This window comes from Hyperolius riggenbachi, chromosome 2 (assembly GCF_040937935.1).
Source record: "Hyperolius riggenbachi isolate aHypRig1 chromosome 2, aHypRig1.pri, whole genome shotgun sequence".
Taxonomy (NCBI): Eukaryota; Metazoa; Chordata; class Amphibia; order Anura; family Hyperoliidae; genus Hyperolius; species Hyperolius riggenbachi.
Genome location: NC_090647.1, coordinates 39400329 through 39544507, shown reverse-complemented (window position 1 = coordinate 39544507; position 144179 = coordinate 39400329). Strand labels below are relative to the sequence as shown.

At 46.4% G+C, this 144179-nt stretch overlaps 1 protein-coding gene across 1 annotated transcript; it reads left to right on the top strand.

Moving 5' to 3' along the window:
- The first annotated feature begins 62920 nt into the window (after positions 1-62920).
- Positions 62921-126390, top strand: TSKU (tsukushi, small leucine rich proteoglycan). Its single transcript, XM_068264690.1, has 2 exons — positions 62921-63208; positions 125041-126390. The coding sequence occupies exon 2, from the start codon at positions 125049-125051 to the stop codon at positions 126102-126104; it is 1056 nt and encodes a 351-aa protein (XP_068120791.1). The 5' UTR covers positions 62921-63208; positions 125041-125048; the 3' UTR covers positions 126105-126390.
- Positions 126391-144179: the final 17789 nt, after the last annotated feature.

The window sequence follows — 144179 nt, the reverse complement described above, 5'->3', positions numbered from 1 at the left end:
AGCAAATAATTGACTCAATGGTGGCTGTATAAAATGTTGTCATCAGTTCCCGCGGCATCCCAAATTTCCTCAGCTGCCTCAGGAAGAACAACCTCTGCTGGGCCTTCTTCTGGACCTTGGAGGTGTTCTCAGCCCACTTTAAGTCCTTGGTGATGGTGGCGCCTAGGAAGCGGACACTCGACTCCCTGGAGACGTTGGTGCCTTCAATGGAGACTGGGTCGAGTGTGGGAGGGCGCCTTCTGAAGTCCACTATCAGTTCAACTGTCTTTGCTGTGTTGAGTACCAGCTGGTTGTCCTTACACCATTTGCAGATGCGTTCAATCTCGTTCCGGTATGCAAGTTCACCGTCCCTGCCAATAAGGCCAAGGATGGTGGTGTCATCTGCGAATTTTATAACCTTGACAGAGTTTTCGGTTGATGTGCACCTGTTTGTGTAAAGAGAAAACAGGATTGGGGACAGTACGCACCCCTGCGGGGCACCTGTGTTTGTGGTTCTCTCCTGTGAGGAGCAGCTGCCAAGCTTCACCAGTTGCGTCCTGTTTGTGAGGAAGTCCTTGATCCAGGAGCACAGAGTGAGGTCGAGGCCAAGTTGTACCAGATTGTCGTATAGGATGTTTGGGCAGATTGTATTGAAGGCCGAGCTGAAGTCAAGGAGGAGGATCCTGGCATAGGTGTCGGGACCATCGAGGTGTTCTGTGATGTAAGTCAGAGCAATGTTAATGGCGTCCTCGATTGACCTGTTTGCCCTGTATGCAAATTGAAGTGGGTCCAGGAGGGGGTCAGTGAATCGCTTAAGGTGAGAGAGGACCAGTCTTTCCAGGATCTTCATGATGGTGGGAGTAAGGGCTACGGGCCTGTGGTTGTTAAGATCAGAGATCCCCGGCTTCTTGGGTACCGGGATGATCGTGGATTTTTTAAAGCAGGCAGGTACTTTGCCCTCCGTCAGTGATTTGCTGAAAAGAGAGGAGAGGACAGGAGCGAGCTCGGTTGCGCAGGTTCTCAGGCACATTGATGATACGCCGTCCGGGCCCGAGGCCTTCCTGGGGTTGAGCCGCCGGAGGTGTTTCAGGACGTCAGCTTCCAGGACTGGTACCGGAGCTGAGGTTGGTGACCCCCTGGGTGGGGTTTCTAGTGTTCCGAGTGCGGAGGGTACCTTCTCGAATCTGCAATAGAACTCGTTGAGTTTCTCAGCAAGGTCTGTGCTAGGTGGTGCGTGCTGAGGGGGAGGTTTTAGGTTTGTGGCTGCCCTTAGGCCTCCACAGACTTCGCGTGGATTGTTAGACTGGAGACTCAGGCGCAGCTTGTCCGAGTAGTTCCTCCTCGCTATCTTGAGTTCACGGTTTAGGGCGTTCCTGGCCTCTCTGAACTCCTCAGGGGTGCCGGATTTGTGAGCTACCGCCTTGAGTTTCCGGAGCCGGTGTAGCTTGCCGTTGAACCACGGCTTACTGTTGGGGAAGACTTTGAAGGTCTTCGTCGGGATGCATGACTCCTCGCAGAAGCTGATGTAGGATGTAACGTTGCCGGCCCATTCCTCCAGACAAGGTGACTCCAGGGCTGTCCAGTCGGTACATTCGAAGCAGGCCTGAAGTTGCTGCTTAGCCTCCTCTGTCCATTTTTTCACAGTCCTCAGGGCTGGTTTAGCGGTCGTAAGCTGCCTTCTGTAGGTGGGGAGCAGGTGGATGAGGCAGTGGTCAGAATTGCCGAGGGCAGCCCATGGAGTAGCCTTGTATGCATCCTTAAGCACAGTGTAGCAGTGATCCAGGGTGTTCTCCTGCCTGGTGGGGCACATTATGTGCTGTCTGTAGCGGGGTAGCTCCTGACGGAGGTTGGCTTTGTTGAAGTCCCCCATGATGATGAAGAGGGAGTCTGGGAGGGATGTCTCCCACCGTGTGATGGAGTCACTTAGCTTGCGGAGGGCGGCTGCGGTGTCGGCATTTGGCGGGATGTATACCGCGACAAGGACAAAGGAGGAGAACTCTCTGGGGGAGTACATAGGTCTGCAGTTTGAGATAAGGAGCTCAATGTCTGGAGTGCAGCACTTGAACAGGGTGGTGGTGTTGGAGCACCATGCAGTGTTGATATAGAGGCAGATGCCACCCCCTTTGCTTTTGCCGGATAGGGACAGATCGCGATCCGCTCGGATGAGGCTGTATCCTGGTAGGAGCACAGAGTTGTCCGGGATGTTGTCCTTCAGCCAGGTCTCTGTGAAGCAGAGGATAGGTGTGCACCCTGCAAGCACATGTTTGCTGCCGAGCAGAATAAGCAGTTCGTCCAGCTTGTTTGGGAGGGATCGAACATTTGCTAGTAGAATGGCAGGGAGGGGTGCGCGCAGACCTCTCCTTTTGAGTCTCACGAGTGCGCCTGACCTGCAGCCTCTGTAGCGGCGTTTGTTTGGAGCCCGCTTGGTGGTACTGGTGAGGTGGTTGAGGTGGGCACAGACCATGTTCCACAGGAGCGCAGCTGTCTCTGTATCTCTGGCAGCAAAGACCTCCCATTTTAGGAGTTCCTCCCGCGAGTGGGTGATGGTGTGCTGCCCTGGAAGGGAGTTTGGCCTCTGCAGATCTTGGCTCGTGAGGCCCCACTTTGCCTGGCTAGTGGTGCATGAGAGTGGCTGCTGAGGATTGCGGATAACCGTCGCCATCTTGTACTGCATTTGGGGTTTAGACGAAAGTTCAATGCAGGGGAGGAGGTAGGAGGGCCCCTCGATGGGAAAAGGTGCAATTTGGCGTCAAGCCCGGGGTAGACCCTTCCAAGCGGTATGCGAGAGGAGCAGGAGGGGTGCTTAGTGGGAGCAGGATGCAGGGGGATATGCCCTGAAGCCCTGAGCTGGATGGGCCATGATGAGGGGTCGGGTTGTGTGGCCAGTAGCAGGAGAGGTGAAAAAGGGCCCAAAACACAGCATTATGGTAAGGGAAACAGTCAAATTACAGGTGTTGAGGCACTTACAGGTAGATGCTGGTGTTTTGTAGATGCTGGTGGTCCGAGCTGCTGGTTCCTGTGATGCGGCTGTGTATGCCTTTAAGAAGCCGGAGGGAGGCGGCCACGTGGGCAGCGAGTGGTGGAGATGTACTCGGCCGGGTCTGCTGCCTTGGAGCTGCGTGTGGGGATGTTCGGTGAGGCAGACAGAGGGCACAGCGTGTGGTGTCGTTAGTGAGGGCATCCAGCAGGCACACGGGTCTTTTCAGCAGTCAAGGGCTGAGTCCTCTAGCGGTGAGCTGAGTGGCTTGGGCGGCTGGGCGCAGCGTGTCTGGCAACCCCGATGTGTATATGTGATGTCTACTGTCTTCTACACACACAGATCTGGCAGTGATACAAATACCCGGGGAAATCAAGTCACCTGCCTCCCCAATCCAATCTAACACTGAGCCAGTCAGACCTCAGTCTCTGAGCTTAGCGGTTACACTGCTGCCTCCAGGGAGAGGAAATCACAACAGTCTGAAATGTGGAAGTCATTTTTGCCTCATCAGGTAATTGTTAAGAGGACCTTTATCAAAAGATAGTAGTAAGGAAGGGGGGGGGGGGGGATAATAACATTGCAAAGTGAGAAGCTAAAAATAAAAGATCAAGACAGGACTGATACTTGTTGCCATGTCATTCGTTCATCTTGTTTTGAACTGTTGTGAGCCTGCAGGTCAGCATCTGTTTGTTCTCTGGTTGAACTCGATGGACGCCGGGGGCGTAACAATAGTCCCTGCAACGGTTGCATCCGCGGGTGGGGCCCAGAAGCCACAGGGGGCACCGTCCTGAGAGACTGACAACTAAGGGCAAGGAGAGAAAAAACTTTCTGCTCTCTGCACAATTGTTCTAATGACTGCATCTGCTCAGCCACTGATAAGGAATCATACAAAGTTTTGCAGACAACGATTTGTAGACAGTTTCTATTCAGTGTGCAGCAGACTCTTCTGTACAACGTCCAGCCCCCAACCTCTCTACCCCTCCCAGAGTGCTCTGTCCCGGTGGAAGGGGGCCCCATCCAAAGTTTTGCAGGGGGGGCCCAGTGATTTCTAGTTATGACCCTGGATGGACGTATGTCTTTTTTCAACCCAAATAACTATGTAACAAGGAAAAAACAGACAGCATCAACAGCCGCTATCTATAAACACACCCACTAATAATTTGATAGGCTAAAAAAATTTGCCTAGATAGATAGATAGATAGATAGATAGATAGATAGATAGAGAGAGAGAGATAGATAGATAGATAGATAGATAGATAGATAGATAGATAGATAGATAGAGAGAGAGAGAGAGAGAGAGAGAGAGAGAGAGAGAGAGAGAGAGAGAGATAGATAGATAGATAGATAGATAGATAGATAGATAGATAGATAGATAGATAGATAGATAGATAGACATTGAGGGCGATACTGCATTCTTGGCAGTCGTTTCAAATACAGATGTTTTCTGCAACAATGCAATGAAATTCACAGACAGGAAACTGTCAAGGCCATGGCACTGACATCACACTGTTGGAGAACTTTCACAACAATATCAGCCATACAGATATCGCTAATGTACTTTAGAAAATGTCTTGTTTGAAAGGGGATATCAGCCACTGATTGGGATGAAGATCAATCCTGAGTAAACGTTCCTCTTTAGAGTGGACTCTAGTGTCTATATGTTATGTGATTTTCCCCATTAGATTTGATCACTTTGATTGAATTTGCCAAAGATTGATGTCCCAACATGCTCCCCGATCATAATCCCAATCAATTTCCATCCATAATTTATTGACGTTACAGATCGGACCAGGCGTTAAATTTGGTGTTCGAAGGGAGGTGAGGATCAGGGGTGTAACAATCGGCAATGCAGCCCCTGCACCCGCGAGGGGGGGGGGCTGCTCTGGGGCCCGCCCAGGGCCGTTTTGGGAGGCAGGAAGGGTCGCAGCATGAGGGGAAAGTGTGGCCACACATCGGCGGGGAGGGGGGACAGTCCCCCCCCCTCTCACCTCGGGCTCTCCCCTCAGCGCGCTCCTCCCCTCCTGCATCAATCATCAGTGGCAGCAGTGGCGGCAGACACACATACCTCCATCCACAAGCTAGAGGTTCCGATCTCTAAGTGCCTGATGCTACTTCCTGTTTAAACAGGAAGTAGCATCAGGCACTTAGAGATGGACCTCCGGGGGGGGCCTGGTAATTCCTAGTTACTCCCCTGGTGGGGATGTGACGGTTTTTATGAGGCTCAATGTAAAGGGTGAACATGGACTTCACGTAAAGTTTGCCTTAAATGCAAACGCCAGTCGTTCGTTGTCCACTGGCACACATGTTGTTCGTCACTATACCTAGGTAAATATCTATTTTCTGTTTCAGCTTTCGCCTCAGGTTCACTTTAAGTATAACCAATTGCTAGCCAAAAATATGCATTTTTAGTGAAACCCTCTCTGCGGTACTTAGTGTACAAAGTCGTGACTCTGGCTGGTCCCCTCTTCACTTAGCTCTTATTATGTCAGCTCTGTGAGGCTGCCAGTGTGTCAGGGCGAGCCCCAGCAGGGCACAGGCTGCACCGCCGGTACAAGAGCTGCTGCCGTAATATCCATTAGGCTGTGTTTGTTGTACAGAAGGAGACAGCGGAACCCTCAAGAAAGACAAATATTCCTTTTTCTCGAATAAACAGAAAGTTCTGTACTTTAATATCACTTCAGGAATGAAACACAACTAACATTGATGTCACAGTGGAGCTCGCCATAAAGCTTGTTTCTTTTTAATAGGGCCTAGATCCGGCTTGCCGACTTTATGACCCGGGAACCATAAAGTTCCTGTGATGCATTTTTATTTGGCACGCCATGTCCTTCAGGCTGGGTATGTTGCTGGTGGCCAGGATTTACATTACAGGAGTCTATAGGCACAGAGACGTCCTGGCACCCTAGACTTTGTCCTCCACGATCTTACGAACCCTTGCCAAACCGCACCGCAAGTTGCCCAGCTGCCACTTCTCTATTATCTCCCTCGCCCATCATAGCTACAGGTGTCCCTTAGCATTAGGTAGCCAGAGGTACCCTCATTGTTAAGTAGTTAGTGGTGCCCCCTTCTGAAGGTAGAGCTCATAAGTGGAATGCCGAAAGCTGGGTGAGTAACCTCTGCTCGGGACTCTGCATGGGGAAGGAGGGAGGGAGCAGTGGCATAACTAGGGAATTTGACACCCGGTGCTGGTTATTTACAGACACCCCCCAAAAACAACCAATTTTTTGGATGGGAGTGTTGACGGGTTGGGGCACCAAGTGTGTTACTGCAAATTTTGGAGGATTTTGGGGGAAAAGTAGTCATCAGGATGTGGACGGAGCTAACTGTTATGAAACTCTATACAGTGCTGCAGAGGATGTCAGTGCTATATAAATATACAATAATAATATGGTAGGACATTAGACTAAGGCTATGGTATGAGTCGATCGTGAGCTTGTCTGAGAACAGTCAAAAAAAGGGGACATACGAAAGAGGGGGATGCATAGGAAGAAGGGGGGGGGGATAAAGAGGTAGAGGCACAAGACAGAGAGCCTGGTGGGAGAGAAGAAATGGCAGGAAGACCTCTCACCAGGACTGCAGACATCACCAGTGCTGTTTGGCAGGGACATGCTGTTAAAAGAAGCCACTAAAATCTGAAAAAAGGAAAAGGGCCGGGAGGGAAGAAAACAGGCTGGAAGGGGGAGCTGACAGGCAACTTCTGAAGCACTTAACACATCCTGCCACCTCTCCCTACTAATATGCCAGCTGCAGCACAGCAATCCTTCTCTCCAAAGGAGACACAGTTCCCACAGGACAGGAAGGGAGAGGGGTGCAACATCTAGTGCAGGAAGTAGTACAGTCCCCTGCACTCCCTGCTGCTATTTTTCTGAATGTTGCCCAAACTATGAAAAAAGTCCTAGGTGGAAGAACACAGTGACTGAGAACCACAGCGGCACCCTAGCTATGGGTACACCCGGTGCTGTGAGCACCTGCAACCTTATGGTAGGTACACCAGTGGGAGGGAGTGAGACGCCTTTCCATCATCAGGCGCCTGTAGGCATGTGCCTAAAAGATAGGCTAATAAGTGGTTTACATTATAAACAGAGAGGTAATCTTACCTCTCTTGAAAAATTTGAACTAGTTTATTGAAAAAGGTCTTTTCTTCGAGCACATAAAATTCACAACGTGTTTCGCGGGTGCTTGCCCGCTTCATCAGGTCAGTCAAAAAAAAGTGCCTTAGCTGCTATGGCTGTGTACCAAGCATGAGCACCTTGCTCTGAAGTAAAACTGATAGTTTATAACAAAATGGCCACACCTGTAAGCCATATTACATAGTTACATAGTTATTTGGGTTGAAAAAAGACATATGTCCATCGAGTTCGACCAGAGAACAAAGTACAACACCAGCCTGCTCCCTCACATATCCCTGTTGATCCCTCACATATCCCTGGAAGGCAAAAAACCCTTACAAGGCATGGTCCAATTAGCCCCAAAAGGGAGAAAAAACCCTTCACTACTCCAGATGGCAATCAGATAAAATCCCTGGATCAACATCATTAGGCATTACCTAGTATTTGTAGCCATGGATGTCTTTCAACGCAAGGAAAGCATCTAAGTCCCCTTTAAATGCAGGTATAGAGTTTGCCATAACTACTTCCTGTGGCAATGCATTCCACATCTTAATCACTCTTACTGTAAAGACCCCTTTTCTAAATAAATGGCTAAAACGTTTTTCCTCCATGCGCAGCTCATGTCCTCTAGTCCCTTGAGAAGGCCTAGGGACAAAAAGCTCTTCCGCCAAGCTTTTATATTGCCCTCTGATGTATTTATACATGTTAATTAGATCTCCTCTAAGGCGTCTTTTCTCTAGACTAAATAAAACCAGTTTATTTAACCGTTCTTGATAAGTGAGACCTTCCATCCCACGTATCAATTTTGTAGCTCGTCTCTGCACCTGCTCTAAAACTGCAATATCTTTCCTGTAATGTGATGCCCAGTACTGAATTCCATATTCCAGATGTGGCCTTACTAGAGAGTTAAACAGGGGCAATATTATGCTAGCATCTCAAGTTTTTATTTCCCTTTTAATGCATCCCAAAATGTTGTTAGCTTTAGCTGCAGCGGCTTGGCATTGAGTACGATTATTTAACTTGTTGTCAATGAGTACTCCTAAGTCCTTCTCCAAGTTTGATGTCCCCAACTGTATCCCATTTATTTTGTATAAGGCGCTTTGAGTCTGCAAGGAGAAAAGTGCAATATAAATGTTATTTGTCTTGTCTTGTCTTGTATGGTGCTAGACCATTGGTAAGACCAAAATGCATGACTTTACATTTTTCAACATTGAATTTCATCTGCCATTCATGTGCCCATATAGCCATCCTATCCAGATCCTGTTGGAATATGTCCCTATCTTCCTGAGAATTAAAGATTCTGCACAATTTTGTATCATGTGCAAAAATAGCAACATTGCTCACTACTGCATCTACTAGGTCATTAATAAATACATTGAAGAGCACTGGACACACTTCTTTTATAGCATACATTTATCCTTAGAAATAACAGGTTCTCTTGTTCGCAGTATCACAGAGGCTCCACAGGCCTGTGACATAGGAATGTGCAGCTGTGAGATTTCGGGTTGCTATCTTGCAGATAAGAGACAATGCAGTGTATTCCACAAGCTATAACCTTGAGATACACTGATCCATTGTCCAGTAGCAAATATCTATGAGCCAATTAAATGTTTACAATCTTACCTACTTAGATGATATTCATAAATATTCATGTATTCATTTATGCATTTTGTATCATCCAATAAGTTAGCTAGCTCCTATGTTAGGAAACCAATCAGGGTTTAGATAGGCGGAATAATTATAATCTGTAATTCATTCCAAAGTGTATACCTGTCTGTTCCAAGCTTTCTTTAGACAGACATTGCTATGATTTGGTAATTGTCTCCTGTACAGTAAATAAATCAATACTTTACTTCCAAGAGACTGATCTGTGATATTTCACAACAATTGATGTACCAGTGATTGATTACCTAATGCCTAGTCAGCAATGGTCATTCATTCACCTGTAGTGTACCAGTGGTCACTCAGAGCCTTACAAATGTATTTCCTGGTCAGACTGGTGATATGTTTCTCCAAAAGACTCTTATGCTGAGTACACACGATGCGTTTTTGCGTTCGTTTTTGCGGTCGATTTGCATCGATTCGATTATTTCCAACATGCTCGATTCGGATTTCGATCGTTTTTGCCGTCGATTGTTATGGCATGTTAATGATGCCAAATCGACGATTCGACGGCAAAAACGATCGAAATCCGAATCAAGCATGTTGGAAATAATCGAATCGACGCCAATCGACCGCAAAAACGAACACAAAACGCATCGTGTGTATCCAGCATTAAGGTAGCCATACACTGGTCGATTTGCCATCAGATTCGACCAAAAGATAGATCCCTATTGTGAATCGATTTCAGCCTGAAACCAATTCACCATCGCCTGTTCCCCCCCCCCCCCCCCCCCCATACATTACCTGAAGCCTGGTCCTAGGTATCTTCCCCACATCACCTCACGACTCCCGGCCGGCATCTTCTCCGCATCACCTTCCGCATCACGTCATCCGGCATCCGCGTATAACTTTCTGTCACTCCAGTGACAGCGGAAGTTCAAATAGAGCGCCCTCTATTTGTACTTCCGCTGTCACTGCAGTGACACAGGAAGTTATACACGGATGCCGTGATGCAGAAGGTGATGCGGAGAAAATGCCAGCCGGGAGGTGATGCAGAGAAGATGCCGGGAGCTAGCTTCAGGTAATGTATACCTGCGTTGATCGTACAACGCTAGCGATGCGCTCCCTACCAGCGGGCTATCGACGGTAATTTCCCGCTTCTAGCGTGAACGATGTGACAGCAGATTCGATCTCAGTGATCGAATCTGCTGTCGATCGGCGGGTAATCGGCCTAGTGTATGGCCTGCTTTAATATGAAGGTCAACTAGAATAGGTGCAGGCTCCTCAGCCAAACGGGATTTGGTAATACGCAATGTCCGTAAACATCGGAACCCTCACAGTCACTCAAGAAAAAATGATATCTTAGCCTAAAAGCCTACCTGAAGTGGCATGTGACATGATTAAATAAACATATAGTACATAAATAAATAAATTGTCTAACGTCCCTTTCTGTTTTCCAGTACAGCAAGAGTTAAAAAAAATGCAGCTGTTATGTATGCAAATGAGCTTGTCCAAAAGCTTGTCAATTTAGCACAGTTTCCTGAAAAGTAAGAAGAAGACAACATAATTTTAGCAAGCAGAGAAAGGGTTGCTGTTAACATTTTAAAGCTGAAAAGTTCAAAGGGTTCAAAGGTTTATTACTCCTGTATGTTTTGCAGCTGAAAGAAATAGACTTGTCATCAGACTGTCATGGCTGCTGTTTGGAATTTAGTCTTAAATATGAAGCCATTAAACTGAAGATAAAAAATACGAGACTCAGTTCTATGTTACTAATGTTCTGTTTAAATGTTCTATTTACCTGAGTCCTTCAAGTGCCTTATAGCAAACTCTAGGTGGGCTGCCATGTGCCTTCTACTAAGCAGTGGCTACTGTCTGGCCACTCTACCATACACGCCTGATAGGTGGATTCAGAGCCGGGACAAGGTCCTCCAGCACCCAAGGCTGAGACACCAAAGTGCGCCCCTCCATCCCTGCCACCCCAGCCATCACACACTGATTGCTATTAGACTGAGGCGCCACAGGGCCCACAACCTCCCCAACACCTTAATATCTAGTTATATGGCTTGCAGTCACTGCCATGTATCCCCTTTTCTTATTTCTTTCTGCTTCAAACACAATTAGGAATGACAGCTGAATGAATTCTGTGCCCCCTCCTACACTGCGCCCTGAGGCTGGAGCCTCTCCAGCCTATGCCTCGGCCCGGCTCTGGGTGGATTGCTGCATAGATAATTGTCTTTCTGGAAGGTTCTCTTCTCTTTACAGAAGACCTCTGGAGCTCCCCCTATTGCTCAGTTTAGACGGCCAGCAAGCTCTAGGAAACATCCTGGTGGTTTCAAACCTCTTCCACTTACTGATGATGGAGGCCACTGTGCTCATTGGGACCTGCAAAGCAGCAGAAATGTTTCTGTAACTTTCCCCAGAATTGTGGCTCAAGACAATCCTGTCTCAGAGGTCTACAGACAATTACTTTGACTTAATGCTTGGTTTGTGCTCTGACATGAACTGTCAACTATGGGACCTTATATAGACAAGTGTTTGCCTTTCCAAATCATGTCCAACAAACTGAATTTACCATAGGTGGACTCCAATTTAACTGCAGAAACATCTCAAGGATGATCGGGCTCAATTTTGAGCTTCATGGCAAAGGCTGTGAATACTTATGTTTTTGTATATGTGCTTTCTCAATTTGTTTTATTTATTATGTGAATACTTATGTACATGTGCTTTTTCAATGTTTTTATTTTTAATAACTCTCAAATAAACTCTTTTACATTGTCATTATGGGGGTGTTGGGTGTAGAAGTTTGAGGAAACAAATGAATGTAATTATTTTTGGAATAAGGCTGTAACATAACAAAATGTGGAAAAAGTGATGCGCCGTAAATACTTTCCGGATACACTGTATATTAGGGATGGTCGGAAATGCCCATTTCCGCTTCCGCGAAAAATCTGCTTTCCGCAATTTCGATTACTGCTATCGCTTCTGCTTTCCGCATTCTGATGCGGATTTTCACTGACATTTCTGCCGACTTTAACATTGGTTTTCTCAAAAACTATAAGGTCGTTTTGAAAAATGTTTTTTTTACTCTTGTTCCCACTCTTCTGTTTAACATACCCTGAAAATTTGGTTTTTCTAGGACCTACAGGGGCTTTGCTATTAATGCTAAAGTCGGCAGCCATTGACTGTAATGTGAAATGCGGAAAATCCGCATTACCGATGTGCGGTAATTTTATGACAATCAGAAGACTCAGAATGAATAAACCAATCGGAGAATGGAATTTAAGAGGAAATTGACTGGCTTATTCATGCTGAGTCTTCTGAATGGCTTAAAATTACCGCATGTCGCATGGCTCCCAATTGTTCCTCTGTCCCTCTTTGGGAGCCCTGTCCCTCTGTCCCTCTGTCCCTCCTCATTTGTCCCACTTTCAGGACCTTGTCCCTCTTTCTATGTAAATATATATATTTCTCTACTAACAAAATTTGTTTGACTCTAAACTTTATTTCCATCCTTTAAATTGATATATTTCTAATTTTAAAATGTTAATATGAAGGAAAATTAACCAGCATAGAAAGGACCAGTGTGGTTTAAATTATAAAACAACATATTTTTCTTATGAAATCTTTATTGTATGCGTGACTAGGAGTGTGCGGAGGGCGTGATCAGGGGTGTGGTGGGGGCGTGGCTTAAGTGTCCCTCTTTCTCATCTCAAAAAGTTGGGAGGTATGTATCGGGTAATGCGGACTTTCCGCATTTTACATTACAGTCAATGGCCGCTGATTTTAGCAAAGACCCCGTAGATGCTAGAAACGCCAAATTTGCAGGGCATGTTAAGCAGAAGAATAGGAACGAGATGAAAAAAAACTATGCAACTCGGAAATGCGGAAATTGCATTTCTGCAGAATCCAAATGAGCATCCCTGGGCAGCACGGTGGCGTAGTGGTTAGCTCTCTCGCCTTGCAGCGCTGGGTCCCCGGTTCGAATCCCAGCCAGGGCACCATCTGCAAGGAGTTTGTATGTTCTCCCTGTGTCTGCGTGGGTTTCCTCCGGGTACTCCGGTTTCCTCCCACATACCAAAAACATACAGATAAGTTAATTGGCTCACCCCTAAATTTGCCCTAGACTACAGTACTTACACTACATAATACATACATACACATATGATAATAGTAGGGATTAGATTGTGAGCTCCTTTGAGGGACAATTAGGGACAATACAATATTTATATACTGTACAGCGCTGCGTAAGATGTCGGTGCTATATAAATACTAAATAATAATAATCCCTACTGTATATAAATATTAAACTCCAATAAGCCATAAGAAAATATCTCAAATATCATATGACAGCAATAATTTAGCAATGCTATTGCAGTTGGATCTCAAATAATGGATATAAAATTATAACAATAAACAGCAGCAGCTATGCAGGCATGAATTGATAAAGCAATAAAGTAATGCTTTGAAATAAAAGAGTCATATAACTTTACACAACAAGATGTACAATAGTGCCAGCTCGTCCCATGTTTTCTTCCTCCTCATAAAAAGTTATGGTTGACAAGAAGGTTGGTCATCAACATCATGCACAAGCTGATGTCTGTGTTGTCGAGAGCTCTGAAGCTGTGATATTGAGGAACCTGGTCTTCCTCAAAAGAAAAACGTTATTGAGAGGGTCTAGGGGTAGGCAGTAATACTGAGGGCCGGATGAGGACCAAGTGTGGTCCGTGGTCCTTGTGGCTGAAGGTGGGATGGGCCAATTTGGGAATAATAAGGTACAGGTGTATAAAACAGACAGAAAAAGGCCAGTTTGGGGTAAATTAGATGGACCAGATGGATTGATTATCTACTTACAAACAGGTTTCATTCCAGGAGGTTGTGTGTAAGTCGAGTCATGTATTATGCAAACTGGAATGTATGGATTCATTATTCTTCTTTGGACAGCTCTGCATATGGACATACTGTATAAAAATGATTTAGGTTCTTTTCAGTGTGCTCTAAAGGCTATCCAAGGTGTGTTCTTTGTTTAATGATATGCCTCTCTGTCTTTTCTTTCTCCCCTCCTTTGCCCCGCTCCGATCCCCCCCCCCCCCCCCCCCTCCCCTCCAGCACCGAATTTGCCGACAAGAGCTTGTCAGCAGACTATTAGGGGAAGAGCCTTACCTTGCAGGAGAGCTATTCCTGCAAAATGCACCCTTCCCCACCTCCCTGCGCCTCTCCCCACCTATCCGTGCCTCTTCCTGCCTCCATCTCTCCCTTTCCCCGCCTCTCCACACCTCTATCCCGCCCCTTCCCGGCCTCTCCTCACCTCTATCCCACCCTTTTCCTGTCTCTCCCCGCTTATATCCCACCCTTTCCTTGCCACTCCACACCTCTATCCTGCCTTTTCCTGCCTATATCCCACCCTTTCCTCTATCCTGCCCCTTCCTGCCTATATACCACCCTTTCCCTGCTTCTCCTCACCGCTATTCCACTCCTTCCCTGCCTCTCCTCGCTGCTATCCCACCCTTTCCCTGCTTCTCCCCGCTTCTATCCCACCCTTTGCCCATCTCTCCACGCCTCTCCACACCTCTATCCTGCCTCTTCCCTGCCTCTCCCCACCTATATCCCACCCTTTCCCCGCCTCTATCCCACCCTTTCTCTGCCTCTCCCCGCCTCTATCCCACCCTTTCCCTGCTTCTCCCCGCCTCAATCCCACCCTTTTCCAGCTTCTCCCCGCCTCTATCCCACCCTTCCTGCCTATATCCCACCCTTCCCTCTATCCTGCCCCTTCCTGCCTATATCCCACCCTTCCCTCTATCCTGCCCCTTCCTGCCTATATACCACCCCTTCCCTGCCTCTCCTCGCCGCTATCCCACCCCTTCCCTGCCTCTCCTCGCCGCTATCCCACCCCTTCCCTGCCTCTCCTCGCTGCTATCACACCCTTTCCCTGCTTCTCCCCGCTTCTATCCCACCCTTTCCCCGCCTCTTCGCTTTTCTATCCTCCCCCTTCCATGACTCTCTGTGATTGTGCAGCATCATGACCCTGGGTTTGCCGCAATTTATTTTTTCTACAAAACAAAACTAGAGGAAAACTGGAGATAGGAGCAGTGGGAAGCAGCAGTAATGGACACTACCTGAATCAGGTAGTATGTGGTTTTTAAATTTTTTACCCGGCTCAGGGTCTCTTTGAACTACTTACAATAGCATATAAACTACTGTAACATGGAACAACAAAAATAAGTAAGGACAAAAACAGACAGGACAACTTTTGCTTGTGTGTATAAAACATCTGTAACTCAAGTCGTGTGTAAGTAGGTCACAATCTGTATTTGGAAATAACCTGAATAATTTACATGTGCATGCTGGGATAAAACCTAGGATTCACTTCTTAAAAGTCTTATACATGACCAAAGCTAGCTAAGGTAAGCCCAGAGGTGTTCATACTGGAGTCACATACCTCTGTGCGTCTGCTTCTCTCCTAATTCTCCCCCGGTCCCCACAATCACTCCTTGAAAAATCTGACTTTCAGCTAAAGTCAGATTTTTAGACAAGAGGCAGGCTTACTGTGATGTTCCCTCCTATCCTCCTCCCATCCCCTCCTCTTCCCCGCCTCAATCACTCCTTTTAAAGAGAAACTGTAGCAGGGGCGTAACAATAGACCCTGCAAGGGATGCAGCCGCAGGAGGGCCCAGAAGCCACAGAGGGCCCCATGGGGGAGAAGTTTCTTTTTGCTGTCCTGAGAGACTGACAACTAAGGGGCACAGAGAGAAGAAAAAACTTTCTGCTCTCTGCACAATTGCCCTATTCAGTGTGCAGCAGGCTCTACCCCCAACCTCTCTACCCCTCCCCAAGTGCTGTGTACTGTAGTGATGCTGGAGAAGTCTGCAGAGCCAGTTCTGCTCCATCAGATATGGACAGAGTGAGTGTAATAAGCTGAGGCTGGGAGCACACTTGTCTGTCAATTTTCTGTATGTGTTTTCTGCACACCATGTGTGTCTGTATGTATGAAAACATACACGTTTTATCACAGAAGCTAATGTAATTGATAGAGAAAATGGTTCACTGCTGTCTGTTTATATCTGAATGTGGAAAACACTTAAAGTGGTCACTAGCCAATTTAATAGCATTGGTTCTCAGTTTACCTGTGCAGAAAGGGGGGAGGTAAGGGTGTGTAGGGGGCCCCATCAAACGTTTTTACAGGGGGGCCCAGTGATTTCGAGTTGCGATCCTGAACTGTAGTGGAAATAACAATGAACTAATGAATGAATATTCATTTATAGTGTTTCGTCTCCCTGAACTATATTCTGAAGTTTATCATTGGTGGTGACCTCTTTAGTCCTGACAGCTGAACTGTACGGAATGTTTGTTACTGAGAGTTCTATGCACAGAGGGAGATACTGCTTGCTTGGCAGTTGGAAAAAGCAGTTATTTCCCACAATGCAACGAGGTTCACAGACAGCAGACCATGGTCATGACATCATACTGTGGGAGGGGTTTAAGCACAATATCAGCCATACAGACCCCCTTGATGATCTATTAGAGAAAAAGAAAATATTTCTCATGGGAAAGGGGGTATCAGCTACTGATTGGGATAAAGTTTAATGCTTGGATAAATTTCCTCTTTAAGGAGGCGGGGAAGAGGAAGGAATGGGAGGGTCATAGGAGGAAACATTGTGACAAGCCTGCCTCTTCCTGTTTGAAGATTTTAACTTTAGCCAAAAGCTACATTGTTCAAGCAGTGATTACAGGGACTGGAGGGAAGGAGAAGAAGGACGGACAATGCACAGGGGTATGTGGATGCAGCATGAACACACCTCTGTGCTTACCTTAGATAACTTTATTTCAGTTCAGGTATACTTTAAGAATACACCAATTTATATGCTGGTGTATTCATTTGTTTTCTAAAATCTCTCCCTTTCGCCTCCTATGTCAGACTATGACCAGCATTGGCCTTTTCCTGCATTGGAAAATTGCTGTCACTATGTGGCGCTGTTGGCAGATAAAATCTGGCATTTCCAGCCCCCAGTACCAAGCAGTGTGCCACCTGGTCTTTTCCCCTGCCCCTTTCAAAAAACGCCTCAACAGACTCACCATTAAGCTAGTTACCTCCCAGTGTGGGCCGGTTCTCTCATGAAGCAAAGTGAAGCACTTGCATCAGGCGCAGAGATTACAGGAACAGCATGTTTGTACTGTGTTTACACTAGCAGCATGCAGTCAGAGTAGGAGAAGCGAGAGGAGAGCGAGTGAGGAGAAAAAGGTCATCATTGGGGAAAAGCAGCTTGTTGTGCTGTGTGAGGAGTCTGACAGTGAATCAGGAGGGTGGAGACAGGAGAGCAGCAGTGTTTCTTTTGACTTGCACAGCAGAAGGGAGGAGGTGGCACTGCTGTCCTGACTGAGGAGGAATGGAGGATGGCCAACTGGCTGAGGGTGAGCAGTTTGTTTGCCACAGACTCACAGCCAGCCAGTGTGTTATTGTGTTGAGCTGCACTGCAGCATGTCACGTCTCACGTTGTTGCATATGCCTCCTTGCTGACTGAAGCAGAGTAAATTGTTGGGTGCTGTGCAATCACTCCAAATTGGAGGGGGAGGAGGAGCATCCGCACAAGTTTGCCTCAGGCAACAAAAAGTCTAGAACCACCCCTGTCATTATCATTTTCATCATGACTGATCTAGTGTTGGGAGCTTCATGAAGCTTTAGCAGCCCCCAGCTGGGACTCCTGGATTTCCGGTGTAATGTCTGATTGCGCTGCCCGGAAGCTCCCTTCCACACTGAGTAGCACGCATGCTCAGTGTGAAGTTAATGATGCTGCTAGAGCTAAAATACGAAATATCTCCGCTCTCATATCTCTTACACCCCCCCAATTTTCAGGGTAGGGAGGGGACCCCCCGAACGACCTTTATGCCAAATTGCAGCCCCCGAGACCCGCTGGTTCAGGAGATAGATTAGAGAAACCTATCTCGGAAACCAGCGGGGGCTGCAATTTGGCATAGAGGTCGTTCTGGGGGTTCCCTCCCTACCCTGAAAATTTGGGGAGTATAAGAGGTGTGGGAGCAGAGATATTTCGTATTTTACCTCCAGCAGCATCATTCTATAGGAAATGTGGCCGCACAGTCTACTACTGCGCATGCGGGGCAGCACAAAACCACAGGCAGCGTAATCAGGCACAACACCGGCATTGCTGCCTTACCCCAGCTGGCTGCTTTGATTGCCTGATAGAGTATCCGCTGGTCAGGGAGGGGCAGTCTTTCCATGTGTGTCCATGGCTGACCCCGCCCACCCCCTCTCCTATCTCCCTTTCCCTGCTTAGTGTATAAAAGGAGCATTTACCCTTCCCATAACCTACCCAGCTTCTTTACCGGATTTTATGAACACATTTGAGAGGGGTAGAAAGAGTTGAAGTGAGTCTGAAGCAAGGAGAGGGGAGTCTCTGGGTCCTATAGAGCCCTCCCGTTCCTCTCACGGTATGCTCGTTACAGTGCAGGAGTCCCCATTCAAATTCCCAGCCGCGGGAAGCTTCGGCAGTCTTTGGGAGCCCAAGTGCTTCCCAAGACGGGTGGCTTCGTACTGCACATGCACAAGTGTGCGAGGGAGCGTGCACTTGGACTCCCGAAGACTTCCCAAGCCTCCCTCAGCGGCAGAGAGCAGTCTCCGACCCATCGGTCAGAGACTGCTACACAGGGAGCCAGCACTGGAATAGGGGTACCATAGGAGGAATGGGAAGAGTCTATAGGCGCCAGAGCCTCCCCTTTCCTTAGGTGAGTATCTGTTTTGTTTTATAATTGCTTCAGACTTCCTTTAACCATTTTCACCTTTTGGATGTGAGTTTCATGTCCAAAAGGCTTCTGCATGCGTCTGCGCGCTCCCGTGAGCTGAGAGGAGTTATGAGTAGAGAGGAGTTATGAGTTCAGGTCCACTTTAAACTGAAGAGAAAGCAGTTGTGTCACTCCGTCAGTCCGCGGCGCTCAGGCTTGTGACAGGTTTCGCATTGACGGTACAGCCGTCCTGACAAGCGCGATGGTCTCGCAGGAAGAAGCGTGTCGATATAATGAATTAGCCGTGTAATTAGTAATATAGATCTGGAGACACGACGTCTTGGCAGCACTACATGCAAATTATTCTTCACAGGGCTGGAAACATGTCTGCCATTCTTCCGCTCCAATGCCTGCCAGGATTGCTGGTGTTTCTTCTCTTTCCAGATCCAGCTTGCCTTACTAGGTGCAGCTGCAATATTTCGCGTTTTCCCAGTGGCTCCGGCCAAGCGTCTAACAATGACTTTCTCGAGAGTTCGGGTTCAGCCTCGGGCGTCACATAAGGAAGACGGTGAAAGAAGAATACCGCTGAAAAACAGGTTTGAAGTCTGAGACGTTTATTATTGTGCACACAGTATCAGCATTATAAACAGGAACTGTAACCCAGGATTGACCTTCATCCCAATCGGTAGCTGATACCCCCTTTCCCATGAGAAATCTACTACTTTTCTGGAATAGTTCATCATGGGGGGTCTGTATAGCTGTTAATGTGGTGAAACTCCTCCCACAATGTGATGTCATGACCATGGCCCCTGACAGTTTGCTGTCTGTGAACCACATTGCATTGTGGAAAGTAACAGGTTTTTCCAACTGTCAAGCAATCAGTATCTCCCTCTGTGCATGGAACTCTCGGTAACGAACATTCCGTACAGATCACGTGGCAGAACTAAAGATTTCCACCACTTGTGATACATTTTCAGAGTGTGAGGGCTCTTTCCACTATGAAACGCCTTTTAAATCGCGATGGAAATCGTGTTTCAAACCATTTTCCATTAATGTGATTGGGATTGAGCTACTATACTCAGCATAGTAGCTCAATCACATACAAAACGCGGCAGGACGGCGATTGTGCTCGGGCCAAAATCGCCACCCAATTGGATCGCACTAATGGAAATAGCCACTGTGCCGTTTCCATTAGTTTAGGGCCCGTTTCCACTACAGCGAATCTGCATGCGTTTTCTGCATGCAGATTCCCACAAGCAATAAAAGTGGATGGCCTGTTTCCACTTCTGCATGATTCTGTGCGGTTTGTCGTGCAGATAAAATCTGCATGGCGGACCCATCAAAATTCGCACGCCGCACACCCACACGCGATTCGTCGGTAATGTAACTAAATAGGCAAACCACAAGCGTTTTACTCTTGCGGTTTTCCCGGCGTTTCCGCGTGCGGTTCGTTTAAAAACCCATGTCAATGCATGCCGGCATTGACAAGGTTAAAATCGTGTTGTGAAAACTGCGAGCGATTCCACGTAGAAATCCGCATAGAAACGGCAAAGAAATTGCAACAGCATGCGGATTCCTTGCTGCGATGCTCCCGTCGAAATCGCGCCGCACAAGTGGAAACGGCCCTTACTGTACCCTGCGTTTTGCGATCTGTTAGCAATCGGAATCAAGTATGCCATTTAGGAACCTTAACCAAGGACTGAACTGCATCCCAATCAGTAGCTGATACTCCCTTTCCCATGAGAAACCTTTATCTTTTCTCGAATAGGTCATTAGGGGGAGTCTGTATGGCTGATTTCCTGGTGAAAGCCCTCCCACAGTGTGATGTCATGACCGTGGCCCTGACAAGTCTCCTTTCTGTGAGCCTTGTACTGTACGGAGTATATTGTCTTGTCACTTAACTGTCTCTCAGAGGGGCTCACAATCTAATCCCTACCACAGTCATATGTCTATGTACAGGGGTTGGACAAAATAATGAAAACACCTAACATTTTGGCATCATAATCTTTGAACATGTTTTAAGCAATCAAAACTTCTCATATGTTAATATTTTTTTGTTTATTATTTTTGTAATTTGATATATTTAATTAATATAATTGTTTTTTTTTTTACAGATATTTAAACCAAAGTTAGTCATAATTTATAAAAATGGCAGCTCTCTCAGACTTTCAAAGAGGCCAAATGGTTGGTGCTCGTATGGCAGGCGCTACTGTAACAGAAACTGCCCGAATGCTTGGCATTTCAAGAGGTACTGTCTCAAAAGTAATGACTGCCTTTGAAAGAGAAGGAAAAACGTCCTCAGTAAAGCGCAGTTGTGGCCGCAAGTCAAAGTTGTCTGAGAGAGACCGTCGGACTCTAAATCGAATTGATCGAAAAGTTTACAAGACCACGGCTCGTAAAATCACTGCATAGCTGAATGAACACCTACAGAACCCAGTTTCCACAAAAACTGTTAGTCGGGAGCTGCACAAATCTGGATTCCACGGAAGAACTGCAATTAGAAAACCTCTGCTCTCAAAGACAAATGCTTCAAAGCGTTTAGAGCGGTGTAGAAACCACCAGAATTGGTCCCTCGAGCAGTGGAAAAATGTGATTTTCTCAGACGAATCATCGTTTACCTTATTTCTGACCTCCGGCCAAATGTATGTTTGGAGACAGCCGAAAGTAGCATTTCATTAATTTCATCCCAACCGTAAAACATGGCGGGGGTTCTGTGATGATCTGGGGCGCTATTTCTTGGAAATCCACCGGGCCAATGATTTCCCTTCATGGAAGAATTAACAGCTGAGAATATTTAGGAATTTTGGACAACCAAGTTCATCCTATGGTTCAAGAACTGTTTCCGGAGGGGGATGCCATCTTTCAAGATGATAATGCCCCAATCCATACAGCTAGAATTGGTAAAGAATGGCACGAGGAACATTCTAATGAAGTAGAGCATCACATCTGGCCACCACAATCCCCAGACCTCAACATTATTGAGCATTTATGGTCGTTATTAGAGATTCAAGTAAGAAGTCGATTTCCGCCGCCATCCTCTCTAAAAGAACTGGAGGGTGTTTTAACTGAAGAATGGGCTAAAATTCCTTTGGAAACAATTCACAATTTGTATGAATCAATACCTCGGAGAATTGAGGCTGTAATTGCCACAAAAGGTGGACCTACACCATATTGAAATATATTTTGTTGATTTTTAAGGTGTTTCCGTTATTTTGTTCAACCCCTGTATATATCATGTAGTGTATGTATCCCAGTCTGGAGCAAATTTTATGCATTTATCTATAAAAAAAACCCCAACCTTTTAGCCTATCATGTTGTTAGGGGGTGTGGTTATAGATAACTTGATTCTGTCTAGTTTTCGTCTTGTCTGCCAGTAGTAAAGATGATGACCTGCAGGCTGATTGTGGATCAAACAACATTAACAAATTACATTTTAACTTTTAAAAAGTTTTATTGTTTTCAACTTTATCAAAACAATGAACAGGAGATATGCAATACATAGTATAAGGTACACATGACAGCCTTGGATATACGTTGTTCAGGTAGATATATCTCCAGGGGGGTGACAGAAAGGAAAAAGGGTGTATCAGGCACGGTGATAACCGCCTAAGCGGGTTCAATCCACATAAAGACTTTCGGCCGTTGGCAGCAACGAGGCATCAAATACCAACAGCCTTCATAACCCAAGCCTATAGCTATGACACATTTGCGAAGGCCCGGCTGCAGAGGTTGCGGGCCAGCTCTCAGGGCTACTGGGGCCTGAGGGTGGGAAGGGGTTGGGGGGGGGGGAGAGGGAGATGAGGGCGCAGGAAGAGGGTGTTGAGAAGACAGACTGAGAGAGAGTAAGAAGGTAGAGATCTGTAGAAGGAGAGAAGACTAGTAGGAAGAGTGGAAGAAAGAAGGAAAGAATAGAAGGTCACAACCGGCCTGCTGTTAGGCATGAAAGGGGAGGATTCGCCTGGGGGTCTAAGATATTGGGGAGGGCGCATAATGTCTGCCTCTGGCTAGACTTCGGTGACGTTTTGTGGGATCCAGTGGGTGTAATTTGTGAAATAGGGCTTCCAGACTTTTTCAAATTTAGGCAGGGAGTTGTCCAGTATAGCCTTCATCCTGTCAAAGCACAGGGCGGAGCTTAAATTGGACTTAAAAATGTCAAATGATAATAAGGGGGTTCTCCAGGAACGGGCTATTACCCTTTTAGCTGCTAATAGGATATGTTGTAGTAACTTATATTGGGGGATGGTGAGCCCCTGGGGTTTCATACCGAGAAGGGCTATTTGTGGCGATTTGGGTACCTGTGTTTTGAATATAGTGTATATTACCTGGTAGATCCTGATCCAAAATTTGCGTGTGTACACCAGGTGTGTAAGTATGTTCCCGGTTGGCCACAACCCCGGAAGCAGAGGCCTGAGACACCTGGCTTAAATTTGGCTAAACGGTCTGGCATCCGATACCATCTGAGAAGGACCTTGTATTGCGTTTCCATCAAGGATGCGCTAATAGAGCACCTGGGGGTAAGCTTCCAGATGTCGTTCAGGTCCTCAGCCCCAATGGTCGTGTCCAGTTCCCGTTCCCATTTTAGTATATATTGTGGTTTTGGCAAGGGGGATGGAGAGACCACACATCTGTAAATCATCGAGATTAGGCCTGGGGACATAGGATCAGAGGAACATACGTGTTCAAAGCAAGATCTAGTCAGTAGAGATGTCCTGCGGTTGAGGATACTATTTATAAAATGAGAGATTTGAAGATATCGAAAGCGTTCAGAATCGGGTATTTGCCTATGCTCCTTCAGTGCGGCAAATGTTTTGACCGAGCTGTCAGTGACTAGGCTATAAATTGTGACAAGGTTGTTCTGTTGCCACCATCTGAAGGCTGTTTGATTATGTAATCCTGGGGGAAAGGAAGGGTGGCCTAGAAAGGAGAGGAGAGGTAAGTGAGGAGATATAAGGCTGCCCTTTTCTTTAATTTGGTTCCATATTTTAAGGGAGTGTGAGACAATTGGGTTCTTTATTTTATTACTGTGTTGCCTTTCCAGCCAAAGGAGATTGCGGAGTGCAACAGGGTGGCAAATTGCACTCTCAATGCTGCACCAGAGGGGGGGTTGGGATATGACGAACCAGGCCATCAACTGGGCCACCTGGGCGGCCATGTAGTATGTAGCAATGTTTGGGACCCCTAGTCCTCCATCAGTGCGCAGCCTATAGAGTGTCATCTTCGCTATTCTAGGGCCTGAGCCCTTCCATATGAAAGCGAGTAGGTGTGTTTGGATTTTCTTGAGGAAGGAGGGAGGGACCTGTATCGGGAGTACTCTGAACACATATAGCAGTTTGGGTAGGATCACCATTTTGATGGCGGCAATGCGGCCTATCCAGGAAATAGCATAGCGTTTCCAACATTCAAGAAGCTGTGTGATTTCCTGGAGTAACTTGGGGTAGTTGGCACCGAACATGTCTCTATAGCTACCAGTGAGGTTAACGCCCAGGTATTTTAGCTTTTGCGTTTCCCAAGCAAATTCATAGGAGGATTTCAGGTTAGATACAACCTCTGGGGGGAGGGAGATATTGAGAGCTTTAGACTTGGAGTTGTTGATTTTTAACCCGGAGATATCCTCAAAGTCAAGCAGTATATCAGATAGATTAGCTAGTGAAACTGAGGGGTCTGTGAGAGTAAGAATCACGTCGTCCGCATATAAGCAGAGTTTGTGATGTTGCCCAGCCAGGGATATCCCACCCACCCCCCTGTGGCGGTTGATCATGATTGCCAGGGGTTCCATGGCCAAGGCGAATAGCAAGGGTGAGAGGGGACACCCCTGGCGGGTGCCCCTCTGTATAGGAAACACAGAAGACCTGTAGCCATTATACTGTACGAATGCCGCAGGGGAGTGGTATAGGGCTCTAATCCAGGATAGGACATTAGGTCCAAATCCCCAAGTCTGAAGCAAGGTAAATAGGTAGCCCCATGATACCGTGTCGAATGCCTTCTGTATATTGAGCGATAACAGCATCATGGGGGTATCTGCGTGGGACGCGGAAGAAATCAAATGTAAGACCCTTCTTATACTATCTCCCGCCTGACGGCCCGGCATAAACCCAACCTGGTCCAGCCCAACCAGGTTATTGATCTCTTCGTTCAGCCTAGTCGCCAGAATTTTGGCCAGTAGTTTTATGTCGACATTAAGCAAAGAGATCGGCCTGTAATTGGACCAGGCGGTTGGGTGAGTGCCAGGCTTAGGAATCATGCTTATGCCAGCTAGTAGAGAATCAGGTCCAGGCCCGCTTCCCTTCAGAATGCTGTTGAAAGCTTTTACTAAGGGGGGTGCCAATATTGTAGCAAATTTCTTAAAATATAAGGCTGCAAACCCGTCAGGGCCGGGAGCCTTATTGGCCTTAAGAGTTTTGATGGAGAGGAGGACCTCCTCTTCCGAAATAACACGGTCTAACTTTTGGCGGACAGGTTCAGCGACAGGGGGGAGAGGGAGGGAGTCTAATATGTTGTCTAGCAGGATTCTGTTATCTGCAGATGGTTTCTTATAAACCATCGCGAGTCCTTTCTGAAAGATTTCGGTGATCTTAACAGGGTTACAGGTATAGTTGTTGTTACCTGTGTGTAGTTTGAGAGCCTTAAACTGGGGGTCTAGGTGACGTAGTTTATGAGCAAGCATAGTAGTGGGTTTATTGCAATTGACATAAAATTTATGTTTACTCCATCTTATTTGTTTTTCGGCTGTGCTGGAAAGGAAGAGGTTAAGGGCTTCCTCTGTCCTAAAGCGGGCCTGTTTATTTTTAGGAGAGGGATCTTTATTGTGCTGATCTACTGCCTCGGCGTATGCCTGTTCCAGGGCCAGCTGCTCCTGTCTCTTTTTCTTCTTTTTGCTTGATGCTATACCTATGAGGTGACCACGCATAACTGCTTTGTGCGCCTCCCAGACAGTATAGTCTGATACCTCCATTGTGCCAGAATTGAGAGAGAAGTACTCCTTTAGGTGACTCTCTAGAGTCGTAACAACTGTAGGATCAGACAAAAGTGATTGGTTGAGTTTCCATCTAAACTCTGGCTGCCTGGAGATGATTGAGGAGAGAGTAATAAGGACTGCATTATGGTCTGACCATGGAATAGGAATAATCCTGGCTGCCAACAGGGAGGGGAGCAGAGATAAACCAATGAAGCAGTGGTCAATGCGGGACTGTGAGTTATGTGCATGGGAGTAGAAGGTGTATTCCTTCTTACTGGGGTGTTTTTCTCTCCAACAATCAGCAAGATAAGCCGACCGTAGCAGGATTTCGAACTGTTTGGCGTTACGTACATCTGCCGCGGAAGGTGAAGCCTGGGCTGGGTTATCTTTATCTAGGTGTGGGCGGAGACACAGGTTAGAGTCGCCTGCTAATATAACAGTACCTTTAGCGTGGTTAGACAGTAACTCTATAAAGTTCTTTAAGAAGGGAAGTTGGTTTGTATTGGGGGCGTAGTAGGATGCGATGGTAACCTCACTGTCCTGGATTGTACCCAGGAGTACGAGGTACCTTCCACTAGCGTCTTTTATTTCTTTATGGCACACAAAATTGACTGAACGTCTGAAAGCGATGAGGATTCCCCTCTGTTTAGTAACAGCATTAGCTGTGTAGAATTGCGGGAATGTATTATGCAGATATTTAGGGGCATATGATACCTGAAAATGCGTCTCCTGGAGACAAATAATATCTGCGCGCTTAGCACGGAAAAGGGAGAAGGCCTTGGATCGTTTGTTTGGGGAGTTAAACCCTTGCACATTCAAGGAGACTATATTTACTGCCATGACCCAACAATAGAGGGAGAGCTATAGAGTGATTTCAGGCTACCATCCACATTACCCCTGGTGGAGCAATCGCCATGCAAGCCAGTTGTGACCGAGTAAGGAGGAGAAGGAAGAAGTGGGTAAAGAGAAAGAAAGAGAAAGACGGGGACAACCTCAGAAGAGGGAGTCCTCTGTGTGCAAGTGTGGATGCATAAAAGCATCGGTTTGCTCCCACGGGGCAACAAGTGTATGGTGCCCATTGGGTGCAAGGTGGAGCACATGGTGAAGGGGGAAGGTTAGTTATTACTTGAAAATTTGTGAGCACTGCCACATCTGCTTATGTGATGGCAGGGAGAGGGGGGGGGGGAGAGGAACTGGATGGTTTAGGTAGTTTAGCTGGGCTGTTGTACTGCCCTTGCGTGAAGTGGTGCTAACAATATGTGGTATAAATCAAAATTGCAGAATTGCATCAAGTTGGTTGCACACAGAGGAACTCTCATAGGATAAAATCAGCACGGGTACTAGTGCTCCTATATGACCCCAATGTAGCGACGGCACCAGCCCAAGGTTGAGCAGTACCGTCACCTCCTCGAGGCCATGCCATTACTGCACCGTCAGGATATCCCAAGTTGCCCCAGGGATGCACATATTTGACTATTAAACATAACGGTTGCCATTAAGAAACCCTAGCACTTAAACCACCTGGTTGGGGTAAGGGGTATAGGGAAGGAGAGGAAGGAGGGGGGGGGGGGAGGGAAAAAGTGAGGAGAAGTGGGGAGGCGTTCAAAGAATTCTATGTAGCGGTTGCATTTTAAACAGAACCATATAACGGTACAGGCAACAACAGCTGAAAGGCATACAGTGAGTCAAAAATAAGCTGAACAATTTTAAATTTGATTGTGGTTACCAATCCACCCCAGCCGCACAGCAGTAGTGCTAAGCAGGGATAAGGCCATGAAAAGGCGTTTCTTCTGTTTCTGCAATTGGTGTGCACAGAACTATAGCAGAGAACGGGGAGCTGGGAAAAAAGGGCGCATGCCGCTAGTGGACAAAAAGGGCGCCGCCATTCACTCCCATAATAAATAGCGTTTAATGGGCGCCGGGTAGGAAAAAAGGGCGCCGGAGCTAAATAAAGTTTATAAACGGCGCCAGGAGCTAAATAAAGTTTACAAACGGCGCCCGGAGCTGTTTAATGATTTATAACTGAACTTGTGGTGATTTACGTTTATAAAATGCACCCGTGCCGAATAACGTTTATGAAAATACTAAACATATTTATCTTATTTAAATAATTAAAACATTATTTAAAGTTTTATCCCTTACTGTTTGTAAAACATTATTATTCACAAAATAAAGCGATCAGTACGTAACGTAAATTGCAAAATATTTTTTTAATCCACAATTAGTAAAACATAATTATCCACATAATAAAGGGGGGTCTTAGGTTTAGGCACCAACAGGGGGGTCTTAGGTTTAGGCACCAACAGGGGGGGTCTTAGGTTTAGGCATTAACAGGGGGGTCTTAGGTTTAGGCATTAACAGGGGGGTCTTAGGTTTAGGCACCAAGAGGGGGGTCTAGGGGTTAGGGGTAGGTACAGGGAGGGTTACTTAGGCACCAACAGGGGGGTCTTAGGTTTAGGCACCAACAGGGGGGTCTTAGGTTTAGGCACCAACAGGGGGGTCTTAGGTTTAGGCACCAACAGGGGGGTCTTAGGTTTAGGCACCAACAGGGGGGTCTTAGGTTTAGGCACCAACAGGGGGGTCTTAGGTTTAGGCACCAACAGGGGGGTCTTAGGTTTAGGCACCAACAGGGGGGTCTTAGGTTTAGGCACCAACAGGGGGGTCTTAGGTTTAGGCACCAACAGGGGGGTCTTAGGTTTAGGCACCAACAGGGGGGTCTAGGGGTTAGGGGTAGGTACAGGGAGGGTTACTTAGGCACCAACAGGGGGGGTCTTAGGTTTAGGCACCAACAGGGGGGTCTTAGGTTTAGGCACCAACAGGGGAGTCTAGGGGTTAGGGATAGGTACAGGTAGGGTTCTGTGTAAGAGTAGGCTTAGGTATAGTTTTAGTAAAATTTTAGTAATAATTACTAATGTATTACAACACTTATTACGAACGTAGTTATATTTATATCATCTTTATAAACAATATTTTCAGATTTTATTATAAGAACAAACCATAAATGACTGTTATTCACAATAATATACAATTATAACAATTAAACATATATTATTGGTTTTTTTATAAACGTAATTATAAGTTTAACTTTTGAAACAGGGAAGATTAACGTTTTCACAATTTCCGATTTCATAAACATTATTTAATGATTTATAATTTTGTTAAACATTATTTGTAAACGAAATATAGCACACTATATTTATAAACCCTATTAATGATTAATTATTATTTAGAGTTTACACCCCGCGCCCTTTTTGTCCAGGCGCCCTTTTTGTACGTACGCCATGAAACTGGTATCACTGTGTGGGTCCTGTGAACAGGTTGCGCAGGCGTTACATTGTGTTGTGGCCACCGTTTGCGACTAGGGACGAAACAGCAGGGCATAAAATGTTAGCTGAGGGGCCAGAGGGCAAAACAGTTGTGGGATGCCTCAGGGGGCACCAGCTCGACTGTTTAATAACATCCAGAAAGATGGAAGATTCCTTTAGGCGAATGTTGTGAATTGTCAAATTCCTCCGGAGTTTCAGAGTTTAAGCTCAGGACACCTTCTGGAATACCTCCTGAGAGAGCTGCTGCAAAATTTGTGCTCGATTCGCACGGGTGCGTTGTTCTTTAGGTGAGACTGATTTGGCTGGGCTCTGGCCTGTGGTACGTTCTGGGGGAGTTGCGCCCTTTTCTTTAGCTTCTGGTGGCGGGAGGGGGAGACCAAGTGAGCGGAAACAGTCGCGGATCTCCTCCAGGCTGCGGACTACATGCTGTGTGTCTTGCCAAGTAAAAACAAGCTGCAAGGGAAAGCCCCAGTGATAACGAGCGTCCTTATTCTTGAGAATTTTCAAGAATGGGCGCATTTCCCTTCGTTTTATCAGGGTAGTTGGTGCGAGGTCTGCAAATAGTTGGTAAGGGTAGCTTTGGAAGGACAGTTCGGGCTTACCTCTGGCAGCCTGCATAAGTTTCTCCTTGGTGAGATAATGGTGCAATTTCAATATGATGTCCCTTGGTGGGCCGTTAGGGGTAGGGCGCAAAAGTGCTCTGTGAACCCGATCCATTTTCAGCTGCTCTATGGGGGTATTGGGGAGAAGCTCCTGGAAGAGTGCGGTGACAAACCCCTGCAGATCTTGCACGGTTTCCGGAATACCCCGGATCCTGATGTTTTCTCTGCGTGATCTATTCTCCCAATCTTCCCATTTATCTTGCCAGCCACGTACCTCAGACCGCAGAGTACTAATTTCATCTTCGTGCCCTTCCAGCACAGTTGTGACCTTATCTAGCCGGTTCTCCGTGGAGGCGACTCTCTGGCCTAGTAGCCTGATCTCTTTTAGTAACTCGCATCCGAGCTGCTTTGTGGCGCCTGTCACCTCTTCGCGGATGATGGATCTCAGCTCCACGAGGGTGATCTGCTCAGCGGGTGGGGATGGATTATCTGCGAATAGAGTCTGCGAATTCCTGTCTACCCCGTCTCCAGAGTTAGCATCGGCATCATGCTCCGGGGAGGAAGCGGGCGCCATCTTGGGACCCTCTCCCGCGGCCTTATTCTGCTGTCCTTTGGGCCCAGTTTTGGTTCTGGTGCTCTGCGCCATAGCTCTGGGTGTGCAGGAATCCTTCTCCTTTGTGCTGTTATCGATGGCGGGGAATCAGCGTAAGGGATGCGGCTGTGTCAAGCGAGGATCTTCCCGGAGTCACGCAGCGCTGAGATTAGGCGGCCATCTCAGTTCGCTGCGCGCATGCGCTAACAAATTACATTTTAACGTCTCACTTTGCAATGTCATGCTTTATTTTACATTCAGTAAAGTTCCTCTTTAAAGTGGAAGAAAAGTGCCCCAGGGGGTACTTACCTCGGGAGGGGGAGTCTCTGGATCCTAAAGAAGCTCCCCCCTTCCTCCTCAGCAGAGGGGATCTAACACTGGGAGCCCCAAATAGTCCACTTGTCTGGGAGCCTCGCGCAGGCGCATCCTTTCGGGCTGCAGCGCAAATAGCCAAGCCTACTCGAGTCTGCGGATCTGATTGAGCTCGGCTATTGTCGCCAGAGTCCGAGGGGAAAGCCGCTACTGGATCTGCATACATGGGGTGACTGTGGCTGTTATTGTCATTCTTCGGAGGCTTCCAGCACTGAAATGGTGGCTGCTGAGGAGAATGGGGACAGGGCAGTTTCTAGGCTAAATTACACCCGGGGCAAGGGAGTAAAAATTGCGTCCCCTTCCCCCCCCCCCCCCACCCCCATGGACTAGCAAACCCTTACTCTTTAGGGACAGTCACGCAGCCGCAGGTCACAAGCAGATCTGCCTACTTACCAGTGACCAGCTGCTCATCCAGAAGGAAGCAGGGACCAGGAAAACACACAGCCGTAGAGAGCCCAGAAAGCCGACTCCTCCATGGGCGCCGCAAACTGACAGCCGGCAGTACCGCTACAGGACATCAGGTGTCATCACGCAGTGGTGACGTGATGATGACGTGACGTCTGACGCAGGCAGCCCAGGAGGAGTCAAGGAAGGTGATCACACCGGTAATCTTCTTTCTACTTCCATTTGGCTGCACCACGCATCACTGGATCCCTAGCGGTTATGTCCTTCTGCCTGCACCCCCTTCTTCTACTTGCCGGTCTGCACCCAGGGTGGCCGCCCTTCCCGCCCTGCCCAAGATATGGCCCTGACGGGGGAGCCTCATTAGCATCCCGTGGCTTCCCCCTCTCGGGGTAAGTATCTGATTTTACTCAAAAACAAAAGTTACAGGTTTACTTTAAAATGATAAAATTGCAGTCCCACTGTTAAAGCGGACCTGAACTCAGAACTTCCTCTCGGCTCTAAGAGATAAGCAACATCATAATGACCTTTAAAGAAAAACATTTCTTTGTTACAGCTGCTACAAATCTGCAATGTGTCTACTTCCTGCTTTCATGCAAGCAGACATACAGTATTGTTAACATCCTGTGCTTCCAAATTAGCTGCTTTGCCATGGCAGGGGAGATTCCTGAGCTGAGGCAGCTGAGAGACCAAATTACACCTGTGATTAGTCCCATATGGGGGGAGTTAGACAGTCTAAACTCTCTAAATTCATACAGGGTACATTTCTCTCTGTGTTCCCTCTATCCTGTGAAAGAGTTCAGGTCCACTTTAAGTACAGCTGTGGTATGTCCTTGTATGATATATATTATTTTGCACCCGCTTCTTTAGTTGTTGTTGCTGTCCTTATTTTTTATTTTTTCATAGCTCCTAACTGTCCCTCTTTTCGAGAGACATTCCCTCTTTGAGAACCCCGACCCTCTGTCCCTCATTTGTCTCTTTCAGGATCCATGTACAAATCTATGTAAATATATGTATTTTTCTACTGAAAAATGAGTTTTATTGACTCTAAACTTTATTCCCATTCTTTAAATTGATCTACAGTGGGTTGCAAAAGTATTCGGCCCCCTTGAAGTTTTCCACATTTTGTCATATTACTGCCACAAACATGCATCAATATTATTGGAATTCCACGTGAAAGACCAACACAAAGTGGTGTACATGTGAGAAGTGGAGCGAAAATCATACATGATTCCAAACATTTTTTTACAAATAAATAACTGCAAAGTGGAGTGTGCGTAATTATTCGGCCCCCTGAGTCAATACTTTGTAGAACCACCTTTTGCTGCAATTACAGCTGCCAGTATTTTAGGGTATGTCTCTACCAGCTTTGCACATCCAGAGACTGAAATCCTTGCCCATTCTTCTTTGCAAAACAGCTCCAGCTCAGTCAGATTAGATGGACAGCGTTTGTGAACAGCAATTTTCAGATCTTGCCACAAATTCTCGATTGGATTTAGATCTGGACATTGACTGGGCCATTCTAACACATGGATAGGTTTTGTTTTAAACCATTCCATTGTTGCCCTGGCTTTATGTTTAGGGTCATTGTCCTGCTGGAAGGTGAACCTCCGCCCCAGTCTCAAGTCTTTTGCAGACTCCAAGAGGTTTTCTTCCAAGATTGCCCTGTATTTGGCTCCATCCATCTTCCCATCAACTCTGACCAGCTTCCCTGTCCCTGCTGAAGAGAAGCACCCCCAGAGCATGATGCTGCCACCACCATATTTGACAGAAGAGATGGTGCATTCTGAGTGATGTGCAGTGTTAGTTTTCCGCCACACATAGCGTTTTGCATTTTGGCCAAAAAGTTCCAATTTGGTCTCATCTGACCAGAGCATCTTCTTCCACATGTTAGCTGTGTCCCCCACATGGCTTGTGGCAAACTGCAAACGGGACTTCTTATTCTTTTCTGTTAACAATGGCTTTCTTCTTGCCACTCTTCCATAAAGTCCAACTTTGTGTAGTGCATGACTAATAGTTGTCCTATGGACAGATTCCCCCACCTGAGCTGTAGATCTCTGCAGCTCATCCAGAGTCACCATGGGCCTCTTGACTGCATTTCTGATCAGCGCTCTCCTTGTTCGGCCTGTGAGTTTAGGTGGACGGCCTTGTCTTGGTAGATTTACAGTTGTGCCATACTTTGCAAATCTTTTTGTAGCCTAAGCTTGCTTTAAATTTCTCAATAACTTGATCCCTGACCTGTCTGGTGTGTACTTTGGACTTCATGGTGTTGTTGCTCCCAATGTTCTCTTAGACCAGTGTTTCTCAACATTTTATTGGTATGTACCCCTTTTAAAACCTTGTACTCATCAAGTACCCCCTAGCATAGCAAACATTATCACAAGTGCCCCTTGACAAATATATATTTAATTTTAGTACATGATAATTGCTTCTAAACAATTTCCAAGCATTTACTATTGCTTTTAATTTGCTAAATCACAGATTTGGTGTTGTTTAAATAAGATTTATCATTGTCTAAAACTCTAAATTTGTTATTCTTGGCGAAGTATATCAAGCCTGAGTACCCCCTGGAACCAACAGAAGTACCCCCTGGGGTACACGTTCCACACGTTGAGAACCTAGGTCTTAGACAACCTCTGAGGCCGTCATAGAGCAGCTGTATTTGTACTGACATTAGATTACACACAGGTGCACTGTATTTAGTCACTAGCACTCATCAGGCAATGTCTATAGGCAACTGACTGCACTCAGATCAAAGGGGGCCGAATAATTATGCACACCCCACTTTGCAGTTACTGATTTGTAAAAAATGTTTGGAATCATGTCTGATTTTCGTTTCGCTTCTCATGTGTACACCACTTTGTGTTGGTCTTTCACGTGGAATTCCAATAAAATTGATTCATGTTTGTGGCAGTAATATGACAAAATTTGGAAATCTTCAAGGGGGGGCAAATACTTTTGCAAGCCACTGTATTACTTATTTTTAAATATTAATATGAAGGAAAATGATCCAGGATAAAAAGGAGCAATGTGGTCTGAATTATAAAACATATTTTTCTTATGAAATCTTTATAGAATGCATGCCTAGGGGTGTGTCTGGGGCATGGTTAGAGGTGTGACAGGGGTGTGGCTTAAGTGTCCCTCTTTCTGATCTCAAAATGTTGGGAGGTATGTTTTTTTGTCTCTCTACAGCCGGTAATCTACGCCAAGCTTGCTATTTCTGGTACAGGAAGGGCTATAACCTTCACACTGAAAGGTGAATGCATTTTTGTCTTCATTAATTAACATGATCGTGTTTTTTTTCAGACTTGGTATAAAAAGGTTCGACTTTCAAAACCTGCGGGGAAAACTTTTCTTGTCTTTCAGGAGATAACTGCATCATACCCATTTAAATCCATTAATTCTAATTAAAGTGAGTTTAATGCGCGCCTTTAAATCAGACACGTCAAGTAAAAGTGATGGCGGTGGCAGCGCCGCGCAGGAGAACTCAGTAGGGGCTGCATTAGCTGCGCTCCGCGTCGCGCTCAAACAGCAGGCGATATATTGCAGCACTTTAGCGAGCAGCACGACCATAAAAATATGTTTCCTGTCTAATGAATTTTTCAGAATTTAGAAATTTGTGTATGAAGTTTTTTTGCAGGTTTACAAGGTATGCGTGGAAAAAATACACTTTTGAACAAAGTTAAAATAGGAATATGGTCAGGAAGGGACAGAAAACTGTATACACGCCCCTCTGTCATCGGGCAGGATTTAAAGCGGGATTTTCAGACATAAAATCAAATTTCATTTACCCAATGCTCTGTGTTTATTATGTAGTCTACATCCTGACCCTGCATTGCAAGCATTCTGATATAATCATAAATGTGTCTGCTGTAATGAATCTAATCATAGTCAGCCTGGCTCTATTCTGGTACAGGGAAGCTTGTTATCTCCCCTCCCATATTGCTGCTCCTCACTGATTGCCTGAGGGCAGTTCAGTGTGACAGGCGGCTAAGAAGGGAAATACACCTAAGGCCTGGAACCCACTACAAAACACTATCGCTGATCGCAATTGCTAGCGGTTTTAATGAGTGGTTTGTAAGCGATTTTATGAGCGATTGCTGGCGATTTTGGTAGCGTTTTTAAAAAGTCTCAGCTTTTTGCCAGCGATTGTGTAGCAATTAGCGTTTTTAATTCTCATTGGTCCTTTCAATTAATTTTAATTTTTTTACAGTGTGCAGTAATGTAAAAACGCTAGTAAAATCGCTCTATGTAGGTTTTGACGAGCGATTACGCCAGCGTTTATATACTTTACGTTTCAGAAACGCTAACGCTAATTGCTAAAAATGCTGCATGTCCTGCGTTTGCGATTTTGGTAATCACAACCGCTCCAGTGGAATTTGGCCCATCCATTAACATTAGCTGAGCGTTTAGGGAAATGTCTTTTGAATCGCTCCCTAAATGCTCACAAACGTGGGTTTGAGTCCTCACTCCTCTACAGAAGCTGCTGAAATATGATCTATACTGTTCTCCCATGTGTTTACAAAGCAAGCTAGAAATGACAGTGCACTTTCTAGTACAGAGTTTAGTGGGGAAAAGGGCTGGCAACGCATACACCAATTCAGGCAGGAGAAAAAAAAAAGAGTAAGGGAGGAAATGACATTAGGATTGGCTTTAGTCAGAGGCAGTAAAGATGGAAAATGCATGGAACAGTTTTCTCTTTATTTACTAAATAAAATTCACTGAAATCAAAATGTGGACTGTACAATACATGTGTTATGTAAGTAGAACAAATATTTATCTATTTATATATGTGTTTGTTTCCTGGGATAGTATGGCTGTCCCTGCTGCTTTAAAGTAAACCTCTAACTTTATTTAAAAAAAAAGTTACATACTTCAGTCAGTAGGGGGGAGCCTCTTCCCTAATCCTATGCAATCCCTCCGCTGCTGGCCCGGACCCTCCTCATGTTTGTGGCCACGCCCCCTCCATGTATGAGCGTGGCTGCACTGCGCAAGAGGCAATGGGCTTGCACCTGTGCAGCAGCTTAGAGCCACTCATGCAGGCAGGAAAACTGTTGTGCATGGGGGGCTCAGTGCACGGGCCATACTCTGCACCTCCACAGTGTGGCCACACTCATACACAGAGAGGAGCGCAGCCGTGATGAATCTTAAAAAATTGTTTGTTCAAACCGCCCCCCATACATCATCATGGAGCCAAACTTTGACCCATTACCTCACAGGCAGCAGACACATGGCAGCCAATCAGCTAGCACCCCTTTCTGGACCCCCCACCCCCCTATTAAAAAGCAGTTGCGGTGGCCATATTGGATTCATTCTCTGCTGGCTACTGACAGTTAGTGAGAGCAGGGTCAGACTTGCTGCAGATAAGTAGGGAAAGCATTAGCTAGGCCTGTGTTCTTGTTCCTCACTTGCTGTGAAAGCATTCCAAACAGCCCTTTTGAAGGATAGCACATCGGTCTTCTGTGTTTTTTTTCTTCTCAGCCCACTGACACCTAGAGCTGGGAGCACACTACTGCTGTTGCCTCAATAAGTTACAGGCACAGAACGGTTCTGAACCACTCCAGTGCATTATTATTTCACTGTATTCTGATAGTATTATTGCATTTCTCTGTGTGAGAAACTGCACAGCCCATTGACACCCAGAGCTGTGCATAATGTGATTTCTGCCCATTGGGGATTAAAACCCGACTTTGCATCAACTCCGTAATTTTTGGTGAGACTTTTGTCATGGATCCCCCTTTGGCATGCCCCTGTCCAGGTGTTAGACCCCTTGAAACAACTTTTCCATCACTTTTGTGTTATGTTTGCGACGTCTCTAGTCCCAGCACAGCGCAGGAGAGGCATAAGGAGACCAGGGAAGCTTCTGGATTCAAGATTCGAATAACTGTCTTCTTGACTGATTTCTCATGAAATTCCACAAGGCAGGTGCGGTGTTGTGTGCTGAAGGTGATAATCAGACAAACAAAGCAAGCCTGTAAGGAGAAAATGTGATACTCACCTCTTCCTTACAGTGCGTGTCCGGAGACAAGAGCGATATTGTACAGACCTCAGTACGCACAGGATGAAATTCAGTAACCTATTATTACACATAATCGTTTTCATTCAATCCCAAATATCGTTGTTTGAAAAGACAAACCTCTTCTGTAGTCTAATCTCTGCTGCTGCTTGCTCAGTTTCAGAAAAAGCAGGTCTCTCCCACCTCCACCACCACCACCGCAGGTGGACATTTGTTTACATTTTTTGCTTGAGAGGGAGGAGCCTGACCAAGCTTTACTTTATATCACCAGATCCATGTGCTTCTTCAGTAAAAGAGTTATAATTCAGAAAGTTTATTTTTCAGGCTAGGAACACACTTAGCAGAAACGCTAGCGTTGCCGAAAATGCAGCGTTTTTGCCACTAATGGAAGTCTATGGGCCGCATGAAAAACGCATATAAAAAAAACGCATATGTGTTTTGTGTGCGTTTTGAAACATGCGTTTTTAAAAACGCCGGTTTTGTTGCATACATTCCAAAAAAAGCACATAATGCAATTCAATAGAAGCGCAATGTATTGTATTTTGTATGCGTTTTATATGTTTTTTTTTTTATTCTTTTGTGATGTATTTCCGCTTCCTGTTGTCTTCTTAGTGATTTGCATAAAACACAAGTGAAAAGCGCATGGAAAAGACATGTGGTGGCTGCATGGTGTAATGGTTAAGGGCTCTGCCTCTGACACAGGAGACCTGGGTTCAAATCTCGGCTCTGCCTGTTCAGTAGGCCAGCACCTATTCAGTAGCAAGTCTCCCTAACACCGCTACTGCCTATAGAGCGCCGTAGTGGCTGCAGCTCTGGCCCAGTGGCGTACCTAGGGCATTTGACACCCGGTGCTGGGTATTAAAAAGACACCCCCCCCCCCCCATTAAAAAAAAAAAAAAACAGCAAATGTGGCATGCTAAACGTGACACGGCGGGTAATGCCAGGTGTAGGCTCGCTCCCCCCCCCTAAAGTTGTCCTTAGTATAGTATAGTGGCACCAGTATAGCTAACAAAAAATGGGTGCGGTTATAACATGCGGCGCGCATTGCGCGCCGCGGCGAAAAATGGGCGTGGCCATGACCGGATGAGGGCAGAGCTAACTAATTTAAAGTGAACCCGGGATAAGAGTGATATGGAGGCTGCCATATTCATTTTCTTTTAAACAATAGGCAGCCCTGCTGATCTATTTGGCTGCAGTAGTGAACTGAATTACACCAGAAACAAGCATGCAGCTAATCTTGTCAGTTCTGACAATATTGTCAGAAGCCCCTGACCTGCTGCTTGCTTATTCAGGGTCTATGGTTTAAAGAATTAGATGCAGAGGACCAGCACAGCAGCCAGGCAGCTGGTATTGCTTAAAAGGAGATAAATATTGCAGCCCAATATTATTCTCACCTCGGGTTCCCCTTAAAAGTGCAACACAAAGACAGTGGGCCTTTCCCCAGAAAATTCACATAATTGTTCAGGTTTTCTCAAGAAAATACACGTAATGTGAACAGATTTGACCAGAAAATAGTTCAATCATGTCGGCAGATTTGCCCAAAAAACACGTTCAATCATGTCGGCAGATTTGCCCAAAAAACACGTTCAATCATGTCGGCAGATTTGCCCAGAAAATACATGCAATCATGTCGGCAGATTTGCCCAGAAAATACATGCAATCATGTCGGCAGATTTGCCCAGAAAATACATGCAATCATGTCGGCAGATTTGCCCAGAAAATACATGCAATCATGTCGGCAGATTTGCCCAGAAAATACATGCAATCATGTCGGCAGATTTGCCCAGAAAATATATGCAATCATGTCGGCAGATTTGCCCAAAAAACACGTTCAATCATGTCGGCAGATTTGCCCAAAAAACACGTTCAATCATGTCGGCAGATTTGCCCAGAAAATACATGTAATCATGTCGGCAGATTTGCCCAGAAAATACATGCAATCATGTCGGCAGATTTGCCCAGAAAATACATGCAATCATGTCGGCAGATTTGCCCAGAAAATACATGCAATCATGTCGGCAGATTTGCCCAGAAAATACATGCAATCATGTCGGCAGATTTGCCCAGAAAATACATGCAATCATGTCGGCAGATTTGCCCAGAAAATACATGCAATCATGTCGGCAGATTTGCCCAGAAAATATATGCAATCATGTGGCAACCTGGCCAGAAAACACTTCAATCATGTAGCAGACCTGGCCAGAACAGTCGATACACCTGCTAATATAAATTAAATAAAAATTTACTCACCTGAAGCAGCAGGTGAGAGCAGGGCTACGGGAAAATGGCGCCCGAAGCCCTGCATTGCAGACTCAGTCTCCAGAGCAGGGCTTCGGACGCCATTTTACTGTAGCCCTGCTCTGCCGCTGTTGGAGCTGCGGGCTGCTGCTGTCAGTGAACTGACACAGCGTCTATTAGACGCCGAAAATCAGTTCACGCTGGGGGTGCTTGGACAATATTAGGGGGTGCTTCAGCACCCAAACCACCCCCCTGGCACCGCCACTGCCCCAGTATAGCTAGTATAGTTGCCCCAGTATAGCATAGTGGCCCCAGTATAGTTTAGTGTAGCATAGTGGCCCCCAGTGTAGCATGGTGGCCCCCAGTGTAGCATGGTGGCCCCCAGTGTAGCATAGTGGCCCCCAGTGTAGCATAGTGGCCGCCAGTGTAGCATAGGTGCCCCCAGTGTAGCATAGTGGCCCCCAGTGTAGCATAGTGGCCCCCAGTGTAGCATAGTGGCCCCCAGTGTAGCATAGGTGCCCCCAGTGTAGCATAGTGGCCCCCGGTATGAGGGAAGCTTGGAAGGTGGGGTGGCGGGGTCCCCTCCTTCCGGCGCTTCCCCCTCCTAATTAGCAGCAGCCAGCAGCTTAGCGAAGCGGGCGGGGAGGACTTACTCACCTGCTCCAGGCGATGGCGCATAACGTCATCCTCACGTGACGCTGGTCTCTCTGTCGCTCACTGTGCTTCCGCAAATCAGGAAGCACAGTGGGCGGTGGAGAAGGTGGAGACCAGCGTCAGGTGACGATGACGCTATTTGCCATCGCCTGGAACGCAGGAAGTAGGTGAGTAAGTCTTCTCCGCCCGCTCCTGCCCGCTCATCAAGCTGCTGCTAATTAGGAGGGTGAAGCGCCAGAAGGAGGGGACCCAGGTGAGGGAGGTGGGGGGTCCGGCCCCCCTCCCCGCCGCTTTCCCCGCCACCCCTCCTTTCCGGGTTGCTTTCCCCCTCCTGTCCGGCCGGCACAGGCCTCTGTGGGGGCCTTGATGACACCCCCTGGGGCGCCCGACACCCGGTGCGGGGCGCCCCATGCCGCCCTATGGTAGGAACGCCACTGCTCTGGCCCTTTGAGTCCGCCAGGAGAAACACACAATATAAATGTTATTTGTCTTGTCTACAAACAGCAAACGCATAAAAACGCTTGAAAAATGCATATACGAAAAAAAAACTTGCAAACGCACTAAAAAGCACAACCTCTAAAACTCAACCTGCACCCAGCCGCAGAGTTGTCTGAATTCTTGATTGAATGTGCCCAGAGTTTGGAGAGGTTGCTTTTATCATAGGCTCTACAAAGGTAAATGGGCATTGGGCAAGGGGCTCCGTACTCGCACCAGGAGGAGCTGGCAAATCCCCCTTTGTAAAGTACACCTCCCTCGACATATGGGATTAATGGGAAGAGTGGGGGATTGCGTGTGTGTTTACCTCCATTTCCTAGATCTAAATTATCTTGTTGATCTAGGGAGGGAGACCCCACACAGTCGGGCCCTCTCCCACCTAAGCGGGAATCGTGCGATTCCCGCTAATCGCTAAAGCACTAGCATTTTTAAAAATGCTAGTGCTTTATTAGTCTATGGCAGTGTTCACACTTGAGCGATTAGCGATAATCACGGGTGTTCTGCGATTAGTGCTAATCGCAAACGTGTTGAATGCAGCATTTTTCCGGCGATTTAGGAGCGGTCGCCATTAGCATATATAGAAACGCTAATCGCGATCGCTCCAAAAACGCAAAATTGTGCTGTGATTTTTCTGTGTTAAATCGTGGAAAAATCACCCACAGAAAACGCTACGGCTAATCGCTAGTGGTTAGCGATTTTAGGTGTGAATGGGCCCTTATATAAAGGGAACCTGAAGCGAGTAAAATTATTCAAAATAAACACATGACGTAGCTGCAAAGGAATATTACATACTTACCTCACAGTCAGTTCCTCTCAGAATCTCACCATTTTTCTGAAATATACCAGTTGCTGTCAGTTATTGATCAGCAGCTGTCAATTACAACTGAATGTGCAAGGTAATGTCCATGTATCCCTATGGCACAAGTAGGTGATATTACAGTTTAAGGGCTGGTGCACACCAGAGCGGTTCTGAAGCGTTTTTTAAAATGCTTGCAGAGAGAAAACTGCTTGGCTAATGAAAGTGAATGGGATGGTGCACACCAGAGCGGCTCGTTTTTTCCACAAACGCAAACTCGGGGCCTGCAGCATTTTTTACATTTCTGAGGCATTTCTGCCTCATTGTTAATGAATAGGAATGTGGAAAACCGCTGTGAAAGCGCTAGATCAGAGCGGTTTTCCAGGCGTTTTTGTTACAGAAGCTGTTCACTAACTGCTTTACTGCAACAATATCTGATATCTGCTACACAAAAACTCTCCAAACACCACTAGGCATGTTTAGAAAACCTCTCTACACATGCCTAGAATCGCTCTGAAATCTGCTTCAAAAACCTCCAGCGTTTTGCAGATCTGCTAATGGTTTTTGGTGTGCACTGGGCCTAACAGTGTGCTGCCTACCTACCCACCCACCCACCAGGCTACCTACCTACTGTGCTAGTTACCAACCCATCCACCAGGCTACCTACCCACCCGGCTACCCACCCACCAGCCTGCCTACCTACCTACCTACCCACCCACCCGGCTACCTACCTACCTACCAGGCTAGTTACCAACCCACCCGGCTACCTACCCACCTGGCTACCTACCCACCAGTAGAGGTTAAAGAGGCGCCCCGAATGCGGCATACAGACTGCTAGGGCACTTGTATTTGGCCTGAGGAAGTGGGTATAGTCCCACGAAACGCGTTGCCTGTGCTTAATATCCAATTAAACTTCCTTACTTAAAGTGAGTTTGTCGTCTGTGAGGTAAGCCACCTCAACCTTTTTTTTCTTTTTATTGATTTTAAAGTGTTTTATATACGTTGGGCGCCTCTTTACCCTCTACTGTACCCTACTCCCCCCCCACCCTTTTGGGAGGGGAGCCTTGCGCACCTATCCCAGGGGCGCAGGTTTTTTGCTAAGAGAGCGACCGAGTCCAAGAATGCTGGTAGACCTGAGTGAAGTCAGGTTTAAAACACTCCACCTGCCTGAAGTGGTCGGTTGCACCCGTTGCAACCCACCTTTGTGAGTACCCTTCTATAAAGTACTTTTTTTATACTCAATACTTGTGACATACTGCACCATTTGGGCTCCCGTTTGTCTTTGTTTTTTTCTCTCCAGTACTATACCTACCCACCAGGCTACCCACCCACCAGGCTACCTACCCACCCGGCTACCCACCCACCAGCCTGCCTACCTACCTACCCACCCACCCGGCTACCTACCTACCTACCAGGCTAGTTACCAACCCACCCGGCTACCTACCCACCTGGCTACCTAACCACCCACCAGGCTACCGACCTACCTACCTACCCACCAGGCTACCTACCCACCCGGCTACCCACCCACCAGGCTACCTACCCACCCAGCTACCCAGCCACCCACCCGGCTACCTACCCACCCACCCACCAGGCTACCTACCCACCCGGCTAAGGGCTACCTACCTACCCAGCCACCAGGCTACCTAGACCCACCAGGCTACCTATCCACCCACCCACCAGGCTACCTGTCCACGGATGGAGGCTGGGACAGGAGGTCTGCTGCTGCAGGTGAGTACATTTTTTTTTTAATTTATATTAGCAGGTGTATGTTCTGGGCAGGTCTGTCACATGATTGCATGTATTTTCTGGGCAAATCTGCCGACATGATTGCACGTATTTTCTGGGCATATCTGCTGACATGATTGCACGTATTTTCTGGGCATATCTGCCGACATAATTGCACGTATTTTCTGGGCATATCTGCCGACATGATTGCACGTATTTTCTGGGCATATCTGCCGACATGATTGCATGTATTTTTTGGGCATATATGCCGACATGATTGCACATATTTTCTGGGCATATCTGCCAACATGATTGCATGTATTTTCTGGGCATATCTGCCGACATGATTGCACGTATTTTCTGTGCATATCTGCCGACATGATTGCACGTATTTTCTGGGCATATCTGCCGACATTATGTGTATTTTCTTGAGAAAACCTGCACAATTATGTGAATTTTCTGGGGAAAGGGTCACCAAAACTTGGGCCCACTGTCTTTGCGTTGCACTTTTCAAGGGAACCTGAGATGAGAATAATATTGAGGCTACCATATTTCTCTCCTTTTAAGCAATACCAGTTGCCTGGCTGCCGTGCTGGTCCTCTGCCTCTTATAATATACTCTGTACGGCGCTGCATAATAGGTTGGTGCTATAATATACTCTGTACGGCGCTGAATAATAGGTTGGTGCTATAATATACTCTGTACGGCGCTGAATAATAGGTTGGTGCTATATAAATACATAAATAAAAAATAAATTGCCTGTATGCTATGCTGTATCTACTGTATGCGACGGTAATGCAGTGTTAATGTGCAGCACCACCTTTTTTTTGCGTGGTAAAGCTGCGTTGTGACTTTAACGTCACAACACAACACCCCACTGTGTACCTAGCCTCAATCACAGTATTAAGGTGGCCATTAACGATACAATCCCAGAGACGATTGATTGTTTTGGCCATGCTCCTTAACAGCTGAAAATTTTCAGTAAATGGACAAAAACGATTGTTTTCCGTTAATTACCTCAATTAATGGAAATGATCGATCGTCCGCGCCGCGGGATTGTATCGTTAATAGGCACCTTCCAATGCAGGGCAACGCTACCGCCTATTGATCAACTGATCCAATCGTCTTAGTTTTACTGTCCTGTTTAGGCAATACTGTTGATGGAATTTATTGCTCAAAAATCAACGTCAATTTCGATCGATCGGACATTCTGGGGAAATCAATTCCCAGCAGATGTATTGAATCTGCAGAGAATTGAACAGTAATAATCCCTGAGTGTATGGTGGGTACCTGTATAGATGTAGACTATGGCATCAGGGAATGGAGCACTGTGACTGCTCACAAGTGACACAATTCATTCTTTCTGAAGGTGAGGCACTATTTACTGCACATTCCACCGCGCCCTTCCCAAATTCTAATAAATCAATGCCATGGTCTCTATAACATAACTGCTGACTGGTTACCTTGCCTGGGCACATTCATGCAAAAATGGAGCAGGCAAATTTGGGCGCAGGTAGCTCATCTAACTATACTCCTGCCCTTTTTTATTATCTATTCTCATACTGGCTACCTAATTATTTATCTATTACTAGCTGATGACCCGGCGTTGCCCGGGTATGTATTTGGCTGGTTTTGTCTCCGCCCACTTTCTCTAACCCTAACCCATAGAAATTAAACAAAACAGACTGGCTGTTTGTGGCTCCACCCCTCTCCAGCATTTGAACCCCAGTCACCCAATAACTAACTGTAGCAGGTTTGAGGCATCTGCTATAAACAATGAAAAAATGGCAGCAATTTAAATATTACCCTTGAAAATCAACAGGCAAATTTTGATTGGCTATTATAGGCTCCACCCACTTCCCTTAATATTAATCTCATTCACCCAGTGACCATCTGGGCAAAGTTTGAGAACCCTCTATTAACAGTGTAAGAATGGCTGCAGTTTATATTTTCCCAGTGAAATTTGTATTTGGCTCTGCCCACTTTTTTGTAACCTGGACAAACAGTCACTCAATGACCAAGTTTGTGAGCTTTGGGGTCCTTGGCATCAATAATTTGTATTTTCCCATGAAATGAAACAAATCTGATTGGCTGTGTGTGGCTCTGCTACCTTTTCTGAATTTGAACCCCAGTGACCCAATGACCAACTATACCAGGTTTGAGGCTTGTGCCATTAACAGTGCAAGAATGTCAGCAATTGAGAACCCTGCCATTAACAGTGAAGAAGGGCTGCAGTTTTTTCCCCAGGAGATCTGTTTTTAACTCCACCCACTTTTTGTAACCTTGACACGACTGTGTGACCACATCAATGAACAAGTTTGTGAACTTTCGGGTTCCTGGCATTAAAATCGTGTAAATGGAAGCAGCTTATCCAGCAAAGAAATCTAATTGGCTGTTTGTGGCTCTGCCCCTTTAGTGAATTTGAACCCCAGTCACTTAATGACTGACTGTAGCAGGTTTGAGGCCTCTGCCATTAACAGTGTAAAAATGGCAGCAGTTTCAATATTCCCCTTAAAAATCAATAGTTGAATTTTGATTGGCTGTTGTAGGCTCCACCCACTTTTCTGAATATTAATTCCAGTCACCCAGTGACCAAGTGTGTCAAGTTTGAGAACCCTGCCATTAAAAGTGTAAGAATGGCTGCAATTTTCCCATGTAAAAAGTTAGTTATTTTTGGCTCCGACCACTATTTCAAACCTTGACATACAGTCACTCAATGACCAAGTTTATAGGCTTTGGGGTCCTTGGCATCAATAAGTTGCATTTTCCCATTGAAATTAAACAAATCTGATTGGCTGTTTCTGGCCTGCACCCTTTTCAGAATTTGAACCCCAGTCACCCAGTGACTGACTGTTTCAGATTTGAGGCCTCTGCCATTAACAGTGTACGAATGGCAGTAATGTAAATATTTCCCTTGAAAATCAACAGGTGAATTTTGATTGGCCGTTGTAGGCTTCAACCACTTTCCAGAATATTAATCCCAGTCATCCAGTGACCAACTGTGTCAAGGTTGAGAACCCTGCTAATAACAGAATGGCTGAAATCAATCTGATTGGCTGTTTGTGGCTACACCCCCTTTAGTTAATTTGGACCCCAGTCACCCAATCACTGACTGTATTAGGTTTGAGGCCTCTGCCATTATCAGTGTAAGAATGGTAGCAATTTAAATATTCCCCTTGAAAATCAGTAGGTGAATTGATTGGCTGTTGTAGCCTTCAGCTTCACGCACATTTCTGAATATTAATTCCAGTCACTCAGTGGTCAACTGTGTCAAGTTTGGGAACCCTGCCATTAACAGTGTAAGAATGGTTGCAGTTTATATTTGCCCATGTAAAAAAAATCTAGTTTTTGGCTCCACCCACTTTTTGTAACCTGGACACACACTGGCTGTTTGTAGTCCGTCCCCTTTCTGAATTTGAACCCCAGTCACCCAGTGACCAACTGTACCAGGTTTGAGGCATCTATTAACAGTGTGAGAATGGCAGCAATTTAAATATTCCCCTTAAAAAGGGAACAGGTGAATTTTGATTGGCTGTGTTGTAGGCTCCGCTCATTTTCCTGAATATTAATCCCAGTCACCCAGTAACTAACAGTACAAAGTTTGAGAACCCTGCCATTAACAGTGTAAGAATGGCTGCAGTTTACATTTTCCCAGTGAAATTTGTTTTTGGCTCCGCCCACTTTTTCTAACCTTGGCCTACAGTCACTCAATGACCAAGTTTGTGAGCTTTTGGGTTCATGGCATCAAAAATGTGTGAATGGAAGCAGTTTATCCACCAAGGAAATCTGATTGGCTGTTTGTGGCCCCGCCTCTTTAGTGAATTTGGACCCCAGTCACCCAATGACTGTAGCAAGTTTGAAGCCTCTGCCATTAACTGTAACGATCGGTGTCAGCACACAGAGAGAATCTGATTATTGGTGATCTGCAGTATCACCAAGAATACAGATATATACCTGATTATTGATAATCTGCAGAATCACCAATAATACAAGTATAACTAACCTCTGGACACCTGATAAAGTGTAAAGCTGGCCATACACTGGCCCGATTTGCCGCCGTTTCGACAGCAGATTCGATCACTGGGATCGAATCTGCTGCCAATCGTTCGCGCTACACGGCGAATTTCGATCTATCCCGTCCGATCCCGTCGATCGGTCCGTGCGGAAAATTACCGTCGATCGCCCGCGGGTAGGGAGCGCATCGCTAGCGGCGTTCGAGTGCCTGACGACCGACGCAATAGAGCCACATACATTACCTGCTCCGCCGACACGACTGCCCCCGGTCACCGCTGCTTCGTCTCCGCGCTGGTCTCCGGCATGCTTCACTTCTTCTAGCCCGGCACGAAGTTTAAACAGTAGAGGGCGCTCTACTGTTTAAACTTCCTGCCGGGCAGGAAGAAGTGAAGCATGCCGGAGACCAGCGCGGAGACGAAGCAGCGGTGACCGGGGGCAGTCGCGCCAGCAGAGCAGGTAATGTATGTGGGCGGGCAGGAGCGGCGGTAGCACCACCACCACAGATTGTGAACGGTTTCAGGCTGAAATCGGTTCACAATCTGTTTGCAGTAAAGGTAGCCATACGATCCCTCTCTGATCAGATTCGATCAGAGAGGGATCTATCTGTTGGTCGAATCTGATGGCAAATCGACCAGTGTATGGCTACCTTAAGTGTTTGGTGCAACAGTATATGAGCTTGGACCACCTGAGGAGCAGGTGACCCTAGACCGTATAATGAGTATCTCCTAGATAGAGTTGGAGATAACCAGAGAGCCAGTGATTCCCTGAACAGCTGGAAGTCAGACTCTACTGCAGTCAAAGGACTCCTATGAGATAGAGTCCCTGACTGGATGGCAGAGAGGTCCCTCAGAGAGACAGGGAGTCCCTGCAGTTACTGGACACCCCACCGGGGGATTGTCGCAGGTGGAAGGGTCGGCCAGGCCGGGTCGGCAACTCACGAGCAGATAAAGTACAGAGACAGAAGGCTGATTCGGTAACCAGGGACAGGCAGGGTTGGCAACAGGAATCAGATATGCAGAGGTACCGAATCAGAGAGCAAGAGAAGAGTCAAAAGAGCAATAGGTCATAACAGATATCAAGCAGGGGCCTAGTCTAGAGTGTGAGGTCCGTGGACTCAACACTCAGGAACTGATCTAAAGAATAACACAGCAATGACACAGTATCCCTAATCTTGGGTGCGAGGTCTGTGGTCTCAACACCCTGGAACTGGTCTAAAGTATAACACAGCAATGACACAGTATCCCTAATCTTGGGTGTGATGTCCATGGTCTCAACACCCTGGAACTGGTCTACAGTATAACACAGTAACAACACAGTAATAACACAGTAATCTGGCTAAGTGTGAATTCCCAGATCCACCTGGTTCTAACACACTGAGGGATCTGACTATGGTCTGAGTACTTACACATAAGCATTCGCAACGGCAGACAACCAGCCACTGACAGGCGAGAAGTATATATAGCAGAGCGCTCCTCAGCGCCACCCAGTCCCATTCAACCAATCACCTACTGTGCTGGGATCAGCTGATCGTCCTGATCAGCTGACCCCTCTCCTATTGGCATAAAGGGTCTGCCTGCTAGCACGCGCGTGCGTAGCTCTCCATCTGTGTGCACTACTAGGCTCAGACAAACCAGACGCATGCTGCTGCGGAGAAACCGCAGGTCTGCACGCGGAAACAGCCGCCCCGCTGTCAGACCGCACAGCGGTGTCTCCGCAATCCATTACATTAACAGTGTAAGAATGGCAGCAGTTTAAATATTCCACTTGAAAATCAATAGGTGAATTTTGATTGGTTGTTGTAGGCTCCACCCACTTTCCTGAATCTTAATCTCAGTCACCCAGTGACCAAGTGTGGCAGAACCCTGCAATTAACAGTGTAAGAATGGCTGCAGTTTACATTTTCCCATTTAAAATGAATGGCTGAAATTTGATTGGCTGTTTTATGCTCCGCCCACTTTTCCTGGATTTGTAACTTCAGTCACCAAGTGACCAACTGTGCCAAGTGTGGGGACTCTGGCTTGATTACTGTGAGAATGGCAGCCTTTTACATTTTTTCCATTGACATGAATGGGTGAAATCTGATTTGCTGTTTGTAGCTCCGCCCAGGCGTGCAGGGGGGCCGTAAGACACCCAGAACATATCACATCAAGTTTTGTTAAATTCGGTCAAGCCATTTTCGAGTGATCACGGCACATACATACACACACATACATACATCTGATTTTATATATATAGATAGAATAGATATAGATCTCTGATGAAAAAAAAAAACAACCCCTGGAGGATACTTACCTCGGGAGAGGGAAGCCTCTGGATCCTAATGAGGCTATCTCCGTCCACTTCAGCCTCCTGGATCCAGCGTATAAAGCCCCCGAACTCCACATGCAGCAATATTTACCTTTTGGACTTCAGCACAAATGCAGTCGAAACTTTTATAGTCTTGGGCTTATTAAAATAGCCGAGCCTGATCAGGTTCACTCTACTGCGCAGGCCCGAGTGGACTGGATTGGGCTCAGCTATTTCCGTTGGAGCCCATCGGAAAGCTGCACCTGCGTTGGAGCCCTGGACGTAAATATTGCCGGGTGCTGCTGCACCTGCGCAGTGCTTGGCGGTGCTTGTGAGGGAAATTTTCAGGGGAGCCAGTGCTGGATCCCAGAGGCTACAGAGGAAGCCTTATTAGGATCCTGAGGCTTTCCCCTCCTGAGATAAAGGGGGGGGTTGTTACAGGTGTACTTTGAACATATAAAAGGTTGGAGAGTGACAGATATGTTGTGGAAAGGCATTCCAGAGGAGGTGTGAAGCATGTGCGAAATCTCGTTTACGTGAATACGAGGAGGTGATTCTAGAGGAGGACAGGCGCAGGATTAGGATTATTAGATCGGAGATTGCGATTGGGTTGGTATCTGGAGACTAGTGAGGAGATGTACCAGGGAGAGAGATTGTGGATAGATTTGTAGGTTAGGTTTAATGCTGGGTACGATACGATTTTCCATGCGATAGATGGATCCAATTGATAAAATCCCTAATATTACTCCCGATCGATCCTGCGTTCGATTTCTCATAGAAGTGAATGGAAAAAGATAAGAAAAACGAGCGAAGATAAGAGAATAGAGTGCAGAATTGAGCGGAAAAAACCGATCGCTTCTATAGCACTGAATGGCCTGAAAATGGTGCAGTCTACACGTTTGCGTTAGCCGATTTGCGTTAATCGCCGGTGATTAACACAAATCGCCCAGGTAAGAACGGGCCCATAGGGTATTATTGCACTAGCGCTTTAAAAAGCGCTAGCGCTTGAACGTTTTGCCGAAATCGATGTGTGTGAATGGGCCCTAAGGGCTGGAACCCACCAGAGCGATTTTATGAGCATTTAGGGAGCGATTCAAACCGCTAGCGATTTCCCTAAATGCTCAGCTGATAATGGATGGGCCACATTCCACTGGAGCGATTGCGATTACCAAATCGCAAAACTCAGGACATGCAGCATTTTTGAGCGTTAGCGTTTCTGCAATGCAAAGTATATAAACGCTGGCGTAATTGCTCATCAAAACCGGCACAGAGCGATTTTGCTAGCGTTTTAAAGTTACTGCACACTGGAATAACATTAAAATTAATTGAAAGGATCAATCAGAATTAAAAACGCTAATCACTAATCGCTACACAACCGCTGGCAAATTGATTACACTTTTTAAAATCCACAGTAAGGCCCAGTGCACACCAAAACTGCTAGCAGATCCGCAATACGCTAGCGGTTTTGGGAGCTGATTTCAGAGCGATTCTAGGTATGTTTAGAGAGGTTTTCTAAACATACCTAGCGGTTTTGGGTGCGTTTTTGGGTAGCAGATTACACATATTGTTACAGTAAAAGCTGTTACTGAACAGCTACTGTAACAAAAATGCCTGGCAAACCGCTCTGATGTAGCGTTTTTCAGAGCGGTTTGCGTTTTTCCTATACTTTACATTGAGGACGAAACGCTTCCGAAATCCGCAAACGCGCAGCAGGAGGCGCGTTTGCGGCTTGGCAAAAACCGCAAACCGCCGGTGTGCACCATCCCATTGCAATACATTAGACAAGCGTTTTTATAGGCGGATGCGGCCGGCGGATCGCTCCAAAAACCGCTCGGTGTGCACTGGGCCAAAGAAAGAAAGTCCCAGGGCTTCAACTGTGTTGTGTAATTTTACTACCAGGGAGTCGACCAGTCAGCAACTGGATCCATTAAGGTGCAAATGTGGCAGACCAACAGAGAAGGAAGGACTGGGTCTCAACCTGGATTATGGCAGTTATAGCAGAAAATCTTTTTATTCCATAGCAGCAGAAAGCACACAACGTTTCGGCGCAAGGCCTTTGTCAAGTTGACAAAGGCCTTGCGCCGAAACGTTGTGTGCTTTCTGCTGCTATGGAATAAAAAGATTTTCTGCTATAACTGCCATAATCCAGGTTGAGACCCAGTCCTTCCTTCTCTGTTGGTCTACACTTTTTAAAATCTCTACCCAAACCGCTCATGAAAAACGCTAGCGATTGCGATTTGTAGTCGGTTCCAGGCCTGATGCTGGGTACACACGGTACGATTTTCTTTGTGAATTTCTCACCCGATCGTTTTTTTCCGCTTGATTCTGCACTCGATTTTCTTGTCTTCATTCGTTTTTCTTATCTTTATTCCATTTACTTCTATGAGAAATCGAGTGCGGAATCAATCGGGAGTAATATCATACATGTGGGATTTTATCAATCGGATCGCACAGAATCGCTTGTCGCTTGATAGAGAGGGGCAGCAGAGTTAGGGCTTATTCCCACCTAGAGCGTTTTGGGGATTTTTTAAGCACAGGCGATTTTGAAAATCGCCCTGAAAGCGCTTGTGCAATGATTCCCAATGAGAGTGTTCACATCTGAGCGGTTCGATTTCGATCCGCTCACCAAAGAGCTGCCTGTACCATTTTCAAGGCGATTTGCCTGTAATGGAAGGTATAGTGAAATCACAAAGCGCTTGAAAAAGCGCTTTGTATAGAAATTTCCCCAGCGCTTTCATGAATAAATACATTGTATTTATTTGTTTCTGGGACTGACGTCAGGAAGTGATAAAAAAAAATTCCTCTGCAAAAGCGCTTTATACAGCGTAGGGAAAGGTGATTAAAAAAATTGCTTAGCGCTTGCAAAAGCGCTGCCAATTTATAGTGTGAACATAGCCGAAGAGAGATGAATGAGACGAGCAGCCAGTACAGTACAGAGTTCAGTACAGATTGGAGCAGTACCAGGGCTGTTAGTTGCTATTCCACAAAGCGGTATATTTACAATAGCCCAGACAGGGGTGTAGCAATTAGTGTTGGGCGAACAGTGTTCGCCACTGTTCGGGTTCTGCAGAACATCACCCTGTTCGGGTGATGTTCGAGTTCGGCCGAACACCTAATGGTGTTCGGCCAAACCGTTCGGCCACATGGCCGAACTAAGAGCGCATGGCCGAACGTTCCCCGAACGTTCGGCTAGCGCTGTGATTGGCCGAACGGGTCACGTGGTTCGGACCCGAACGCGCTCTGATTGGCCGAACTGTCACGTGGTTTGGGTAAATAAATACCCGAACCACGTCATATCTCCGCCATTTGTCTGTAGGTTTAGCTTCGGGTAGGCAGGCAGGGTAGACTAGTTCGCGCTCCAGCCACGCTAGCCAGGGTCCCCCCAGTCATTGTGTCGCTGCTGGGAATAGTAGTACACCGCTCGCTCAGCCACACTATATAGCATTGTGTTTACTGCCACTCTGTGTACCTCGCTCAGCCACACTATATAGCATTCTGTTTACTGCCACTCTGTGTCTGCTGGGAATAGTAGTACACCGCTCGCTCAGCCACACTATATAGCATTCTGTTTACTGCCACTCTGTGTACCTCGCTCAGCCACACTATATAGCATTCTGTTTACTGCCACTCTGTGTCTGCTGGGAATAGTAGTACACCGCTCGCTCAGCCACACTATATAGCATTCTGTTTACTGCCACTCTGTGTACCTCGCTCAGCCACACTATATAGCATTCTGTTTACTGCCACTCTGTGTCTGCTGGGAATAGTAGTACACCGCTCGCTCAGCCACACTATATAGCATTCTATTTACTGCCACTCTTTGTACCTCGCTCTCATCTTTATTACATTTATGACTGCATGGCGGTAAAAAGCATGCTATCCGCACGCTTCTTGTCCTCATGCAAGGCCTGGGTTGTTGTGTCTCAAAGCGTGGCCTTCTCCTCCTGCGCCTCCTCCTGTTACATCACGTGTGCTGCTGCTGGGTTAGCGTTTCCGGTCCCTGTTTATGGAACCTCTCATCTGTATTACATTTATGACTGCATGGCGGCAAAAAGCATTGCTATATCCGCACGCTTTTTGTCCTCATGCAAGGCCTGGGTTGCGTCTCAAAAAGCGTGGCCTTCTCCTCCTGCGCCTCCTCCTGTTCCATCACGTGTGCTGCTGCTGGTGCTGGGTTAGCGTTGCCGGTCCCTGTTTATGGAACCTCTCATCTTTATTACATTTATGACTGCATGGCGGTAAAAAGCATGCTATCCGCACGCTTCTTGTCCTCATGCAAGGCCTGGGTTGTTGTGTCTCAAAGCGTGGCCTTCTCCTCCTGCGCCTTCTCCTGTTCCATCACGTGTGCTGCTGCTGGTGCTGGGTTAGTGTTACCGGTCCCTTTTCCTGGAACCTCTTCTCTGTATTACATTTATGACTGCATGGCGACAAAAAGCATGTTACCTGTGCAAAGAAACATGACATTTTCCACATTTAAAAGACAGTTTTTCCTTTGAAACTTTACAATCAATTTTCTAAAAAACGATAAGCTCTTTTTCAAATATTTTTTTTTTCTCTTGTACCCACTCCCAAGGTGCACATACCCTGCAAATTTGGGGTATGTAGCATGTAAGGAAGCTTTACAAAGCTCGAAAGTTCGGGTCCCCATTGACTTCCATTATGTTCGGAGTTCGGCGCGAACACCCGAACATCGCGGCGATGTTCGGCGAACGTTCGCGAACCCGAACATCTAGGTGTTCGCCCAACACTAGTAGCAATAGGGGTTTCAGAGGTTGCGACCACATCGGGGCCTTTGGGCCAGAGGGGCCCAGAAGGGCCATCCCTTAACTGCAGTATTAGCTCTCTATTGCTCCTGTGCTCATAATAATCACTTCTATAGATACTCTGAATAGTGGTAATCATTAAAGGGGAACTGAAGAGAGAGGTATATGGAGGCTGCCATGTTTATTTCTTTTTAACCTTTTGCCGACCGCGTCACGCCGATGGGCGTGGCCGCGGTGGCAGCCCCAGGACCGCCTAACGCCAATTGGCGTAAAGTCCTGGGTCTCTGTTTTGAATGAGATCGCGCGCCCCGTGCACGCGCATCTCATTCTCAGGGGAGGAGCTCCGCCCCCTCTTCAGTCTCCGAGCGGCTATTGCCGCTCGGGAGACTGTTAAACGGCATAATCGCCGGCTAATTACCCGTACAGCGCTGCGATCAGTAGCAGCGCTGTACTGGGGACAGCCGTGTCACACGGCTGTCCCCTCCTGAGCCACGGAGGTGATCGGCTGTCATAGGCTGAAGCCTATGATAGCTGATCACAGGGATTGGCCGGCGGGGGGAGGGAGGGGGGTATACAGCAGGGGGGAAAAAAACACCGTTTTTATTTAAAAAAACAAACACAAATAAACAAACAAACACTGGGGGGCGATCAGACCCCACCAACAGAGAGCTCTGTTGGTGGGGAGAAAAGGGGGGAGGAATCACTTGTGTGCTGTGTTTTGCGGTCCTGCAGCGAGGCCTTAAAGCTGCAGTGGCCAATTTAATGAAAATGTGCCTGGTCTTTAGGGGGGTTTAACACAGCAGTCCTCAAGAGGTTAAGCAATAACTCTGCCTCTAATACTATTAGCCATAGCCCCTGAACAAGCATGCAGCAGATCAGGTGTTTCAGACTTTAAAGTCAGATCTGACAAGACTAGCTGCATGCTTGTTTCTGGTGTTATTCAGATACTACTGCAGAGAAATAGACCAGCAGGGCTGCCAGGCAACTGGCATTGATTAAAAGGAAATAAATATGGCAGCCTCCGTATACCTCTTACTTCAGTTCCCCTTTAACAAACTGCTCCCAACTCCCTTCTTGCACCTGACACTGTAGTTGTTATTGGCAGGTTTTGGTGCGCCTTATCAGTTCTTATGTATAGAGTTCTTGGAGGGCCCAATGTAAAACTTGAATCGGGGCCCACAGCTCCTTAGCTACGCCACTGAGTCCAGACAAGATTTTATAAGATCACGTATTAAAGGGAACCTAAACTGAGAAGGATATGGATTTTTCCTTTTACAATAATACCAGTCGCCTGACTCTCCTGCTGATCCTTTGTCTCTAACGCTGGACACACACGTAGAAATAATGCGCCGGTATCGAGCCAACGGCTTGATGCCAGCGCATCATCGCTCGTGTGCGCGTGGATCGATTCTCGCTCGTCCCCGCGGGCACTTCCTTATCAGCCCTTCATTTTTGCCCATTGCCTACCTGCGGAGATCGAGCCAGGAATCGATCCACGCAGTGATCGGACACGTCGGAAATTATCAATCGAGCCATCAGCGGCTCGATTGATAAGAAAATACACCGCCGTGTATGCCCAGCATAATACTTTCAGCCACAGCCCCTGAACAAGCATGCAGATCAGGTGCTCTGACTGAAGTCAGACTGGATTCGCTGCATGCTTGTTTCAGGTGTGTGATTCAGCCACTACTGCAGTCGAAGACATCAGCAGGACTGCCAGTGCCAGGCAACTAGTATTTTTCAAAAGGAATCATCCATATCCCTTTCAGTTTTGAGTGTTTCAGGCCCAGTGCACACCAAAACCGCTAGCAGATCCGCAATACGCTAGCGGTTTTGGAAGCTGATTTCAGAGCGATTCTAGGTATGTTTAGAGAGGTTTTCTAAACATACCTAGCTGTTTTGGGTGCGTTTTTGTGTAGCAGATTACACATATTGTTACAGTAAAAGCTGTTACAGAACAGCTACTGTAACAAAAATTCCTGGCAAACCGCTCTGAACTAGCGTTTTTCAGAGCGGTTTGCGGTTTTCCTATACTTTACATTGAGGACGAAACGCTTCCGAAAACCGCAAATGCGCAGCAGGAGGCGCGTTTGCGGCTTGGCAAAAAACGCAAACCGCCGGTGTGCACCATCCCATTGCAATACATTAGACAAGCGTTTTTAGAGGCGGATGCGGCCGGCGGATCGCTCCAAAAACCGCTCGGTGTGCACTGGGCCTCAGTGTCAGTTTCTTGAGTGAGAAAAGGTGGGCTGCGAGATATGTCTTTGAGTTGGAGATGATGAGCTGGTTAGGGAGTGAATGTGAGGAATAAAACATTAGCGTAATTCAGGCTCTGGCTATTGCTGGCACCCAAATTAGTCAACAAACGCCACTATAAGGCCCATGACGGGTTCCAAATCTCAGCTCTGTGTGGCGCCCAGATTAGCTGTCTCGACCTGGGCTACTTAGCTGACATCCCCAAATAAGTACAAATTGGTATTTGCATGCACAGCACATGCATGAAGAAGGAGGAAGTAAATGGACTACAAAAGCATTTCTCGTTCTTTTGCATGAACTGACAATTTGCAGGGCCACAAGGGGGCGCCAAATCTACTTCCTTACATAGGGCCCCATATGGCTGCCAGCCATACTATCTCAGAAAATAAATACTTGCTCTACTTACATAACAGATGTTTTACGTTTTAACTGTTTTATTGTTTTTGCTCAATAACACATTCATTTAGCTAAAATCTATGAACCATTGATCCTTTTTATCTCTTTCCTGCTCTCAGAAGCCATTTTCTGCTAGGAAAGTGTTTAATAGTTGGAATTTCTTATCAGTGAGGGTCACACTGTAGTCACTTCCTGTCTGAGTCAGGACTGAGTCAGCCCCTTACGTACCTGATATTTAACTCTTTCAGGCAGAGAAAGAAAAAAAGGAATACAGCTTAGTTATTTGTGTGCTTGGCACTGTACATACCCATGTCTATCTCATCATGTCACATATCACCTCGGGTATCCTTTAACTGTGGCTATTTTGAAGCCAATTCTGATGTCATTTCCTTCTTAGTCTCCTCTGCCTGATTTGCGCACCCTTCACTATAGAAAGTGCATGAGAAATACTGGCCAATCAGAGAGGAACAGAGGTGTGGGAGGGGAAAACAGGAGGGAAAGAGGCTTCAGCCAATCAGACTGCATTAGTTACCGTAAGTCTGAGGAGAAAGTAGAAAAAAAGGACAACCCAGCATGCCCTGCAACTTCCTTTTTGTGTACCAAATAAGTCAAGTAAACTGGGGAATGATCATTTATCAACAAGAAAGGTAATAGTGATTTTAACATTTGGATTGCCTGGTTAGAATCCTATTACTTGTTTACCAGATAAAAATAAAGAATTGATTTTTTATTTTATGCCCGACAGTTACTCTTTAATCCATCCCGTTTGACATAGGATTCGCAAACGCAAGCGAAAAAGTAGTGCATGCTGAGATTTTTTTTTAACGCAGTTTAAACGCAATACTAAATCACAGTGGGTCCACAAGCAACCATAATTTGTGTTGCTGCATGTGATTTTCACAGCGGGCGCTGGCCGGGCTGCGCGCGTCCTACAATGCGCGCCTGTGGCCGGGAGAGCACTGCGCGTGCGTGTGATGTCACTGTCATGCGCATGACACCATGGGCGCACGCTGTAGGACGTGCACTGCCTGGCTAGTGCCTGTGCAGTAGTGCCCGACTACGGCAACCCAGAAGAGGCTGCCGGAGGGGCATTTAGGTAGATAGCAGGGGCAGAGAGGAGAACAGGGGCCGCGGTAGGCATCAGGTCAGGACACAGTATACGTCTTCCTAATTCCTCCTGTTTTTCTAGCATATTTCGGCTCTGGTAACCTTTAATATAAACAAAGAGATGCTTATCGCAGACCGCATACAGCTTGGAGTTGCTCCAGGCCAGATGTGTAGCAATTGCTTTTGACCTCATTCCAATCTGAAATTTGAACAATTAGTATCTGATTAATCATTCCTAATCTGAACTCCTAAACGGAGTGCGCCCGAGCTGGCTGCTGCGAGCATGCGCCACCGGTGAGCTTCGGGGGTCTCCGCGCTGGAATGACCCGACGGATGAGACAGAAGAAGCATCTGGAAGATCCAGAGGGGTTTCCTCTCCCTAGGTAAGTATCCATCAAAAATTATTGGTTTGCAAACCTCACAGGTTTGCTTTAAAGAACAGCTGAGGATATGGTGGCTGCTATATTTATTACCTTCTAAGCCATACCAGTTGCCTGGCAGTCCTGCTGATCCTCTGCCTCTAATACTTTTAGCCATAGCCCCTGAACAAGCATGCAGCAGATTCGGTGTTTCTGACATTATTGTCAAACCTGATTAGATTAGCTGCATGCTTGTTTCTGGTGTTATTCAGACACTACTGCAGCCAAATAGATCAGCCGGGCTGCCAGGCAACTGGTATTGTTAAAAAAGGAAATAAATATGACAGCCTCCATATTCTTCTGACTGCAGTTGTCCTTTAACCTGCTCCACCTCTCGTTTTAGGCTACTTACACACCAAGACGTTGCGTTTTAGGGGACGTTATGGTCGCATAATGTGTCCCTAACGCAACGCATGGTGGTGTTGAAGTTGGACGTCAGATTGAGCTGCGTTATGCAGCTCTCAAAGCAGCCGTTCCAGGTTAGTGATAGGAAGTCCGGATCTTTTTAAGGATTCGGATCATTTGAATCGGATCATTTAAAAGATCCGGATCTTTGAAGCCGAATCATTTTACTAGGGAAGCAGACTGGGTGAAATGATTAGCAAGACAGGTCTTTCCCTGCACTGTACATTCTGTATGTTCCTGTTTCTTCCAGACAGACATCCACTGTGAACCTAATCTTTTATTGTGATGATCCGGATGATTCGACTCACAAAAAAGATCCGGATCAAATGAACGATTCGTTCATGATCCGGACAACACTACAGTCCCACCAGGAGTCTCCGCAGTGCAGTGAATATTAATTAGCCATGTGGCTGGCTGCGGAGTAAGAGGAGGAGGAGGAGGAGCATGTGCAAACAGTCTAAGGGCCTTTTTCCACTAGCCTGCGATTTGCGATTTGCTTCTGATCGCAAATCGCAAGGTACATTAAACTAATGGAAACTGCAGCAGCAATTTCCATTAGTGCGATCCGATTGCGATGCGATTTTGGTCAAAGCGCAATCGTCATCCTGCCGCGTTTTGTATGCGATTGAGCTGTACTATAATGAGTATAGTAGCTCAATCGCAATCGCAATCGCATGGTGAAAATTGAAACGCGATTGCGATCGCGATCGGAATCGCGATCGGAATCGCGATCGCATTTCATAGTGGAAAAGAGCCCTAATGCTGCTTAGCCAAGTAGAATGTAAAGCATGCAGCACTTTGTTTAAACGTGCTGCGTTACGATGTAACACAATGTGGGCACTGTGAACAAGCACATTGATTTTACAGTGCTGTGAGTTAGGCTGCGTTACTGGCTGCTGTAACGTGGGACTTTAACGTCTCACTGTGAAACCAGCCTTAAAGTTTGGCATCTTTAACCGATTCAAGACCGCCTGGCTCTGGCCCCTTCAATACTGTGGTTGAGGTAATTGTGATTGGCTCACAGTGATCACCTGGTAAGGATCTAATAAAACTGACTCCCTTCCTTACCCATTGGAGAAAGCTCAGCTGTCACATGACAGCTGAGTGTGTGGCTGCAGCGAGCGTCTCAGGCCCGTGGGAACTGGCAGCATAGAATCTACGCCGGATCAGAGATGGACGGCCACAAGTGCGGTAGTCCGAAGCCGGTTGAAGAGAACCCGAGGTGTCACAAAGTTAAATTGTATTTTACCATAAAGATCAGTGGGAACATTAGAGAAAACACCTACCCTGCTCTTTGTTTTATTCTGCACTGCACAGCTTGTTTCTTATCAGACCTGATAGAATCCCCGACTGAGCATTCAGTCTGGCTTTGCTATAATGACTCAGCTATAATGATTCCTGCGCAGAGCCAGCAGGGGGCAGGATTGGACTTGAAAAGACATGAGAGAACACAGACTGAGCTATAAAAATTCCTGAGCAAAGCCAGACTGAATGCTCAGTGGGGGATTTTATCAGGGCTGATTAGAAGCAAGCTGTGCAGTGCAGAATGAAACAGAGAGCAGGGTAGGTGTTTTCTCTAACGTTCCCACTGATATATATGGTAAAATACATGAGAGTGCTTCGTCTCTGGTTCCCTTTAAAAAAGTAAATACTTACCTTACTGCTGTCCTCCAGTCCCCCACCACGCTCTTTTTCTGGCAGAAGCATGGCCGTGCTGCATCCATGTGAGTACGGCCGCACCTGTGCATTAGCGGGAAGTACGCAAATGCAAAATCAAAAAACAAACTTTAACTTAGTACATGGCAAGGAAATGAACAGCGCTACTTAAAAAAGGTGCGTTTGAAGTTTCTGGGGGGGCTCAGCGCACCTCTGATTGGAGGCCATTCGGAGGCGGCCTGGTGATGCGCTGATCCACCTTTTGCGCAATTTTCAATTTTACTTGGTAGCGCACCCAGGCTATGCATATGCATAGGTTAGGATTTAGTTAGTGTTAGGTCCCCTCCCATCAAGGATGACTTCTCCGCAGTGGGAGGGACGAGTACTTAACAAGTTGCATGCAAGCTGTTACAGGAAACCAACATCCTTCAGTGGTAAACAGGTCATGTGTATGCTCAGTGTGTATTTTATCCCACAAGTGGGGCTTGCACTCTCTTGCAGGTAGGCACTTATCTGTTTTTAAGTAGCGCTGTTCATTTCTTTGCTATGTACTAATTTAATTCATTTTTGGTCAGCTGCTCCCACTTAGCTACATAGTTACATAGTTATTTTGGTTGAAAAAAGACATACGTCCATCGAGTTCAACCAGTACAAAGTACAACTCCAGCCCTTGCTTTTGGTGTATATGCAGAGCTTCTGTTTGGGTTCAAGGTGCGTTTGCAGTTTCTGGGGGAGCTCAGCGCACCTCTGATTGTAGGCCATTCGGAGGCGGCCTGGTGATGCGCTGATCCAGCTTTTGCGCAATTTTCGATTTTACTTGGTAGCGCACCCATGCTATGCCTATGCATAGGTTAGGATTTAGTTAGTGTTAGGTCCCCTCCCATGGAGGATTGCCTTCTTCGCAGTGGGAGGGACGAGTACTTAACAAGTTGCATGCAAGCTGTTGCAGGAAACCAACATCCTCCAAGCGGTAGACAGGTCATGTGTATGCTCGGTGTGTATTTTATCCCACAAGTGGGGCTTGCACTCTCTTGCAGGTAGGCACTTATCTGTTTTTAAGTAGCGCTGTTCATTTCCTTGCCATGTACTAATTTAATTCAATTTTGGTTAGCTGCTCCCACTTAACAGCTTTGCTTTTGGTGCAATAGCTAGCAATTTGTATGAGCGTTTTGTAAGGGATTTCATGAGCGTTTTCTGGCGATTTTGGTAGCGATTTTGAAAAGTGTAAGCGTTTTGCCAGTGATTGTGTAGCGATTAGTGTTTTTAACTCTGATTGATCCTTTCAATTACTTTAATTTTGTTATAGTGTGTGTGCAGTCATTTCAAAACACTAGCAAAATCGCTCTGTGCAGGTTTTGATGAGCGATTACGCCAGCGTTTATATACATTGCAGAAACGCTAAATGCAAAAAATGCTGCATGTCCTGCGTTTTGCGATATGGTAATCACAATCGCTCCAGTGGAATTTGGCCCATCCATTAACATTAGCTGAGCGTTTAGGTAAATCGCTAGCGGTTTGAATCGCTCCCTAAACGCTCAGAAAATCGCACTAGTGGGTTCGGGGCCCTTATTCTGGGTACACACGGTACGATTTTCCGTGGGATCCGATTGATAAAATTCCACATGTCTGATATTATTCCCGATCGATTCCGCACTCGATTTCTCATAGAAGTGAATATAAAAAGATAAGAAAAACGAGTGAAGACAAGAGAATCGAGCGCAGAATTGAGTGCAGAATCGAGCGGGAAAAAAACGATCAGGTCAGAAATTCGCAAAGAAAATCGTACCGTGTGTACCCAGCATCAGGCCTGGATCCCACTACAAATCGCTAATCGCTAGCGTTTTTCATGAGCGGTTTTGGGTAGACATTTTAAAAAGTGTAATCAATTTGCCAGCAGTTGTGTAGCGATCAGCATTTTTAATTCTGATTGGTCCTTTCAATTAATTTTAATGTTATTACAGTGTGCAGTAACTTCAAAACGCTAGCAAAATCGCTCTGTGCAGGTTTTGATGAGCGATTATGCCAGCGTTTATATACTTTACATTAAAGAAACGCTAACGCTCAAAAATGCTGCATGTCCTGAGTTTTGCGATTTAGTAATCGCAATCGCTCCAGTGGAATGTGGCCCATCCATTATCAGCTGAGCGTTAGGGAAATCGCTAGCGGTTTGAATCGCTCCCAAAACGCTCATAAAATCACTCAAGTGGGTTCCAGCCCTTAGGGCCCATTCACACTAGAGCGTTTTGCCGGCGATTTCGGCAAAACGCTCAAGCGCTATCGCTTTTTAAAGCGCTAGGGCAATAATACCCTATGGGCTGTTCTTACTTGGGCGATTTGCGGCGGCGATTAACGCAAATCTGCTAACGCAAACGTGTAGGCTGCACCATTTTCAGGCGATTTCCCGGCGATCGTGTTTTAATGCTATAGAAGCGCTAAACGCGATCACGAAAAAAAAATCGCTGCAGTGTCCAGTGATTTTTTTTTTTTTTCGCAGAAAAATCACTCCCGCAACCGCCAACGTTTTGCACTTTTAAGGCCTCTTTTCCACGAACTGTTTACAGGCAGTGAAATGCCTCTCAAACTCTCACAATTGCTTGCTGCTGCCTGGTAACTGCTCGCTGCTGCCTGGTAACTGCTCACTGCTGCCTGGTAACTGCTTGCTGAGCACACAGCTCAACAGTTCGTGGAAAAGAGGCCTCAATGTGAATGGGGCCTTTAGACAGCCAGGACCCAAATCACCAGTGCTACAGCACTGATTTGCAGCAAGTCCATCTGGAAACCAGACGATATTCAGACCATTCATTGGATAGTTTGGTTTGAAACTTTTTTATAACTATTCTCTGCTTTTTTTTCTTTTCTTTTCAACCTTATAAAAAAAATCTTATTGACCAGTAAAGTGAGTCATCAGCATCTGTGTAAACCTCTCCCGGAGCCCGTCTGCCTCTCCAGCCGGTGAGAACTGAGAAGTGAAGCGTCGCCAGGCAGCAGGCGTGGCAGGGGTTAACACTGTGGGCTCTGCCGCTCTTGCTGGCTTCCTATAGGAGCGGCGTGTTCGTCCCACACACACACACACAGCCATTGCTCTCCGGTGCCTTAGCAGCAGGCTGCGCGCTCGGCTCTTGGCAGACGCTCCCCGGCCGCAGAGCGCAGTGCCCGGTACAGCAGCATGCAGCGCTGATCGCAGGGAGAGATCACCGTCCGCACACACAGGGGGGAGCTTCTCCAGCGGATCTCCATGAGAGCGAGCTCTGCACGGAACTCCCCGGCACAGAATGACAGAGGACTGCCCAACTTCCAGATAACCCTCCATCTCCGGGGATCCGACTCTGATCTGCAGGTATGTGGGGGGATCGGGGGGCTCCCCGCGACTTCTCTCCACTGCCTGAACTTCTGGAGCCCTCCGAGGGTCGCTTCTGCTAAACTTCAGCGCACTCCCTCCATACATTCGCTCTTTAACCCCTGCCAGACCACCCTGGGCTGCTGAGCATTGCTTTTAGGGGGTCGCCGCCTACAGGCAGCAAATTGAAGGATTTATGGGAGGATTTTTCACAGATCGACCTCCTGTGCTGGTCTAGGTGGAGATTCCCTCGATGTTCAGGTCCGTACACACGCGCTACGAAAGTTGGCGCAAGCATACGACCAATGTTGCAGAAACTACTTACCAGCGACAAAGAGAAGATGGGAATTTTTTACAATTATGTTATCTGCACGCGTTATTGCAAACAATCAATTCATGGAAGAATTGTGCGTGCAATCAAAAGTGCCATTGCGCACGGCATGTGCGCATTCTGTAGAATGGTATCGTTTAAACGACATTGTACACACGGACCTGACCGCATGATATCTGCCTAAAGGTGGCCACTAGCAATACAATTTGCCAAATGATTGTTTACGAACGATTCTTCATATGAGTGTTCGAAAACAATTCAATTAACCAATCTGATTTTTGGATCAATTCTGTCAGTCTGATTGTATTGCCTAGGATATGTTTGTGCATTAGTGGTCCCAAACTATAACTTTCACTCATTCATGCAAAGAATTGCTCGTAAACGTTCGACCGGTGAATTATATCGTTAGCGGCCACCTTAACAGTCCTCTGAGTCGATCTGCTGGATGGATCGAGAAAAATGCCCAAAATTGGTCGTTTGGCTCGTCAGATACGGCAAAATCTTTCCATCGTTGGATGTTTCAAAAGACTTTTGTTATGTGTACGTAGCTCTAAGCTGGCCACCCACGGTTCTATTTTCATGTCAGATTGATCATCAGCAATTTATCAATCAAATCGCACTAAGCACACTGAAAATCCCATTCGCGATTGCAATTTTCCCTGGTTGCTATTAAAAAAGAAAAAGGCAGTACCAATTAATTGTAAATCGGAATCGCATGTTAGTGTGCAAGAGGCCTGAAAATCAGTTCTTGTACGTAGTGTCTGATATTGCTCCCCCAAATATTTTTTGTTATAGATTGTGCATGAATGAAATGTATCATGTAAGATTTCAACCGATAGTGGGTGGTGCTGTCTGCATGCCGAGATTGACCCTGTCGACGCGATCTTTCAGTTGTCTGATTCCTGTGTATTGATTTCTTAGCGATTGTAGTCTGTTAAGGCTACGTTCCCAATGGGAAGTTATTGTCCTGCATTATAAAGTCATAACGCAGGTTAACGCACTGTAATGTTAACCCTATGTGACGTTCACAGTGCCACGTAAGCGGTGCGTTGTAAATGTTGTGTTATGGTAACGCACTACTGCACTGCAATACCTCTAAATGCAGAGGTTAACAGAAACAGGGAAGCATACTTTTCATTGTCACTATGCTTTACTGTACCTACTTTATGCGACGTTAAAGCGCTTTTTTATGCGTTGTAATGCTGCTTTGTGACTTTACTATCACATCACAATGCAACGTCCCACTGTGAATAAGCCCTCAAATTTCCCATTTTTGATGGCGAGGAGGAATCAAATTCTTCCCGAATTAGATACAAATCTGTCTGTGTATGGCCAGCTTACATTCTGCCTCTGAAGAAGCTGGTTTAACCAGCGAAACAGCTGTCAGGCACTTGCCACCCCCACTGCTCTGTACTTGCTTTATCCCTAACTGGAAATAAAGAGATTTCCTAAGAAAGTGGCGCTCTATTTCCTTTCTGCTCTATGGCCGGCTTTAGTCCACCTGGAGCTACTCTGGTGTCGACGGGTGCTGTCAGATTTATAACTTTATGGGGGTCTTTGGAAAGGTATTTTTTTTTTTTTTTTCCTGTTTGAAGAAGTTCCAAGAGTTTGCAATGGAATGACCCAATTAAGGGGTTCATCATTTATGAATTAGGCAGGGATTTGAGGAACTTGGTCTGGCCAGGTAACAACCCCAAGAGGAATCAATAAACTGTATAATATATTTGATTATCTGTCACTAATTAAAGCGTCTACGTGTTGTGCAGAGCTCTGTGATAACTCGATCATTAATCCAAATTACAAACGTAACTAGCTAATAGAACAAGTGCAGTGTTCTCCTCAAGCTCTTTTAGCCGAGTGTTCCACCCGGCTAATTTTTGTGAGCGCCCGGCTGTCATCGGCTTGCCTCCTCCTGTGCAGTAAGCAGAGAAGCAGCACCGGCCCTGTATTCTCCCAGGTCACCCGCCCGGCTACTTTTTCATGCCACCCGGCTGGAAACAAATCCTGGGTAGAATACTGAAGTGAACATTTGACATGGAAGACCTTCTGGATCCCTCTTAAAGCGGGCCTGAACTCAGAACCTCCTCTGTGCTCTAAAAGATGAGCAACAGCATAATAACCTTTACAGAAAAAAAAAATTGTTACAGCTGATAGAAATCCTGCAATAAATCTGCAGTTTGTGTACTTCCTGCTTTCATGGAAGCAGACATAGGGTTAATATCCTGTGTTTACAATTTTTAGTAAATAAACTTTTAGACTTCATAAAAACTTCAGAGCTAATGATTAACCAGGTTGCGTCCAATACTTGATCAGATTATAGACAGTGTCCATTTTTTTGTTGTTGCGTAAAGCAAGTCATTGATGTTCCTAGTAGTATCACCATTCTGACTGATATCCAATCACATTTATATGGAAGTAGTGAAACAGTCGCGATTGAGATCGACCAATCAGGGAAAATATCAGTTATGCCCAGTGTCTGGGAAATATACAGTATAGTGTACAGTATAACGAGCTATGGAGAGAGCTACATTACAGAACTGCTAAACATGCAGCTACACAGACACCAGGAGACTCCATTGTTCAGCTTTTGGGTTTTTGTTTTGTTGTTTTTGTTCTTTGCAGAGTTTGGGAGAGATCACTCTAGCAAATGGCTTTTCAAGAAGCTAACCTGGGGAGCTTGCAATTAATTATCATGCATTTTCAGCAATATTCTACAAATAACTCTATATAGCATGGTGTTATGGATAGCCTACTCCTCCTTGCAACACAAGACTTCTGAATATCATCCAAGACGTGATTTGCTTATTTGTTCGCGTCTGCATGGGTTTCCTCTGGGCGTTTGTGTTTCCTCACACATTCCCAAATCCTACCGATAAGCTAACTGGTTCTCCCAAAATTGGCCTTAGAGAGCAAGGAAGGGACAGTAGACTATGGCCTCAATTCACGGAGCTTTATCAAACACTTTATCAAACGTTTGCTAATTTACTTAATGGGTAAAATCTAATTTTGAAATCACAGAGGTGTTATAGATGTATTGATCATTTCATCGATAAAACATTCGATAAATATATAACACCTTAGTGAATTCAAAATTAGATTTTACCCATGAGGAAAATTATCAAACGTTTGATAAAGTGTTTGATAAAGCTCTGTGAATTGAGGCCTATGCCTATGGTAGGGATTAGATTGTGAGCTTCTTTGAGCACAGTGATATGACTATGTAGTTTGTAAAGTGCTGCAGAGAATATCAGTGCTACATAAATTTAAAGCTAATGGGAAGTGAAAAAACAAACAGATACTCACCTAAGGAGAGGGGATGCTCTGGGTCCTATAGAGCTTTCCCGCTCCTCTCACGGTCCCCACTTTCCACCGCTGTCACCCCTGGTAGTAGTATTTGACCGATCGGTCGGAGACTGCTCTCGGAGACTGAGTCTTCAGAAGTCTTTGGGAGCCCAAGACTATGACTATTTACTCTGTAAAGTGCTGCAGAAAATGTCAGTGGTATACAGATACATAATAATAATAATAATAATAATAATAATATGGTCGGGCATTAGACTATGACTATGGCAGGAATTAGATTGTGAGCTCCTCTGAGGACAGTCAGTGACATGGCTATGTGCTCTGTAATGTGCTGCAGAAGATGTCACTGGCTGCTATATAAATACATAATAGCCCAGCCAATAACATGTTAAACTTGTGTAACTGGCTGTTGGGATATATTGCAGTTTGTCATAATCTGTCAGATCATATTATTTGCAGTGTTTTGTGTATTGCAGACATCCTATGCAGTGTTGTATAGAGTGTATTTAAGGACTTGCACCCTCCAGTGGCTCACAAACTCCATGTCCCTTCTGCAGTCTAGGCTGATATTAGAAACAGCCAATCAACCTGCTAGTATAATTATGTGATGTACGATAACGCTTAGGGCCCTTTTCCACCAGCGCGTTTGCCCTGGCTGAATCGCAAAAACGCAAACCGCTAGCGATTTTACAATCGCTACGGTTTGCTTTTTAACATAGGATTGCAATCCACTAGCAATCGCTAGCGTTCACGCTGAACGCTAGCGATTGCTGAATCGCAATTACCGGCGATTCCCCGACGTTCGCGGCCGCGATTTTGCTATGCTATGCACTGCATAGCAAAATCGCGGCAAATATCGCTCCGCCGCGCGTTCGCGGCAAAAACGCATCGCGGTAGTGGAAATGACCTACCGCGATTCCTATGTTAAAAAGCAAACCGTAGCGATTGTAAAATCGCTAGCAGTTTGCGTTTTTGCGATTCAGCTGGTGGAAAAGGGCCCCTTTACACTTAAAATCGCTTTTCTCTAGTGATTTTACCACGATTAGCACGGTAAAAATCACTGGACACGTCTGCAATTTCAGAGCGATCGCGGTCAGCGTTTTATAAGCACTGTACCGCGATCGCTGCTGAATCGCCCAGAAAATGCAGGTAACGCATTTGCGATTGGCACTAATGGCAAAACACCCATGATCAGCGCCAATTGCGGCAGTGAGAACACTGTTATAGGGTAACAAAGCACTAGCGCTTTATAAAGCGATTTAGCGGGAATCACGCGCTAATTGCTTAAAGAGTAACTGTTAGCCCCAAAAATGAAATTTAAATCTCTATTGCAATGTTTTATTTACTTTTTAAGGGAGCCAAAAAGGCAATGCAGAAGTTAAAAATCAATCTAATTTTTTTACTATGTAGCCTTTTCCCCAGGACGCAAAGCCGCATAACAGATACTGCTGAGCATGCCCATGTCTGCCCGACCCCCCCCCCCCCCCCCCTCTCCCCCCCCCCCAGGACCAGGTGCCGATATATTCTCACCCCAAACAGCTGACCGCTCTGACACGGAGAGAGAGCGGGAGCACTTCCAGCGCCGCCACCGCAGAGCAGCCGCCGCCGAGTCACATGTGAGAGAATCACGAGCAGGAGAGAGATGCACGGCGGCGTCTGCTCTGCGGTGGCGGCGCTGGAAGTGCTCCCGCTCTCTCTCCGTGTCAGAGCGGTCAGCTGTTTGGGGTGAGAATATATCGGCACCTGGTCCTGGGGGGGAGAGGGGGGTCGGGCAGACATGGGCATGCTCTGCATGCTCAGCAGTATCTGTTATGCGGCTTTGCGTCCTGGGGAAAAGGCTACATAGTAAAAAAATTAGATTGATTTTTAACCTCTGCATTGCCTTTTTGGCTCCCTTTTAAAAGTAAATAAAACATTGCAATAGAGATTTAAATTTCATTTTTGGGGCTAACAGTTACTCTTTAAAGTGATCCTTAAGTCTGGTAAAAAAGGAGTTTTACTCACCTGGGGCTTATTTCAGCCCCCCTGCAGCTGATAGGTGCCCTCGCCGCCTCGCTCTGATCCTCCTGGACCTGACGGCGACCACTTCCGGTTTCGCCGTCAGGACCCGACAGGCATGGGAAAGCGAGTCATTCTCCGTGTTCCCAGCCAAAATATCGCCCCCTATGGAGAAGCATGTGATCGGTTTGATCAGCTGATAGATTTGTAACGTCCTGATTTGCTGTGATGACTTCCTGGTTTAACACATGATCAGGACCAGCAAATCAGACTCTTACAAATCTATCAGCTGATCAAACTGATCACATGCTTCTCCATGAGTTCTCCTAAGCAGGGCCATCCCTATTGAGGAGTAGCATCGAATGCAGTGATTAGCCCAATGAGGGAGCCATGGTCCTGCCCGTCAGACCATCAACTCTAGTACAAAACTCAAGTTGCCGTACTTTTTCCCTTACTGCAGCTAGGGCTTACGTTTGGGGTAGGGCTTATATTTTCAGCTTGTTCGAAATTCCTGCTAAGGCTTACTTTCAGGGGTTGTCTTCATTTCTGGGTACCATTCTGTCCCCTCCAAGTGATGAATCCCGAGTAGTGATGATCCATGCATTCCATAATACCATGTAGAAGGCTCATAGCCAAAAAGCTTCAACAACACCAGTCAGTTTCATATCCAGTGACCCTTAGGGCTCATTTCCACTATAGCGAATCCGCATGCGTTGTCCGCATGCAGATTCGCACAGCCAATACAAGTGGATGGGCCTGTTTCCACTTGTGCGTTGTGCAAAGCGTTTTTGTGTACGGGGAAAATCTGCACGGCAGAGCCGTCAGAATTCGCTCCCCGCACACCGCTAAGCGAATCGCATACAATGTATCTAATAGGGAAATCGCATGCGGTTTTGGCATGCGTTTTTCCCTGCGATTTCGCATAGGAGGTAATGTTTTATTTACACAGGCAGTGACATGGTTAAAATCGCTCACCTACTACCCTATGCGAAATCGCGGGAATAAACGCATGCAAAATCGCACCCGCATGTGATTTCGTCTGCGGTGATTTCCCGGCGATTCCGCACCGCACAAGTGGAAATGCAGCCTAAATCCTGCTGTTATGTAATATCAGAGGAAATGTTCTATTAAGCCTTGTGCACACACTAGATTAAAGCGGACCTGAACTCAAGACTTCCTCTCTGCTGTAAAAGATAAGCAGCTTTACTGAATAAAAAACCCAATGACTTGAGTTAGAGAAAGTAGAAGTATAACCAGCTGTGGAGAAGGTTGTCGGCAAGCTGTGTGACGACTAAAGTAATAGGGATGTGGAGGTTGCCATATTTATTTCCTTTTAAACAATACCAGGTTGCCTGGCAACCCTGCTGCCGTGATGCTGTCCCACTTCAGTCCCTTTGACTCTCTATACAGCAGAATCTCATTATAGTAAATGCTGATAACATAAACCTCTGGCTATAGTAAACTCAGTCCCCAAGGCCCAGCCATGTGCCGTTATAAATACACTATGGCTATCATTCATAAAGCATTTCCGCATGCGGAAATGCTTAATACCGCTGACTTTACCGAACACTCAGCAAAGTCAGCATTCATAAAGGCTCTTTCCGCATGAAAAGCTGACATTCCCGTGAAGAGCGATACATTTCCACCTTGTGCGGAGTTTTTCTAGATTTATCTAGAAAAAGTAACAAACACATCCATTCATAAAGATTAGAGCAAGCGGTATCCGGAAGGAAAATACCGCTTGCTCGACAGTAGCGATAGGCGGGCGGATTACATGTAAATGAATGGGACGGACCTCCCAAGCAGCATCAGACAGAGCAGCGCACGGAGGGAATCGGGCAGCTTTTATCTTTCCGCATGTCTTCCGCCACGCTACCGCCAGCTTCCTCCAGAAAACCTCCGCACTTGTATCGCAACAGGCAACTTCTTTATGAATGACCACCCAGAAGTCTTAAGTACCGCTTGCGGAGAAGAACGGTGTTTTCCCGCACTACCGACTGGTCCTTTATGAATGATAGCCAATGTCTGACATACCCTGAGGCCTGGAACCCACTACAAATCGCTAGTACAATCGCTAGCGGTTTTAATACGCGATTTGTAAGCAATTTCATGAGCGTTTTCTGGCGCTTTTGGGATCGATTTTAAAAAGTGTAAGCTATTTGCCAGCGATTTGTGTAGCATCTTGCGATTAGTGATTTTATTTCTGATTGGTCCTTTCAATGTATCATAATTTTATTTACAGTTTGCAATCGCACTCAAATCGCTATGTGTAGCGATTCCTGAGCGATTTGCCAGCACTTCAGTACATTACATTGAAGCACAAACGCTTTCAAAATGCTGCATGTCCTGCGATTGCAATTTTGCTAATGGCAATCGTTACTGTGGAATGTTACATTTATTTACATTGGCAGAGCGTTTAGGGAAAGCGTTAGTGATTCAAAGCACTCCCCAAACGCTCAAAAAAATGGCTCTAGTGGGTTCCAGCCCTGATATAGTAAACTACTTGGCCAGGTCCCTTGACGTTTACTATAAAGGGATTCTACTGTATCACTCTATACATGTGCAAGTCGAAAAGGCTTACAGGGGAACCCTCTATGAATGTGCTCTGCTCCTGCATCCATTTTTTTTGTAATTTTTTTTTTTTCATTTTCTGATGTCCCGCCCGGCAGTACATCGGTACCAATGGGGTGAGTAGTTAGACAGAGTGGCTCTTCTGATTGGCTGACTCTTTGGCCTTTTTAGATTTTATACCAAGCGGCTGATTGTTAGTTACCGACAGCTCCATGCTGGAGGTAAAATACCGAACGTCTTGCTTGTTTTGCTTCATGCTCTAATCTTTGATCTTTTGTGTATAACCATTTATTGAGGTATTTACTGCACAAATCAGTAATTTACCTCACTAGTCTGTAATTTTACTTTTCCATGTGCTAACAGGGTTAAATGACATGCCATTTACGATACAATCCCATTGCCAATCGTTTCCGATTGCTGCAGTAATTGATCAGAAACGATCGGTTGTTCTAATTAACGGCTGAATTTTTGATAACCAATCAGGTTGACGTGATTGCTCCTAAAAATAGACCCATTAATCTGATCAAATTGCTGGGAATAGTGGAAACTCTGTTGTTAATCGGCACAACTGATCGATTACCGCAGCGATAGGAAATGATCGGTTATGGAATTGTATCGTTATTGCCACCTTTAGGGAATTGAAATTATTATTATTATTATTATTATTATTATTATTATTATTATTATTTATATAGCAGCCATCGACATCTTACGCAGCACTTTACAGAGTATATTGCCTTGTCACTAACTGTCCCTCAGAGGGCCTTACAATCTAATCCCTCCCATAGTCACATGTCTATGTTTGTATCGTGTAGTGTAGGTTATTGTAGTCTAGGGCCAATTTCGGGGAAGCCAATTAACTTATCTGTATGTATTTGGGGTGTGAGAGGAAACTGGAATGCTCGGAGGAAACCCACACAGACACTGGGGGGAGGGGTGTACATAAACTCCTTACAGATAGTGCCCTGGCTGGGATCGGAACCTGGGACCCAGCTCTGCAATGCGAGAGTGCTAACCACTATGCCACCGTGCTGCACCTGACCAGATGTGACCAAATGTTTGTGAAATTCTGCTGTTTTCTGCATAACAGATTGTGATGCAGTTTTGTGACATTAAGCCCATAGTCTGTATGCAGCTTTTTTTGTTGTAGTGGCATTGGCATGTATAATGCTGCACCTTGGGACTTGCAGTACATTGCGGAGTGTTTGGGGATTTTTGGTAAGGCCCATCCCTCTGTGTTTGTGAAAGCAATCGCACATGTGACTGTGGATAAACTGCATTTGTCACTGGTTTGAGGTTAGGTTTTTTTTTTCCCCCCTCTCAGCCTCATCCTTTGAGCGGAGTTGAACTTGCCACGGCTGCAAGTAATTTGATCAGCAGCTGTGGGACCTGCACCCTCCTTCCCCTGTGCCCAGCCGCTGCCCTCCTCCCTGTGTCCTCCTCCCTCCTTCCCCTGTGCCCAGCCACTGCCCCCTCCTCTCCCATGCCCCTCACTGCCAGAGCAGTCTGCTGCTGAACGCCGTCTACCTGGAGATGCTGCAGCAAGCTTGAGGATTTCAATAAAGCCAAACATGTGCCCGGTTTTGGATTCAGTGTTTTGTCTTCAGTGTTTTGTCTTGTAAGACTTTTCTGACACATGCAGAGCTCTGGGCAGGAGTCATTCGGGATTGGGAATGCCATATAATTGGTCACATTCCTATAAAGCTGATCTATCAGGTCAAATAGATATTCAGATCTGGCAATGAGTGGGCTGAGAAGAAAGCCAGTGTACTCACATGTGCATTTACTTTTTTCAAATTCTGATATTTTTTCTGATTGGCTGTCGATAGAAAATAAACAGGGTAAAATTGCTGCACATACACAGAACGATGGTCGGCATTCCATTCTATATTTTCCAGCAGATCCGATCTGCTTCCAATCAAGGGTCTGGTTTCCACTAGCTGCGGAGCGTTCATCGCATCCAATCTGCATCCAGTGCAAATCAATCGAGTCTCTTCCATTGACGCAAATTTACCTTTACGACGTGGGGGAAATTATGGATAGCCTGCTGCAGATTTTCACACACGCGTCCGATTCCCCTAGCGCTGATAGGGAGCCGCATCCGAACTTCCGGAGCCTGAACGAAATTGCATGGTGTTTACTGGGTATCAGACAGTGCTTTAGGGGCCCATTCACACTTGCTGATCGCAAGCATTTTGCTCTGGCGTTTTTTGGCGATTAACGCCAAAAATCACCCTAGACCCTGAGCAAGCATGCAGATCCGATGTTCTGACTGAAGTGTGACTGGATTAGCGGTAGACACTGTTCTGGTCTGCCTCTTCCCTTCCGCCCCCCAGGCTCCTGCATGCTTGTTTCTGATGTGTGATTCAGACACTACTGCAGCCAAAGACAGCCAGGCAAGTGGTATTGGTGTAAAAGGAAATAAATATGGCAGGCTCCATATCCCACTGAGTTCAGATGTACTTTAAGCTGTATGGACATTTGCAGTTTTGTCTTATTTCAGGGGGCAGTTTGACAATGGCCGTACAGACACAATGCTGAACAGTCAGTTCTGTTGTGTGGAGGGGGCGGTTGCATGAGTGGCGCCATGCTTTGGTCACTTCCAGTGAATGGAGCCATCCGCCTTCCTCATGTCGAAGTGTTCCTGTTGTGGCGCACCACACTTCCTGTGGTGTCTGCTACATCATTTCTTTTGAATTGGGAGCCTGGGTGGTGGCAGGGAAGAGGCAGACCAGAACAGTGTCTACCACTTCTCTTATGGGGCTCGATTCTCTAAAGCGTGATAACTGCCATATCAGCAGTTATCATGCGATCTGCCGCGCGCAAAGGTTTTCATGTGAACAGTGTTAGTTCACGTGATAAGCGAAAGGTTTGCGTGCAATCATGTGTGGGTTTCACGTGGAATGCGCACAAACCTTCGCTTGCTGGATCAAGTATATCCTCTTACCGCAGTCACGACACTGCAGCTCATCTCTCTGTTTGCTTCTCATCGCAGAGCCGCGGAGTGGGGGGGGGGATTGAGGCGAGGGACAGCGGCGGAGGGGAGGGATAGAGGCTGAGAAATCCGCAGAGGAGAGGGATAGAGGCTGGGAGGGGTGGGATAGAGGCAGCGAGGGATAGAGGCGGGGAGGGATGGATGCAGGGATAGAGGCGGGGAGGGGTGGGATAGAGGCAGGGAAAGCCGCAGAGGGGAGGGATAGAGGCGGGGAGGGGTGGGAAAGGCGGCAAGGGATAGTGGCAGGGAGAGTTGCGGAGGGGTGGGATGGAGACTGGGAGGGGTGGGATAGAGGCGGCGAGGGATAGTGGCAGGGAGAGCTGTGGAGGGGAGGGATGGAGGCAGGGATAGAGGCGGGGAGGGGTGGGAGAGACGGCGAGGGATAGTGGCAGGGAGAGCTGCAGAGAGGAGGGATAGAGGCGGGGAGGGGTGGGATAGGGGAGGGGTGGGATAGAGGCCGGGAAAGCCGCAGAGGGGAGGGATAGAGGCTGGGAGGGGTGGGATAGAGGCGGCGAGGGATAGTGGCAGGGAGAGGTGTGGAGGGGAGGGATAGAGGCGGGGAGGGGTGGGAGAGGCGGCGAGGGATAGTGGCAGGGAGAGCTGCAGAGAGGAGGGATAGAGGCGGGGAGGGGTGGGATAGAGGCCGGGAAAGCAGCAGAGGGGAGGGATAGAGGCTGGGAGGGGTGGGATAGAGGCGGCGAGGGATAGTGGCAGGGAGAGCTGTGGAGGGGAGGGATAGAGGCGAGGAGGGGTGGGAGAGGCGGCGAGGGATAGTGGCAGGGAGAGCTTCAGAGGGGAGGGATAGAGGCGAGGAGGGGAGGGATGGAGGCAGGGATAGAGGCGGGGAGGGGAGATATGGAGGCGGTGAGGGATAGTGGAAGGGAGAGCTGCGGAGGGGAGGGATAGAGAGGGGAGGGATGAGGTATTTTGCAGTAGTGCCTCTCCTGCTAGGGACGCCCCTTCCCCTCGTTATCTAGCGATAAATCCTGTTGGTATTTTAGGGAGGTCTGTAGCAGAGAGAAGGGGGGGACGGAGACCGATACACAGAGGCACGTCATTAAAGAGAATCTGTACTCTGAAATTCTTACAATAAAAAGCATACCATTCTATTCATTATGTTCTCCTGGGCCCCTCTGTGCTGTTTCTGCCACTCCCTGCTGCAATCCTGGCTTGTAATTGCCAGTTTTAGGCAGTGTTTACAAACAAAAGACATGGCTGCTAACCAGAGTGTGATAGGCTCAGGGAAGCTCAGTCTGTGACTCTATGGCCCAGTGCACACCATAACCGCTAGCAGATCCACAAAACGCTAGCGGTTTTGGGTGCGGATGAGAGTTTAGTCCCAGTGCACACCGGGCGGATCTTGATGCGATCCGCCAGCCGCATACGCGTGGCTAATGTATTTAAATGGGCTGGTGCACACCGGCGGTTTGAGGTTTTAAGCAAACCGCAAACGGGCAGCAAGAGACACATTTGCGGTTTGCTAAAAACCTCAAACCGCCGATGTGCACCAGCCCATTAAATTACATTAGCCACGTGGATTTTCAGGCGGATTCGCCCAGTGTGCACTGGGCCATACAGAGCCTGCAGGGGGCTTGGAGAGGGTGTGTATAGCTTCTGCCTATTACAAGCAGAGCAGCACATTCCTGCCTGAGCCCGACAAAGCCATCAAAGGAAAGAAGATTAGATTATATAACAGAGATAATACAGCCACTGTGCAACTAGGAAAGGCTGCCGTAACACAGACCACATTAGAACAGGTATAGGGGAGGACTGGCCCAGGGGGACGGGGGGCAATTGCCCCCCGGGCCGCCCGAATCTTAAGTAATTAGGGCCAGCCGCTGCTATACGCAGCGGCCGCAGACATACCACAGGTGACAGGTTCGCAGTGGGGATCGCAATCTCGCGCGATATTTCCCGGCAAGTTAAAGTATCCAATCAGAGAAGGGGCTGAGGCGGCCGGCCGTGGTGTGCCCTTGTGCGTGGCTGCGCCTGCGGTGGAGGTGAGTGGCACAAATAGCTTAGGTCCTCTCCGGCCCGGTGGGTTGACCCTGCTTGACTCCGCCCCCAGCATGGAGCTATTGCCGCCCGCAACGTGCTGCTGTGCCTGCGGTGTCATCGGAGTGAGCTGTCTCTCTCTTCAGCTTTCTGTGCTGGGGGGGCTGGGGGCCTGGAGCTGTGGCTACGAGTGGCTGGCTGGATTGGCTGGAGGAGTCGGACACTCGGGGGGCTGGGAGTCGGAAATGCCACCTATAGCTGCTTGCTGCTGTGGAGGAGGAGGAGGTGTAGGACTGAGGAGACAGGAGGATAGAGGAGGTCGGGTCCAGGTTGCCAGAGGAGAAGGTGGTTTTTATAAATTTTGTTTCTGTACTTCTTCTCCCTTCTTGTCACTGAGTTACTCACACTTTGCTGCCTGCCTGCTACCGCTGTCAAATTCAATTCTCTGCCCAGGCCAGTGCCCTCTGAGTTTTTTTTTGTGTGATAATCATCCCCATTCTGACCCTGGCCTGAGGGGGAACGTTTTTTCTTCTTGTGGTGTCATTGGCGGCAGGGGAGGGGGGAGGCAGGCAGTTAGGCACTGTCAAACAGGTAGTTGGAGGGGGGGGTAGGTGTCAGACGAGTAGTTTGTATGGTGGGTGGGCAGGAGTGGGGTTAGGCATCACCAGGTAGGTAGGTTTGTGTGTGTGTGGGGGTTGTTTAAAGGAGTTATCAGGCATTTTTAATGAAATAAGTGCTACTTACCCGGGGCTTCCTCCAGCCCCACGCTCCCAGAATGTCCCTCGCCGCAGCTCTGCAGTCAGCCATTCGCTGCTGTTGCCTCCCAGTCCCCGGCGATGGCACCAGTCCGACCTGGATGTCGGCCTGTACTGCGCCTGTGCGAGCAGCACTGTCAATCACCGCCACGTGGCCTGACGTCATCGCCAGGGGCTGGGAGGCAGCGGCAGCAAACAGCTGACTGCAGAGCTGCGACGAGGGACATGCTGGGAGCTTGGGGCTGGACAAGCCCTGGGTAAGTAGCACTTATAAAAAAAAAAAGCCTGATAACTCCTTTAAGGTTAGGCATCAGACACAGACAGGTAGATTGTGCGGAGAAATGTGTGTGGTGTGTGGTGTGTGGTGTGTGGTGTGTGGTGTGTGGTGTGTGGTGTGTGTGTGTGTGTGTGTGTGTGTGTGTGTGTCTGGGCCTGTTAGTCATCACAATTTGAAGATTTGCACACAAGAAAGATATGGCTTTGGGCTGGGGATGCCGTGAAACGGGCCTCTAGTTTGTGTTGTCCCCCCAGGCCAAAAGGTCCCAGTCCTCCCCTGTATAGGAACTTATAGGATAGAAGAACTAACGCTGAAAATTTTGTTAGTCTCTTTAAGCAAAGAACATACCTCTGTGTCCCATTCCTATTAGAAAACAAAAATACTTTGGATACACTTTAAAACTGTTTCTTCTATATTTAATTTTTCTTCAACAAGTCTTTAAGTTTTCGGAGCTAGAATTCGCAGTAGAGGGTAGAGCAGCGCAGTCCTTCCCGCCCCTGATTTATTCTGTTGTCTGCAGGCCGCTTCCCATAGCTGTGTGATCCCTGGAGCGGTTTCCAGCCTCACAGACCTTTCCAAAATCCACTTCCCAGCTGTGCGCTCCTCCTGCTGCTGCTGCAGTTAGAAAGTCTCTCTCTTGTGCCAGATTTTTCTCTCTCTCCTTCATTCTGACTGTTTCCAGGCAAGCTGAGGTTGTCAGGCCACGTTTTCCAGCTGATGGGAGTTGACTTTTCTTTTAATCCCGTGGCAGCGCGCGTTAGAAAGCTGCGAAGTCTCATGGATGGGTAGAGTTCTTATCAAACTCTTGCAAGTGTAAAATAAGCACTTCTAAGATCATTTTATTCCTGGGAGCAGCAGTAAATAGTATCGTCCTGATTCAAAACTCCTTGCTTCTCTACCTAGGAGAATAGTTTTATGTTAGGGAGGGGGTAACATTGCCGCCGACCACGGGTGTTTCGCGGTTAGCAGCAATTGCAAACGTGTTACATGCAGCATTTTTTGGCGATTCAGACGCGATCAGCATGCCATAGAAGCACTAATCGCGATTGCTCATCAAAAAGCGGATTTGTATGGTAATTTGGTACTTATCCGTTAGCCTGGCGCATCCGGCAGGTGGCGCTAATTACTATTCCCCCTCCAGGCCGCCATGGATAGTAGGGAAAGATATAACTCTGGAGATTTGTCGCCACCTACAGGATGCGCCCGGCTAGCGGAAAAGAACCGGTAATTTTACTGCGATAATTGCGGGGAAATCACCTGCACAAAACGGTAGCGCTTTGCCTTTTTTTTTTTTTTTTCTCCAAGTGTGAATGGGCCCTTAAAGGGGAACTGAAGTAAGAGATATACGAAGGCTGCCATATTTATTTCCTTTTAATCAATACCAGTGGCCTGGCAGCCCTGCTGGTCTATTTCTCTGCAGTAGTATCTGAATAACACCAGAAACAAGCATGCAGCTAGTCTTGTCAGATCTGACTTTAAAGTCTGAAACACCTGATCTGCTGCATGCTTGTTCAGGGGCTATGGCTAATAGTATTAGAGGCAGAGGATCAGCAGGGCTGCCAGGCAACTGGTATTGCTTAAAAGGAAATAAACATGGCAGCCTCCCATATACCTCTCTTCAGTTCTCCTTTAAGGCTGGCTGGATCTGTTGCTGTCAGCTATAGCGCAACAGACAAGTGATGTGTAGGGATGATCAATGATATGCAATTATTTCTGAGTTTATGCAAATGTATGAAAATACATGCAGGTTGAAAATCAGTTTAAACCTGGATGGGACTTGATTGGCCCATTTTCAATCTGCATATATTTGCATAAACTCAGAAATATTTGCGTATCATTGATCATCCCTAGTGATGAGAAGGAATTGTCCATGTTTCCTTATGGTTCAGTTTGCAGCTATGCGTTATAACATGTGTACAACGTCCGCCAACCCTCAACCTGCAAGAGATCCGCCCAGCCGATCATCTCAGCCCTGCGGCAGCCAATCGCATTGTCTGCACTGCTCCCCTGCCTGCTGCATGATGTCACGCACGCACCGTACACTTCTCTGTATAGTTCTGTATCGGCCGCATAGTTCCCTCTGTCCTGCAGATGCCTGGGCTGGCCAGTGGTCTCTCTGCTGTGTCCATGGAAAGCCACTTTCATTGAACTCTCGTTGCTGGCTCACTGAATCACCGCCAGACTTCCTCTCCATTTCCCGGAGTGCAGAGATCTCCCCACCCAACAGCTGCAGCGATTACAGAGTGAAATCATGATGCTGCGTTTCCCTAAGTGGCTTCTTTTCGGTCAAGACTGAAGTCATCTTCTGGGCCAAATATTCATCGTGGTTTTTTTTTTTTTCCCCTACAGGTTCACTTTAATGTCACGTTGGTGAATTGGTTTGCCATGGCAAATTTGCAACAACTGGTATCTGCGCCTTTTTAAAGTGAACCTTCCTTTCCAGAAGGAAGACAGAGAAATGCACCCTGTATTTACAGTTTAGCCTGTCTAAGGCCTGGAACTCACTACAAAGCACAAATCACTAGCTTTTTTAATGAGGGATTTGAAAAAAAATGTAAGCTTTTTGCCAGTGATTGAGTAGCAATTTGCGATTAGCAATTTTAATTCTGATTGGTCCTTTCAATTCATTTTAATTTTTTTACAGTGTCTGTGTTCTCCCCAGAATTTTTTTCCAGCCGTGTGGCATGAAAAAGTAGTCGGGTGGGGCAAGATAAAAGAATGCGGGGCCAGTGTCTCTGTGAGCAACTCTGCTTACAGCATAGGAGGAGGTGAGTCGATGACAGCCGGGTGCTCACAAAAACTAGCCGGGTGGAGCACCCGGCTAAAAATGCCTGGGGAGAACACTGAGTGTGCAGTCATTTCAAAACACTAGAAAATCGATGTGTGTAGCGATTCATGAGCAGTTACCGCCAAACGTTTATGTACTTTACATTGAAACGCTAATGCTACGTACACACATGCGACAACGATCGTTCGTTGTGAACGACGAACGAACTTTTAATTGATGAAAGAACGACCTAAGTAAAGTTAGTTTTTAAATGTGTGTAACGATCTGATTGTTAGAACGAACGTTACATCCCGTAAAGCAACTATTGCGCTTGCGCATAAAAATGAGAAGTTCCATGGAGAAATAGTGAAATGCGCATGTCAAGCCTAGTACGAACGACCGTTTCCAACGATGTACTACTTTTGCAAACGATCGTCGTTGGAAAAAATCCGCCAAGCTAGATCGTTCGTTTTTAACGATCTAGCTCGTCCGTCGTTAGACTTAATGATCGTTGGTTGCTTTTTTTTAAACGACCGTCGTTTGAAACGATTGGGGAACGATCGTTTCAAACTACTATAGTCGCATATCTGTGCGCACCTTTACTCTCCAAAAAAATGCTGCATGTCCTGTGATAGTGATGTTGCTAATCGCAATCGCTCCAGTGCAATTTGGCCCATCCATTCACATTAGCTGAGCGTTCAGGGCAATCGCTAGAGTTTTGAAAACCTCCCTAAATGCTCAAAAAATCGCTCTAGTGGGTTCCAGCCCTTATTCCCTCTTATCTGTGAGTAATCACTAGTCTAATTTGATCTCTCAGCTGTGTCAGCTGACTGCCTTGGCAGTGCAGCTAATATGTAAACACGGGATGTTAACAATATGTCTGCTTCCACAAAATCAGGAAGTAGACACACTATTAAAGATGATACAAATCCTGCCAAAAATCTGCAAAGAAATGTTTGTTTTTTTTAAAATTTATTATGCTCTTGCTTATGACTTAGAGCAGAAAGGAAGTTCTGAGTTCAGGTCTGTTTTTAATATGTGTCAGCGGACTTGTCAGCAATTGCAACTGGTCGATGGTGCTAGCAGCTAGTAATGAGCGCTAGAAACTAGTTGCTGTAATTGGTGACTAGCTGCTTGTGTGACGTGGCCTTAAACTGCCTCTCCACAAGTCCTGACGGATAGGCCTCTGTCAGTCCATATGTTGTACTGGTAAGGAGCAAAGCAGCTGTGTGCAAGATGCATTATATGGCTCCATAAAACGAAAGGCAAGTTCCTGTATGTGTGAAAGGTACGCCTGGCTTGTGTGGGTGTATGGGAGTGTGTATACTGCACGCACCTTGCTGAACTGATGCATTGTGGGTGTTGTGCCTGCTTATGTTGGGTGCATCTTGCAGATATCTGAGGTTCTGTGGTGAGTGGAGATGGAAGGTAGGTGGGTAATGGGTTTGAGTTACGCAGTTCAGAATCCATATCCTGAGCGGAACAAAGCCTTTAAACTCGTGTCTGGGGGGGGGTCGCGCTAACTCACCCATGTCATCGCCTATAGCCGATGCACTTTACGTCATGTTCCAATACTTCCTCCTTCCGGATTTACAGGAGGAAGTATCGGAGAAACAGAATGCGACTTGGATTGCATTAACTACAGGCGGCAATGAGTGCTAGCCCCCCCCCCCCCCTGTAGGAGTACTGTAGGGGGAAAAAGAGTTGAACTTACCTGGGGCTTCTAACGGTCCTCTGCAAACGTCCTGTGCCTGCGCCGTCACTCACCGATGCTCCGGTCCCCGCTGCTGGTTCACGTCCGGAATTTGTGACTTTAAAGTCTGAAACCACTGCGCCTGACGTCACTGGGAGCATACTGCGCGGACCGCACTGGACCTGTGCCGTACACTCCCGGTGATGTCAGCGGGAGTGCAAGCGCAGTGGTTTCAGACTTCAAAGTCACAAATTCTTGAAGTGAATCGGAGGCGGCGAGTGGCTGCGCGGGCACAGGATGTCTGCAGGAGACCATTAGAAGCGCCAAGTAAGTTCAACTAATAACCTTTAAAGATAAATATTTCTTTGTTATAGCTAATACAAATCCTGCCATAAATCTGCAATGTCTACTTCCTGTTTTCATGGAAGCAGACATAGGGTTAACATCTTGTTTACCGATTTGCAGCTCTGCTGTGGCAGAGGAGATTGCTGAGCTGACACAGCTAAGAGATCGAATTACAGTGGTGATAAGTCACAGATGAGGGGTAGTTAGACAGGCTAAGCTCTCTAAATACATACAGGGTGGATTTCTCAATTATTTTCCTTCTGTCCTGTGCAAGAGTTCAGGTCCACTTTAATCTTCTGTCACCACAGCAGAGACTTTGGGTGTGGCGGTCGGGTTGCTGTGGACACGGTACAGCCGTGTGATCTGTGTTAAGCTATCACTCTGACAACCCCTCCCTGATCAGCTCAGAGGAAATCTCATGACCGTTCTCGTGAAACTTTGATAACTAAAAGAATGTTGACTTAAAGTGAACCTCCAGACTAAAAATTTACTCGGCAGCACTGAAAAGGCTTGGTGTTTAACAGGTTCACACCATCAGAACTTTGTTTTTCTTACCCAAGCCTCATTTTTAGCTGCACAGAAGCTAAGCTCCGCCCCATGAAAGAAATCTGCCCAGGCATTTTTCCCCTGATGCTGTGCAAAGCATGATGGGATTTCTGATGTTGTTCTCGTTGCCCAGCTTGGAGAGGTGATCAGGACACAGGACAGTTGGAACTGTCTCATGCCCCCTGTCACCTCCTTTCAACCAAAAAGATGGCTGCCATCATGAAATCACAAACCTTTGCCTGTTCTTTTAAAACATGGTGGGTAAGAGATTATATTATAAAGTTTAATGGACGATAAGACATAGAACACCATTCTCATCTGTGCAGACAGCGTAGATAGCCAGCAGGCTAGCGACACATTCTGACTGACCTCCCTGGCCAAGTTTCATCTATTTCATCTATTTTTTTTTTCCAACTTTAATTCACATCTTTAAAGGACACCTAAAGTGAAAGGGATATGGTGGCTGCCATATTTATTTCCTTTTGAACAATACCAGTTGCTTGGCAGTCAGGGCTTTGGGGTCTGTACAAAAATCATCTGACTCCTCACTTTATGAAACCTCCTGGTACCCAAAATGGCTCTGACTCCTTAAGGTGGCCACTAACGGTCCAAATTCTAGCAAAAAATCGTTCGAGCAATCAGAAATTCTGATCGGATTGGTTGTAAATAATATCCGTTGATGGGCACAATCAATTACAGACTATTATAAAATCAGTTGTCAGATTTGTATTTTCGTCAAACCAAAATTTAGATTTTCTTGTTGATTGTGATCGATGGGAAGCAAAGATTGGTTCATTGATGGTGTAGTGAACAATTTCACTTCCGATCAGAATTTCTGACCGCTCGAACGATTTTTCGCTAGAAATTGGATCATTAGTGGCCACCTTTAGTCTAATTCTTACCAGGCTTGCTGGTTTGATACAAAAATCATCCAACTTCCAACTCTGACTTCTTAGTTTATGAAACCACCGACTCAGACTCCAGGTACCCAAAATTGCTCCAACTCCACACGGTGCAAGTTCCCATCAGATCAACGGGTCGCACCGATTATTTTCAACTTGTCTGATCTGCTCCCAATTGATAAGAGGAACGATTTTATGAAGTAATGATTGGAAAAATCGATCCCCCTTAACAATTGGGAGCAGTTTGGACGATGCAGTTGCGCTTCAGGCCGGTTTCAGACACTGGATTGGCTGCCAAAAACAAGCTTTCGGGGATTACTGCGTTAGTATGCTGCTGAATAGTGTAATGGTTAAGGGCTCTGCCTCTGACACAGGAGACCTGGGTTCGAATCTCGGCTCTGCCTGTTCAGTAAACCAGCACTTATTCAGTAAGGAGTTTCTTGGGCAAGTCTCCTTAAAGGGAGGGTTCAGGGAGTGGGGAAAAAAAAATCCATATCCATTTACCTGGGGCTTCCTCCAGCACGTGGCAGGCAGGAGGTGCCCTCGCCGCCGCTCCGCAGGCTCCCGGTGGCCGACCTGGCCAGGCCGGCTGCCAGGTCGGGCTCTTCTGCGCTCCGATGGGCTCTTCTGCGTTCCACGCGGGCGTGCTGACGTCATTGAAGTCCTCCGGGCTGTACTGCGCAGGCGCAGCCCAGAGGATGTCCGATGACGTCAGCACGCCCCCCGTGAGGCGCAGATTAGAGCGCAGAAGAGCCCGACCTGGCAGCCGGGCCTGGTCGGGTCGGCCACCGGAGACGACCGGGAGCCTCCGGAGCGGCGGCGAGGGCACCTTCTGCCTTCCACGGGCTGGAGGAAGCCCCAGGTAAGTGGATATGGATTTTTTTTTTTACCACTCCCCGAACCTTCCCTTTAACACTGCTACTGCCTACTGAGTGCGCTCTAGTGGCTGCCTCGCAAGCGCTTTGAGTCAGACAGGAGAAAGGTGCTATACAAATACTGCAATTATTATTATTATTATTATTATTATTATTATTAATAATAATCCCCTTCTGGCTCAAACAGGAAGTGATGCTCGCTTGCGGTCACTTCCTGTTCGGGGAACTCCGAAGTGTATTGAAGCGTATTGTAAATATACACTTATGCGCATGCATGCCACCACGGCATCATTTTTAAAATGCGCCGCCAAAGACTTGCATGATTTCCGGTCCGCAGTACTCCCTCGCAGAGGTCGCGCGGCAACGTTGGTATGCACTCGTGGCAGATTGTCGACAGCAAATCAGAACTTTGCAAATCTATCAGCTGATCAAATTGATCACCTGCTTCTCCATGAGTTCTCCTAGACACCGCCATCACTAATAACCATGTCTGCAGTGGCGAATCAGTGGGGGGAATTATCACAGCAACCTCCGTGTCTCACATTGTGAATTCTGGCTACATATTTATTAGCTGAATTTAAACAGGCATTATTGTGCCATGGGGGGCATTTGTGAGCGGAGTGGTGCCTAAGGGTCACAGCAGGGGGGGGGAACCTGTCCTGAACCATCCATCAAGGTCCTGCTTTGTCACCTCCCAGAGGTCCTGAGGTCATGCTGCGCCCAGCTGGAAGATGCTCCAGGGGACTTCAAGGGCCTGTGTGAAATGTGTCTGGACTCTCTGTTGCTGCAGGACCTAATGAGTCCAGCATTCCAGAGGACACTTCAAAGAAGCCAATGTTTAGGTTGGGTCACATGACTGGCTGCAGTCATCTCGTTTAGCCAATGCTCAGGCCCGGTGATGTGTCTGATTGCGCTGCTTGTAAATCTGCACTGGCCCGCATGTGCCGTAGGAGACTGTGCAGCCACGTTTCCTATTTTAATTATGCTTGTGGTGGTAATATACTAAATATCTCCGCTTCCACACATCCTACACACCCCAAATTTTCAGGATAGGGAGGGGACCTCTCAAACTACCTCTGTGCCAAATTGCACCCCCCGAGCCCCTTTGGTTCCCAAGATAAGTTTCTGTAATCTATCTCCTGAACCAGCAGGGCTCGGGGGCTGCAATCTGGCATAGAGGTTGTTCGGGGGATTCCCTCCCTACACTGAAAATTTGGGGAGTGCAGGATGTGTGGAAGCGGAGATATTTAGTATTTTACCACCAGCAGCATAATTAACTTCACACTGAGCATGCGTGCTACTCAGTGTGGAGGGGAGAGAGTTTCCAGGCAGCGCAATCAGACATTACACCGGATTTAAATCACAGGGTCCTATAGGCACAGATGTCCAGGCACCCTAGATTTTGCCCTCCATGAACCTATAAACACTCACCGAACCGCACCGTAATTGTGCATGGCTGGCCCAGGTGTCACTCCTCCCTCATTTCCGTAGCTACAGGTGCCCCTTAGTATTAGGTAGCCAGAGGTATCCTCAGTTTTAAAGTGAACCTCCAGACTAAAAATCTACTCCACAGCACTGAAAAGGCCTGGTGTTTCTTGAACGGTTTCACAGTATCAAAACTTTGTTTTTCTTACCCAAGCCTCATTTTTAGCTGCACAGGGGAAAAAAACTGCCATGGCATTTTTCCCCTGATGCTGTGCAAAGCATGATGGGATTTCTGATGTTGTTCTCCTTCTGCTGTTTTGGCACAAAATATATAATATATCAGGGCTGTGGAGTCGGTCCAAAAATCCTCCGACTCCTCAGTTTAGGATTCCACCGACTCCTCGACTCCGACTCCTCTAATTTGCATATTACAATTTTGTTGATTAAAAGTACCGTATGTAACATGAAATACGTCTCTTAACTGCCAACGCTTAGGAATTTTACAAGACAACTGACAACTGAAGTGAGAAGGATATGTAGACTACTATATTTATTCCCTTTAGACTAAAACTAGTCCTTGGTAAGAGTACTTGTAAAAAGGTACAAACCGGAACAAAGAACATCTATCAGGCCCTAGGCAATGTAAGTGTGGGTACATGTAAGAATGATGTGCAGGTACTCTGCAGGGGAATGAGGAGATTGTAAACAGACAACACCTCTGTGCTCAATGTGCACAGCATTCTCAGTGGATTCCCTGCAGCTCTGTGGGGAGTGCATATGTAGAGTATAGTACTACTGTGTAACAAAGTAAACCTGAGACAGATGAAATTAAATTTTTATACATACCTGGGGCTTCCTCCAGCCGCCTTCAGGATAATCAGTCCCTCGTTGTCCTCCTCCACCACCTGGATCTTCTGCTAGGAGTCCAGGTACTTGAGCCAGTCGGGCGTAGTGCGCATGCACACACTCCGCCGCCAGGAGCATACTACACCTGTGCAGCACTATTGCGCAGGTGCAGAATGTTCCTGGCTGTGGGAGCGGCATGCGGCCGGACAGCGCTGATTGGCTGAATTACCAGGACTCATAGCAGAAGATTCAGGTGGTGGAGGACAGCGAGGCACTGATTAGCCTGAAGGGGGCTGGAGGAAGCCCCAGGTATGTATAAAACTTTACTTTTCATCCGTCTCAGGTACCCTTTAATTTGTAGTCACCAAACCAAATTTTAACATATCAAATTATTTGATTTCATCAGCAAAGGGAGTGCATACATTTGCATAAACCAGCATCAATGCAGAATTATTTCCATCTCAGTGACCATCTCTAGTGACACAGATACACATCAGGCTTTATTCTTACAGCATAGATGTTGTTTAGTATATATAAGAGATTCCTGTGTACACATCATATATACAGTCACAATCAGATCTGTATATCTGACCTTAAAAATACGGGACTGCTTTATTGAAGCAGCACAAATAAGTAATTTTGATTGGTTTATTTCATTTTTGTGGACTAAGCACAGCTATTACTGTATATATACATTATTTTTAATGACTATTATCTGAAAAATAGAACATTTTATCATATTTTCTATTTTAATTAGTTACAAATTCATTAGGAGTCGGTGCATTTTTTCCCGACTCCGACTCCAGGCACCCAAAATTGCCCGACTCCACGACTCCGACTCCACGACTCCGACTCCACAGCCCTGTAATATATAATATTTTTTTTTTGTTATTTTGAGATTTGAAGCCTATCGCACACAGCTGGGAGGGGTGATCAGGACACAGGACAGTTGGAACTGTGTCTGAGGCTGCATTTCCACTTGTGCGAATCGCCGCGGTAAAAATTTGCATGCGGATGCGAATTTTGCAAGTGCGTCTATTCGAATTTTCATGCGAATTTGCATGAAAATTCGCATGGATGACGATGTATGCGAATTTAACCATTGCAGTGCTGGTGTGCTTTTCCATTGTTTCTATGCGAATTTTCATGAGAATACGCATACCCAAACCTCATGCGAATTTCCTAATAAAAACATTGTATGCGATTCGCATAGCGGTATGCGATATGCGAATTCTGATGGCTCTGCCATACAATTTTTTTCTGCACAGAAAAACGCAAAGGAATCCTGACAAGTGGAAACGGTCCCATTCACTTGTATTGCTATGCGAATTTGCATGTGAAAAACGCATGCAAATTTGCGATAGTGGAAATCGGCCCTCAAGCTTCCTGTCACCTCCTTTCAATTAAAAAAAATGGCTATGTATTCTGAAAAGTGCTGCAGATGATGTCGGCACTATAAAAAGGACTAATAACAAAAGCAAACACTGTTCCCTGACTGATGTCTGCCCAAAGCGTAATTTACAGTCTTGCTGAAATGAGCCTCTATCTCATAAGGTACACACACACGGCTGATTTTGGACGATGATCGTTCACTCATCGTGTGTGTGTAGAGGGTCCCTGTTGCATTTGCTGGTCAGGGATGCAGGCCTGGTGTTGGGTCATATTTGGAGCAGTAGTGGAATGCTTGGGGGGGGGGGGGGGGGAGGGGGTAGTGCTTGGATACAAGCTGTACCTCCTGTAAAGGGTCCCTGTTGAATCTTGTCCTTGCCTTACAATGGCTGAGTGTCTCAGTCTCCAGGCTTGGCTGGCACTCTGGTCTCTGGGCAAGGCAGCAGCGCGTGGATCAGAATACTAAATGTCCCGGCTGTTTACTGCCCTATTCAGACCAGCAGTCTTGTTTTATGGTGGCCAACAAGTTGTAAAACTGTTGCAATTGTTAACTGGCCTGCAGGGGAGACAACTTCTGGCTCTGGAATGGGATGGGGGGGGGGCTTCTTTTTATCTGGCTGCAAGGTTTCCTCTCTGTAGTAAATCAGCCTTAAAGGGATACTGTAGGGGGTCGGGGGAAAATGAGCTGAACTTACCCGGGGCTTCTAATGGTCCCCCGCAGACATCCTGTGCCCACGGAGCCACTCACCAATGCTCCGGCCCCGCCTCCGGTTCACTTCTGGAATTTCTGACTTTTAAAGTCAGAAAACCACTGCGCCTGCGTTGCCGTGTCCTTACTCCCGCTGATGTCACCAGGAGCATACTGCGCAGACACAGACCATACTGGGCCTGCGCTGTGCGCTCTTGGTGACATCAGCAGGATCGAGGACACGGCAACGCAGGCGGAGTGGTTTTCTGACTTTAGGGCCCGTTCAGATCAGAAATGCGGATGGCCATGCGTGCGGAACGCGTGCGGACCGCAACGCGTACGAACGCATGGCCATCCGCGTTTGTGTGCATTGCGTGGCTGATCCCATCACTGAAAAGTGAATGAGACAGCCACGCGTTTTTGCAAAATCTGCGTGCAGCATGCGTTCCCGGACCGCACAGGTCCGGAACGCATGCAGTGTGAACATCAGACATTGCACTCTATGCAATGTCTGATGTCGTGCGTTTTGGCCTCCCGCACGCGTTTCCAAAACGCGGCTGGAAACGCGTGCAGTGTGAACGGGCCCTTAAATTCCAGAAGTGAACCGGAGGCGGGGCCGGAGCATTGGGGAGTGGCTGCGCGGGCACAGGATGTCTGCGGGGGACCATTAGAAGCCCCGGGTAAGTTCAACTCATTTTCCCCCGACCCCCCCCCCCCCCCCCCCCCCCCCCCCCTTACAGTATCCCTTTAAATAAATTATCAAAAGACAGTGTGTATGACGGGCGCTCCCCGAACCGTCGTAGCTGTTGCCAGGATATATATATATATATATATAGCCCGGATCAAAACTGGAGCCACAGCCACGGATAGCAATGTTAAAAATAGCAGCAGTCTTCACCCAAGAAAAAAACGGATCCATCTGCGTTTGTGGGGACCTTTTTTCAAAACCTGAATGGAACGTTCGGATTTGCTGCATTTTCACGGACCACGGATACACGGAGGGGTAGTGAAAAGCAATGGGAAAACTGATCCCCCTCTACACATGCAGTTTTGGACACAAACGGATCAGATTCTGTGTCACGGCCTGTGGGCAGAGAGGGGGCCGCCATGCTGGAGGGGTAGCAGTCAGGAAGGAGGTGGCAGCGGGTGGGGGGGGGGGGGGGTCCACCACCCCCCCTCCCTCACCTGGGTTCCCTGTCCCCGCTACCCCTCCAGCTAGTTTCACATAAAAATCATTTAAAATCAATAATGTAGCAGGCGACGAGCGGGGAACTTACTTCCTTGTGTCCCACCTCTGCCGCGTCACTTCCTGTAATGCCATACTCAGATGTTCATTGGACGGCATTACAGGAAGTGACGCAGCAAGTGGTGGAGAGCAAGGAAGTAAGTTACCCGCTCGACCGCCTGCTACATTATATTGATTTTAAATTATTTTTATGTAAAACTAGCTGGAGAGGTAGCGGGGACGGGGGACCCACCGCTGCCCCCTTCCTGTCTGCTCTCTCTTTCAGCATGGCGGAACCCCCCACCCACAGCCATGGCTGGGGACGTTTCCACGGATTGGAAATGTCCCTGCAAAAATACTAATTTCTCTCAAAACTGAGGAAAAAAAAAAGTGTTTTACAAAAACGGATCCGTTCTGCAGGGGACAAGTGTGGACCTGGTCTTAAAGTGAACCTGAGGTGAGTGTAGTGTGGAGGCTGCCATATTTAATTCCATTTAAACAATGCATGTTGCCTGGCAGTCCCGTTGATCAAGGCATCAGTAGTCACAACCCTGAAACAAGCATGCAGCTAATTCAGTCAGACTTCAGTCAGAGCAAATTATTATTATTATTATAGCGCCGTCATCTTCCGCAGTGCTGTACAGAGTATATGATCTTGTCACTTAACCAGGGCTGTGGAGTCGGAGCAGTTTTGGGTACCTGGATTCAGAGTTGGAGTCGTTGGTTTCAATAAACTGAGAAGTCGGATGATTTTTTAACCAAATCCATAGCCTTTGTAAAAATTAGACTTAAGGTGGCCACTAATGGTCCAATTTCTAGCGAAAAATCGTTCGAGCGATCAGAAATTCTGATCGGAAGGGAAAGATTGTAATACATTGTTCACTACACCATCAACGAACCAATCTTTGCTTCCTATCTATCACAGCCAACAAGAAAATCGAAAATTCATTCGGCTGACATTTTTTTTCACTCGTTCGATTGTGTCCACCAACTGAGATTATTTACAACCAATCCGATAAAACTTTCTGATCGCTCAACGATTTTTTGCTAGAAATTGGACAGTTAGTGGCCACCTTAAGGAGTCGGTGCAATTTTGGGTACCTGGAGTGGGAGGTTTCATAAAATAAACTGAGGAGTCAGATGTTTTTTTGTACCAACCCCACAGCCCTGCACTTAACTGTCCCTGGCAATACACAGGTCGATTCTGTGCCCGATCGCTTTGCCCGCTCAATTATCTTATCATCTTCTTGTTTTTCTTATCTTTTTTTCAATTCACTTCAATGAAAAATCGAGCTGCAAAATGATTAAACAGCGATCGGACATGTCGGAAATGATCTATCCAGCTGTGTATTCCCAGCATCAGAGGGTCTCGCAATCTAATCCCTACCATAGTCACATGTTATGTATGTATCGTGTAGTGTATGTATCATAGTCTAGGGCCAATGTTCTGTCTTGTTTAGCTTAGAAGTTTTAATTTCTATGGCTTTTTTTTTATATTTTTTTTTTAGTTTTTCTTTTTTGTCCTTGTTAGCCCAATTTGAAGGTTTCTCCGATAAGTTTTTTCAAAGCCTTTATTAATTCTCTGTTTCATTCCATTTAAGTTACTTCTTTTACTCCCTGATTAGCCGTGTATTGTTGGAAAGTCTGGCTAGAGACATTTGATGCATTTTAGCTGTTGTAGCGCTGTGTGCCTGGAGTGTTACATTGTATTATTTTCCACCTTTTTAAGCTCATTCTGTTTTGTATTTGCTTTTATTTTACCCGTGTCCTTGTGTTATTGAGCAGCTGTGTTCTGTGGTGTTTTTTTTTTATTTTTTTTTTACTTTGAACTGTTGTGGACATCAGATGATTGTCATCGGAACAGTGACTGATGTGACTGGCTCTGTGTAGTCGGTAAAGTGCTGCACAATTTAATTGAATGATATAAACAATAACACGGGTACCATTTTAAAGGTGGATTTCATGCCGCAGTAGAGCTTAGTGACTAGTGATGGGAATTCCGGCTCTTCTCGGAGAATCGGCTCTTCTGAATCGGCTCCCATTAAAGAGCCGGCTCTTACGGCTCTGCATTAAATATCACTAGACACCACTCAGAATCGGAGTGAAAGCCCCGCCTACGTCTCCATGACAACTCCAGACTGCTTCTCTGACTGGGGCAATCCCTCCTGCTACTGCTCTGCTCCGCCCCATACACTCCTACAAGCTGCAAGAGGAGGACTACATCTCCCAGCATGCCTCAGCGCCCTTTATAACACAGCAAATCAGAGCTCTGTGGGGCGGCTGAGGCATCGGCTCTTTCAAAACCGAGAGCCGGCTCTTGTCGTTCGCAGCAAAGAGCTGGCTCGTTCGCGAACGACCCATCACTATTAGTGACTGCTTGTTGATTTTTCTTGCGGTTCAGCTGTACGAGGGGGTTTCATAAAGTTGTATTTATCACCTGAATGTTGTTATGGTATATTGATTACATTTTGTCAGTGTCATTATCGGTCCCTAAAGGTGCCAATATGTCTGCCAACTCCTCTGGTTTTCTTCTGTCCTGTGCAGGAGTTCAGGTACACTTTAAAGGACACATCCGAGCTAGAAAAATACATCTGTGGTTACCCACAATGCACCACTGCTGAATATGCAAATTATCTCCGTCCCTGAAGCCCGTCTTGCATACAGAACCGCTGGTGTGTAGCTAGCCTATAACTTTACATTTTAAAGCTACAGGCTATCTATACACCAGCGGTTCTGGATGAAAGACTGGCTTCAGGGACATAGAGATAATTTGCATATTCAGCAGTGGTGCATTGTGGGAGACTACAGTTGCTCACTTGGGGTTCATTCGCACTCAAAGCATTTTTGGATTATTTTTTTTATTTTTTAAGCGCCTGCAATTTTTTCAAAATCGCCCTGAAAGCGCTTACACCATGCTATCCTATGCGCTAGTTCAGATTAGGGTGAACCGTCCACTTTCCGCTCAGAGAAGCGCTGCATGGACCATTTTTGGGCGGTTTTGCTACAATGGAGGGTATAGCTTTATGTTGCGATTGTATTTTTTTTCCCGGATCAAACCGAAACGCTCGGCAAAAACGCCTACAAAAACTCTTATCAAAAAGGTGCAACGAACAGAAATGGCAGGAAAGGGAAAAATAATCGCTTCAAAAAATGCCCAACGCTAACGATCAGAACGCAATGTGAATGAGGCCTTAAAGAAAACCTGTAACCTCAAAAAGTTCCTCTGGAGGGTACTCACCTTGGGTGGGGGAAGCCCCAGGATCCTAATGAGGCTTCCCACGCCATCCTCCATCCCTCGGGGGTCTCGCTGCAGCCCTCCGTGCAAGATGACGTCATTATTTACCTTCCCGGCTCCTGCGCAGGCGTTCTGACGGCTGTCGGCTCCGAAGTAGGCGGAAATAGCCTGCGCAGTAGAGCGGACCCGACTGAGATCAGGTATTTCCGTCTACTTCGGAGCCGAAAGCCGCAACAGCGCCCCTGCTGGAACCTGGAAAGGTAAATATTGAACAAGCTGTCGGATTTGTCAGTCCGCTGTTCGGAGGGCTGCAGCGAGACCACCGAGGGACAGAGGACAGCGTGGGAAGCCTCATTGGGATCCTGAGGCTTCCCCCTCCCGAGGCGAGTAGCCCCCCAGGGGAACTTTTTGATGTTACAGTGTCTCTTTAAAGCTGAATTAATCGCAAGTAACTTTTTGTTTTAAGAAGGCAAATCGCACTATGGGCTCTTTCACATCTACCAACGCGTGCAGAAGCCGTTCTCCTGTACGCGTTGAATAGCCTGCGGCGTGTCGTCGGGGTGCTGCGGTAGTAATTAACCCGACTGGAAAACGCCGGCTCCCAATGATTAAAAGCTCCCAGGTGCGTCGTACCGCAATGCATCGAAACGCAGCGTCGGGTGTGAAAGGTAAAATGAAATTCTATGGACTTTCATTTTTCCTTGGTTAATGCAAAGTTTCGACTGGGGGGGAGAAAGGACACCATACTTCAAACAGTTTAGAACTTGATGGCATTCACACCATCCCTTGTTAGATGAGGGGGAAGGGGAGGGTGTAAGCTCTTTCAGCTATTAGAAACCTGGACAAACTGCAGAAAAAGCTGCTTGGACCCCTTTAGGAAGGCAAATTACACTGACCAGGAAGTGATGGTGACACTAGGAGAGATGATTAGTATGCTGAGCTGAGCTGAGAGGGTCTGGCTGTGGCTGCACACCAGAGGGGTTTGTATTCTTCTTGTAGCACAACAACAAAGTGACTCTCTTTTCACTTTCACAAGTTGGTGTAACTTTGTCTTTTGTTCAGGACTGTAAAACAACAGAGACTTGTTATCTCAGCCCTGTCTGGACTCTGAGCCTCACAGCTTTCTGCTGCCCTTTGAACTTTCCTGATTATATTATCATCATAATAAACCCTGCCTGTGCATTTTCCATATTCACAGGAAACTGGTTATCAATAGAAAAGTGTTGTCTGCCTTTCCATAGCTACAGAACCTTTTTTTTTTTTTTTTTTTTTTCCCTCTCATGTTAACCTAGAGGAAGCCCATACTGAATTCAACAAATTTTAAAAGAGGCAGAAACCATATAATTGTTGTGAACCGACAGCCTTTTGTTTTTGTGTCGTTTTTAATTTGTAAGGTTCTACCGAAGCACCAGTCCTGCATTCTCTCAATAATACAATACAGTAACATTTGTAAAGTGCTAGCCAGTGGAGTGAGCACAGGGTTGGTGTTATATGGCAATGGCTGGGTTGGCTCGTTAACAGCCTTGCGGCGGCATTCTGTACTAATTGCAGGTGGCGTAGGTCTTTCTTATGAAGGCCTGTGTAGAGGAGATTGCAGAAGTTCAACCTTGATGTGACGAAGACATGAATTAGGTTTGGAAGATCCTCTGAAGGAATGAGGTGTTTAATCCAGGGCTGTGGAGTCGGAGTCGAGGAGTCGGAGTCTGAGCAATTTTGGGTACCCGGAGTTGGAGTCGTGGTTTCAGAAACTGAGGAGTCTGAGTTGGAGTTGGAAGATTTTTGTACCGATTCCACAGCCCTGGTTTAATCCTTGCAGTATTCCTTAGGTGAAAGAAGGAAGATTTCACAACAGCTGAGATTTGATTCCTGAAACTTAATTTCCCATCAATCAGTACTCCCAGGCTGCGCACACAGTCTGAGCTGTTCAGGTCTGAGCTCCCTATCCTTAGTGGTGCTGCACACAGTCTGAGCTGTTCAGGTCTGAGCTCCCTATCCTTAGTGGTGCTGCACACGGTCTGAGCTGTTCAGGTCTGAGCTCCCTATCCTTAGTGGTGCTGCACACAGTCTGAGCTGTTCAGGTCTGAGCTTCCTATCCTTAGTGGTGCTGCACACAGTCTGAGCTGTTCAGGTCTGAGCTCCCTATCCTTAGTGGTGCTGCACACAGTCTGAGCTGTTCAGGTCTGAGCTTCCTATCCTTAGTGGTGCTGCGCACACAGTCTGAGCTGTTCAGGTCTGAGCTCCCTATCCTTAGTGGTGCTGCACACAGTCTGAGCTGTTCAGGTCTGAGCTTCCTATCCTTAGTGGTGCTGCACACAGTCTGAGCTGTTCAGGTCTGAGCTTCCTATCCTTAGCGGTGTTGGTTGAGACTGGGGCTGCTTTGCTGTTGGGCCCTGACCCTCCCCCCCCCCAATAACAAAAACCTCAGTTTTGTCAGCATTTGGTTTTAGCCAGTTATTATTCATCCATTCCTGAAGCTCAGCTAAACATGTGTTTATCTGTGGAGTGGGGTCTATGACGCCAGGTTTGAATGACAAATATAGCTGGGTGTCCTCAGCGTAGCAATAATATGTCAGGCCATGTTTTTGTATGATTTCTTCAAGTGGCAGCATGTATATGGTGAACAGTAAAGGTGATAATTATTAATATTGCGCCCTGAGGTACACCATATTTTAGTGGTACAGGGTTGAAGAGGAAGGCCCCTAAGGTTACCCTTTGTGTTCTGCCAGCCAGGAAGGAGTTGAACCACCGGAGAACAATGCCATCTATGCCACAGTACTCTTGTAGCCTGTTAAGCAAGATTTAATGATCAACTGTGTCAAAAGCCGCTGAGAGGTCAAACAAAATCAGGATGGAACATTGACCCTTGTCTCTTGCAATGAGCAGATCATTGCAAATCTGGGTGAGGGCTGTTTCACAGCTGTGATATTTCCTGAAGCCAGATTGAAGAGGGTCAAGGATGCTGTTTCTGGAGAGCCTGGCTTCAAGTTGGAGGTAGACAGCCTTTTCAATAACTTTTCCCAGAAAGGGGAGGTTTGAGACAGGTCTGTAGCTGTTTAAAGCATCCGGGTCTAAGGATGGTTTCTTGAGTAGTGGCCTGACGATTGCTTCTTTCAGACAAGAGGGAAACCACCCTTCTTGTAAGGAACCATTGACTATTTTGTGGAATGCCGGTGTAAATAGTTCAGGGCATTTCAACATGAACTTAGTGGGGCCAGATCACAGTTAGTCTGGCGAAGGTTTGAGAGGATAGCCATCAGGGCTGTGGAGTCGGAGTCGAGGAATCGGGGCAATTTTGGGCACCTGGAGTTGGAGTCGGAGGAGAATGGCGTCCAACGCCTGGATTGAAATGCCGCTGCATGGTATGCTCTGCCTCGTGGCGATCACTACGAGTCAGGCTCAGGGTTTCCGCTCTGAGCTGCGGATTTCCAACCCCAAGCCTGACTCGGTGTTACCACTAGGGAGGTTAATAAATTATTTATCTTTGCTAGGTTTCTATTCTCTACATTGAACAATTGTACTTTTTGCCATAAATATGTGTATGCTGTTAATTTGTTTATTGTATTTTGCTCAATTTCAGGCAGGTGGCCAGTTTCTTACATCCGATTTTTGATGTCCTGTATCTGTTTTTCGATGTCTTCCACCCGTTTTTTTTTTATTTTGTCAATCTGGTTTTCCTTGTCGTCAATCTGGTTTTCCTCGAACATCTGTTTTGTGTTGTCAAAAATCCATTTTACGTTGTCATAAATCTTGTTTATGCTGTCACTAACTACTTAAAGACCGCCCCACGCCAATGGGCGTGGTCGCGGCGGCAGCCCCAGGACAGCCTAACGACAATTGGCGTCAAGTCCTGGGGCTGCATCTTGCAGGATATCGCGTGCATCTCCTGCTCAGGGGGGCAGAGCTCCGCCCCCTCTTCAGTCTCCGAGCGGCGATTGCCACTCGGGAGACTGTTAGACGGCGTGATCGCCGTCTATTAAAATGTACAGCGCTGCGATCGGCAGCAGCGCTGTACTGGGGACAGCCATGTGACACGGCTGTCCTCTCCATACACTGGGAAGTTATCCGCTGTCATAGGCTGAAGCCTATGACAGCTGATCACGCTGAATGGCGGGTGGAGGAAGGGAGCAGGGGAAATGGAAAAAAAAAAGGCAAATTTATTCAAAAAGAAATAAATATTTATAAAAAAATAAATAAACACAGGGGGGGCGATCAGACCCCACCAACAGAGAGCTCTGTTGGTGGGGAGAAAAGGGGGGGGGGGATCACTTGTGTGCTGTGTTGTGCGATCCTGCAGCTTGGCCTTAAAGCTGCAGTGGCCAAATAACAATAAAAAGGCCTGGTCTTTAGGGGGGTTTAACACTGCAGTCCTCAAGTGGTTAATCCGTATTTTCAAGTCTCCCAAATTTTTCTGGTTTTAGCCATGCGTTTGCATGTGTCTTCCATCAGCTTTCTCTGACTGTTCTTTTCAGCCATGTCGGTGGTAACACTATCCATGTAGTATCTGGAAGAGAGACTATTTATCATTTCAGCCCATGCACGGAATACTCTAGTACCTCTACTGCAGATCAGGGTGGTCAACTGCTGATTCCCACACCGCCGTTGTGGCCCCGTTCTGCCCTGCCTGCCGGCATCATTTTCAAACAGTAGATCAGCAGTAAATGTGGATGTATTGCACTGTCCACATTTTGATTTTAGCTATCCGGTTTCCCTTGATCACCACCCGCCCGGCTACTGCACCCTTCCCTCACCCTCCCGCCGTTCAGGTTCACGTCCCCATAGCCCCCGTCCCCCGTGGAACGTTCCGTTTTTCCATTGCCCCAGCGCTGCTGCATTTTTTTTGTCCGGTTCCATAGTTACATAGTTACATAGTTATTTGGGTTGAAAAAAGACATACGTCCATCGAGTTCACCCAGTACAAAGTACAACACCAGCCTGCTCCCTCACATATCCCTGTTGATCCAGAGGAAGGCGAAAAAACCCTTCCGTTCCACTGGGCAGAACAGTCTGGAAATGTAGGGCCTGCAGCATTTTTTTGGTCCGGGGAATGAAATATATAAGTACCAACGGATGCATGTGAACGGTCCAATAGGTTAACATTGGATCCTTTCACCTCCATTCCGTTTGTACAATATAAGTTCCGTAGAAAAACACAGATGTGAACCGGGCCTTACTCTGTCTATCATTGCCCCCCCCCCCCCTCCAGTCTTCAGACACTCCCACCCAGCTCTGCTGTAGAAAGTGCGGGAAAACAGGAGGGAAAGAAGCTTCAGCCAATCAGGCTTGCAATTAGTTAAAGAGAAACTCCGACCAAAAATTGAACTTTATCCCAATCAGTAGCTGATACCCCCTTTTACATGAAAAATCTATTCCTTTTCACAAACAGACCATCAGGGGGCGCTGTATGGCTGATATGCTGATATTGTGGTGAAACCCCTCCCACAAGAAACAAGAAAAGTATCTACTCATGGCAGTTTCCTTTCTGTGAACCTTGCTGCATTGTGGGAAATAGCTGTTTACAGCTGTTTCCAACTGCCAAAAAAGCATGCAGCAGCTACATCACCTGCCAACAGTAAAAATTTCACCATGTAATAAATGTCAGAATGTAAATCAGGGATTTAAAAGATTTTACAATGGGCAAACACTGACTAAATCATTTATACATTTATACTCTAAGTGTAAACCGTTTAATATAGAGTTTTTTCATAGTAAAAACAGCATAAAAACAAAACTTACATACGGGGCCCATGCAATGGGAAGCCCGAGAAAGCTGCACGCATGTATGGGTCAGCAGTAAAGGACAGTTTTTACTATGAAAACTGAGTGCCAATACTGGAGGGGGTGCGTCACATGACTGCCTATACTGGAGGGGGTGCGTCACATGACTGCCTATACTGGAGGGGGTGCGTCACATGACTGCCTATACTGGAGGGGGTGCGTCACATGACTGCCTATACTGGAGGGGGTGCGTCACATGACTGCCTATACTGGAGGGGGTGCGTCACATGACTGCCTATACTGGAGGGGGTGCGTCACATGACTGCCTATACTGGAGGGGGCCCGTCACATGACTGCCTATATAGGTTTGGTGCAATGACTGTTTGCATGTCTGCACTATGCATGTTACAGGGCTAGAGTTAGAACACTTATGAGAACCTGGGTACTTCTGCGCAGTGTAGGTGACTATGCATGAGAATGCATTCTTTTGTGAACTATGACAAATCATCTTATCTTAGCTGTAGGGATAACAGTGGTGCCTGGATGAGTGAATCTGTGAATATCAAAGCTGGATAATCTAGAAAAAAAGAAACACACAGACAGCGGGAGCCCTTATGGTGTATTATCGTAGGGTATTTGGAATAAAAATGAGTATTTTATACTCACAAGTGTGGGTTGCTAGTAGAAGCAACCACTCATCTCGCCACGTGGAGAAATCCCGTCTCCACTCGGTCTTTCAATAATTGGTCGCTGCTCCTTCCAAAGAAAAAAACCTGCTCCACCAAGGTGTAGTGAGAACCCCACACTGTGGGGTGGTACAACTGGATACAGTAAGAATAGGGGTTGCCCTCAATTGTAGGATATACACTATATATGTGTGTTGTTTCTGTTTGGATACATTCAAATAAGGTTCTTGCCTACCTTATACATGAAGACATCCACTCTTATTGAATTAAGATATTTATTCTCATACAGCACCTCAGACAACACGTTTCGCGGCTTAAACCGCTTCCTCAGATCAAAAATAGGGTGTTCAATAGGTATCGGTGAGCTCCTGGGCGCCCAGGAGGAAGCGGTTTAAGCTGTTAAACGCGTTGTCTGAGGTGCTGTATGAAAATAAATAGCTTAATTCAATAAGAGTGGATGTCTTCATGTACAAGGTAGGCAAGAACCTTATTTGAATTTATCCAAACAGAAACAACACACATATATATAGTGTCTATCCTACAATTAAGGGCGCCTCCTATTCTTAAGGGGCCCATACACTCAGCCGATTTTCTGGCCGACCGATCGATCCCGATTGATTGATCGATTGCAAATCGGTTGGCCGATCGACGGCCGATTTCTATGGATTTCCATCGAACTGGCAGGGTGGAAAATTTAGGTCGATCTGATGAGATTGCTTATCAGTTTGCATTGGCCTTAATGGAAATCTGATGGCAAAAAAATGCCATCAGATCGAATTTCAATAGATTTCAAACTGAAATCTATTGGAATTCTATCCTGGTAAAAAATGTTCTAAAAACGCATCAGATAGATCATCAGATGCATTTCTTATCTATCTGCTGCCAATCTGACGAGTGTATGGGCATTTTTACTGTATCTGTGAATGCATTTGTTTAAACATTTGCATGCGAGTGTGCAAAGGGTCAGTCTGATTTTCAATCGATTTTTTCGAATGATTTTTCATAGAAGTGAACGAAAAATCAATGAAAAAAAAAAAAAAACAGATCGAAAATCAGATCGGACGTGTTGAAAATAATCGATCTTAGAGCGAATCTGTCCGAAAATTGTATATTGTGTGCCTAGCATTAGGATAACCTAATCGGACACTTTATATGCAGAGCTTCTGTATTTTCCTTTTATTTGGTAAGACACTGAATAAAGATTGTTTTGAAATGGTTAACCTATTTAGTATAGCTTTTTCAGTAAAGGGGCGTTAGCGTTCTTTTCTTTTAGTCCCTTATATAATCCTGGTACTTCTGTTTCTCTGTAAGTTTTCTGTAAGATCTCATAGAAATGTATTTGCAAAACTTAAGCCTGTTTCACACTGAAACCCGGCGTCAGCGATGCGTGAGTTGCCCGTCTGGCCACCAGCCAAGCAGGAAGTGACAAGCGATTGCCGGCACATCCTGCTTCGGGTATGCAGAAGTGCACGGATTCGAATTGTTAAAATACGCTTGCGCACACAATGATGATCAAATCTGGATCCAGGAGACACCCGGATAGTTGCTATCCAGATTTCACCCAGGAAACCTGTGCGGGGGGGGGGGGGGGGGGGTCAATCTTACCTGTCTGACGTCTTCTTCTTCAGAAGACGTCAGACAGGTAAGCTTGACCCCCGCCCACCCCGCACAGGTTTACAGGGAGATATCCGGATAGCAACTATACGGGTGTCTCCCGGATCCGGATTTGAGCATCACTATGCGCACGTGTACCGTGTAAAATCCCAGCGTCACCATGGTAACATGACTTCCGGTCCAACACAGGGTGACGCACGAACACGCGTTAACGTAGTTTTGTCCTAGTGTTGTGGCGAAAACGTCACCTCCATCGCATTGTGCCGTACCGTATGAAAGTCTCCATAGACTTTTATTGCCCGGTGGTCGGGTGCGGTAAAAATACTGCATCGTCCGAGTGTGAAACGGCCCTTAAGGTGGCCATACATCAGATGACATGGCGGCTAACCGACATGCTGCAAGATGTAGGGCCAACTTGCTCGATTGGGTGGGCGGCAGTAACGTTGAGCGATATCGGGATGTGCGACGAAACCCCTGGCACTGCTCCCGCAATGTTTGTGTGTGTAATGTATATGTGCTGTAATGTGCATTGATACATTACCTGACCTGTGTCACTGTGGCCGTCCGCTTTCCGTCTCTCTTCAATTATACAAGCTGCCAACGTGTAGCACGCCGCTGCGTGACATCACACACGTGCCACGCTGGCAGCATGTGTGCGGCTAATTGAAGAGAGGCGGAAGACAGACGGCCACCGGGACACAGGACAGGTAATGTATAAACGCACATTACAGCACATATACATTACATTATACACACACACACAAGGATGCGGCGGGCTCGGATGATTCCCAAAAGATTTATTGCTAAAAACGACCGGGAGTCGGCCTGCGGTGTATGTGCAGCTGACAGATCTCTCTCCGATCAGAGTCAATTAGAGAGCAATTTGTCTCTTGGTTGAATCTGCCCATCATCGCTATGGCTACCTTTTGCTTGCAAAATTGTTCATAAAGCCTTAAAGGGAACCTTAACTGAGCGGGATATGTATGTTTCCTTTTTAACAATACTAGTTACTTGTCGGTCCTGCTGATTTATTTGGCTGTAGTAGTGTCTGTATCACACACGTGAAACAAGCATGCAGCTAATCCAGTCTGACTTCAGTCAGAGCACCTGATCTGCATGCTTGTTCAGGGGCTGTGGCTGAAAGTATTAGAGACACAGGCTCAGCAGGAGAGTCAGGAAACTGGTATTATTTTAAAAGGAAAAATCCATATCCTTCTCAGTTTCGGTTCCCTCTAAACTTTTGAAAGATCTTCTTAGTTTTCCTTTGAATTCTCTGTAAATGGCGAGTCTTCCCCAAGGTGGCTGGTCTCTCCCTAAACACAGAATTCCCGGGTTTGTTTTCTCTTTTCTTTTTTTTTTTTTTCCCCCTTCTTCCAAGAATTGGCCCAGCTTGGTGAAGCCCATCAGGTGGTGATAAATTCCTTTATTTTGTCTTGAGGCTCTAGCAGGGCCGGTACCATAAGGCATTGTAGGCTGGTGTCTACAGGCGCCTGATGATGGAAAGGCAGCTCACACCTCTCCTCTAGTCCCTCCCTCCTTCCCTATGCAGAGTCCTGATGACAGTGTAAATGAGAGGTTACTCACCCAGCTCTCAGTATTCCACTGACAAGATCTCCCTTCAGTCAGGGGCACCTCCAGCTACTTAATACTGAGGTTCCTCTAGCTATCTAATACTTGGGGCAACTCTAGCTACTTTAGTATTAGGTAGCCAGAAGTACCCGCAATACTAAGGGGCATCTGAAGCTACCTATGACTGGCAAGGGAGGTAAAGAAGAATGACAGCTGGGCCAGCCAACTTACTCGCAGTGCAGCGGGGGTTTATACGTTCATGGAAGGCGGAGTCTAGGGTGCCAGGACATCCTTGCCTATAGGCTCCTGTGAGGTAAATCCGGACATGGGCTCTAGTTTAGGCTCAGGGAAGGAGACAAGTAATGGGTTTATTGATCCTGCTGGCTGCCATTTTATCACCTTTCTTGTGTGACAGGTTATAGAGGTGTAAGTAAACGCATTGGCGACAATGAGGGCAGTGCTGTGTGACCTGCACGTTAACCCTTGTGCTTGTGAAATCCTCCCAGGGTGTCCGTAAACATTGCCAGGAGTAAATGATGGACACAGATGTCTGTGGATCAACAAAGGGACCCCTGTACATGCACACCAAACCTATAACTCTCTTTTAGCCACCCTGGCGGTTTGATTTTTTTTGCAGAGCTCGGCCGCGGGTGGTTTTTTTTTTTTTTTTTTTTTTTTTTAAATCATGTAGCTAGCCTAGCGCTAGCTGCACGATTCCCCTCTCCCTGCGGCATCCCGCCCACCCCTCCGATCGCCGCCGGCGATCATACTCAACAGGTAATCCTGCTCTGAACGGGATTTCCTGTTAGGGCTTCCCTCATCGCCATGGCGACGATCGGAATGACGTCAGGGGGAGTCCCGATCCTCCCCATAGCGCAGCCTGGCGGTGACTGGCCAGGCTGTGCTGAAGGTCTGGGGGGGCCCTCTTTCGCGGCGCGTTCGGCGGCGATCGAATTTAACACGCAGTTAGCAAAGTGCTAGCTGCGTGTTTTTAAAAAAAATTATTAAAAAAAGACCCACCAGGGGCTGAGATATCCACCGTGGCGGTAATGGATGAGCTGAGCTCATCCGTAACGCTAAGGTGGTTAAAGCACTGCAAAGCTAGCCATACATCTATCGATGATTGACCAATTCAACAAAGAGACAGATCTCTCTCTGATTGAATTTGATTAGAGAGAGATCTGTTGGCTGCCCATACACCACATGCAGATTCCCAATCGATTTCAGCATGAAATCTCCCAGGAATCTGCCACATCTGCTGCCTCGCCGCTGCCCCCTAGTGTATGAATGTGCCCCCGTTGTGTGCATTTATACATGACCTGTTCTGTGTGGAGGTGCCCATCTGTCTTCTGAATCCGCTCTTCCGTTAGCGGTATACACGTATGGTGCATTTGTGGCGGGGGGTTTTGTTGCGTCTGTCGCTCGTCCCGATTTCACTCGCTGTTACCAGCGCGCACCTGATCAACCTCTTGCAGCGTGTCCGACGGACATGTGACCAATTTTGGCCTGAATTGGTCGCATTTTTGATCGGGCATGTCGATAACTACCACCTCAGCTGACTATCAGGCGTGTATGGCAACCGATGACCAACCAACGAGCGATCCGCTGGACGGATGAACTCCACCCCAGCGATGCCGATTCCATTGTTTGCGCCCGCCACATGACGTCAGGCATGTGCCGCTGTTGCCCCCCACCCCCTGCATAGCAACACTGTGTCGTCCGCTACACCGCTGACGCACGTTTGTGCAGCACGGCCCAGCGATGTCACCCAAGGGGATCAGATACTGATACCCGATGGGTAACATAAGTAGGTAGTGTGTGGGTAGGAACACACTAGGCAGAAACGCTAGCATTGCGTAAAACGCTAGTGTTAACGCGCATAATGTAAGTCAATGGGCCGCATGAAAAACCGCTTTTGTTTGCGTTCTGCAATATGTGTCTTTGCAGCGCAGAACTTGCTGGATATTTTTCCAAAACGCACCTAATGTATGTTGTTGAATTTTTGTATGTAAACCAAGTTTGATGTTTCTGCATATCAGAAACGCATACAAAATGCACAAAACCACACTTGCGATTCATATGTGCAAAACACAAATGCAGTAAATCGCATGTGAGAAATCCAAACGCACTTCATTATGACAACACACAAACGCATATGCAGCAAAACGCAAACTTTCACGCACCGCCTAGTGTGTTCCCATCCTGTATGCGGTCTAAGATTTCCGATTTATGTACAGGCAAACAGAGGAGCCTAAAGGATAAGTCAATAAAAACTGGGGGAGGCCGAGGTGGATTTCCCTCCTCCAAGTAGACACAACAAACTGTTGATAGAGTTCAAAGAAATATTTATTTACACCTCCAGAAAGTGCAACGCGTTTCGCAGGCATATGCCGCTTCCTCAGAATATGAGCTTAGCATAAAACTCATGCAGGTCTAGTACAAAGCAAAACGCCTCTGACAGACCCATGAGTTTTATGCTCAATTCATAGCCTGTGGAAGCGGGATTTGCCTGCGAAATGCATTGCACTTTCTGTATATATGTAAATAAATATACATATATCTGACATGGCGGATTTTATCTTTCGGATCCATCTATCGCACTGAAAATTGTACCATGTGTATTAGGCATTAGATTTCCGATTGGCTGCTTTGGGAAACTGCTCCACAGTTGTCCCTTTGGCAGCTGCATTGATAGATCAGTCACCTCAGCCCTTGTGTATTGTTTATACTTTTCTTGTTTTGGTGTCTCCCTGTGTGTAAAAGTTTCCATGCACAGAAAGTACTTGCAATACGCAGGTATGTGTCAGAGTTCATAGCTGTCAGCGCCTGTAAATTCCTTTACTGCAGAAACGTCATCAGCAGAGCCGGGTAAATGAGCTGTGCTAAACCTCCCAGAACTCTCCCCAAATGACTCAGTCTTCTTTACGGAAGACAAAAACCTTTCAGCTCTGCTGTATGTGATGGCAAGCAGGGCTGTGTCTCTGCAAAGGCTGCACCGGCATAGGTCAATACTTCACAGCCTTTATTCGGATATGACACACAGCATGAGGTGGAGTAGAGATTGGTACTCTTGCCTTGTAGCGGCGGATCCCCGGTTCAAATACCATCCAGGACACTATCTGTACTGAGTTTGTATGCTCTCCCCAGGTCTGTGCGGGCTTTCTCTGGGCACTCTGGTTTCCTCCCACATCCCAAAAACATACAGATAAGTACATTGGCCCAGTCCACTTCATCGTCAGCATTCCATTGCAACAGAATGCGGTGCTAGCCTGCAAGCTAGCAACGTGTCTGCAGACTCTGGGCTCCAAACTGTGTCTCAATGGATTGAGTCCTGATCTTTCCCAGGCGACACTCCTCACACGTGTATGAGGATTTACCTGAGGGGGGCAGGAGAGGGGAGATAATAGCAGGGTTGTTGTCGGTACAAAAAAATCATCTGACTACTCAATTTATGAAACCATGACTCCAGGTACCCAAATTTAGACTAAGGCCTCATTCACATTAGGCAATGCAAATGGCCGTGCATCGGAACGTATTCATTACAGTGAATGGGATCAGCAATGTGCTTTGGCAAAAATGCGTGCAGCAGTGCAATAGCGCATCGCACTGCTACACAGCGCGCACAGTCTGAACCAGGGCTGTGGAGTTGGTACAAAAATCTTCCAACTCCGACTCCCGACTCCTCAGTTTATGAAACCTCCGACTCCAACTCCGGGTACCCAAAATTGCTCCGACTCCTCTACTCCGACTCCTTAGTCTAATACTTACCAAGGCTGTGGATTTTGTACAAAATTATCCGACTCCCGACTCCTCAGTTTATAAAATCACCGACTCCAACTCCACAGCCCTGGTCTGAACGTCAGAAGTGTTGTCTATGCACTTCTGATGTTCTTGCTGATCGCACACCATATGCGCTGCTGAAATGCGCACGGCAGCACATATCGGGTGAACGAGGCCTAATGCTGGGAAAACGCCATACGTTTTTTCGCCAGATGGATGGTTCGATAGATAATTTACGAATTGTCCAAGCTTATTTTTGATTTTTTTTCTGAACGATTTCTCATAGAAGTGAATGATAAAAGATAAGAGAATCGATCGGCAAAACGAATTGAAAATCGATCAGGATGGAAAATCATCCATAAAAACGCATTGTGTATTCCGGCATAATACTTACCATGGCTGCGGAGTCGGTACAAACATCATCTGACTCCCAACGCCTCAGTTTTTGAAACCTCCGACTCCATGTACCCAAAAATAACTCCTGGACTCCTCTCCACAGCCCTGCATAATAGATTGCTGACAAATTAATTAAATTTCCACACCTTTATTGGCCATTGTTTTTGCTTGAATGGTTAATGGCATTACTGATCCTTTCTCTCTCATTCAGGGTCTTCCTGATGGTAAAACTATTGTTCTTTTGTCCTGCCTGGAGTACAGGCTGCAGATAACAGTATCTTCTGTAGAGATATCCAGATCCTCTGTAATCTCTGAGGGCATGTGCTGCCTGTGGGGGGGCAGGAGGAGGATGTGGCCTTCCTGCACTGAGGAATGGGATTAGTGGTGGTCTGTAAACATAAGCAGCCAGCTGACCACTTAAAGATGCAATTGGTTAAATTACCACATTGCAGTATTCAAGTCTCTATCAGATACTGGCTGAGGCCTGGCACACACTACAAATCGTTAGTAATTTGTGTTAAGGTCCGTACACACGCCGGACTTTAGGCAACGACGGGTCCGTCGTTACCTCCCGCTGGGTGGGCGTGCCAGCGACAGTCCGGCGTGTGTACGCTCTGTCGTCAGACTGATACGGCTGTTTCTGAGCGATCCGCCCGTATCAGTCTGACGACAGAGCGTACACACGCCGGACTGTCGCTGGCACGCCCACCCAGCGGGAGGCAACGACGGACCCGTCGTTGCCTAAAGTCCGGCGTGTGTACGGACCTTTAGCCTTTTGCAAGCAATTTTGGGAGCAATTTCCCTGCTCCTATACGATTTATTAGAATGGAAATGCTCCCAAAATGCTGCATGTCCTGCGATTGGCATTTCCTTAATCGGTATCGCTCTAGCGGAATCTGTGCCATCCATTTACATTGGCAGAGCATTTAGGGAAATCACTAGCGATTGAAAGCGCTCCCTAATCGCTCAAAAAAAACGCTCTAATCAGTTTCAGGCCTGAGGCCAGAAATCCACTAGGAGTGATTTCTAATCGCTAGTGATTTGAAAAAGCTCTTGCTAATGCAATGCTATGGGGGATTTTTATAAAATCACATCCTTCCAGTGGGATCACACCCATAGCATTACATTAGCAAGAGCTTTCAAATCACAAAGCGCTCAGAAAATCACTCCTAGTGGGTTCCAGGCCTGAATGTGATTGAGATTGCCCAACTAGGTATCAGTGAAATACAGATCGGGGGCGGGGCAAGAGTGCTGATAGACTGATGGTCCATAGCATTGCACCGCGCCGGACAGTGCGGTACGATTGATTTTCAATTTTTTTAAAACATTTTTTGGAAGGGAATCCGTTGTTTTGGAACATTGGGTGGAATTTTGATTATTATTATTTATTATTTATTGTATTTATAAAGCACCAACATATTACACAGCGCTGATGGCCAGCTTTATCCGTGTCCAACGTGGCAGGATTTTCTGTTGTGCACCTGGGACTGTAAATGCGATGAAATCTCTCCAGTTGTAATGCAGACGGCAATAAAAATCTGGTTATGGTTCTTAAACCATACATCCGAGAAGCTGTAAAAAAAAAACAAAAAAAAACAAAAAAACGTATCTGCTGCCAAGTCGGATTCTTCTGCACGTGTGCCTCGCGGCGGGAGCACTCTCTTAGCTCTGGAGTGTGATCCCGAGAGCCACTTGGCACAACCACGCATGCGCAGAAGATCCCGACCTGACCGCAGGTTGTGATATTCCACTTGGGAGCCCTGGCTGACAGCAGATCCATGGATGGGACCTAACAGACTAACGCTCTCCTCCTCCTCCGAGTCATTCCAGGGCTGTCCCCTCCACAAAACTATTCACCAGGGCTTGTCGGCGACGCCCGCATGCGCGGCAGCACAGAATCACTTAGGCTTGCCTATTTCCGCCCAAAGCTTCAGCAGGTCTGTTCTCCTGCTTAGGCAAGTGCGCATTGGTGGTCCCTGCTCTGCAACAGTTTGGTGGAGGAGGATGAGGGATCCCTCGGGAGGATCTAGAGGCTTCCACCTCCAGAAGTCACATCTTAAACCATCAGCCAGAACGATCATTTGTGGTGATCACTGTGGGGTGGCAGTGACACTTGACTTGACCGAGCAGTATGTATTGTCCTCTCACAGGGCTGTGGAGTTTGAAAATGTTTGCGGACCTGGTGTCGGTGGCTTCATAAACTGAGGAGTCGGAGATGGAGTCGCATGATTTTTGTACCCCCTTCATAGCCCTGCAAGGGCTGTGGAGTCGCAGCCGAGGAGTTGGAGCAATTTTGGGTACCTGGAGTCGGAGGTTTCATAATCCGACTCCAGGTAGCCCTGGTGCCTTAGGTCAAAATGACCAGAAAATCTGCTGTAGCCCATTGCTTGCCACCTTTGGTGCAGAAGATAGGGATACTTGTACAAACCTCAAAGTGTTGACCAACACTATCAAAAATGATCAATTTAGCCACCTTTTTGAAAAGTTCATCCACAGTTCATCATTAAATACACACTTGTGCTTTCTTAATCTAAACAGGACCTGAGTTGGAGAGTGGATTTGCAATTTCAAGTGGAGGGGTCATAGGATTGAAATACTGAAGGTGACCTATTGAGTGGATAGTAGGCACCAGGGTTGGACTGCACATACCTCATTTATCTTCATGTGCACCAAAAGAGCCCTCAAGACATGGTGATTAAAATGCTAATGGTGGCTTTCACATTCTAAGCTGGAGCTTTGCTACACCACCCCCCTCCATGCAGAGCTCATATCCCTTCCCCCTTGAGCCAATAGATAAGAAGCTCACATTGCAGGTGGGTGTGGCAGAGCTACAACTTTCACAGAGGTGTACATGAGGTTCTGTAGACAAGACACTCCTCGGTCAGCCTTGGTGATTGCCGCATCTCTTGAAGGCCAGTCCTGGTAAGTGTTGTATCCATGGCTCTGGTTGACTCTTGAGAACAGATTTAGCTGGGATGGAACCAGAGATAATTGGGGAAAGTGGACAGTGCTTGACCTCTGAAAACCAGGCAGGAAGCCACAAATATTTCCAGAGAAGATAGGAGGCTTGGGAAATGACCTGTGGAATATTCCACCATTACGAATGTTTTCTTACTTGGTTATTTTTAGCTGTTTCATTTAAATTGCTATTTTTAGCATGCAACATTTTTGGTTTGTTTTTGCACAGAGGAGGTGGGGAATTCTGCAAATATTACCACGATCCTGATGTATATTAAACTAGTCATTATGCCCGTAGGTGTGCACTGTGCATGTGCGGCCATGCACGGCAGTGGCCCTGCGTGCATGCGCCCACTACGGCACCAAGCAGCACGCACATACGTTGGATGCAGTTTCTATAATATAGGATTCTGCACTTCTAACTTTGTAGCTCGCCCTAAAGCAATCCTTGTAGCCACAACAGTCAGCAGATTTTCCCTCACAGCTGGGTCTGTAGTCCTCATTAGGGTTGGATTTAAAGGACAGCCGAAGTGAGAGGGATATGGAGGCTGCCATATTTATTTAATTTTAAACCGTACACATTTTTTTTTTTTTTTTTTGCTGATTGCGTTTTGCAATTCTCATTCTAGTTGCAATCATCGCGCTCCATAGGATTCCTTGTGCAGCAGCACTTTAATGTGCGAATCACAGGCGCCAGAGTGTGAATTCAGCCTTATACTTCTACTATAAGCATGCAGATCAGGTGCTCTGACTAAAGTCTGACTGGATTAGCTGCATGCTTGTTTCAGGTGTTTGATCCAGACACCACTGCAGCCAAAGCGATCAGCAGGACTGGTATTGATCAAAAGGAAATAAATATGGCAGCCTCCATATATCTCTCTCACTTCAGGTCCCCTTTAAAAGCAGGACAACGTTCAGATGAAGAAGGCACTGTGATCATGTTTTTCTTATCTTTGTGACGTGTTTGTTTAATCCCAGATTTCCGGATGCAATCGGTGTGCGCAATTTGTGTTTCTTGGTGCAGAACGGGGGAGGGAGGGGGCAGTTGAGGTAACCTAACTGCAAATGTCGGAAAAATGCACCATGCGCTACCTTTGTGATTGGGTGTAAAACGGGTAGCACTACTCTGTGATTACTGTGACTATTGTGGTGGCTGGATAGTGTAATGGTTAAGGGCTCTGTCTCTGACACAGGAGATCAGGTTCGAATCTCGGCTCTGCCTGTTCAGTAAGCCAGCACCTATTCAGTAGGAGACCTTAGGCAAGTCATCCTAACACTGCTACTGCCTATAGAGCGTGCCCTAGTGGCTGCTGCTCTGGTGCTTTGAGTCCGCCAGGAGAAAAGCGCAATATAAATGTTATTTGTCTTGTGGCGCCCTAGCAATCGGGCATGTGCTTTGAAAATCTAGTCGAAAAGCATGCAGAGTAGTAGTACCTGAAGTCTTTTTAAAAGTCAAACTTTTCTGAATCTGAGAAACCGGAATAGTTCAGTATACTTGAGATAATGTTCCTTTATAAATGCATAAGGGATGTGCCAAATTGGGCCTCTGAATCGGTAAGCCTCTGGATGGCTTCCTGGATTCTGCTTCAGCCTACGATCCATTGTAGGGACCCTCTTTACCTAAGCGGCAGCTCAGACCGAGCCAGATGTGTCTCCTTTGGCCACCTTTCCAGGATTGGGTTGTGCGTAAAGTCTGCGGACCATTCATAGGCTTTCTATCCACTAACAAGATGGGTATTTTTTTTGGGGGGGGGGGGATTGATTTCCGATGCCCTTTAAAATGCAAAGGAGTCTTTGACCAATTGACGGGATCACTGTTCAGTTCTGAAGTGCACATTGGCCCGTTCTGAAGTGCACATTGGCCCGTGTGTATCGTCCCTGTGGATTTCCAAGTTATTAGGCTGGGTACCCACTTGAGCTGGACGTCAAGCGCCCAGCTGAAGAAGACAGCGTAGTGCCCCCTTCTATGGTCCGTTGTGGTACTGGTGGTGCACGCAATTTATGTATAGGTTATGGAAACCCATGTGCTCTCACAGCAAAATCGAAGACCACACAAAGACGATCAGCCTCGTGAAGTCGCACAACCCACGCGATATAGGCTGGCAGCCACGTGGAGCGCTAATGCGGAGACATTTGGTCGCGTCATCAATCGGGCATGCTTGCTGCGGCCCTGATTTTTATCTGATTCGATAATTATCTAATCGGTTGGTCGATGCGGCGCAAAATTTGGCAGATGTGTGGTTAGCTTTAAGCCCCATCTACACGATACGATTTTTTGTGCGATTTTATTTACAATCCGATTTAAATCAGACATGTCCGATCGGGATTCGATTTGATTCAATTTATTTTGCCATTGTTTTGCGATGGCAAATTTAATCGAATCCCGACCGGATATGTCGGATTTAATCGGATTGTAAATAGAATTGTAATCGAATCGCACAAAGAATCGTATTGTGTAGATTGAGCTTTAATACTGGGCATACACGTGTCGACCCAGCGGCTTGATTAGCTGCCGGATCGACTCCCGCCGCCGTTCGGATCGATTCCCGCTCGTCCCCGCGGGCGCTTCCTTATCTTCCGCTCGACTCCCCGTTATTGTCCGCCCGCGGGGATGGAGTGGGGAATCGATCCGGTGGGTCATCGGACCTGTCGGAAATGATCAATCGAGCCATCAGCGGCTCGATTGATAAGGGCGCATCGACCCGTGTATGCCCAGCGAAAGGTCCTTTTGGAATCCTTGAGATGCTCTGACTTGCTGCTGGTCCATCAGATAACAGCCCATTGTCTCTCACAGAGCCGGTATTTACGCATGACCCTCAAATCAGTCAAATCACATTTGATTCGGTGGTCTCTGACAGCGGAGTGCTGAATGACCTCTCTGAGGCATCTGTGAGATGCTGGCGTCTGTTGGTCAGCAGGATAATACTATATTGTACTCCCTGAAGCCTCATGCACACACTTGACTAAAGTCAGCTGAAACACAAACGACTGCTACAGCCAATAATCAGGCGTGTGTACAAAAGGAGGAGGCAGTCCTATTGTTGATCGCACATGCAAAAAACATGCAAATTGCATCGCATACAGTTTTTTTTTTATGCATGCAACAACTAAAATAAAGCATCATGGCTGAAAAACCGCACAACTCAGCACCTAGTGGAAACAGGCCCTAAAACCTTTGAATATGTAAAACTTTCACATATTGCAATATACTAGGAGCCCTGCTATAAACAGTTCAAACTTTGTTTTCACTACACACAATAGGCGTGGTTGGGTTTTCTCCCTTCACTAGTCTGAAGGATACATGAGACTAAAAAATGGGCAGCACATAGTGGTTAGCGCTCTCGCCTTCTAGCACCGGTTTGAACCCAACCCAAGCGCGTTGCACAAGGGATCAAGTACTGATTTCTGTGGGTGACAGCAACTCTCTGTGTGTGTATACACCTTAAAGGATACCCAAAGTGACAGGGACGGATCTAGACAAAGTTGCGCCTGGGGCAAGGTCAGATTTTGGCACCAAAACAGCGCCTAATGGTCAGGTTTTGGCACCTAAATTGCAATTACCCATCCAAATTTTGCCACCTTTTTAAGAATTCAACAAACTGCGCCTGGGGCAAGAGACCCGCCTGAACATCCCCCCCCCCCCCCCCCCCCCGATCCGTCCATGCAAAGTGACATGAGATAGACATATGTATGTACAGTGCCTAGCACACGAATAATTAGGCTGTTCCTTTTTTTTTTTCTTATCCGGAAAAAGTTAAACATCAGGTATGTAAGTGGCCGACTCAGGCCGGAAAATCACTTTCCTAGCAGAAAATTGCTTCTGAGAGCAGGAAAGTGATAAAAATGGTCACAAGTTCATAGATTTTAGCTCTGGCATACTTCAATGAACGTGTCATTGAGCAAAAACAATAAAACAGTAAAAACGTAACCACTTAACGACCGCCTAACGCCCATAGGCGTCGGCAGGTCGCATGTGGTTTCCCATGGAAACGGTAGTTCGAGCGGCCTTTCCATGTCCGTTCATGGAGGGTGTCTCAGTGAACAGCCTGCGAGCCTCCGGTCGCGGCTCGCAGGCTAAATGTAAACACGCGGGGAAGAAATCCCCGGTGTTTACATCATACGGCGCTGCTACGCAGCAGCGCCGTAAAGGAGATCGGCGATCCCCAGCCTCTGATTGGCCGGGGATCGCCGGCATCTGATAGGCTGAAGCCTATCAGAGGCAGTGCAGGACGCATCGCTGTCCTGTGCCGCCCAGGGGAAGGAGGGGAGGGACGGAAAGAGAAGGAGGCCCGATATCTCTGCGCTACAAAAAGTGTGGGGGGGGGGGGGAAGTCTGGTCGGCCCGGGCTATTACACGATCTGTGCGGTGGGCTGGAGAGCCCACGCAGCACAGATCTGCGCAGCATAGCCTGGTCCTTAAGTGGTTAAAGTAAATTTAAACATAAAACTGTGGAATATCTTGAGTCATTTTTTTAGGAGAAGGAAGATGGATACAATTGTTTGTTTAATTTGTTTATTTTTGGCTCGGGTGTCCTTTAAAGGACAACTCTGAGAGGGATATGGAGACTGCCATATTTATTTCCTTTTAAACAATTCCAGTTTCCTGGCTGTCCTGCTGACCCGCTGCCCCTAATGCTGGGAATACACGGCTCGATTTTTTTTAAGCCATCAAGATGGCTCGATAGGCAATTTCCGACATGTCCGATCTCCTGCCCGATCTTTTCGCCACTCAATTCCGGATTGAAGTAAATGGAAAAAGATAAGAAAAACGAGCGGAAGATAAGTGAATTGACTGCGGAATCGAGTGGCGAACGATCGAGCGGCATAATCGAGCCGTGTATGCCCAGCATAATACAGCATAATACTTTTAGCCATAAACCCTGAACAAGCATGCAGCAGATCAGTTGTTTCTAACATTGATTAGATTAGCTACATGCCTATTGCTGGTGTGATTCAGACACTACTGCAGCCAAATAGCTCAGCAGGGCTGCCAGGCAACTGGTATTGTTTAAAAGGAAATGAGTAAGACTGCCTCCATAATCATTTCACTTCAGTTGTCCTTTAAAGTGGATCCGAGATAAACTTTTACTTATTGCATAATTATGTTTTTCATATAGTTTATAGGGCATTCCTCAAGCCAAATACTTTTTTTGTTTTGTTTTAATACTCTAATTCCCTATAAACTAAAAAAGCCACGCCCACAGCTTTTTCAGAGAGCCTTGGCACTCAGTCCCAGGTAGCAAGGGCTTATGGGAGATAAGTCTGGGCAGGAGGAGGAGGTGACTAGCCAGAGATTTCAGAGGCAGAAGGGAGGTGGAGAGCAGAGTGAATTTGTCACAGGCAGAGAGCTGGAGATGCTATCAGCTTTGCCTGTGTGTAATGTTTACAAACAACATGGCTGCTGTCATTGTATCACAGGAAGAAATAATCATATTCTGTTGAAGCTGTTTGCAGCTAAATTTGCTGTGTAAACTATCTAAACTTTAGATAAGATATATAGACAAGTTATAGATCGTTTTTCATCTCAGACCCGCTTTAACTCTGACAAACCTGTTGGAGATTGAATACTGCAGCATGGTGACCTGACCTGATGCTACTGAAGCAATCTATTTATCGATCACAGCGTGACTGAACAAAGTTCTGTGGAGCTTTAAAGGTTACCGGCCTATGTACAGCTACCACTTGTCACAGATTCACTTTTGAAAGCCAGTTTCCACAAAGGGAATTTCCTAAAAGCTCTGAAACCATAAACGCTCAGTTACTGTCTCTGTAGATTTCTGGTAGTCTTGCCCTTTTCAGTTCTGAAGCGCTCAGGTGTTTGTCTAACCCCTGCGAGTGTCGGCTTTGATCTGGGCCAGTGTTGTGCATTCCAGGCATAGTTTCCTCTGGGGAAGCCTCTGCTGCTAATGATACTGACTCTGGGTAAATTTAGCCCTGGTGGAATCCTGCCTGGGCTGGTCTCTGACACCAATTAACACTCTGAGAATCTGTCTGCTGGCTGAGGGGAGAGCTGTACATCTGCTGGGAGAATTAGGTGTGAAATGCTGAACAGGTTTCACCTCATAAATGAAATTAGCGATCACCTCACACCTCTGTAGGATAACAAAGTCCTGTAATTGGAGGCTTTGTAGACTGGGTGGCATAGTGGTTATCCCTCTTGCCTTGCAGCAGTAGGTCCCTAGTTCTAATCTCAACCAGGGCACTATCTGCATGGAGTTTGTATGTTCTCCCCTTGTCTGAGTGGGTCCCCCCGCCCCCCCCCCCCACATTTCAAAAACATAGATTATTTAATTGGCTTCCCCCTACATTTGCCCTAAACTATGGTACATACATAGACATATGTGGTGTAGGCATTAGATTGTGAGCCCCTGTGAGGGACAGTTCTTTGCATTTCCCATTTTAACTGTGGCTATTTTGAAGCCAGTCCTGATGTCATTTCCTCCTTTTACTCTCCTCTGCTTGATTGTGTATGCATTGCCCGCCCTCCACAATAGAAAGTGCATTGTCTCAGCAAGAGAAATATATTGGCCAATCAGAGAGGAACAGAGGTGTGGGACAGTGGGAGGGGAAAACAGGAGGGAAAGAGGCTTCAGCCAATCAGGCTGCATTAGTTAAGTCTGAGGGGAAAGTAGAGAAGCAAATAAGGACAACCCAGCATGCCCTGCAACTTCCTTTTTGTGCGCACCAAATAAGAGTCAGGTAAAGTGGGGAATAATCATTTATCAACAAGAAAAGTAATAGTGATTTTAACTTTTGCCTGGTTGGCATCCTTATTACTTGTTTACCAGATAAAAATAAAGAATTGATTTTATGCCCGACAGTTACACTTTAAAAGGAATCTCTGTCCAAAAGATTTGATCAGTCGCTCAATTTTGATCAAGTATAGATCAGACGGGATGGAAAACAGCATGAGAGGTGGTAGATTGATGGCTCGTAGTGTTGCACTGCATCTGAGAGGGCAGCACTGCGTTTTGATTGACCGTGCTCTTGTGTGTGTACAGAGCTGTATATGGGCACACAATTTGCTCAAAACAAAGCATTTACATTGGGGGGATATCGAAGGGCGGTGGCATCACAAGGCCGATTCCCGAAAGATTTCTATGCTGGGAACCTTTAACGTGTATGGCCACCTTTAGTCGGAGATGAAAAGTCGAGGTCAACTTGTTTAACGTGAGGTTAGAACAAGCGCTAAACTAAATAGAAGAGGAACTGGAGCCACTGCTGTGTTGTGAGTGTTAGTAGTTGTCAGGCAGATAGATTGACCCAGAAGATGGAAACCTCGCAATGCCTGTTCCGCCTGTATGGAGTTAGGGAATTGAGTGGGGGTGGCCGGAGATGGTCAGTGTCATGAGAAGTTGGAGAAGAGAGATTTTAGTCTCATCCACGTATAAATGATCTTGAAAGCCAAGAGTTGTTCATTTTGCCACAGATGGTGAAGGAGGTGCATATTTTGTAAATGCAAATTTTTGCAGTTTGACATTTGGGCCAATGGAATGCAAGGTTGATGATTCCAAACTGCATTCTTTATTTATTTTAATATTTTGCTTAAAATTTGCAATGCAATTAGCACCTTGTTGACCACCTTTTAAGCCGCATCTACACGCGTAGATGCGGCCGTGATGTTCCTTATCAATCGAGCCGCTGATGCGGCTCGATTGATAAGATCCGACAGGACGGATCTTGCTTCTACCGATTCCCTGCTCGCTCCCCGCGAGGGGACAACGGCAGGGAATCGAGCAAAAGATAAGCGGCGCCGGCGGAGACGAGCGGGGAATCGAATGCGGCGAGGACGCGGAAGAGGCGATCCGGCGGTTAATCGAGCCGCCGGATCGCAGCCTCATCTACCCGTGTAGATGAGGCTTTAGTGTAGATGGAGAAGAAAGGTCCAAGCATGGAGCCTTGTGGTACGCAAGACAGACAATGGGAGGTGGTGGGGGCGTCCATTACTTAATTGTAAATGCCACAAATTCATCCAATGAGCTAAAGGGTCACATCGTATGAGTCAGTTTTTTTCAATATGTTCTATGGGGAAAAAGATCTTGCATTTTGCTAAGTGTGACCCTGGCCTAAAGCCCCATCTACACGATATGATCCTTTGTGCGATTCGATTACGATTCTATTTACAATCCGATTAAATCCAACATGTCAGATTGGGATTCGATTTGCCATTGTTTTGCAATGGCAAATCGAATAGAATCCCGATCGGACATGTTGGATTTAATCGGATTGTAAATAGAATCGTAATCGAATCGCACAAATTGTATCGTGTAGATGGGGCTTTAAAGAGAACCTGTACTGAGTAAAAATATTTAAAATAAACACAAGGTAACTTTAAATGAACATTATAGAGTTACCTTGCCATCAGTTCCTCTCAGAAGCTCACCATTTTCTTCTGACAATAATCCCTTCCAGTTCTGACAACATTTTGTCAGATCTGAAATATATCAGTTGCTGTCAGTTATAGCTGAGAGGAAAACTGATGTACCAGGTAATGTCCATGTTTCCCTATGGCTTAAGTGGGCGATGTTACAGTTTAACTGTGTGCTGACCAGAAAGCTGTTGTGGGTAATGTCTATTTTCAAAATGGAGGACGGAAAATTCCCTTGATCACAGTGAACAAACAGGAAGCGGGACAGGAGAAACACTGAGGAGTAGACTACATGGAAGGTAAGTATTACTTGTGTATGCTTATTTTGACTTTTAATTTTCAGTTCAGGTTTTCTTTAAAGAGAACCAGAGATGAAGCAACCTCATGTATTTTACCTTATAAATCAGTGGGAACATGACAGTAAACACCTAATCTGCTCTTTGTTACATTGTTCTCTGTTTAATTTGCCTGTTATCACCTCTAAGATAAGAATCCCGACTAAGCAGTCGGTCTGGCTTTGCTACAGAATAATTATAGCTGAGACTGTGTTCTTTGCTGTCTTCAAGTCCAAGCCTGCCCCCTGCTGGCTTTGCTCAGGAATCATTATAGCTGAGTCATTATAGCAAAGCCAGAATCAATGCTCAGTCCGGGATTCTTATCTCAGCTAGATAACAGACACTTTTAGCAGTGAGGATGGAACAGAGAGCATGGTAAATGTTTTCTCTAATGTTCCCACTGATTTCTATGGTAAAATACACAAGGGTGCTTCGTCTCTGGTTCACTTTAAGGAAAGCCAAGAGAAGGCATGGCCTTGTATGTCTCCAGAGGAGAGGACCGTAAATGGTAACCCTGTAGGCTTGCTCTTCATCTTGGTGAAAGGCATATATCGCTAGCTAAATCATTTATTTTATCTGTATTTTTGTCCCGTGTCTATATTCACCATCAACAAATTACACCTCAGTCTACAGCATACACATAAGTATTCACACCCCGGGAGCATCTAATCCGTAGACTTATTGGGGGGCATAACTGTCCCCCAGAGAGATCAGGAAAGACTATCGGGTCACCTCTGTCTCAGGGGTTTGTAGCTTTGAGTGAGTTTTCCTGGTTATGAGGGATGAGCACATCTTATCTTCGCTCCGCTGGGAGGTCCAGAGTCTACAGCTAGCTACAGGTGAACGAGTGTGTCGCACAGCACAAGCTCGCACACCGACCTGCTGGACGCCCGCCTGGTCCTCTTCCTTCTATGGGGTGAGCACTGGAGGGAGTTGTGGCATGACTGTATCACTAAAACTGCTATAGCAGTCTCACAGCTCCACTCAAATGCTTCGTTATTGTTATGGGGAGTGGAGCGCTGCATTTATCATTGAAAGCGGACTTCTCATTGGCTAGTTTTCTGCCTAAGCGAGGATTGAAGCGCTGTGGAAGATCTCTGCGCTGTATAAAATAATTATAGGCGTGGTCAGGAATGCTGCAGCTGTTGTGGGGAAAGATACACAGGACCTCTGCTGAGTTCTGATGTAATATGTTATGAGGCTCTGTGTGGTAATCCATCATTTAAAAGAACTGTCGCAAAAATCTTAAAATTTAAAACTCATACAAATAAGCACATTTCTCCCAGAGTAAAATGAGCCATAAATTACTTTTCTCCTATGCTGCTGTCACTTACAGTAGGTAGTAGAAATCTGACATTACCGACAGATTTTGGGCTAGTCCATCTCCTCATGGGGGATTCTCAGCATGGCCTTTTATTCTTTATAAAGACATTCTTTAAAAATGATTTATACAAAGATGCTGGCCAGGTTCCCTGCTTGCTGCACGCTATTTTGGCATTTGGATGGAGCAACTGCCGCTCATTAAGTGCTTTTAAAAATAAATAAAACCTCTGAGAACCCCCCCCCCCATGAGAAGATGGGCTAGTCCAAAATCTGTTGGTTCTGTCCGATTTCTACTACCGACTGTAAGTGACAGCAACATAGGAGAAATGTAATTTATGGCTCATTTTACTCTGGAAAAAATGTACTTCTTATTTGTATGTGTTTTTAAATTTTAGGATTTTCATGACAGTTCCTCTTTAAATGTTTTTGCCTCACCTGTGAAGTGTGTACATTGCTTTCACTCTGGGTAGGTGGGGAGGGCGGATACAGGATAACAGATGTGTTGGTGGGCGCAGGTCAAGGCAGAGAGGGTTATCTTGCCCATATCGCCACCCCTGTTTTCCTAATGTTTCTGCTAATGACGGGACACATTTTTCAGAACTGTACTGCTAACCCTACTACTTAAAAACAGATTTATACGGAAGCTGCCATATGTAATTCCTTTTAAACAATACCAGTTGCCTGGCAGGCCTGCCGATCTCTCTCTGGCTGCAGTAGTGACTGAATCGCATATCTGAAACAAGCATGCAGCTAATCCAGTCAGACTTCAGCAGACCATCTAATCTACATGCTTGTTCAGGATTTAAAGGGGAACTTCAGCCTAAACAAACATACTGTCATTAAGTTTCATTAGTTATGTTAATTAAAATAGGTAATATAATCTCTTACCCACCCTGTTTTAAAAGAACAGGCAAATGTTTGTGATTTCATGGGGGCAGCCATTTTTTTTCATGAGAGCAGCCATCTTTTTGGTTGAAAGGAGGTGACAGGGTGCATGAGACACAGTTCCAACTGTCCTGTATCCTGATCGCCCCTCCCAGCTGTGTGCACCAGGCTTCAAAGCTCAAATTCAAACAATGTCAACAACAACAAAAATGCACCAAAACAGCAGAATGAGAACAGAAATCCCATCATGCTTTGCACAGCATCAGGGGAAAAATGCCCAGGCAGTTTTCTTCTGTGCAGCTAAAAATGAGGCTTGGGTGAGAAGTTCTGATGCTGTGAAACTGTTAAACACCAAGCCTTTTCAGTGCTGCTGAGTAGATTTTTAGTCTGGAGGTTCACTTTAAGGCAGGAGGCCGGGCAATCTGTATTGTTTAAAAGGAAATAAATATGGCAGCCTCCATATCCCTCTCACTTTAGGTTTCCTTTAAAGCGAACCTGACTTTAGAACTTGCTCTCTGCTGTAAGATACGCAACAAGATAATAACCTTAAAAGAAAAAAACATTTATTTTACAGCTGGTACAAATCCTGCAATACATCTGCTGTGTGTCTACTTCCTGCTTTCGTGGACCCAGACATAGGGTTAACATCCCATGTTTACCAATTAGCAGCTCTGTCATGGCAGAGGAGATTCCTGAGCAGACACAGCTGATAGATCAAATTACACTTGTGATTAGTTACAGATGAGGGGGGGAATTGGGCAGGCTAAACTCTAAATACATACAGGGTGCATTTCTCTGTTTTTCCTTTTGTCCTGTGCAAGAGTTCAGGTCCACTTAAAAACCTAGCAAAGTCCTGAGTTTACAAGGCCCTGAAAGCAGATTGCACATCACAACGTTGATTAAAGTGAACCTCCGGACTAAAAATCGACTCAGCAGCACTGGAAAGGCTTGGGGTTTCTTTAACAGTTTCACAGCATCAGAACTTTGTTTCTCTTATACAAGCCTCATTTTTAGCTGCACAGAAGAAAACTGCCCGGGCTCTTTTCCCCTGTTGCTGTGCAAAGCATGATGGGATTTCTGATGTTGTTGTTCTCGTTCTGCTGTTTTGGTGCAATTTATTTATTTTTTTTTTTTTTTTTTTTTTTTTTTTTTTACATTTTGAATTTGACATTTAAAGCCTAGTGTGTGCAGCTGGGAGGGGTAATCAGGACACAGGACAGATGGAACTGTGTCTCCTGCTCCTTGTCACCTCCTTTCAACCAAAAAGATGGCTGCCCCCATGACAAAGATGGCAGCCCCCATGAAATCTCAAACATTTGCCTGTTCTTTTAAAACAGGGTGGGCAAGAGATTATATTACCTATCTATTGTAATTAACATAACTAATGTAACTTGATGACAATGTGTTTGTTTAGGCTGAAGTTCCCCTTTAAGGCTGATGGCTGTCCCAATTCCTTTGTATGGGCACAATGAATACTCCATATTTACCCTCGTGTTTCGGGAGGTCTCTGAGAAGCGGGTGGGTAATGGTGTCACCTGCTGTGGCAGTAAAATAGTGACACTTACGGTACGGCGTATTCTTAGAGCGTCATTATCCCACCTAAACTCCCGGCTTACTGGCTAGATGACATTTTACCTATTAGGCCCGGTGCACACCAAAAACCGCTAGCAGATCCGCAAAATGCTAGCAGATTTTGAAACGCTTTTTCTTATTTTTCTGCAGCGTTTCAGCTAGCGTTTTGCGGTTTTGTCTAGTGGTTTTGGTGTAGTAGATTTCATGTATTGTTACAAAAAACGCCTGGCAAACCACTCTGAAGTGCCGTTTTTCAGAGCGGTTTGCGTTTTTCCTATACTTAACATTGAGGCAGAAACGCATCCGCAATCCAAAATTTGCAGCAGCCCGGGAGTATGCGTTTCAGCAAAACTCCTCCCGCTCTGGTGTGCACCAGCCCATTGAAATACATTACCCTAGCGGATCCGCACCCGCAAGCGGATCACAAACCGCAGCAGAACCGCTCTGGTGTGCACTAGGCCTTACTGAGGAAGAATTGGCTGTATTTGTACTCGGGCCTGCTGCGGCCGCGCCTTAATCAAGCTCGAGCGTAAAGACGTGTCTGTAGTGATGGTAACTGCCGCCTGCGGGGGGCGATCCGCCGGTCCTGAGGAAAGTCTATTTCTAGTCATGCCTGGCACTATTTCTCACACACCATGGATTCTGGCATCACCTTCCTCAGTTCATTCTCCTCACGGGACATGCCAATAAGTGTTAATAAAAGGCCAAGCACCCCCCCTCCCCCCCACGGTTACGGCGTTTCTTGCAAGCACACTTTGAATACTTATAATAGTGTACGTTTTCAATAGCCAAAATACGTTTTCAGCAAGGTTTCAAAACTTGTAATCCTGGAGTGAGTTGTTATATTGTGTACAGCGTACTGCAGAATATGTCACTGCTATATAAATACAGATGGTAGGACATTACTCTATGACAGGATTAGATTGTGAGCTCCTCTGAGGATAGTATGACTATGTATTGTGTATCGTGCTATATAAATACATATTATGGTAGATGCATTAGACTATAACTTTGGTAGGGATTGGATTTTGAGCTCCCTGAGCGAGCGCTGTTAAAAGCGCAGGAGATTTGGGCGGAGCCGGCGCCACCATAGGCCATAATAGGAATTACGACTATAGCGGTGCTCAGTGAGTAATTTGTCCACAGTCAAAAGACTGAGCTAAAATTACTTATAAAACACTGTAATTTGGCCGCTAGCAATAACTAAAAGCCGCATTAGATCATCGGCTTTATTCTACGCCCAAATCTCCCGTCGGCCATTTAACATGTATGCTCTCGGGAACAGGGCTGTGGAGTCCAAAAATCATCCGACTCTGACTCCTCAGTTTATGAAACCTCAGACTCCAGGTACCCAAAAATTGCTCCGACTCCACAGCCCTGCCTCTGAGGAAAGCTAGTGACATGACTATGTATTCTCTAAAGTGCTGCAGATTATGTCAGCGCTCTATAAATACATAATAATAGTAATATAGTAGGACATTAGACTATGACTATGGTAGGATTAGATTGTGAGCTCCTCTGAGGACAGTCAGTGACATGACTATGTACTCTGTACAGTGCTGCAGAAGATGTTGGTGCTAAGCAGACTGTCCTCAGATTCTCACAATCTAATTCCTACCATAGAACTAGTCTGTCTTATCATATGATAGTTTTTGGTTTTGTTTTTTTTGGCTTGTTGGTGGCTTCAAATAAATTTTATTGGTGGTGTGAAAATATTTCATAGAGAAAAAGGGTACAAGTAGTCCACGGTAAACGAACAAGATAGGGACTGTAGGCTCGTTCTTAACCTGAATCCGTTCTTAAGTCGTAACGCTGTTCCGTTTCTGCCCCCTTTGCTTCCAGTGCCCCCTTCTGTGCCTCTGTCTCCCCATGTGCCTCAGTTTGTCCCCCCACACCCCTTAGTGCCTGTTTGTTCCCCCCCCCCCCCCTCCACACACACTTCTTCAAACTTCCCCCACGCGGAAAAATTACGTCATCCGATGGGATCGGGTCGTTCGTAAGTCGGGCGTACGTAACCCGAGGACTACCTGTATTAAGTAAGGGTCCATATGTCTATATATGAGACCAGGGTTCGAATCTTGGCTCTTTCTGTTCAGTAAGTCAGAACCTAGTCAGTGAGGTGACCTTGGGCAAGACTCCCTAACTGCTACTACCTATAGCACGTCCTAGTGGCTGCAGCTCAGGCCGACAGCTTTTTACTTACTATTGTTAGTGATAAAAACATTGGAGAAATGTAATTTATAGCTCATTTTACTCCGGAAGAAACATACTTATTTCTACGTGTTAACATGTATTTTCAATTTTGCTATTTTTCATGATAGTGACCCTTTAAGGTCAAATGGGAATCAGTCTTATGAACAGCCAGTGGAGGACATTACACCCTTTCAACACTGTAAAAAATTGATGTGCAATTTTTGTCACTCGAGTTTTGATAATTTTAATAAGTGTTCACTTTTTGTTTTTCTTCCAGGTGTAACCATGGAGCCCTCTCTCTGGCTAAACATTGTCCTCCTCGCCAGCTTCGTTGGTGCGGACAGGTCTTGTTCCCCGGGTTGCTCCTGTGACGTTGAAACCTTTGGCTTGTTCGATAGCTTCCGCCTGATCAAAGTGGATTGTAGTGGAGTGGGCCCCCACATTCTCCCGGTGTCCTTGCCACTGGATACAACTTACCTAGATCTTGCATCAAACGGGTTTGAAGACATCAAAAAATCAGTCTTGTCTGGCCCCGGTTACACCACCCTGACCAACCTTAACCTAAGTAACAACAAAATTGTGAACATTTCAACTAACGCGTTCTCTAAATTGAGGTACTTGGAGTCCTTAGATTTGAGCCACAATCAGCTGGTCGCTCTTTCAGATCACAGCTTCTTCTATTGTCCTCTTGTAGAACTGGACTTGAGTTCTAACAGGTTGCAAGAATTAAAAATTGGAGCCTTCACCTCCACAAACAATGGAAAAGCCATCAATCTCAACCTTGCCAACAACCTGATCAGCTCGATTTCAAGAAGGCATGAGGTCGGTCTTCCAAATATTAGGATTTTGAACCTGTCTGGAAACGAGTTGCGTTCTGTTTATGGCCTCCATGGAATCCCTCTGCAATACCTTGTCTTGGATGGCAACCCCATTTCTACAATTAACGAGAATGATTTTTTGGGACTTGAAGGATTAACCCACCTATCTCTCAGCAATATGGAGGAATTGATTGAGATTGCCCCCAACAGCTTTAAAGATCTGTCAGCTCTCCAAAATCTTGACTTTTCCAACAATCCCAACCTAAAAATTCTCAGCAAAGAAGTTTTCTTTGGCCTGACCTCCTTACGAGAGTTGAACTTGTTGAATTCGGGCGTGGTGTCTTTGCCCAAAGACACACTTCGCTTTTTGCCATCGATGAAGAGCGTGACTTGGGGAGAAAGCTATCATTGTATCAAGACTGTAAAGGAAAGCCAGTTCCATTTGCAAAATGGAATGGTCCGACAGGAAGTCGTGGTCTGCCGAGACGCTCAAGGTGCTGTATCAGCACAAGATATCTTATAACTTTTTTTTTTTTTTTTTTTTGTGTACAGTGATCCTGACTTGGGAGACTAATGTGCCTTTTTTTGCAAAAAAGATTGTCAGTAATTTATTTATAATTTTTTATGAGCGATTTTTACCTTAAGAGGTCTACGTTGAATGATTCTGCCAATTTTTTACAGACTTTGATTCATAGCAATCCACTTTTGGACCGATGTCCGTTTCTGATCAATGTGTACAGACAATTTTATTCATCCGTTTATTTTTGTATGTGCGAAGCTTAATAAAGGAAGTTTACAGTTCGTTAAAATGAGGCCAAAGGAGCATTTTATTGTCGCCCCATTGGTGATGTACAATATTTTGTATTTTCTGTAATATATATATATATATATATATATATATATATATATATATATATATATATATATATATATATATATATATATATATATATATATATATATATATATATATATCATTTAAAGAAGAATTTTAACATAAAGAGGAAAAAAAATAAATACATACATTTCAAAGTGAGAAGTTAAAAATAGGAGAGATCAAGAAATTATTGATGTTCGCCATGTAATTTGTTCATGTTGTTTAACAGGAAAAAAACAGAACAACCTCCATATTCAGACTGTGGGTTCCTTTGAAGACAAATAGACAAATAACATTTATATCGCACTTTTCTCCTGGCGGACTCAAAGCGCCAGAGCTGCAGCCACGAGGACACGCTCTATAAGCAGTAGCAGTGTTAGGGAGACTTGCCTAAGGTCTCCTACTGAATAGGTGCTGGCTTACTGAACATGGCATTTTTCCAGCACGTTGTGTGTGTGTGTGTGTGTATTGGCATGCACTAAGCCTTGCAGGTTTGCTTCCATGTACAGGTAGTCCCTAGTTAAAGGGGCACTATGGCGAAAAATTGTAAAATTTTAAATCTGAGCAAAATAGACAAAAACATTTTTTTTTTCCCCCAGAGTAAAATGAGACATAAATTACTCCTCTTCCCTCCCCCCCCCCCCCCCATGAACAGATGGATTAGTCCAAAATATGTCGCTTTCTGTCCGATTTGAACTACCTACTGTAAGTGACAGCAACATAGGAGAAGAGTAATTTATGTCTCATTTTACTTTGGAAAAAACACACTTTTTTATTTGTTTATGTTTGCACATTTTAAATTTTACAATTTTTCGCCATAGTGCCCCTTTAATGACATGGCACAACATGATTGTGACAAGTGTGCCTTTTTCTATTGGTGGGTTGCAAGTTATTCAGGATATAAATAACCTGGGGAGTAAACTGTTCAAAACAATAGATACAAAAACAAACCCGGGAGACATGGATTCAAATCTCGTCTCTTTCTGTTCAATAAGCCAGCAGCTATTCAGTAGAAGACCTTGGGCAAGAGTCCCTATAACTGCTACTGCCTACCGAGCACATCCTTAGTGGCTGCAGCTCTGGTACTTTGAGTCCACCAAGAGAAAAGCACAATATTAAAGAGGAACTCCAGCCTAAACATACTATCATTAAGTTACATTAGTTATGTTAATTAAAATAGATAGGTAATATAATCTCTTACCCACACTGTTTTAAAAGATTAGGCAAATGTTTGATTTCATGGGGGCAGCCATCTTTTGGGTTGAAAGGAGGTGACAGGGAGCATGAGACACAGTTCCAGCTGTCCTGTGTCCTGATCACCCCTCCCAGTTGCTAGGCAACGAGAACATTGGAAATCCCACCATGCTTTGCACAGCATCAGGGGAAAAATGCTGTTTTCTTTGATGGGGCGGAGCTTAGCATGTGTGCAGCTTAAAATGAGGCTTAAGTAAGCAAAACAAAGTTCTGATGCTGTGAAACTTAAGGAAACACCAAGCCTTTTCAGTGCTTCTGAGTAGATTTTTAGTCTGGAGGTTCACTTTAATGTTTGTCTTCTCCTGTAAAAATCCAGGTGCATAATATAACCACATTTGGTGTGAAAAAGCCCATTGATTAACCGGGGCTGCCAACGCCATTAATCATTTGCTGTACACTATAAAGAGATACCTCGCTGGCAATATCATTGCATTTTGTGAGAAGTTAATGCCAGATTGTGTATTTTGTGGGAAACTCCTGACAGATTGTGTGTTTTGTGGGAAGCTGCTGCCAGATTACCAGTATGTGTTTTGTGGGAGGCTACTGCTAGATTTTGTCTATTTTGCTAGCAACTCCTGCCAGATTATGTGTTTTGTGGTAAACTACTGCTAGATTTATTTTTTTCCCCCTTGTAAGGGGGGGGGGGGGAGGGTGTTGCACACTACCAATAACCCTTTTTTATTAAAGTTAGCCCTCCACCATGTAGTCTGAAAAAAAAAGTCCCTTCATGCCCATGAAGTTGGACAGCACTGCATTAGGTGATCTTTGCCAGCAGCACTGTCACTGTCACAAATCTAGTTTGTGTATAGCTGCCTAACTATGTTGTTTAGGGACAGCTAAGTGATGAATGAGCCCATTGCCACTGTACATTAATCATTCCTAAGGATTAAGTAACATACAGAGCAGCATTAATAGTGTTACGGGGCTTTGGTCCATACAGGTAAGACAGTAAAGAGTCCTGGCCATACAAGCTTACAATCTAAAAGGATGTGATTTTTGTCACTGGACAGTACAGGCTACTAAAGCCAGAAAGGGCTACAAATATTCTCCACCCGAGGGAAATCCTTAGTAAATGTGGCCCATAGTGTTGTGTGAATGATCATAGGGTTGCTTTGAGGACAGCTGTTTGCAGACAGGAGAGCAGGTGAGTTGCCTGTGGGTGATATCGCCACCTGCTGGCATAGTGTACAAGGCTTCACTTGCTGCTGCCTGCAGACAAATTATCAGCTGCAGCTGTTTGACTACAGTACCTGGTTATTGAGATCCAGAGTTATTTCAAGTACGCAGAGGAGAATAAAAAAAATATTTTCAACTTTCATTCGATCATTAAGATCGAATAAACGGGAAAATCAAACGTTTTATTGTATCGTGTATGGCCACCATAATACAGCCGTCTGCTGTCTGTGCACAGCAGTATTACTGAGATTTTGTGAATAATCCTCAGAGTGGTACTTTAAAGTTTGTGAATCCCTCTAAATTTTCAGCTGAGGCATATGGAGGCTGCCATATTAATTTTCTTTTAGGCTGTTTCCAGGGTAGCACAGTCTGTATTATGAATCTTTTCTTACCAGTCTAACCACTTGAAGACCACAGTGGTACACCCCCTAAAGACCAGGCTGTTTTTTTCATAATTGGCCACTGCAGCTTTAAAGAGACACTGAAGCGAAAAAAAAATATGATATAGTGAATTGGTTGTGTACTATGAATAATTCCTAGAAGATTAGCAGCAAAGAAAATATTCTCATACTTTTATTTTCAGGTATATAGTGTTTTTTCTAATATTGCATCATTCTATAATATGTGCAGATTACACAACACTCAGCATTCAAAATGATTCTTTCAGAGCAGTCTGTGAAGTAATGACCTCTCCTCTGGCAGAGAAAAAGTAAACAGTTCACTTACAGTTGAGATAATAAAAGTCAGATAACAGCCCTCTCCACAACTAATGCTGGGTACACACTATGAGATTTTCTGGTCGATTTACTGTCAGATCGATTATTTCCAACATGTTCGACTTGCTTTTCGATCGTTTTCCAATCGATTTCCTATTAAAGTGTATGGAAATCGATCGGAAAATGCTCGGAAAACGATCGAAAAGCAAATCGAACATGTTGGAAATAATCGATCTGACAGTAAATCGACCAGAAAATCTCAGTGTGTACCCAGCATAAGACTTAGTCGGAGAGTTAATGGCTTGTTTGTATAGAGATAACAACTGGAGTTTCTTAACTCTTCCTGTACTGGAAACAATTACACGTATTACATGTATATTACATGTATCTGATCTTAATGTTTTATTTCTTAGCTGTACTACACATACAAATCATAATATCATAATTTTTTTTCGCTTCAGTGTCTCTTTAAGGCCAAGCTGCAGGACCGCACAACACAGCACCCCCCCCCCCCCCTTCTCCCCACCAACAGAGCTCTCTGGTGGGGTCTGATCGCCCCCCAGTTGTCGTGTTTTGTTTTTGTTTTTACAAATATTTTTCTCTGTTTGTTGTTATTAAAAGTGTATTTTTGTAATTTATTTATTTATTTTTTCCCTGTCCCTCCCGCCCATTCCCCGCCAGCCAATAACGGCGATCGGCTGTCATAGGTTTCTGCCACATGGCTGTCCCCAGTACAGCGCTGCTGCCAATCGCAGCGCTCTACTGTGTAAATAGACGGCGTGACAGTCTCCCGAGCAGCAATATCCACTCGGAGACTGAAGAGGGGGCAGAGCTCTGCCCGCTGAGCAGGAGATGCGCGCGCAGCCTGAGTGCGATCTCCTGCAAAATGCAGCCACAGGACTTGACGCCAATTGGCGTTAGGCGGTCCTGGGGCTGCCGCTGAGACCACGCCCATTGGCGTGGGGCGGTCTTTAAGTAGTTAACCATCTGCACCCAGAGCTGTTGATCTTTTAGTGATAATAAAATGGGCTACATCAGGAGGCCCCACATACAGCACTTTGTCAGATAGTAATGCATCTGGAAATGTACAACAAAGGTAGGGTTGGCACTACAGTGCGTCTACACTACGGGCTTGCTTCACTACACTGTGATAACTCATATCACGGGCGGTTTCGCGCGCGTATTTGTGTGCGGTCGCAAATCTTCACGTGCAATCGCAAGTTTTCATGCGAAAACGTGAATGTCTGCGTTTGTGTGAAAATTTGCGATCGCGTAAAAACGTGCATGAAAACGTCCGTGTTATGAGTTATCACTGTTTAGTGAATCCGAGCCCTATTTGTGAGCAAGGAGCTGGCAGCACCCACTTGGCTTCACTCTCTATGGTTAGACTGCTCAGATCTTGGCAATAGGTAATTCTGCAGGCAATAAGGAGAGAGAGAGGAAGAGATCGGCACTGCAGGAGTCCATTTATTCAAAGTGAGGTACAACACACGTGTAACACATAGTGAAATTCATAAAACGTACCAGTGCTGGAAGCGGTGTGGGTAGTGGTGGGTGCTGGGCACTAGTGATGGGAATTTCGGCTCTTCTCGGAGAATTGGCTCTTCTGAATCGGCTCCCATTAAAGAGCTGGCTCTTACGGCTCTGAATCGGCTCTTCGTTGAATATCACTAGACACCACTCCAGAATTGGAGTAAAAGCCCCACCCCCGTCTCCATGACAACTCCAGACTGCTTCTCTGACTGGGCAATCCCTCCTGCTACTGCTCTGCTCCGCCCCATACACTCGTACAAGATGCAAGAGGAGGACTACATCTCCCAGCATGCCTCAGCGTCCTTTTATTACACAGCAAATCAGAGCTGTGTGGGGCGGCTGAGGCATCGGCTATTTCAAAACTGAGAACCGGCTCTTGTCGTCCTCAGCAAAGAGCCGGCTCGTTCGCGAACGACCCATCACTACTGGGCACTGATAGCCTGCGTTCAGTGCCCAGCACCCACCGCTTCCAGCACTGGTACATTTTATGAATTTCACTATGTGTTACACATGTGTTGTCCCTCACTTTGAATAAATGGACTCCTGCAGTGCCGATCTCTTCCTCCCTCTCCTTATTGCCTGAGTATTGCAGTTGGGCACCCTACCGTTAGCTAGAACAAGCAGCTGTGTACACATCACACTGCTACAATCACATTGCACCCAAGGGACTTCTCTGCAAACACTGCAGTCCTATGAAGACCAGAGGACTTTTGGCTCACAGTAGTTTTGGAAATGAGCTTAGCTGTACAGGGAGCCATACATCTAGCGATGATGGGCAGATATGACCAAGGGACACATTTTTTTTCTCTTAATCTAATCTGATAAGAGAGTGAGATCTGTCAGCTGTCCATACACTGCAGGCAGATTCCCGATCTACTTCATGCTGAAATCGATACGGAATCGGCTTAGTTATGCCGCATACAGCCGCCCGATGTTATCCCCCCCCCTCCCTAATTTAAATGTCTGTTCCCCCCCCCCCCCCCATGCCCAGTGCAAGTGATCCGTTACCTGTCTGCGGCCGCCTCGCTGCTTCCGGGATTCTCCAGACGCGTGCCACGTGGTTGCCTAGTAACGTAGCCGCGTGTATGTCTGTCACACGCGCGCGCCCTTACTAAGCAACCACGTGGGGCACACTTGTATTGAACAAGGAGTGCGCCCAGAGCAGCGCAGAACAAGCAGAGGTGCCCAAATGTCCTGCTTCCACCCACTTTTCTAATTTAAAGAGACTCTGTAACACTAAAAAACGCCCCTGGGGGGTACTCACCTCGGGTGGGGGAAGCCTCGGGATCCTAATGAGGCTTCCCACGCCGTCCTCTGTCCCACGGGGGTCTCGCTGCAGCCCTCCGAACAGCCGGCGACAGACCCGACTGACTTCAATATTTACCTTTGCAGGCTCCAGCGGGGGCGCTGTGGCTGCTGTCGGCTCCGAAGTAGACGGAAATACCCGATCTCAGTCGGGTCCGCTCTACTGCGCAAGCGCCGGAGATTTGCGCCTGCGCAGTAGAGCGGACCCGACAGCGATCAGGTATTTCCACCTACTTCGGAGCCGACAGCCGTCAGAGCGCCTACGCTTGAGCTGGGAAGGTAAATAATGACGTCACCGCTGTACGGAGGGCTGCAGCGAGACCCCCGAGGGACGGAGAACGGCGTGGGAAGCCTCATTAGGATCCTGAGGCTTCCCCCACCCGAGGTGAGTACCCCCCAGGGGACGTTTTCACGTTACAGTTCCTCTTTAAGCTAAAATGCTGCTGCTGGTTTCTTTTTATAAAATCCATATAACGTATATAGCAGCACTGTGCAATTAGGAGTGTATATGCTCCCAAAAAAATATTCACGAAAGCACAGGAAGGGATGAGGACTTGCCCAATCGTGACTCATTTTATCAAAAAGATTTTAGTAACGCAACTGGAAGGGAAGACTGTAGTCATTGTGTTATAGGAAATGCCCTGTGACTTCTTATGACTCAGAAGTTAAAAGGATGCATTCATTCTCCCTAGTGATAAACATCTGAGGAAAATCGGCTTCCAGACACTAGATTGTGGTGCGCTACCATGGGAACTGTCCTGCCCAGCTTCCTGTGTAAATGCAGGAAGTGACATCATTGTTTTTATCTCCCAGCAACCATCAAGGAATAGTGTTGATTTTACTGAGCAGCTGCGTACTCGGAACCGAAAATTGACAGCTGTGACCACGGGAGAGGAGGGGGGTTAACATACCTATGCCGCTATCTAGTCCAATGTGGTGGACAGGTGAAGTATGCACAGGCCATGGGGGTGACCTAAACCATTAGGGAGGCAATGGTCTGAGGTTTCCATCGAATTCATCATTTGCGAATATCGATGCGCACCAGATCAAAAATGGCACCAACATTTTCCAGAACGCGGGAACAGGCATGTTCTTGGCGGCACCAATTTTCATCTGATTTGATAATTATCGATTGTTCACCAAGTCTACAGGTGTATAGGCACCTTTAGTGAATTGGCATTTCACAAAATGTTCAGTAAATTCTGCTATTTTCTGTATTGCCGCATGTGGTAAGGTTTTGTGAATTGAAGCCGCTCCAAAAAAAAACCGGGCAGTCGGAAGCTGTCTGTTTTCCCAGCACTAAGTATATTGTCAGACTGTTAAGTTTTTCAAACTTCCAGTCTTGGAGAAAAAGAACTCTGTTGCTAGGCAACCCTTTGAAATCGGCAGGGATAGTTCTGTTTCATCTTACATAAGAATCTAAAACACCCATAGACAGCGTTGTCTGAATTCTACTCTCATGCAGTCATTTCCTGAGCGCTCTCCCGCCGGTCCTCTGCTCAGGAAGTGTGGGGAGCCAAAGGAAACTTCTTCCCCCAAACAGCTTCAGAAGAATAATATTTATATACAGTAACGACATGAAGAATTGAAATGTGATCTGGTTGTATAACCAGCAGAAAATGCATACGTATGAATGTGAGGCCTGGGGTATTGTAATTGTACTGATATTGCAGTGACCCCAGTAACTTTTGGCTCCAGCACCCTATGTCTCTTATAAATCTCTGTGGGGTCCCAGCTCCGCCCACTTCCTGTTGCCATTATGACGAGGTCTGACTCTTTTTCGGTCACTGTATGGTCCATATATTTTTCATTATATTTTTTAATGGGAGACTTTCATCCCAATACCTATAAACAGTCAGCAGCTGAGTATGATGATTCAGCCTGATTGCATTAAAGTGAACTGAGCAGCATTTTTAGCCCTCAGGGCATCTCAACAGCATATTAAAAATGCATACTTGCAATGTAGCTTATTACAAAAAAAATCCATTCTACCTCTTTTCACATTTATGTTTGTTAGAAGCTTTTATGGCCCCACTTTCTAAAGAGCAGGCAGATGAGGACTGTTGTAATTAGCAGTAGCAGTGAGCAAACAAAAGCTTTCATCAACTGGGGGGAGCTAGGACACAGTTCTTCAAACAGTTTAGAGAGTCACACTTTGTTAAATTCACACCTTCCTCTGGAGACATGGGGGGGGGTGGCAGCTACTACAGCTATAAGAAACCTGGACAACCTACAGAAAAAAAGCTGCTTGGAAACCCTTTAATGCTGTCCACTTGGTAGCCAAACACCTTGTCTCTACAGCAATTGTTCCCACACATCTTCCCTCTCCATGGACCACCACAGTCAGTCAGGAGCCAAACACTAACCAATCTGCAGAGATTATGTTGGGTAACACATGGTGAAAGTGTGTATGCGGCTTACATTAGGCCCTTCTGGAGACCTGTAGCATGATGCTAAAGCCTTGCTAGAGGAAACTCAAGAGAGGCAACTGATAACAGCCTCTGTTGAGAATCTAGTGTGTGTACAGCAGCCCCCAATGCCTCAGCCCCTTTCCAATTGCCCCGCCCCATGTGAACCGCTCTGTCGACCCTCTTCCCGCTTAGCAGTACCCATCGCTAAAGTAGAGGCTAGCGACGTGTATGTAAAATCCACAGCCAACACTACCATTAAGGCAAAGGGGGCAATTGTCCAAGGGCTCTCGGGCACTACCAGGCCCCCCACACTGCCAGATCACCCCCCCCCCCCCCCAACTCTATTGTGCTCCCTGGGGCTCTTGCATGATCAGCATTGCAACTCACCTGCCCCAGCGCTCTGCTCCGTTCTTGCTCCCCATCCCTGCTGGCTGTCTCTTCTCTATGACACGTCACATGTCATTATGCAATAGCATGCACTGGGATCACTGAGAAGAGACAGGCCCGGGGAGCACAGTAGACTTGAGGGCACCAGGGTTATCTTTGCTGTGGGAGAGGGGGCAGAGGGGCCTAGCGCTACCTTTGCCATGGGAATGGGGAGTAGGTGGCCCAAGGGCTGCCTTTGTAAGGGAGGCGGGGTTCAGGATTGCCTTTGCCGTGAGGGAGGTAAGTAGGTGGGCCCCGGGGTCTCCAAATTAAAAAAAAAAGCTTTATTGGCAGGACCAAATAAATGTACAATTGAAAAAGTAAATCCGCATGGGTGGTTGTGGGAATAAGGAGAGGGTATAGGGGGTTGGGGGTACAGTTTTTATAAGGGTGTGGAAGATATAAGGGACAGTATAGCAGGCTGGGATATGTAGTCAATAGGGGTGAGGAAGGTATCGGGGGCAGTATAAGGGGTATACAGTCCGTGGGGTATCATGTTCTTGTTGGTGGCAGGTAGCGTGGGGTGTAGAGTTTCCTCTCCATCTGTGGAGGTGAAATCCGGGATATGGGCAGAGTCTGAAAATGGGCGGGCCTCACAGGTGCGTATTTGCTGCAGTGTAGCGGGAAGTGGGCCTCATCCTTCAGGACCCCCTGGTCACATTGCCTGCACAGTCTCTCCACCTGGGGATTCCATGTCTGTGTCGCCCTGTCTCTACAGGTTGTGGGCGCTCAGACGGTACAAACTCAGGGTCTGTCTTTGTGGTGGTGTAGCCTCTCTAGATATGGGGCCATTGTGTACTCCCTCTGCAGTGATTAGTAGACGGTGAGTTAGCTTTGGAGGTTGAACAGGCGCTGGCCTCGGCCCAGCACTGTCGCCCAAAGGATCCAGTCCCAACCTTTGCCCGGCGACTTGCCTTGTACGAGGCTTAATACTTTTATCCGAGGCTCCACAATAAAGATGAACATTCTGCATTGCAGAAGTCTGATCTCTAAACATTATCTGGCTACACAACTTTTTTTTCCTGACTCGTAGGCTGAGACACCGAATGCCAGCACAGCGCAGGAACGCTCACGTCCACGGCTGTCACTCGGCATTCATTTACATAAGCGGGATTATGTGGAAAGTGCCTTTTAGGCGCAATGGCTCTTTAAGGAAGGAAAAGGTTTCTGAACAGCTTGGAAAAATAAGTCTAACTTTCTTTTCTTGCTGCTGAAAGGAACAGCGGTGAGCCCCGGCACAAAAGCCTTCTGGGAGAACAACATGTGCAGTTAATTAGGACAGCAGTAACAGCAGGCTCTCTCCAAATGCTCTTATTTTATTGTAAACGGCAGGCTTGCCAGGGTGTTGTTGCTCAACTGCTAAAAAAATAGGATCTTAAAGGGATCCAAGCAGCTTTCTTTTTCTGAAGTTTGTCCTGGTTTCTAATATCTGTAGGAGCTGCCATCCCCCCCCCCTTCCCTTATTTATTCAGGGGAAGGTTTGAATGTAATCAAATGTGGCTCTCTAAACCGTTTGAAGTACAGTGTCCTCTCCCCCCCCCCCCCCCTCCTTTTCGCTGATGAACTTTTGTTTGCTCATTGCTACTGCGAATTGCAACAGTCCCTATCTGCCTGCTCCTTCTGAGGACAGTAGGCCATGGAACTAGAGCAATAAAAGCCTCTAACAAACAAATACATGTAAAAGAAGAAGTAGAATTGACTTTTATTTTAGTAATGAGCCACATTGTTAATATGCATTTTTAATGTGCTATTGAGATGCCCTAGGGGGTAAAAATGGTGCTGGGTTCACTTTAAAGCTACCCACCGTTTCTGGAAAAAGTTAAAAGATGCATAGGAGCGAGCTGAACCCCAGTTATTCTCGAGTGCGGCAGCATGAGCTGTAGAGGTGCGACCTGCATTTTTACTCCAATCCTGATTTCGTCTTGTAAATCGGAAATCATCCTATATGATAAAACCTGTGTCTCTGCGTCCCCTCCTGTGTGTGTCCGTGCTTTTGTTCTACTGCGCATGTGCTGCACGCAGGCAGCAGAGCAGGAGAAAGACCGGGGCCAGGGAGGGCGGGCGTGTGCGTGGGCGGGGTTCACGGCCAAAGCCTAGTGCCGGTTTCTAAATGGGCCTTAGGCCTAGTCTCTCTATAACTGTTCCCATAACTGGTACAATCTCCCGAATGATCAACTGGATCAGGCGCCAGTTGACCACGAACAAGCATTCCATCTATCGTTTCCTCTCTCTGAATTTCAGTTTGATCCTCTTAGTATGATCAGATTGCTTATCATTTTCCCCTCCGTTGGTGGGGCTCCAAATAATCTTTTCCGATCTATCGCAACACCTTGATCTGACAGTCGATCATTTGGGAAATTGGATTATGAATGGGTACCTTTAGAGATTGGTGCTTGGTTGCAGAGGCTGGTTCTAGGTGAAATAGGGAGAATGCCTCCACCCCACCTCTGATCCACATTGATGGCATGGAAGATGAAAGGGTACCCTGCGTTATTTTATAATTCAAACTACTCCCGGCCACGGATTTGGTAGCCACGGAATCGATGTATTGGGCTATGGTGCCCGATCACTGATTCCTCTCCCCCGCTGAAAAAGCGACAGCTTCTCTCGGAAGCTGTGCTTTTTCTGGCCGTTGCCTCCCCCCTGCGTCACTCTAAGCGTGTGTTACGCGTAGAGTGACGTCATGTAAACAAACTCATGTAAAACTACAACTAAAAGTAAAAAAAATTAAAAACACACAATTACATTATAAAACTATAGTTTACATCCCACCCTCCCAAAAATACCCAAATAAAATGTTTAATAAAAAAAAATGTAAATATTTACCTAAGGGTCTAAACGTTTTAAATATCAATGTAAAGATGAAATATTTCTATTTTTTTTTTATTTTAAACTTGTAAATAGTGATAGATGCAAAACGGAAAAAATGCTCTTTTATTTCCAAATAAAATATTGTCGCCATACATTGTGATAGGGACATAATTTTAACGGTGTAATAACCGGGACATATGGGCAAATACAATACGTGAGTTTTAATTATGGAGGCATGTATTATTTTAAAACTATAATGGCTAAAAACTGAGAAATAATTAATTTTTCTGTTTTTTTCTTATTCTTCCTGTTAAAATGCATTTACAGTAAAGTGGCTCTTAGCAAAATGTACCCCCCAAAGAAAGCCTAATTGGTGGCGGAAATAACAAGATATAGATCAGTTCATTGTGATAAGTAGTGATAAAGTTATAGGCTAATGAATGGGAGGTGAACATTTCTCAAGTGAAAACGACGGAACGCGAATGGGTTAAAGAACAACTGAAGTGAAATGAATATGAAGGCTGCCAAATTTATTTCCTTTTCAACAATACCAGTTGCCTGGCAGCCCTGCTGCTGTAGTGTCTGCTTCCCACCAGAAACAAGCATGCAGCTAATCTTGTCAGATCTGTCAATAATGTCAGAAGCACCTGATCTGCTGCATGCTTGTTCAGGGGCTATGGCTTAAAGTATTGGAGGCAGAGGATCAGCAGGATAGCCAGGCAACTAGTATTGCTTAAAAGGAATAAATATGGCAGCTTCCTTATCCCTTTGACTTCAGTTGTCCTTTAAGCTAAGGTGGTATTTAAAGTTCCTTTTTTCCCGAGAAGTTTTATTTCCACACGTTACGGAAACAGGTGCAGATCTTTCAGTTAAAATCGTATTTTTGTTTCCCTCATATTCTTCGTTTTGAGCCATTTTTCTCACACAAGTCTAGGAGTTATTAAGTATTGAGTGATTCTCTGTGGTTCCCCGCTGGGCCTGTCCCAGGGGATAGAAAACGATCTCCTTCAGATCATCTCAGCTCAGGTAATGAGGTTATCTCTCCAAATCTAATTGTAGCTGTTTATGATGGAAGAGACAGGCCCTGAAATACTCCCGCTAAACCTCTGTAAGCCACATGTCAGATTAATGACAACTTGCTCCACAATTTATTCTGCTATAGAAAAAGTTTATCTTTTTTTTCCTCGCCTATTTGCAACAGCTGCGCATTAGCTATCAGGGCCGGTTCTCTCATGAAGCAAGGTGAAGCACTTGCATCAGGCACAGAGATTACAGGGGCAGCAGGTCTGTACTGTGTTTACACTAACAGCATGCAGTCAGAGTAGAAGGAGAAGTGAGAGCGAGGTGAAGAGGTCGTCATTGGAGAAAAAGCAGCTAGTTGTGCTGTGTGAGGAGTCTGACAGTGAGTGAGGAGGGGGGAGGCAGGAGAGCATCGTTGGGGAAAAGCAGCTAGTTGTGCTGTGTGAGGAGTCTGACAGTGAGTGAGGAGGGGGAGGCAGGAGAGCATCATTGGGGAAAAGCAGCTTGTTGTGCTGTGTGAGGAGTCTGACAGTGAGTGAGGAGGGGGGAGGCAGGAGAGCAGCATTGGGGAAAGCAGCTTGTTGTGCTGTGTGAGGAGTCTGACAGTGAGTGAGGAGGGGGAGGCAGGAGACCAGCATTGGGTAAAAGCAGCTTGTTGTGCTGTGTGAGGAGTCTGACAGTGAGTGAGGAGGGGGGAGGCAGGAGACCAGCATTGGGGAAAAGCAGCTTGTTGTGCTGTGTGAGGAGTCTGACAGTGAGTGAGGAGGGGCAAGGCAGGAGAGCAGCAGTGTTTCATTTGACTTGCACAGCAGAAGGGAGGAGGTGGCACTGCTGTCCTGACTGAGGAGGAATGGAGGACGGCCAACTGGCTGAGGGTGAGCAGTTTGTTTCTCCCAGACTCACAGCCAGCCAGTGTGCTATTGTGTTGAGCTGCAGCATGTCATGTGAGAACATTAAAGCAAAGTAAGTTGTCAGGTGCTGTGCAATCACTCCAATTCAGGGGGGGGGGGGGCATCCTCACAAGATTGCCTCAGGCAGCAATAAGTCTAGAACGGGCCCTGCTAGCTATAGTTTCAAAGTGTAGCTGCACTAGGGTAAGGCCTGGTTCACGTAAATCTGTACATTTCCAGACCAGCCTTGATTTGTAGTTATGACACTGAAAACACCCATCAAAACGGATACATAACTGACAGGACTGGACTGGACCAAAATGTACACCTTATATGTGCAAGGCCGGATTTCTGGAATTGCCATGGCCTTGGGTGCTGAAAAAGCGGAAGGGGGCAGGACTTGGGGAGAGATAAGAGACTGCATGTTAAAATAAATCATCTCTCCTGCTACAAAGCCCACCCTGCTTTGCTGCACACACAGCCTGACTTCCAGAGCTCCATGCATCTTCCTTACTTCCTGGTCCGCAATGAGACAGTGCTAAGCCACCCTGCTTTGTTGCACACACAGCCTGACTTCCAGAGCTCCATGCATCTTCCTTACTTCCTGGTGTGCGATGAGACAGTGCTAAGCCATCCTGCTTTGCTGCACACACAGCCTGACTTCCAGAGCTCCATGCATCTTCCTTACTTCCTGGTGTGCGATGAGACAGTGCTAAGCCACCCTGCTTTGTTGCACACACAGCCTGACTTCCAGAGCTCCATGCATCTTCCTTACTTCCTGGTGTGCGATGAGACAGTACTAAGCCACCCTGCTTTGCTGCACACACAGCCTGACTTCCAGAGCTCCATGCATCTTCCTTACTTCCTGGTGTGCGATGAGACAGTGCTAAGCCGCCCTGCTTTGCTGCACACACAGCCTGACTTCCAGAGCTCCATGCATCTTCCTTACTTCCTGGTGTGCGATGAGACAGTGCTAAGCCATCCTGCTTTGCTGCACACACAGCCTGACTTCCAGAGCTCCATGCATCTTCCTTACTTCCTGGTGTGCGATGAGACAGTGCTAAGCCCACCCTGCTTTGCTGCACACACAGCCTGACTTCCAGAGCTCCATGCATCTTCCTTACTTCCTGGTCCGCAATGAGACAGTGCTAGGCCGCCCTGCTTTGCTGCACACACCGCCTGACTTCCAGAGCTCCATGCATCTTCCTTACTTCCTGGTCTGCAATGAGACAGTGCTAAGCCATCCTGCTTTGCTGCACACACAGCCTGACTTCCAGAGCTCAATGCATCTTCCTTACTTCCTGGTGTGCGATGAGACAGTGCTAAGCCGCCCTGCTTTGCTGCACACACAGCCTGACTTCCAGAGCTCCATGCATCTTCCTTACTTCCTGGTCTGCAATGAGACAGTACTAAGCCGCCCTGCTTTGCTGCACACACAGCCTGACTTCCAGAGCTCCAGAGGGCCCAACCGTCCCGATCTCGTCGGGACCGTCACGATTTGGGGGGGCTCTCCCGCTGTCACGGTATGAGCCCCCCAAGTCCCGGGCGGCAGTGGGCAGTGGATAAAAAAAAAATGATCGAGGCACCAGCCGCGCCTGTGATATGCGGGATGGCGGCCATAGCATTACCACCTCCTTCCCTTAAGATCTGCCCCCCCTGTGTCCCCGTTAGCAGAGTGCGCAGCGAGCGGAGCGGGCTGTCATTACCTGCGTCCATCCATGCACGGGTACCGATGTCCAGCTTCAATCTGCTTCCTGTGACGTCACAGGAAGCAGGAAGCTGGATGCAGACATCGGTACCCGTGCATGGACGCAGGTAATGACAGCCCGCTCCGCTCCCTGCGCACTCTGCTAACGGGGACACAGGGGGGCAGATCTCAAGGGAAGGAGGGAGGGAGGTGGTAATGCAATGGCCACCATCCCGCATATCACAGGCGCGGCTGGTGCCTCGATCATTTTTTTTTTGCAGTGGCACCCATCCTCACTCTCCTCCCCACCCACGGGCAGGGTGTATGAGGCTATTGGTAAAAAAAAAATATAAGGGCATAAAAATTAATTAAAAGAAAAATCTTAAAAAAACCATGGTAGGCGTGTGTTGGGGGTGTGGTTAGGGGGTGTGGTTAGGGGTGTGGCCAGTGTCCCGGTTTCCTATTTTAAAATGTTGGGAGGTATGGAGCTCCATGCATCTTCCTTACTTCCTGGTGTGCGATGAGACAGTGCTAAGCCGCCCTGCTTTGCTGCACACACAGCCTGACTTCCAGAGCTCCATGCATCTTCCTTACTTCCTGGTGTGCGATGAGACAGTGCTATCTCCTGATGTGGGGGCTGTATGGACAAAAAGAAAAAGACACAGGGACACCGGGAGCCCTTGTGGTGTATTATCTCTGGATAGAGAGTCTAAGAAATGGGTTTGAAACTACTCACAAAAATAGGTTGCTTAATGAGGCAACCACTCGATCACGCATGTGGGGAAATCCCGTCCCCACTCGGTCTTTTCATCAGGATGGTCGCTGCTCCTTAGAAAAATATTCCTCACTCCCCAACGGGTTGTGAAGACCCCACGTAGTGGGGTAGTAGACTAGATTGTGAGACGATAGGAGGCGCCCTTGGTATTTCAGGTTCTTATGCTGTTTGTTAAATATATATATATAGATAAAAAATGATGTAGTTCGCCTACCTTAGTAAAGGAGACTTCCACTTTACATAAAAAATGTTTACTTTATTGATGACAAGCACTGGACAACGCGTTTCACGGCTCAAACCGCTTCCTCAGGTCAAGTAGGGTGCTTGCCGGGATAATCAAAGCTTCTGGGCGCCAAAAAAAAAAAAGCTTTGATTATCCCGGCAAGCACCCTACTTGACCTGAGGAAGCGGTTTGAGCCGTGAAACGCGTTGTCCAGTGCTTGTCATCAATAAAGTAAACATTTTTTATGTAAAGTGGAAGTCTCCTTTACTAAGGTAGGCGAACTACATCATTTTTTATATATATATATATATATTTAGCAAACAGCATAAGAACCTGAAATACTAAGGGCGCCTCCTATCGTCTCACAATCTATCTCCTGATGATCCCGGGAAAATACACAAGCTTCAGTTTAGTGCCAGGGTTGTAGAGAAGAATTGCTGATCCTGTAAGGTTTATATTCACGGGAATATCAGCTCCACTTTACAACTCAAGCAGCTCAGCTTGAGTTGTAAAGTGGAGCTGATATTCCCGTGAATAGAAACAGTAGAGCTGGTAAGACTCTGTTAATGACTTGAGCCATTCCCTCTTCTCTCCACCCTGGACTCGAAAATCTTAAACAGAAAGAGATAAGGGTTTTTTCCCCCTAGAAAAACTTATGGCAGCCCCTTCTAAGCTAAAATGTAACCCAGGGGTCCCGAAACGTTTTGGTTGGAGGGCCGGGTCAACATACTTCAGACTGCTGGGGGGCGGGAGTACACTGTACATTAGATGATGTAGAAGTCTTGCGGGCCAGACAGTGAAGCATACCCAGGTGACAAGCTGCAGTCCAATTGGACAGCAGTGTCACCTGATGTGGAATTTTATTGGAAACCAGCAAATTACTGCTTTCTAGCTTCCATGTGGATGGGTGGTGCCAGCACTGCTATTCCATCTGCGGACCACCAATATTAAAAAATGTAGCTGACTGCATCTATAAGTAATACATTTTGTGTGTTGGGGGCCAGTAAAAAAGTCTCAGGGGGCCACATTCGGCCCGCAGACCTTAGTTTGAGGACCACTGACATAACCCCTTGCTGGCTCATTTTAAACGTAGCAGTACTGCAGTATTGTACCATGTTAGCCATTAGTGAAAAATATCAGTAAAAGAATCAGTAAGAGCATTAAGTATAAAGAATGCATAGCAATACAAAGGTTACACTTTCCTTCTCAGGTAATTGTTGCCTTTTGACAGCTGAGCAACAGGTCCCTGATTACAGGAGAGCAGAGAGATGAACGCTGCTCTGCTACTTCACTACTTATGCCTGGTACACACCATGCAATTTCCCATCAGATAGACGGTTTAAATTGTTTATTTCTAACAGGTCCAATATGTCCAATATCGTTTTTCTGATTGACATTGTATAGAAATGATCGGAAGATTGGTTCAACCCATCTATCCGACAGGAAATTGCATGGTATGTACCAGACATTAGGGACACATTGCTCTGACAGGAA

Bases quoted from the DNA above. Each gene is read 5' to 3' on its own strand.
- TSKU (XM_068264690.1), top strand. From the start codon at position 125,049: ATGGAGCCCTCTCTCTGGCTAAACATTGTCCTCCTCGCCAGCTTCGTT.